Genomic DNA, 144,179 nt, shown 5'->3' with positions numbered 1-144,179 from the left:
TCTGGCGCGTGTGTGTCTATGAATTGCGGAGCGCAATCCGCCTGACACGCCTTTATGCTCCCGTGAGTAGTCATTGGCACTTTTACACGTCTCTTATTTTAATTATTTACACATTGCTTTAGGCAGGAGATTTTGCGACAAGTTCCGCAATATTGGCGCCTTTTTAATTGTTATCTCTTATATTGTTTGATAGGCATGTGCACGTCGGCCTAGGTTTCTTTTATCGCTTGCATATTGAGGTTTTTGGAAGCAGCAAAAGATAACTTTTGGAACGTTCCATTGACTGGTGACGCTTAGCATCACATGTTTCCGGCGTTCAAATGAGGTTGAGGTGGTTGTAGCGCCGCATCTTCTGTATTAACACCTGATGCTGTAACGGTTTATCAACTTGTAGCAATTCTCTTCCATGTGCATTATTTCTGCATCATTTCCCGGGTGTTACACGCTGCAGTGGTAAATACGGGGAGAGGAGTGGACGCCAAACCTTCAGTCATCTGTCATCTGTGCTAACCGTCCGCTATTGCTAGCTACCTCGCTTGTATCGCGCTTTGTGTTCGCCGTTCCATTCGACGCCTGCGCGCCGCACGCTTAGAAGCCTAGTATATGTGCGTAGGCAAAAGATAGGAGCCCCAAATTTGGCCGTGCGTACATGGCTGGGTTTACGGGGCCAACCCGGGTCTTGTAGAGAACTAATTTGAGCGCGGACAATTGGATTGATGCGCTAGTATAATGCGTGAGCATTAGTTTTGGCCTGTTTTGCCTTTTTTGCGTGTTCCCTTTTTGCGCGGAATGATGAGATCTGCTGCAATCTTCATCGCATAGCCTCGGGATTCTTGCGTTGGCGTTCATGCGTAGGATCACTCGCAGAAGGTGCGGCGTCCATTGATATGCATTTGACTTTAGAGAAAACTCCGCACAGAAGCGTCCGTGCTGATGAGACGTGTATGTGCGAAACAATAGCTGCTGAAGCACAAATCAGGTGTTTGCTGCTTCCCGTGAGTTTTGGTTTGCTAGTTGGCAACTACACAAGTTGGCAAGTGCAGCTACTGAACGTGAGACAGTTGGTCCAAATGAGCTTTGGCTAAACATTCTAATATGTTTACAGCATTAGAGACTTGGGCGCATGGGTTCGGATTTCTGACAGCGTAAGGGCCCAGGGCAAGGCAAACGAGATGACTAACACTTTGTCATCTTGGCTCTCTATTTTCGTGATGCATTAGCATTAGTAGTGTCAAAGTGCTCAAAAGTGTTGTTACACACTGTCATGGTGCTACATTATTCGGTTCGGCGAAGCACCGTTCAACGGGCGCCAAAAGGTCGTAGAGTAAGATGTTTATCGCCGACCACGCGGGCAACAGCAGGAAGAAGTCGAAGGCAGGTTTAGAGATTATTGACTTTTTGTAGTCGGCGTGACGGTGACGCCCCGACAGCCTTTTGTAAGAACCCCTGTGTATTCTCTGCCCCGCGGGTGCATTGAGAAGCTTATTAAGAAAACAGGGGTGCGAGTACTCCGAAATAGGTGGTGTCTTTGTCTCCACTGTCTCCACTAATTGCTGTCAGTGTATGTTGCCGACAGCGCCATATGGCCGGCTGCTGTCGTGTCTCCTGTGTTTGTGAACGAACAATAGAGGGCCGCCAAGGACTCAAGGGTGTGCGCGTGTGGGACAATACAAGTTCGCTACCTCTAAAAGCAGGGAGAATCACGCGTTCTCTCGCCTTTAAATAAAAGGGGTACGGCCAAGACCTTGGGAGGAACTTGGATACAATTGGGTGAACTTGACTGGATCGTCGCCAATATCTGCCGTTCGCCGACCCAGGGAGCTACAAAAAGGAGAGGTTATTTCAACGCAGGTTTTAGACCGAGATATGCAGTCTAGAATCTGAGCATGCAATCTGCTGAAAAACGTCAAGGAACTGGTGCCGTCTAGTATTGCCTGGGCTGCCTAGCCGCGTCTGAATTGCGAGTTACTAGTTCACGTAAGAGATGACAAAGCAACGTCTACAACGAAGCTCACGGTAGTTCCCCTGAAGTTATCTCAACCTGCTCGCAGGAAGACGTAAGACCTAGATTCCCAGGAAACGCATCCTAGCAATCGCATCAACCGCACCAAGATCCGCTTGCCGGAATTCTTCGGGAAAGCCCTGCCGTCGACTCCACACTTTATAGACTTGCTGCTGCTGCCCGGCCATGCGTGTGTCATCATTTGTTTCTTTTTAAACCCTGTTTAGTTGACTACCGGTAAATGTGCTTTGTGTAGTGCTAATTTCAATACTCACTATGAACTCTTCATTGTATTTCTTTCGCCTTCTTCATTGATCTAGATTCAGTGCATGTGTGTTAGCGTTCCTGTGTTTGTTGTGTTTCGTTTAAATTGTGTGTCGTTATTCAGTCTATGGATATTTTTTCTCTTTCTGCCGACTCTGACACTTCGCTGTGTTCGCTTGAGTAGAGAACGATCAACCGGGTTGTATATACCGTCGACGACGTCGCGCCGACGGCGAACGGCTGACAAGCTGTGACACACACACACACACATATATATATATATATATATATATATATATATATATATATATATATATATTACGATATCATCGAGCAATGCTCAAGGGATGAGCCGCCGCGAGAACGACGACGAAGTGGGTCTGTGCCCTTGCCCGCGAGTGAATGTCGGCCTGGCGCTCTGGCTCCAGCCCAGTGTAAATAGCATATATATATATCATTGTTGTATTCATATACCAGCTTGTGGCTAGTACTACACCAGGGTGGTCTATCCTGCTCTGGTGAGGGATTGCGTTACCGGCTCTGGTCACCGGAATCAGGCCACACTGGAGGCCTGTTTGTGCAATTTTAGCAACACGCGGATTTTCTTTTTTTTAATCCGGTGGAAAATTGCGCGGCACCGATATTCGAACCACGGTCCTCTTGCACGCGAAGCGGATGCTATACCTCTACGCCACCGCTGCACGCCTCCTTCGTCCCCAAGCGGGACAGCCGAAAGTGCACGTGGAGAAGCCCGAATGATGAGACTACAAATGAAATAGACTTTATACTCTACGCTAAACATGGTATTATACAAGACGTGGACGTGCTCTGCAAGGTGCGCTGAAGTGACCATAGTATGGTAAGAACTCTAATTAACCTCGACTTCAGGAGGCAACAGAAGAATCTGGTACATAAGAAGCCGATCAATGAGTTAGCGGTAAGAGGGGAAATAGAGGAATTCCGGATCACGCTACAGAACAGGTATTCGGCTTTAACTCAGGAAGAGGACCTTAGTGTTGTAACAATGAACGACAATCTTGTGGGCATCATTACGGTGTGTGCAATAGAAGCCGGTGGTAACTCCGTTATACAGAATACCAGTAAGCTATCGCAGGAGATAAAAGATCTGGTCAAGAAGCGCTAATGTATGAAAGCCTCTAAACTTACAGCTAGAATAGAACTGGCAGTACTTTCGAAGTTAATCAACAAGCGTAAGACAGCTGACATAAGGAACTGCAATATTGCTGCCAGCATTGCGAGAAGAAAAAGACGACCGACATATCCCAACTGCGTAGCCGCCACACCGCGAGCGTCAAGCAAACCAACGCAAGGCAACGCTCGGCCGGTGCTCACAGGCTGGGGCTCATGCGCGAGAATCGGACGATTGGCACGCGACAGGAGGCGACAAAGAGGAGAATGACGGTCGAAGGAGCGAAGCTCGAGGGATGCTCTGGTGTTGCGTGTTCAGTCGGTTTTTGTTGACGGGCACAGGTTCGCCCAGAATAAATTAGTTTTCATAGAAACGGCTGTTGTAACTGTTGGTTACATATCTGGTGGAGGTGCGGGGTATGATTCCTAGCCCCACAAACGGCAGGGAAGGTAGCCCGGATCCGTGAAGTTTGGAGCCAGCGGAATTAACGCCTGTCCACCAACGCGCGAGTCGCCGCATACGAGGTGAGGCCCCCAAGTTTGGTCCTCTCGCCGATTCACCAAGGGCAGCGGCGGCAGCCAGCCGAGGTATCAGTGCGATGGCTACTGAAGTGACCCCTCCTCACGCCGTCGTTGACTCAACCCGGATGCCAGAATCCTTTCACGGAGACATATTCGAGGATGCCGAGGACTGGCTCGAAATCTTCGAGCGTGTCGCCAGATCTAACGGCTGGGACGAGACAAAGAAACTCCGGTACGTGTACTTCGCGCTTGAGGAATGTGCACGCACGTGGTTTCAAAACCACGAATCGTCGTTATCATCGTGGAGTGACTTCCGACGAGAGCTGCTAGCTACGTGCACGAGCACGGACCGCAGACAGAGGGCAGAAGCCGCCCTTCAGGCGAGGAACCAGCGGAACAACGAAAGTGTGACCATGTGCATTGAAGACATGACCCACCTCTTCCGCCGAGCCGACCCAAACATGGCTGAGGACAAGAAATTGCGGCACCTAATGCGCGGTGTGAAACAGGAACTCGTTGCCGGCCTGGTTCTTAATCCGCCCCGCACTGTGGCCGAATTTCGATCAGACGCGACGACGATGGAGAAGATGCTGCAGCAGCGTGCGAGACAGTACAACAGAGATGTATGCGTCGCATCATTTGACGTTGGGTCAGGAGCCCTCCCCAACAATATGGACATCCTACGCGAAATGGTGAGGTCCGTCGTAAGGGAAGAGCTGCAGAAACTTCAGCTCGCCCAAAGCTTGTGTCCTCACTTGGTGATGTCATTCACGAAGAAGTGCGGCAAGTAATTTGTGAGGCAGAACCTCAGGTACGGCCCCACGCACAGCCAGAGCGTCAGCCCCAGATATCGTACACCCAAGCTTTACGTCAGAACCTAGGACGCGCCGACTTTGGATGAACGGCCACAATACCCCAGGTACTTCCTCGCAATGTGCAGCCCATGCCAGAAGGAAGCCCACGTAAAAGCGATGCATGTCGCACTGCAGACCGGCGTCCCCTCTGCTGCCACTGTGGAGAGGCTGGTCACCTATACCGGGAAAGCCAGCATCGCCGAGTAGGAATGCGTGGCTTCTCTGTGAATGCGCCATGCCCTCGAAACGGTGAGCGCCCTTATGAGATTGAGGCATCTTTATCTACGCGCCAAACTATTCGAAACCCCCAGCGACATGAACCACGATCAGCTGCGCCTATGCGTTATAGGGCGCCCAGTCCGCGTCCCTCTTCCATTTCACCGAGGCGTCACTCCCAAAGTCCACGACATGAAAACTAGAGCCAGCGACCTGTGGAGGCAAAGCCGCTGATGCCCGGAACACCGAAGGCCCTCCATCGCCAATCCGACAAGGCGACGGCAGTGATAAAACGACGGACAGGTGCAGTGATGACGCCGTTACTTCCAAGTTGCGCGTCATCATCGACGACTTCGAAATGACAACGTTGATAGACATAGGTGCGGACTATTCAGTTATTAGCAGTGTACTCGCCAGAAAATTGAAAAAGGTACTGACCCATTGGACGGGATCACCAATACGGACAGCGGGGGGGGGCACTTAGTCGACCCCGTAGGAATGTGCAGAGCAAGAGTCGGAATTAGAGGCTTTACATACGTTAGCAGCTTTATTGTTCACCCTGAGTGTTGCCGTGATCTGATACTGGGCATGGACTTTTTGCAAACTGGGCGCAATTATCGACTTGCAAGAATCACGCGTATTGTTTTCCACAGAAAATGCAGTTACCATTTCTGATACAGAACAGCCACATATTTCCTCTCTCTGTATTGTGGATGAAGACAAGACAGTGCCGGCTCGGTGCAGTATGACTGTCGTTGTAAGGAGTGACGTATTTCGTGACTATGAGGGACTTGCAGACGGAAATATCGGGCTGCTACTGGAAAAGCAAATATGCGTGGCAAGAGGCCTAGTTCACCTGCGTAACGGGTATGCGGACGTCCTTTTGACTAACTTTGGCAATGAGGCACAACAAGTGGCGAAGGGAACAGCCATAGCGTCTCTTCATGACTATGCGCAATTTGTGGATATGTCAACCCTCGATGCAGCATCACCAGCTTCTGCCACCTTAGACAGTGTGCTTACCTCTATCGACGTTGACCGAGAGCTGTCATCACTACAAAGAGATGAGAATGTGAACTTGGTTACAGAGTTTGCAGAATGCTTTTCGACTTCATCGATAGTCCGTCGTACTCCCGTCGCGAAACACTGCATTGTGGCTGAAGAACCTGCAAGACCAGTTCGCCTACACCCGTACCGAGTGGCTCCAAAGGAAAGAGAAGCGATAAGAAGCGAAGTTCAGGAAATGCTCAAGGGCCATGTAATACAGCCATCCAATAGTCCGTGGGCATCTCCGGTAGTACTGGTCAAAACGAAGGATAACACCTTACGATTTTGTGTTGACTGAAGGAAACTCAACGTTGTCACGAAGCGGGATGTTTATCCACTCTCCCGCATTGACAACACCTTGGACAAACTACACAATGCTTACTTCTTCTCTTCTCTGGATCTCAAAAGCGGATACTGGCAGATAGAAGTGGACGAGCGAGATCGCGAAAAAATGGCATTTGTCACACCGGAATGTTTATACGAGTTTAAGGTGATTCCATTCCAGCGGAATGGAAGCCACATTACAGCCACATTCCAGCTGATAAAGGACACTGTTGTCTCCGGACTGAAATGGCAGTCATGCCTCATATACCTCGATGATGTGGTAGTCTTCTCCACTACATTCGAGCAGCACGTGCAGCGGCTGAGAGCAGTTGTGGATGCTATTCACACGGCGGGATCGACAATAAAACCCGAAAAATGCAACTACGGCTTTCGCGAGCTCCGCTATCTCGGACACATTGTCAGTGCTGAAGGCGTCCGCCCCGATCCTGAGAAGATCACTGCAGTAGAAAGGACTCCGAAGCCAAGATAAAAAAAGCTATTAGACGTTTCATGGGACTGTGTGTTACTACAGGCGTTTCGTAGAAAATGTTTCTAAAATTGACGAACCACTCATGCGACTGAGAAAAAAAGATGTCCCTTTTGTGTGGGAGAAAGAACTAGACGCCTTCTCTGAGTTACGACGGCGTTTGGAGAGTCCTCCTATACTTGCCCCTTTTGAGGAAAATGCCGAAACGGACATCCACACCGACGCGAGCAACGTTGGTCTCGGTGCCATAATTATTCAGTGGCAGGATGGAGAAGAAAAAGTCATTGCGTACGCAAGCCGTACCTTATCAAAAGCCGGGACAAATTACTCAGCTACAGAAAAGGAATGCCTGGCGGTTATATGGGCCATCAGTAAGTTCCGGCCCTACTTATATGGCAGACCGTGTCGAGCCATCAGCGATCATCATTAATTTGTGCCGGCTGGCGAACCTGAAGGACCCTTCTGGAAGACTCGCTAGATGGAGTTTGTGTCTACAGGAGTATGACATACGGTCGTTCACAAGTCCGGTATCAAGCACAATGATGCTGATTGCTTATCACGCGCACCAATCGAGGCTACGTCACCTGAATACGAGCAAGATTTCCCATTTCTTGGGGCTGTGAATACGACAGAAATGGTTCATCATCAGCGTACTGATCCGGAATTACTCCTGCTCATCGAGTACCTGGAGGGTCGACAAGTGAAAGTGCCTCGAGTTTTCGTCCACTGATTGTGTTCGTATGTCCTCCGGAACAACGTCCTCTACAAACGAAACTTCGAGCACAGTGGTGAGACATTTCTACGTCTTGTACAATCATCGCTGCGAGCTGAGATCTTAGAAGCTTGCCATGATGACCCTGCAGCTGGCCACTTAGGCGTTAGTAGGACTCTGGCGAGAATCCGCGAGAAATATTACTGGCCGAAGGTGATGAATTCAGTGCAGTACTATGCCAAATCATGCAGAGATTGTCAAAGACGCAAAATACCGCCACTCAAACCAGCACGTTTTCTGCAACCGATTCATCCACCAACAGCGCCATTTCAACAAATAGGACTGGATTTACTTGGACCATTTCTCGTTTCAACCTCAGGAAAGCGGTGGATTGGGGTAGCAACCAATTATCTGACCCGGTATGCCGAGACCTCTTCTCTTACAAAAGGAACCGCCATTCAAGTGGCTCAGTTTTTTGTCACACACATAGTATTACGAGATGACGCACCTAAGGTGCTCAGAAGAGACAAAGGAACAGCTTTTGTGGCCCGTTTGATGCAGTCTGTTATAAAACTAACACATACTTCTCATAGAAAAACCACAGCGTACCATCCACAACCAAACGGCCTGACTGAACGGCTCGATAGAACGCTCGCTGACGTGATCTCAATGTACGTGGACGTCGAGCGTCGGACATGGCACAGTATTCTACCATATGCCACCTTTGCCTATAATACTGCAGCACAAAAAACGACACATTTCACGCCATTTGAACTTGTTTACGGTCGGACAGTAACAACGACACTAGACGCGATGTTACCTGTAGACAACAGCACCGAAGACGACCCTGACGTTAGTGAGTACATAGAAAGGGCAGAAGAAGCACGGCAGTTGGCAAGGCACCGTATCATACAACAGCAATACGCCGACGCAAACCAGTACAACCTAGGGCGAAGAGAGGTACAGTACAACCCAGGAGAAAAAGTGTGGGTGTGGACGCCTATACGTACGCTCGGTCTTTCGGAGAAGGTACTGCGCCGCTACTTTGGCCCCTACAAAGTACTTCGCCGGTTAAGTCCCTTAAATTACGAGGTAACTCCTGAAGGCCAAGTTTGCTCCACACGACGCAGGAATCGCCCAGAGGTTGTACACGTAGTACGAATGAAGCCATCATACTATGAAAGGCATTGATTAACAAAGTTGCACATACGATCACGCCTAGCACCGGCCATCCTCTGACCACTGTTCTTTTAAAGCAGTTCGCCTCTCCAGGCCTTTCCTACGCATCGGGACGATGCTTCTTCGGAGGGGGCTAATGCCACCAGCATTGCGAGGTGAAAAAGACGACCTAAGTATCCCAACTGCATAGCCGCCACACCGCGAGCGTCAAGCAAAGCACCGCAAGGCAACGCTCGGCCGGGGCGGTCAGGCTGGCGGCTCATTCGAGAGAATCGGACGATTGGCACGCGACAGGAGGCGACAAAGAGGAGAACGACGTTCGAAGGAGCGAAGCTCGAGGGACGCTTTTGTTCTTGTTGCGTGTTCAGTCGGTTTTTGTTGATGGGCACAGGTTCGCGCAGAATAAATTAGTTTTCGTAGAAACGGCTGTTGTAACTGTTGGTTACAATATGGATAAAATTGGACATGCCCTCAGGAACGGAGGAAGCCTAAAAGCAGTGAAGAAGAAACTAGGAATTAGCAAGAATCAGATGTATGCGTTAAGAGACAAAGCCGGCAATATCATTACTAATATGGATGAGATAGTTCAATTGGCTGAGTAGTTCTGTAGAGATTTATACAGTACCAGTGGTACGCACGACGGTAATGGAAGAGAGAATAGTCTAGAGGAATTTGAAATCCCACAAGTAACGCCGGAACAAGTTAAGAAAACTTTGGGAGCTATGCAAAGCGGGAAGGCAGCTGGGGAGAATCAGGTAACAACAGATTTGTTGAAGGATGGTGGGCAGATTGTTCTAGAAAAACTGGCCACCGTGCATGCGGAATGCCTCATGACCTCGAGCGTACCGGGGTCTTGGAAGAACGCTAACATCATCCTAATCCATAAGAAAGGGGACGCCAAAGCTTTGAAAAATTATAGACCGATCAGCTTACTGTCAGTTGCCTACAAACTATTTACTAAGGTAATCGCAAATTGAACGAGGAACACCTTAGACTTCTGTCAAGCAAAGGACCAGGCAGGATTCCGTAAAGGCGAATGAACAATAGACCATATTCAAACTATCAATCAGGTGATAGAGAAATGTGCGGAATATAACCAACCCTTATATATAACTTTCATTGATAACGAGAAAGTGTTTCATTCAGTCGAAACCTCAGAAGCCATCGACGCATTAAAGCATCAGTGTGTAGACGAGCCATATGTACAAATACTGAAAAATATCTATAGCGGCTCCACAGCCACCGTAGTCATCCACAAAGAAAGCAACAAAATCTCAATAAAGGAAGGCGTCAGGCAGGAAGATATGATCTCTCCAATGCTATTCACAGGGTGCTTACAGCAGGTTTAAAGAGAGCTGGATTGGGAAGAATTGAGGATAAGAGTTAATGGAGAATACCTTAATGACTTGAGAGTCGATGATGATATTGCCTCGCTTAGTAACTCAGGGGACCAATTGCAATGCATGCTCACTGACCTGGAGAGGCAAAACAGACGGGTGGGTCAAAAATCATTCTGCAGAAAACTAAAGTAATGTTTAACAGTCTCGGAAGATAACAGCAGTTTACGATAGGTAGCGAGGCATTGGAAGTGGTAAGGGAATACATCTACTTAGGACAGGTAGTGACCGCGGATCCGAATCATGAGACAAATGATCAGAATAAAAATGGACTGGGGTACGTTTGGCAGGCATTCTGAGATCATGAACAGCAGGTTGCCATTATCCCCCAAGAGAAAAATGTATGACAGCTGTGTCTTACCAGGACTCCCGTATGGGGCAGTAACCCTCCCTCAAGAAAATATGGGATGAGTTTCGCATGAAAGTCTGAGAAGTTTCCACATCACAGTCATTTGACTTTCTGATGAGTTTCTTCAGAATTTTCTGATGTAGTCCTAATGTCATTCTACAGCATATCGGCCGCCGTCTTTCTGTTGAATTCTAGATGTGTGTTTTTCTTGCGAGAATGAAATGTCTTCCTAATGTGCACTTCAGAGTACTTTTCTTGCGACTTTGCAATCTCTTCCTAACGAACACCTAATGAGCTCCTAATGAGTTGATGCATTAGATTACTGGCATTTATAGCATTCCTATAAAAAATTAGGCACTATGTGGTAACGTTTTTCCATGTGTCCGGATGCACAGATATTATTTAAAGAGTCTACATGTGTCTGCAGGCACATATAGACTCTTGAAATAATGCCTGTGCATCAGGACACAAAAAACGTTACCACATAGTGCCTACTGCCTTTGGTGCTTGATATATGCAGCCTGTATATATGTGTATATCTCAAGCAAATATGTAGCAAATTTTAAAACATGTACGTGGCCCGTACAAATGCTGCACATCAGACAAATCTGAGCATAAGGAAGGTAACGAAGACATTTAATAAAATATATATGCTTTTCACACTGTAGAGGGAGGTTAAATGAAAGGAAAACATAGCACAAGTCTTGTCATCATCATCAGCCTGGTTACGCCCACTGCGGGGCAAAGGCCTCTCCCATACTTCTCCAACTACACCGGTCATGTACTGATTCTGGCTAGCCCTCGCGGTCCTGTCATTTGTGTTCTTCCTGAGTCCTGGTCTTCTGCGCCTTGCCCTTACTACGTCAACCATGAACCAACTAGCCTAAGCAAGAGTTTCACTTCTTAATATCATCCGCCCACATAACTTTCTTCCGCCCCCTGCAACGATTCCGTTCCCTTGGAACCCAGTCCTTAACGCTTAATGACCATCGCCTAACTTCCCTCCTCATTACATGTCCTGCCCATGCCCCCCCCCCCATTTCTTTTTCTTTATTTCAAGTAAGATGTCATTAACTCACGTTGGTTCCCTCACCCAATATGCACTTTTGTTATCCCTTAACGTTATACCCATCATTCTTCTTTCCATGGCTCGTTGCGTCGTCCTCAATTTAAGTAGAACTCTTTTCGTAAGCCTCCAGGTTTCTGCCCCGTAGGTGAGTACTGGTAAGACACAGCTATTATACACTTTCTTTTGAGGGATAATGGCAACCTGCGGTTCATGATCTGAGAATGCCGACCAAACGCACCCCAGCCCGTTCTTATTCTTCTGATTATTTCCGTCTCATGATCCGGATCCGCCGTCACTACCTGCCCTAAGTAGATGTACTCCTTTACCACTTCCAGTGCCTTGCTACCTATCGTAAATTGCGGTTCTCTTCTGAGACTGTTAAACATTACTTTAGTTTTCTGCAGATTAATTTTTAGACCCACTCTTCTGCTTTGGCTCTCCAGGTCAGTGATGATGCATTGCAATTGGTCCCCTGAGTTAATAAGCAAGGTAATATCATCAGCGAATCGCAAGTTACTAAGGTATTCTCCATTAACTCTTATCCTCAATTCTTCCCAATCCAGGTCTCTGAATACCTCCTGTAAAGACGCTGTGAATAGCATTGAAGAGATCGTATCTCCTTGCCTGACGCCTTTCTTTATTGGGATTTTGTTGCTTTCTTTATGGAGGACTACGGTGGCTGTGGAGCCGCTTAGATATCTTTCAGTATTTTTACATACAACTCGTCTACACCCTGATTCCGTAATGCCTCTATGACTGCTGAGGTTTCGAATGAATCAAACGCTTTCTCGTAATGAATGAAAGCTATATATAAGGGTTGGTTTTATTCCGCACATTTTCCTATCACCTCATTCATTGTGCGAATATGGTCTGTTGCAGAGTAGCCTTTACGGAATCCTGCCTGGTTTTTTGGTTGACGGAAGTCTAAGGCGTTCCCGATTCTATCTACAATTACCCTAGTAAATACTTTGTAGGCAACGGACAGTAAGCTGATCGGTCAATAATTTTTCAAGTTTTTGACTTCCGCTTTCTTATTGATTAGGATTATGTTAGCGTTTTTCCAACATTCCGGTACGCTCGAAGTCATGAGGCATTACGTATACAGTGTGGCCAGTTTCTCTAGAACAATCTGCCCACCATCCTTCAACAAATCTGCTGTTACCTGATCCTCCCCAGCTGCCTTCCCCCCTTGCATAGCTCCCAAGGCTTTCTTTACTTCTTCCGGCGTTACCTGTGGGATTTCGAATTCCTCTAGAATATTCTCTCTTCCATTATCATCGTGGGTGCCACTGGTGCTGTATAGATCTCTGTAGAACTCCTCAGCCACTTGAACTATCTCATCCATATTACAATGATATTGCCGGCTTTGTCTCTTAACGCATACATCTGATTCTTGCCAATTCCTAGTTTCTTCTTCACTGCTTTTAGGCTTCCTCCGTTCCTCAGAGCATGTTCAATTCTATCTATATTATACTTCCTTATGTCAGCTGTCTTACGCTTGTTCAATAACTTCGAAAGTTCTGCCAGTTCTATTCTAGCTGTAGGGTTAGAGGCTTTCATACATTGGCGTTTCTTGATCAGATCTTTCGGCTCCTGCGATAGTTTGCTGGTATCCTGTCTAACGGAGTTACCACCGACTTTATGGCACACTCCTTAATGATGCTCACAAGACTGTCATTCATTGCCTCGACACTAAGGTCTTCTTTCTAAGTTAAAGCCGAATACCTGTTCTGTAGCTTGATCTGGAATTCGTCTATTTTCCCTCGTACCACTAAGTCATTGATCGGCTTCTTATGTACCAGTTTCTTCCGTTCCCTCCTCAGGTCTAGGCTAATTCGAGTTCTTACCATCCTATGGTCACTGCAGCGCACCTCGCTGAGCACGTCCACATCTTGTATGATACCAGGGTTACGGCAGTGTATGAGGTCTATTTCATTTGTAGTCTCGCCGTTCGGGCTCTTCCACGCCCACTTTCGGCTATCCCGCTTGCGGAAGGTCTCATACCTGCTTCTTGCCTACCTTGGCATTGAAGTCGCCCATCAGTATTGTGTATTTTGTTTTCACTCTACTCATCGCCGATTCCACGTCTTCATTGAAGCTTTCGAGTTCCTGGTCATCATGACTGGATTTATGGGCATAGACCTGTACAACCTTCATTTTGTACCTCTTACTAAGTTTGAGATGACCTACCACCCTCTCGTTAATGCTATAGAGTTCCTGTATGTTAGCAGCTATATTCTTATTAATCAGTAATCCCAGTCCTATGTCTCGTCTCTCCGCTAAGCTCCGGTAGCACAGGACGGGCCCGCTTTTTAGCACTGTATATGCTTCTTTTGGCCTCCTAACTTAACTTGACTGCTTGACTGCCCTATTATATCGCATTCACTGCCCTTTAATTCCTGCAATGGCACTGCCAGACTCGCCTCACTAGATAACGTTCTAGCGTTGAACGTTGCCAGGTTCATATTCCAATGGCGGCCTTTCCGGAGCCAGGGATTCTTAGCACCCTCTGCTGCGTCACAGGTCTGACCGCCGCCGTAGTCAATTGCTTCGCCAGCACTGGTGACTGAGGGCCGGGGTTTGATTGTTGTGTTCATATAGGAGGTTGTGGCCAGTACTGCACCAGGGTGGCCAATCCTGCTCTGGTGAGGGAGTGCGTTACCGGTTCTGGTCACCGGGATCAGGCCACACTCCAGGCCTGTTTATGCAATTTTATCAGCACGCAGATTTTTTTTAATCCGGTGGAAAATAGCGCGGTACCGGGATTCGAACCACTCACCTCTTGCACGCAAGGCGGGTGTTCTACCTCTACACCACCGCTGCTTCAATAACGAGTCTTGTATGGGGCTAATATTTTCCTTTCATTTGATCTACCTGCTGCTTATCGGGGTGAGGCTACTCTTGATGTGGAGCGTGGTCGTGTCGAAATGGGTGCACGTGTACCCTGCATGGAAGGGAAAGGACGATATTAACAAAACTTGGCAATCATCCACTGAAATACGCGGTTTTTACCCAAACCATTGACCACACATAGGCGGTGTGTGTCGTGTAGAACAGCAAAACTACCTCAACAGCTATTGCATCCGCCCACTTCCAAAGCTAGTGTCATCATCACAAAGTGCGAGAAGACATTCCACATACACTAGTGATAATGTGCCAGGTTAGCTACTAAAGCTAACTAAAAATATTTGATGTGCTAAGTTATAGCCCCCGCACACCAGATGTCGAACTAGTGGAGTGGTTAGCTGAGAATGCGTAATCAACCTGCTCACGGCTTTCACAGTGAAGTATCAAATGCATTGGCATCCATGGGGAGTAACATGTAGTGGTCCACAGACACCAATAAAAAGCTGCCTGACAGCGTAGGAATAAATTTTCATCCTGTATTAGTAAATCTGCATCTTTCTCGATTGCAAGATGCGATTCTTGTGTTTATGATTCTGTGGGCTTTGTGTGGCAACGCACCATGGCGTGGCTTTGCCACGCAAAGCGACGCTATGGTGGGGTGCTCAGATTAATTTTGACGCACCGGGATTCTAACATGCTCTCAATGCATGGCACATGAGTCTTTTTGTATTCCGCCCCCATCAGAATGCGGCCACTGCATCCTTGATAGAACCCACGACTACACTAGTGCATCGATGTGCTACAGCCTAAAGGTGCACAATGCTACAGACATGGTTCTATGTACCGCAACTTTGTGGTTTAAGCTACTACATACCGATGACAGCATTAAGCTTCAACGGGTGAAGACCTTCTTTCACTGGGCCCTCCTTGCGGGTGTTGGAGCCCTTCCCGTACAGTGACTTTCCTCTCAGTTCTTCATCTCCAAAAGCATGCCGCAAAAATAGAGGGCAAATTCGGTGGTCAGGCCACCGTAATGTGCATGGAGGCGGCTGAGCACTGTTTTCTCCACCAGAACGCCAACTCCAATGTCTGCCTGCATAAAGAAAGCAAGAAAGAGACACATTGAGATTTCCTTAGTTAAGGGCTATGTACACACCAAAGCAGGCATTACAATGCTTTAAATGTAAAAAGTGCTTGCACTTGATCTAAAAAACAATGAATCTTGTTTATAATCTTTTCTGTATATATAACAATCCAAGGTCAAATTACCTCCTGCATAAGAGCAAAACCACTTTTGATGCCATGACTTGGAACACAAGTTGTAGTTGAAATATGGTAAAGTAGAAGTCAGACAATAATATTTTTTGGTGAAATATACTAAAAATGATTCCATTATTCAAGATGCCTATATTTCATTTGAGGAATTCTGACAGTGTTCTGTAGACAAGCATTTTGACCTATAGGCACCGCGAGAATTATCTGCACCAGAGAAAAAGGAAACTGTTTATGATGGGTAATCATGAAGCATTCATGTAACGGCGGCCAATATATTGGTTTCTATCTCATAAATAAATGGATGGCGATAGCATTTGAAGGCCCAATTAATCCTGCAGGTACCAAAAGTCGGGCTGAAATATTTGTCAGGGAATTTTTTGTTCTTTTTCTTTCTTAAATATGAATTTGGCCCTAAAACTGGCCCCAAATCAAACATAGTAAATATACTAGTGTCCATACCACATTCACAAATGAGCTTTAAGCATATGGCATTTTACAAGTGAGTGTTGACTAACCATAAATGCTGTCTGCATTACGCGTGCGAAGCTCTACCATTTGAGCTACCGGGGCGCCGCCTTCCCATTCACTTTCTGGAGTATTTACGTGTTACTACTAGAACTAACTTTGGGAGTGTTAGACAGTGCTACCAATCGCAAACCTTGGCGGTGGATGTCCAACATCCTTTCTGCCGCAGGCTTCACGAGTATGTGATCTTTCTGGCTGAAGGCAACTGGTCAACCAATCCGCACATGCTACCTGAAGGCATCAATGCTGCTGGATTCGAGACCCTCGTTATGTAAGAACGAGACGGGGTGAAGCGATGGGACTGATATTTATTAATCGTATCATGAGAAGCCAACAAACGAAGACACCAAGGATAACACAGGGGAGAATAATTGTGCTTACTAACTGAAATAAAGAAATTATGAATAACGCAATTGAAAGTGGATGACAAAACTACTTGGCGCAGGTGGGGAATGATCCCATGTCTTCGCAATACACGTACGATGCTCTACCAATTACACTACTGTGGCGCCGCCTTCCCATCTACTTTCTGGGGTATTTATGCCTTACTACTAGAACTAACCCTGGGAATATTAGCCAGCACCACCACTCGCAAACCTTGACGGCGGATGTGGAAGATTCATTCTGCGGCAGACGTCATGAGTACGTGGTCCTTTTCGGTGAAGGCAACTGGTTGTTCCACATCCGTTGCCGAGGTTTGCGAGTGGTGGCACTTGCTAACATTCCCATGGTTAACTCTTGTAGCAACCCATAAATACCCCAGAAAGTGGATGGGAAGGCGGTGCTGTGGTAGCTCAATGAGTAGAGCGTCGCATGCGCAATGCGAAGACGTGGGTTCGCTCCCCACCTGCGGCAAGTTGCTTTTTCATCGACTTTCAATTCCATTAATTTATAATCTATTTATTTTAATTAGTAAGTACAAGTAATCTCCTTGTGTTGCCTTTGTTTGTTGGCTTCCTAAAATATGAGCATGTTTCAATTTTAGGAGTCGTAGTGCCTCTGGGGAAATTCGGCTGTTGGCAAAGTTTCGTATGGCCGTCTGGAATCACTGATGATTATGCCCACTTGTGTTTGTGCTATGGCTAGCGTGATAGCTATTTCCGCTGCAGTTTCTGCGGCACTACGACTCCTAAAATTAGCTAATAACCACTACAAAAGTTTCGACCTCATCTGGACATCCGCTCACACTACCAGACGGTAGCAATGAGGTGGCGCACCGCATAGCTCGAGAGCTTACGGACCGAGCCTCGGATAGCCCCGCATCACTGACTACCGATGAGTGGAAAGATTAAATGGCCAGACTTCACGAAATTACACAACGCAATCGATTGCAAAGCCGTACATTCCCGCTGCCGCACCCAAAAAAATTAAGGAAAAACCACTCTGTCGAATGGGGCAGTTACAGACCAGATCCTATACGAGCCCAGTTATTATGCACCTAATACACCTAGATTTATACACGACGGAAAAGTGCAGACGTTGCGACTCTAGAGCCACCCTGGAGAATACCCTATGGGAATGTGCGGCTGTAATACTGGATAACGGTGATGCAGCCTCAAACAGCGACAGCCTGCGCGGGCGCTGGGAGTGTGTGTTGCTCAGCTCGGACCTGCAACACCATCTCTGGGCCATCCATCGAGCCAAGGAAGCCGCCAAGCGCCAACAACCCTTGGCCGAAACATAGGCGGGGTCCAGGCCCACCCCACCAAATCGCAGGGCACTGAATAAATGAATTAGTAAATGTTTCAAGGAACAGGTATCTTACTTGCTCGGCCTGCACCACTTGTCTGACATTGTGTACCTCCGCCAGGCCCTCTAACTTCCTGACTAGCTTTTTCGCTTGTTTCAGCATTGCAAAGGGCTCTAGAGCAGACGCAGAATAGGAAAGAAACATGGCATTATTTCATACATAGCTGGGCAGAACTCGAGTGCATAAAGATCTGTGCAATAGCTGGTGTACCATTCTGGTCTTGTGAAAGTGGTGAAGTCCCTTTTGGAATTTGTTAATACAGTTAATAGACAGCATGCTAAATTATTAGCAGTCAACTACATACTTGGTGTACCAGCGAACAAGAAACAAATTCTAAAGAAAATAAAAGCTTTATGTGCACCTGTCAAACAGTTCAAATAATAAGTCTGTTAATCAGTGGTAAAAAAAACATTAAGAGGAAGCTTTAGCTCATGGCCAACTCCTAATTTCCCATTCAAGTGCATGCAAAATGCACAAATGCTTTTATGGGGCAACACTGGACTAATTTGCAAGAAGCCTGTCACATTTGAAAGGAAAATTCTAGCGACTCAAGGAAGCACAAGGGTTGAGGACTGGGCGAGTTGGTATTGCGTTCCAGAACTGGTAAAGCGCAACATACAAAGGAAGGAACAGGCTGAGCCAGCCAGATAAAGGAACAGAGTGGTGACTTCCAACTGGTTTATTGGCAGGGTGCACGAAATATATTTTTCATAGAATATTTGCATCAGCTACCGGCCCAGTTCTCGTACATTTCAAGCCTACGATGTCATGCCTGTGTTGGCCTCCGGTAAAATGGCATATATCCCAATCAAGAAATCCACCACACCAGGTCTGGTGTTATCATTTACACCCGAGCGCATCTTTCAGAGGGAGGGCACAAGTTGAAAAACAAATGTGTGAAAGCTTGATAAACAAGCTTGCATAAAAAATTCAATAAATAAGCTTGGCGATTGCTATTCCGTGTCATTAGAGAGTGTTCCTCTTAGTCATGCAATCATATAGAGCGTTGACTGACACAGGTCCCATTTTTGGATGTTTAGGATGTAGTATTCCCAGCTCGTCGTGTCAATGTGGTCAAGTGGGACGAGCACACTGGTACTTTGAGTGAATTATGGAGCTCTCCTAGGTGCATGCTGAGGCACCGGAAAGTCTGCATGCCCAATGTACATTGGACCGAATATACACGTGATCAAAAGGATAGACTCACTACCCCTGACCGATACGAGACAAATTTTGGGTATCTTTAACTAAGCAAGCCTCTAATGCCTGGGTGCCTTTCTAATGTAGCTGATGGACTGCTAAGCACATATCATCATCATCACCATCATCATCATCATCATCAGCCTGGTTACGCCCACTGCAGAGCAAAGGCCTCTCCCATATTTCTCCAACAGCCCCGGTCATGTACTAATTGTGGCCATGCCGTTCCTGCAAACTTCTTAATCTCATCCGCCCACCTAACTTTCTGCCGCCCCCTGCTACGCTTCCCTTCCCTTGGAATCCAGTCCGTAACCCTTAATGACCAACGGTTATCTTCCCTCCTCATTACATGTCCTGCCCATGCCCATTTCTTTTTCTTGATTTGAACTAAGATGTCATTAACTCGCGTTTGTTCCCTCACCCAATCTGCTCTTTTCTTATTCCTTAACGTTACACCTATCATTCGTCTTTCCATAGCTCGTTGCGTCGTCCTCAATTTAAGTAGAACCCTTTTCGTAAGCCTCCAAGTTTCTGCCCCGTAGGTGAGTACTGGTAAGACACAGCTATTATACACTTTTGTCTTGAGGGATAATGACAACCTGCTGTTCATTACCTGAGAATGCTTGCCAAACGCACCCCGGCCCATTCTTATTTTTCTGATTATTTCCGTCTCATGATCCCCGTTTTTTACGTTTTTTTACTTTCTCCAGTGCACTACATCTGCAGCCTTTGAGTGAAGGCCCACTAAGCTTGAACAAAGATACTCCGTCACCAGAACAGTAATTGGCCTCCTTGGTGCAGTATTCGGCCACAACCTCCATGATGATATTTTTAGTAACCAATGGCCTACAGTCCCCAGCAGCTGCGGAGCACGTGACCAAAACGGTGGTCTGACCTGGAACGCAGCAAAGGGGGCTAAGAATCTCTGGGTCCGCACAGGCCGCCAATGAAAACTGACCCTTGCAACGTTAACCACCTGAACCATCTTGAGTGAGGCTAGCTTAGCAGGACTGTTTGTGGAAATATCAGACATTGTTTTGGATATTGTCGGCCTTAGTGATAGTAGAAGAACTGGCGAGGCTTACACATTGCTAAATAACGGTCATGCCCTCTGCTATAGAGGTCTCCCTGATAAGAAGCAGTACGGGGTAGGATTCCTAATCCGTAAGGGCATTGCGGGCAACATTGATGAATTCTAAAGCATTAACAAGAGGATAGCATTAGTCGTAATCAAACTTAATAAGAGGTATAGATTAAATGTAGTACAAGCGTATGCAACAACATGCAGTCACGACGATATGGAAGTAGATCACTTTTATGAAGATGTTGAATTAACGATGAGAAAAGTGCAAACTTGGTATACAGTAGTAATGGGTAACATCAGTGCAAAAGTAGTGAAAATGCAGGCGGGTGAACAAGCAATTGTCAACTTTGGTGTCGATTCTAGAAACGCTAGAGGAGAGATGCTGTTAGAATTCGCAGAAAGGAACAAGCTGAGAATAATGGACACCTTTTTCAGGCAACGTGACAACAGAAAGTGGACTTTCTGAAAGTGGATGGTGAAACAAGAAATAAATTGATTTATCACTTTCTGCCGATCCTAGCATAGTGCAGGATGTTGAAGCGATAGGTAGGTTAACAGGTAACGGTAAAGTTGCGGGCCACACTCCTACAGTTGAAGCGCGAGTTTACGCAACGTTTTCTTCTCTATTGCCACGAGAGTTGAACGGGCATTCTACTCTCTCTCAGAAGGGCGGGTTGAAAAGAAAATTTCACTCTCTCCTCGCTGACGGAGGGAGCAATGCATTTCACTCCACTCGACATTTTGAGAGGGTAAAGCAATGCTTTGACAAGTAAATCGGCCCCTTTACTGTTGCAGGAAATGATCATAGGTTAGTATGGGCTAGGATTCACCTCAATTTGAACAGAGAAAGAGTAAAATTGGTGAAGAAAAAACAGTCAACTTAAAGCCAGTAAGGATAAAAGCAGAATAATTTAGGCTGGTACTTGCAAAAAATTTGCAGTCTTTTTAGAACAGAGAGAAGATGATGACATAGAGGTAATGAAAGAAACCTTATCGAGGCTGGTTTCAGAGGCAGCAATTGAAGTGGGAGGCAAGGCACCAAGGTAACCAGTAGGCAAGCTCTCCCAAGTAAGAAACCACCTAATAAAGAAACGACAAAGAATGAAAGTGTCCAACTCAAAAGATAAGATAGAATTGGCAAAACTGTCAAAACTAACAAACAAAGCGAAAATAAGTGATATTAAATATCATAAGGCATGAAAGACTGAAGAAGCGTAAAAAAGGACGCAACCTGAAGTCGGTCAGAAAGAAACTTGGCATAGGACAAAGCAAGATGTATGCACTAAAAGATGATCGGGGTAATATCATCAGCAATCTCGAAGGTATAACAGCAGCGGGAGGATTCTATACTGACCGCACAGTACCCGGCGGACTGTGGAGTACTCTATTCGAAACAATAATGAAAAGCATACAGAAACTCCTCCTATAACTAGAAATGAGGCCAGAATGGCCTTCCAAGTAATGAAACGGGGAAAAATGACAGGAGAGGATGGAATAACAGTCGATTTATTAAAAGATAGAAGAGACCTAATGCTAGGCAAACTGGCGGCTCTCGATACGAAGTGTCTATCGACTGCAAGGGTCCCAGAAAACTGGAAGAATACAAACATTAAACTAAGTAAAAGAAAGGGAGATGTTAAAGAACTGAAAAATTATAGGCCCATTAGCTAACTCGCAGTATTATATAAAATATTTACCAAAATAATAGACAATACCATAAAGGCAACACTGGACTTTAGTCAACCAAGAGCACAGGATGGCTTCACGAAGGTATACTCTATAATGGATCACATCCACGTCGGTATTCAGGTTATCGAGCAACCAGCAGAGTACAATGAGCCTCTCTAATGGCTTTCATACATTACAAAAAGCATTTGTTTCAGTACAGATACCGGCACTAATAGAGGCACTGCTCGATAAAGGAGTACAGACCGCTTACGCATATACCCTGGAAATTATCTACAGAGATTCCACAGCCACCTTAATTTTACACAAGAAAAGTAGGAAGATTCCTATAAAGAAATGGGTCAGAGAAGGAGGCAAAATCTCTCCAATGCTATTCACTGCCTGCATGGAAGAAATATTCAAGCTAGTAAACTGGGAACGTCTAAGAGTAAGGATCGATGGCGAATACCTCAGCAACCTTCTGTTTGCCGATGGCATTGTTCTATTGAGCCACACTGCGGATGAGTTACAACAAATGATTGTGGAGCTTAACAGCGATAGTGTAAGAGTGGGCCTGAAGAGTAACATGCAAAAGACAAAGATAATGATAAATAACCGGACAAGAGAACATGAGTTCAAGATCGCAAGTTAGTTTCTAGAGCCTGTGAAGGAGTACGTTTACCTAGGCCAACTAATCACAGGGAATCTTGACCATGAGAAGGAAATTCACTGAAGAATGAAAATGGGTTCGATCGCATACAGCAGACATTATGAGCTCCTCACTGCGAGCTTACCGTTATCTTTGAAAAGGAAAGTGTACAATTAGTGCATTTTACCGGTGCTGACATATGGGGCAGAGACTTGGAGACTGACACAGAAGCTTGAGAACAAGTTATGGACTGCTCAGAGAGCCATGGAGCGAAAACATCTAAGCATAAGTTTAAGAGACAGAAAGAGTGCGGCTGGGGTCAGAGAGCAAACGGGTATAGACGATATTTGAAAAGACATATGGAGAAAAAAATGGCGCTGGTCAGGTCATGTATAGCGCAGATTAGATAACCGCTGGACGATTAGGGTGACAAAATGGGTACCAAGAGCAGAGAAGCGCAGAAGAGGACTGCAGAAGACTAGGTGCTGCTACGAAATTAGGGAATTATCGGGTGCTAGTTGCAATCGGCAGGCGCACGACAGCGGTAATTGGTGATCGCAGGGAGAACCCTTCATCCTGCAGTGCACATGAAATAAGCTGATGATGATGACGACGACTTTTGGTAACTGCTGCAGACCTGGGGCGCTATAACGTTAAACTATTCCAAACTTTTCCGTTCCAATTCTGCAATCAGCCCACCGCGATTGGTCAAAAACATTTTTGGACAACCCCCACTTCACCTGTCTATCACACAACGTGACGAAAACCGCGAAAGCTCCTCATCTGATAAGACGTTTACACACTAATTATGCATGATTTGACCGAACAAAAGAAAAATAGTTATTTCTGATTCGACGTCTTTTTGCCATTAGCCCTCGGCTATTGGTCAAAAGTTTTCGGGCTGCACCCACTTCACCTGCCTCTCACGCGGCGTCACAAAACCGCAAAAACTTACTGCGTCAAAGTGACGCGTGCGTGTTAACAATGCAGTAATGTGCCGAACAAAACTCAATTTCTCCGCAATAGCCGCAAGCTGCCCCGTTCCGGAAGGAAAAAAAGATGGCTGCCGCCGATCGCTGTCCTTTCCTGCTGCAGCCATGTGCAAACTTGGCTTGTTGCCTTCTTCGGCCATAATTTGGCGTGAACTGAGACAAGCATACGTTATTACATGGTCCAATGTGAATGATGCTGATAGCGACGTCGGTGGAAAGGCCTGCAAATGTGGCTGCAAAATTGTGGTGCCCACAAAACCGATCATGTACATATTGAGTGAATGTGAGGCACCAAATGTGAGCTACATATTAGCGGTCCCCGAAAGGACAAAAAGAAAAGTGCAGGTTGGAAATGAGATAACGCTAAAATGATGGGCAGTCCATGACGACAGCTGTGACAGCAGATGCCTGCGACACCCGATTGCTTCGCAATGTTTGATGTCAATTGTCGGCGCATACAGGTGGGACTCTATGTCCAGTCTCCTTGATCTGCTGGTTGTCGTTCGTTAGCAGACCGCGATGTGGGACAAAGCCAGGTATTATGCCTGTAGTCAATGTAGTATTATGCCTGGTTGAATCTGCCGTAAGTGACCCATGTGCGTGACTGCTCACTGTTGTCTTGTGGTTCTTAGCCAATGTATAGTCAGAACGTTTATATTAGAGGTATGCTGAAGTGATTTGATTGTGGGAGTCTCGTTTAAACTCTGTCCCACTTCTTCATGGTTGCCATGTTATATTCTGCAGACGTGGCGGCCTGTTCAGTTGCATTGGGCAACCGCCTCTCGAGCACCTGCTCCAGCAGTGCGCACAGTAACATACACTCCCTGTATACATGCAACTTGATTTGTCTTTGCTGTTCGTCCTTTCTTGCTGCAGTCGTGGGGTAAGTGTGCTTTTGCCTTCATGGGCCATGAACGTAGAATAGCATATCTGCTTATTTGGTCCCAAGTGTATGAAGTTGATAGCCACGTGGGTGGAAAGGGGTGCAACAATGGCTGCAAAGTTATGATTTCCCAAAACCGACCATGTCTGTATTGAGCGATGGTGGGACACCAAGTGTGAGCGACACATTATTGGCCCCCGAAAGAACAAAAAGAAACGAGCAGGTTGGAACGTAACTAACGCTGAAACTCCGGATAGGCGATGTCGCTGTGTTGTCTGTGGCAGCATGCACCTTAGTCACACCCCGATTGCTTCGCACTGCAGGTTTTCATTCAACGGCGACTGTCGGTGCAACTAGGTGGGATACTGTCCAATCAGCTTTCGCTGCTGGTTGTTGCTTGTTACCAGACCTCTGGTTGCAACGACACAAGTGAGCCGCTTACGAGCTCGCGTTGATAGTTACAGCGTATCTCGACATGCTCATTTTATTTCTGCTCTTTGACGAGAAGGTGTACTGCTTTTCTTCTGCCAATACAGTAGCACATCCTGTTCACTCACCAGTGGCTTGTTTGTATGGGCGTCAGTAGATGCTCTTTGGTGTATCAATTAAAGCGCACCAGCTACGCGGCAGCCAAGGTACTGAGGCAAGCCGCAAAGTCATCAGAGCGAGCACGGCGTCACCAGTGTACGCTACCGGTAAAAAGCGGCCATATTTGAGAGTTTTAGAATAGGGGCCCCAATATTTTGGGGCCCCAAAGAGCTTTGCGGGCGTTAGCGTTGGGGCCCGCAGGAGTGAAGAGCTTTAGAATAGGGTTTTACGTTTGCGGATAGAGTCTTGCGCTGACAGCGCCACTACGGCGTCAAAGAAAAGCTATTAGAAATAATTAAATAAAATATACCATTTCATGATATGAATAGTAAATTTGACTTGCGTGTATTCGCGTTTAATTACAATTTAGAGGTTATTCTTCAAGCAGCAAACAATTAGTCGTGCTTAGTTTTGAGCAACAAAACCAACTTACGTGCCTTCACCAGCCAAGCTTAGCCATGTTAGGCCTACGAGCCATAAAATCCACACTCGAATTCGGAATCAGCGGCGTCTAATGAATCAATCTTCATAACACACGTTAGTTGAGAGAAAGCGATAACTGCAGTCACTTCTCCTAGCTTGCGAACTCCACGCGTTACCGCGAATTGAAACCGGTTTGGTGCTAGGTTAGAGCCGTCGCTTCGATGGGTGCCGCCATGTTTGTTGATGCAAAGCTTTTGGGAACGCTATTTGAGCTCTCGCTAAATCGGTAAAATAGCGTTCCCAACGCAAAACCCTTTGCGTCTCGCGCATGCGCAGTGGTTTCGACGCTATTTCTTTGGGTCCCCAAAACGTTTGGGGCCCCTATTCTAAAACTCTCTATTGTGTATTGCGCTAAAAAAATTGCATTTACCCTTCCTGTTTGATCGGCGTCATCTGTCGGGTAGCCCGTTAAGTTCGACGCACTGCGGCTACCTATTTTCGCACCACTGTGGAAGGTACAATTTTCCTTCTCTAAAGTTGGTTCTTTATTCTATGGATCCATCCCGAATCCTTCAGTCAACGTGGGTCTTCTGCTGGGTACGACCTCGCCTTCTATTTGTGGTGCCAGAAAATAACTGCCCTACCACTGTTCGTCGCAAGAGTCGGTACACCACCTCGCGTTTCGCTGCATTTTGAGCCGGTCTTTTTAAAGACGAGCGAGTTGTGGTTCAGGAAAATGGAACGCTGGTTCTTCTGCAGAGAGGAAACCTGTTACCTCGTTCAGTGAGCCGTGCGGAACTGTTCTTTAAGAAGCGGGTGTTCTGCTTGGTTTCATGGTTTTGTTTTCTTGCCGAAGAGTGGTGGTCAGCGTGGGCAGAATCGCACTACTCGTACTCGCTCGCCCTATGCGCGCCAGTCACCTTTGTTTTGTGTGCTGCCTATAGTGTGGCACGCGATGCAACGGAAGGTTTCTAGAAGTCTTAATTGGCAAAGGATGGCACTTTTTTGTTGTCGGCTCCTGCTGGAACGATGTCACACTAATACCAGCGATTGCGCGTCGGGCGCTGCTGCAACAAAACTTCGAAGACGAAGTCTTCCTTATGTTTGAGGGTAGTAGGTGAAGGTGCAGTTTAAATCCTGGTCTTCATTTGTGTTAATTAGTGCAGTCATCAAAATGTCGCCCATTTGATCCACATCGACGCATTTTCTAAGCCTGTATCATTAGCGCGTCACTAAAACGAGCTCCATGATCGCTTGTGTTGTAATACGACTTGATCTTTTTTTTTTGTCCTGGCATATTATGATGATATGATCACCAGTACCACGCGTGCGCTGAAGTAAAAAAAAAACACGAAAGGTACGCGCGGCAGGGCGGGGAGGAGGGTGCGAGCCGTCATACAAAAGAAAAGAGAACGAGACAGGGTGGAGGCGCCGCGCGGCGTAACACAGGTTTACAGATTTCCGTGAGCTGAGCCGTTCTGTGCCGCGTGTTGAAGTGAGCCGTTCTGCCCATGTCTAGACTGTGGCCACGCAAGCGTAGGGGCGCCACTCTTCACTTTGTCATCTAGCCGCTTCGAACGCTGCGGCGACGCATCCACTTGCGCCGTAAACGGTGCTGCTCCTGCAATGTAATAACAAAAGAAAAATATTCAGTGCGATTTTGCACACGGTACCTGAAGGAAAGGTGATGCTAGATAACGTGCCTAAGAAAAAATATAATACTACCGCTTGAACGATGCTAATGCCCTCTTATAAGAGTAAGTTTTCATAACTTAGGTCAAACTGTTTATTGCCTCATTCCTCGCACTTTGCTGTAGGTAGCTATGCTGTCTCGCCTCGCTTTCAAAACAAAAGAAAGTCAAGGGCACCTCGGCACCCCTACGTGGGTAAATGGGATAGAATTGCGACGTCTTCGCAATGAAGACTTGCTGCACGAAACGTAATGGTATATTTTTTCACGCTGCCTTGTATCATTTCGCGTGCCCCGGCCTCTTTCACGTCCTAGCGCAGACGTCCAAAGGAACCCGACGTCGCAACTGATTGAGAAGTAGAAGTCCAAGGTTTTTTATAGGAGCACACGACGGAACTCACCGAAATCACCGCACCGACTGTCTGCGGCCCAGTGCCGTCTGCGCCCTGCAGAGGGAAGGGGAAAGTGGGGAGGCTGGCATGATGAGGGACATCGGAGCCACCTGTGTAACAAGACAAAGACAAGCGCGTAGCAGTGGTACCAGCGCGTGTCTGTGACCACGAGACTTTTTGTACTATCTCCGGTCAAGCAAGTGGATTTTCCGCTTCATGAGCCATATAATGCGTTCGCAAATGAAGTGTGACTGATGTGGAAATCGAATATTTAGCGCCGAGAACAGAAGCCGGGTGCCCTAACAACTAGGCCGCGGTCACTTGTCTTTCCTTATTAATAGGAAGCATTCTTTTATGATTCTTGAAACTTCGGTACAGGTTGTTAGGTTTGTGTCTCCCTTTAATAAAAAGAAAATAATGTGTGACCTATGCTGAAATCGAGCTTATGTCGTGGAGCACCGCAGCGCGGTGCTCTAACAAATCTCCTACGATCGCGTTTGTTTTGTTTCGCATTGTTCGTGGTCACTGTGAAATAAACATCGCACAACAAAAAATCGCACAACAAATGTCAAATCATTTTGCAGTTTGAGCCGTCGCTGCAGGTACTCTGGCAGTGACGTTTAAAATTATCTCAGCATTGTCAAGGCCTGTAACCTCGACAGCGACTAAGTAACACACTTTCACCATTTTTCGCATTTCTACAGAAAGTGTCATGCATTCGCAGAACAATAGCCAGCGTGTTGCACTCACGGGTCCCAGTGAAATCTATCCGTGCGGGTCCTCTATACACAGTGCAGGCCCGTCCGCAATGTCAAATCGTATGGTACTCCATCGTGGCTACTAATGCTCAGAAATCGTATGCCATAAAATCCAGTGGAAAGTTTTTCTTTAACGTTCGCTCAAGCACGCACAGTACTGTGGTTCCAAATGCAACCCGCTCCCGAAACGCTCAGCGCGTGCTTCGCGTACCACTTTTTTTTCTTTCCTCGTAACAGCTCGCCCTTTGAGGCGGCGTCTCGGACAGCACTATCTCCGGGACCAGCCGAATTACTCCAGCACTTCGATCGTAGCACCTTACGCTAGCCAGAAACAGTGCGACGTCCTACCAACTTGATTATCACCCAGGTTAATTGTATTTGAACCGTTGTTAGCCGGAGTACGAATTATATCATGGTTTTTACATACACCATTCAGATAACATAGTCATACACACGTATGATAGTATAACACGCATATAGTTCTACTGGTGGCAACAGAACTCGCAAATTCCATGCGTTATTCGCTAGTTATTCGCCTCTTCTGACGGTCTGAAAGGTCAGCGCAACTGTTCTTTGTTGCTGAGTTCATTACGAACACAATTTGACAGCGACTGCCCCTTCTGCGCGCACTCCTCACAATGCAGACTACCGCGCCTTGGCTAGCTGCATTCTCTTCTAACAACGCCAACTAAAAATAAAAACCCACGTTTTACAATTACCGCCAAAATTTCCCGCCAAGCAGGAAAACGAAAGAAAACAACAAAAAGCTATCATTGCAGGCTGTTAGATTGGGCGATTTTATTCATCTAAAATCAGCCTTATAGCAAGATTTTGCAGCTTGCTTGAATGCTTCTAGATGTTGACACCTTCAATCTAAATTTTCGACTGTCAAGGCGAAATATTTATTTATCTTTATTTAATTGAGATGCTGCCAAACCGAGTGGGGCTTTGACAGGTTGGGCTTATGTTATATACTCACAAATAGCGATAAAAACAGGTTTACACCATTTCAACAATGACATTTGCAATCAACACGAAGCAGATATACATATATGGCAGGAAATAAAACATGAATGATACAGTGCATTCGGCAAACAGGCGTGAAATCGCATAGGCAAGTACATTGCTTATACAGATTTTATGTTCTACAACGACGGGGGGGAGGGGGGGGGTGTTGGAGGTGAGTGGTGTGCTACTTCCGGCTAGCACAACCTAATTATTGCGCAACAGTTCTTATAAAGGGTTACAAATATCGGCAACGATGTGTTAATCATTCTGCAGTAGTCCAGGCTATTCCGTTCTCTTACTGCAAGAGGAAAGAACGGATATCTTAAACAGTCAGTGCGAAATGCATATGCTTGAAGTGTTAGTGAATGCTTATGGCGGGAAGTCTGGTGTCAGCTAGGGATATATACAACGCAGTATTTATTCGTAATGCATTGTGTATTAATTGGAACACTAATTTTAGTCTTGCTAGTTTGGTGCGGTTTTGTAGAGTAGGAATACAAGGTTGTTTTAGCAGTTCTGTATTTCGCTATTTCGCTATTCTTGTATATGTTCAAGATGAATCTAATTGCCTTTCGCTGCACTCCTTCAAGTTTGTTAATAAGATGTTCTGTATAAGGAAACCAAATTGTTTTACCATATCCGAGAACTGGGCGAATAAATGCGTTGTAGGATAGCAGTTTAATTGCCGGTGGTGCTGCTCGAAGTCTTCTTCTGAGGAAGAACAGCCGTTTTAAAGCAGATGGTATGATACTGTTATTATGCGATTCCCATCTTAGATCATGTGAAATGATCAAGCCAAGATATTTATGCTCATGAACTCGGGTGAGTGGTATGTTATAGATAGCGCATTCGAAGTCCGTCCGAACTATGTTTTTTCGGGTTAGAGATAAAAAGGTAGTTTTTTTAATGTTCAGTTCAATCGGCGAATTTTTACACCGCTTTACTACATCATGAAGGGCGCTGTTTAAATCAACGTGATCATTCATAGAGTTAATTTCATTATAAGTAATGCAGTCATCGGCAAAAAGCTTCATTTTAATTCGGATGTTAGAGGCAAAATTATTAATAACAATAAGGAATAAAGTGAGAGCAAGGACGCACCGTTGAGGCACCCCCGATGTAACTGTTGGAATAGAAGAAATTTCTTTGTTAACAACAACATACTGAAACCGGTTGGTTAAGTAATCTTAAATCTAATTGACAATAGAACCGTTGCCTAAAGTTGTTTTCAGTTTGCTCATTACTTTTTGATGGGTTACTCTATCAAACGCCTTCGAAAAATCTAATACTATTAAGTCAACTTGTTTTTTATTATCGATGCTTCAGGACAATAATGTGTTAATTGAAGTAATTGGGTTACGGTATAATGTCCCCGCCGGAAACCATGTTGGATAGGCGATAATATTTGTGCTTGCTGTAGATAGCTCGTGATCTGCTTTAGTATGACATGCTCTAATAATTTTCCTTCTGTGGACGTTAGCGATATTGGTCTTTAATTACCGACATCACTTGCTTCCCGCTTTATGAACGGGGATGAATTTCGCTATTTTCCATTCCTTTGGAAAGGTAAATGTTGATAAGGTTTTCTTAATATCAGATGCACCTATTTCGCGTTGACTTCCGCATATCTCTAACAAAAAGTGCTGGCAACACTGTCCGGGCAGTTTCCTTTTTTTGTGTATATTTATAATAATAAGTTGCGTACTCCTGCCTCACTTATCGTTGGCATGTCTAGCGATCTCTGCTTGTAGTGATTCACCACCGGAATGCGACCATCGTCAGCAGTGAACACAAACTGGAAGTAAGAATTTAAGGAATTTGCAAAATTTAAATTTTGTTCCTGAGAATTCAGAGTGTTACTTTGTTTTTTGGGCCAACATACGTTTTAACCTTTCCAGGGAAATTTTTTTTAAAAATTAGGAAGCGTAACTCACAAGTAGTGTGCTTTCGCTGTACAAATCTGTGCTTTCATTTCATTGATGGCACACGTGAGTTTACGTTTGCGTTGACGACCTTCTTTTGTTTTGAGCAATTTTCTTACTCGCTTCACTTTGCGCTCCGCACGAATGACATCCCCTGATATCCATGGGTTAATTCTGTTTAAGCGTTTCGTTTTTGTTAGTATATACTTATTGATGCAGTGGGATACAATGACTATGAACCTTTCCCATAATGCGCCTATATCAGTGTTTCAGTAGTTAACGAGGTTTTCAAATGACTGATACTCCAAAATTAAGTAATTAACTATGCTTGAGTCATAAACTTTTGTAAAGTCTGGATAACTAATTTTCGAAATAGAATTCATTGTTCTGGCCTGAATAGGACTACTGCATAATGTTAATTTGTGATCTAATATTCCTTCTAGCACTTTTAAGTTAGTTTTATCGATCGAAAAGTGATTGCTCATAAAGTTGAGGTAAAGAAGGTTGGATGCATTGGCTTGAACACGTGTGGGCTCGTTGACAACCTATGACAAGTCAAAACTAAGTACAATATCAAAACGAATTTCTGAAGAAGGAGAGCGATAGCACATGGTTGGCCAGGCGATATGTCGAAGGTTGAAATCCCCAAGAAGGATCAGCCGCGCTTTTTGAACATTAAGTTCCATATAATGATTTAATGTTGTCATTGCGCGTTCATCTGTCGAAGGGCTACGGTAAACACAACTGACACAACCGAACAATATGAATGAATCAGAAAGATTGTATCTATTTTGGGCTAGCACAGTTATCTTCTGTTGTTACAACTTCATAAGCGGAAACATTACACTGGAAAACATAACGCAGCAGCCCTAACCTCAGCATAATTCCGCTTCAACATTAAACTCCGCCACATAACTCAGCGATACACATAGTGCGAAGTAATGTTCTCAATTTGAGCATCAGAAGATTTGCTTAGGAACACCATAGTTTTCTGTTTCCGGTAACTTTGATATTTCCCAACTGTTTAAATGAAGGAGGTTAACGTCTGCATAAGCCAGCGGGTTGGTTTAGCGGCTATCGCGTTTCATTGCTAAGCACACGGTCGTGGGATCAAATCCCTGCCGCGGCGGTCGCATATTGATCGAGACGAAATGCAACGCCTGTGGGCAGGTGAGAGATACCCAGGTGGTCTAAATGGTCGCAGTATTCACTACAGCGCCCCTCGTAATCAGAAACTAGTTTTCGCATGTAGAAGGACATAATGTATATAACGTACTTATGTGATAAGCTTACTGTAGTTGAGTTTTTGTTGAAAACACTAATTGCCGTGCTAGAACGAAAGGTTTCGTTAGTCATCAACGGCGACTTCTTGACGCCATGAAAGATGAAAAAAGCAGACACAAGTGCGAATGACTTGACTCACATTCGTCTATAGAGACGAAAAAAATAACGAAGGAGCACGAAGCGCAGGACATTCTTGAGAAGACATCGTCCTTCTACGATCTCAAATGCCAACTTTTGTTTTAAACTGTGTAGCTGCCGTCCAACGTTCTGATATTACTTCGCCTCTGTGTGGTTTGGCCGACTGCACTGAAATGCCTAAGACCGTACGTAGGAAAGTCAGTAACGTGCCTCTGCTTATAAATTTTGATTAAGTACACATTAACGTTTCGTAAAAGTGGACTTCAGCGACAATATATTACAAAAATATATAACTCTCACATTCGAAAACCTATGGTGGGCACTAAGAAAGCAAGTCACTGAATTGATAAAAATGCTTCTTTGGGTTTGATGCAATTTGAACTCAACTTAAAAAAATGGAGTTTTAAACCTCAGGCGATCTAAACCAACAACATATTCTTCCCAGTCATCGCGAGTTACTCAGCCTATTAATGCGAATAGTCTGTTCAGCCCAGCCTATCTATCTATCTATCTATCTATCTATCTATCTATCTATCTATCTATCTATCTATCTATCTATCTATCTATCTATCTATCTATCTATCTATCTATCTATCTATCTATCTATCTATCTATCTATCTATCTATCTATCTATCTATCTATCTATCTATCTATCTATCTATCTATCTATCTATCTATCTATCTGTCTGTCTGTCTGTCTGTCTGTCTGTCTGTCTGTCTGTCTGTCTGTCTGTCTGTCTGTCTGTCTGTCTGTCTGTCTGTCTGTCTGTCTGTCTGTCTGTCTGTCTGTCTGTCTGTCTGTCTGTCTGTCTGTCTGTCTGTCTGTCTGTCTGTCTGTCTGTCTGTCTGTCTGTCTGTCTGTCTGTCTGTCTGTCTGTCTGTCTGTCTGTCTGTCTGTCTGTCTGTCTGTCTGTCTGTCTGTCTGTCTGTCTGTCTGTCTGTCTGTCTGTCTGTCTGTCTGTCTGTCTGTCTGTCTGTCTGTCTGTCTGTCTGTCTGTCTGTCTGTCTGTCTGTCTGTCTGTCTGTCTGTCTGTCTGTCTGTCTGTCTGTCTGTCTGTCTGTCTGTCTGTCTGTCTGTCTGTCTGTCTGTCTGTCTGTCTGTCTGTCTGTCTGTCTGTCTATCTATCTATCTATCTATCTATCTATCTATCTATCTATATCCGACCCAGTGGGCCAAGTTGTCTACTTGTTAGAGCCAGTATACAATATATTACAAAAATATATAACTCTTACATTCGAAAACGTATGGTGGGCACTAAGAAAGCAAGTGACTGAATTCATAAAAATGCTTCTTTGTGTTCGATGCAATTTGAACTCAACTTTAAAAAAATGGAGTTTTAAACCTCAGGCGATCTAAACCAACAGCATATTCTGCGCAGTCATACCGAGTTACTCAGCCTATTAGTGCGAATAGTCTGTTCATACCAGTGTGTCTGTCTGTCTGTCTGTCTGTCTGTCTGTCTGTCTGTCTGTCTGTCTGTCTGTCTGTCTGTCCATATCCGACCCAGTGGGCCAAGTTGTCTACTTGTTAGAGCCAGTAGGCATGCACGCCTGGTCGTGAAGGCATCGGCGATGTTGCATCGTCATTCTGGCTTCGTAACCTTACTCTCGCCAAGCCCTCGTCCCACCTTCGATCCCGCAGCAAGTGACACAAGTTGCCGCTTGTTTGACCTACTAGGTATGCGCTCGTCATCGTGATGACGCTATCGTCACTCCATTGTTTTTCCAGCTTCGCGATCTTAATGGCGTGCCATGGTCGTCACGTCTTCTACCCCCACATACAGTGGCCTCACTTGTCTAGTAGCGTGAGCTCTAGGTATGGGGTGGTGATCTTGATGTCGTCGTCGTCGTTCCAGCGTTGTTATTTCAGCTTTGTCATCTGTCTTTCGCCATGTCTTCGTGGTCACGTCATTGTCGTAATACAGTCATCATGAATTCCTTGCCACACCGCCATTATGATGTGGTCGTGGTCGCTTGGTATTCGTCATTCCAGATTCGTGATTTGAATCAGCGTGATGCGGTCCCCATGTTCTTTGCTCCGACCTAGTGGTACTAGTTCCCTTATTGCATGGACCACTAGGAACGCCATAACGTAAAGCTATTCCTAACTTTTATATTCTTATTCTGCAATCAGCCCTCTGTGATTGGTCAAAAACTCTTTAAACCACCCGCACTTCACGTGTCTGTCATGCGACGTTACGAAAACCGCGATAGCTCCCCATATGATGTGAAGTGTACCCACTGATTATGCATCCTTGGACCGCACAAAAGAAAAAAAATATTTCTGACTTGGCGCCTTTTCGCCATTAGCCCTCGGCTATTGGTCAAATGTTTTCGGGCTGCAACCACTTCACGTGTCTGTCACATGGCGTCACAAAACAATGAAAACTCACTGAGTCAAAGTGACGTGTACGTGTTAAAGATTTATTATTATGCAAAAAAAAACAGAATTCTTTTCTGAATAACCGCAGTGTGCCCCGTCCCGAAAGGAATAAAAGGTGGCTGCCGCCAATCATTAAGCACTGGCTACTCGCTCCTGCCGGAGAGCATTGATTTATTTGCGTAGAATACAACATTTTAAGTTGCCTTGTAACGTTTTAAAGCACTTTCCGCATGTTTGCGACCTCTGTCTACCAACTCTTTTTTGCTAAGGATCTATTTTAGCGGCATTCTTAGCCTTCTGTTGCATGTCGCCGCAAGTTTCGACCAGCCACTTCAAGCCAAGAAAGGGAAGGTGGACCAATCGCAGACGCTGGCACCAACCTCTTCATCCGTTTATCAATTTTCACTGCGCTGGCTTGGCCCCATCGAATCCCCCGTCACTTGAGCGTGCTCCTCGCCTCATGTCAACCAATTAGACAAGAAAAGCCGCTCAGCGCAGGCAATGTTATCCTTTTTTAAAGCAAACAAAAGTGCCCTCCTATAAACGAGGAGAGCGTTTGATTGGTCTGTTCAGACAACCGCGCGGGTCGCCGCCCGATGCTTGCGTCGGCGGTTACACAAATTTGACGTCACGAGATTGGAATAAAAACATATTGGCATATTTTCAGGCTATAGCGCCCCAGGAATATGTTCATGGTGGGTATCAGCGTTGTCATTCTAGTTTTGTCTACCAACTTTCTTCGTGCCATCGTGGGCACGATGTCCTTTTATCTCTGTCATCACTTAGGCAGCTTGATACGATTGTCGTCTGAGATTCGTTGGCAAACTGTCGCCGTCTCTCGTCACGCCGTCATCAGCCTTCGTCATCATTCTGTCGTCATTATGTAATCAGCGTCCCGCTGTCATTTCTTCATCAACATCACTTCTGTAACGTAGTCCCATTGTGTCATACAATTTTCGTGGATCTATCGTCGTCATTCTCAGTTGGTCATTTTATCATAATCATGTTGTTGTCACTCAATCATTACTTCAAAGCAGCTGTCACGCCATCGTCGTCTTTGTGTCATTGTGTGAGACAGTTGGTATCACGCATTCTTCGTCATACTACGATCGTCATCATTCCAGCTTTATCCGTTTGTTGTCATGGCGTCTTCGTCAGACCATCGTCATATCATTTGTCCTTAAGTAGTCGTAGTCACTTTGTTGTCCTTACACCATCATTACAATTTAAGAATCAATATCTCTATATTGTCAACCCTTCGTCATTATACCGCTTTATCTTCCTATCATATCATTCCTTCTTCGTCATTCCATCGTGAATGTGTCGGCGTCGAACAGTCGCATTGATGCCTACATTTTTAAGGGTAACGTTGGCATGCGATTATCAAGGGAATGTAGGAAGGTATGGAGCATGTGGAATATAGCTGAAGCAATATTCCACATGCTCACGCATTGAACTGTGATAGAACTATGCGACAGCGGAAGAGCGCAGAAACCCGCAGAATTCAAGCAACACAAATGCTGTTCTTGCTGTTTCGATGCGATTTAGTGAACACCATAAGCGTCGTAAATGCTTCACATTGTTTACTTTGCGATACCAGGACAATATGGCCGTATTTTTTCACGTGGTAATGCTTTCTTGAGTATTCAGCAGCTGGCGCGGAGCCCTTTAAGATGGTTGGCGGATGGAAGAAAATTCTTGCGCCGAATTCGCAAACACCTGTGGATGCTTTCTCAAGTAACATGAGGAAAAGATAGAAACAACATCACACGATGCGAGAGAAAGACGCGAGTGAGGTGATTTTGGCGAGTACTGATGTTAGTTTGGGCTTTAGAATAAGCAGCTCCACGCAGTCATTACACCATGAAGGCTGTTATTTGCTGTTCTTTTGCTTTAAATCTAGTCATCCTACGGCATGTTGCCTGTTACAGGGTTTGAGCATGCTAAGCGAAGTGGTGGTGTCTTTAGCCGAGTTATGTTGCGCCCTTTTTCACAAAACAACGTATGGCGTCACTGTCTTTATTTATTTACGTGTGCGCGCTCGTTTGTTTGTGTTTGTTTGAGAGTGTTCTTTTTGTGTGTGTGTCTGCGCATGTATGTGTGTGTTTCCTCGAGTATATGGGTGCTGCGTAACCGAAGCCTCGATAAATTCATAGGTATTATCTGTGCATTCTTCGATACCGGAAGTACACATCTTCAGTGCATTGCTAAATAAACAGCAATTTAAAAAGAGAGAAATATTGTAGGTCTCCGACGAACGTGAGCCTGTAGGGTGTAGGTTATCTTACATGGAACGCAAGTTAACAATTTGCAGCCATGAAAGGATGGTGGGGTGTCACATTCTATGTATTGAATCACGGGCCCCTCATTAACGACGCCCTGCTGACCTATAAAAGTACTCTTCATGGCGGCAGGGATGTTTGCGGTTCATTAGAATCGAGGGACATAAACCAACCCGACATGTGTTGTCGGTTCAAAAGTTGTTGCCCACAGAGAAGATTATTTGTACGCTTTCCTTTAACAGGATTGGCTACAAGAGGATACACGCGAGTATTAGTCTCTCCGTTCATGATGTGTATAGTTTACTTCACACCAACCCGACTGTCCTAACAGTCCAAGTGATTTTCGTATCAATGGCTCTTCGTGGCTTTATTTCGTATTTCTTTGTTTTTACTATCAAAGTAATAACGTTTCGCTTCGAACCATACATAGCATTGCCGTCCGGCGTGCGCATATGTTCGCCCACAGCGAAAGCTGCAGGATTAGCAAAACCAAAGTCCAGACATTACGTCACTTCGACTTGGGCTGAAATAAAGATACGAGCAATATACCAGAAGAGTGAAAATAACAGCACGGAAGACTACAGCGAATTGTCTGACCCCAACATGTTCTCATTTGTTGGAAACGCTTAGGCGTATTTGGTTATTTTGTCTCGAATTGAGAATGATAGCCTCAACAACATCTGCAAAAATGTTCATTCGGTGCCCTATAAGCGACAGGTAGCATGAACTAGAAAAGAACTTTACTGGAGTGTTTTAAACACATCAAAGACAAACTTCACGGCTGTCATGGACGGACATCACACTTGCATTTGTTACCAAGCAATAGCGTTTAACTGTGACTATGCAAAGGCAGGCTTTTTCACGCATGGAGACAGACAGCCTATTGGATATCAGGCCGAAATTCGTAGCACAGACTTAATGTCGCTTTCTTACACAGCTGCGCATTGCTAATACAGTTATGAACGAAAATTGCTCAATGCACTCTCAACAAATCAAAGTGAGCCATAAAGATAAAATCAAGCGTCAATCTCCGCTATCAATCGTGGCCATTGGCTGATCGGCCGCAACAGCAAGTTCGAACTCTTACCCACATCACCTCGAGTGCAGCATATGGACCGGATTATATTCGGAAGAAAGCCACCCCCATCATAGAAACTTCTTATTACGTCGGCAGCTGAAAGTGCTGTTTCTGTTTACCGAAGTGACGTAGCCTTGCTACTGGCGCAAGTACTGAAGTTTGCCCTGTGCCACCACTACATACGTGTACTTTAAGAACTACAGCACGCTTGCTGACCTTGCGAACGCTTTTAGCTTTGTCAGAACGCTTTCTAATAATACTTTTCTTGCTAGAAGATTTGCTCGTATGTTTTATTGGTGAATTGCGCTCCACATTCCCTAAGACATACATCAGAATACTGCTGTTCATGCGAATTTGTGAAAGTGCAGTCTCGAATTCGCTCGTAAATTGTTTGCCGCAGGAGTGTATTGGGAATTTGAGAAAAAGCCAAAGACTTATATAACCGTTGTGAGGCCAACAAGCGGGCGCTGCAGGCCGCAAACGTTTTCATTTTATTTGAACGGTGGCAATTGTACCGCCCTCCATTTTCTTGGGCATCTAGGTATGCATGTATGTGCACAGGTGAGCCTACGGAGGGTTGGTCACTGACTACTGTTGCCACATGGCGAATGTTGAAGTGTCAGCAACTCGCAAACATCACATACTACTATATCTTATTGCGATTCAAATAGCCAAGAAACGCTCGTGTCAACCGCCAAGGTGGCTTGGGGATGCGATGTTGCCCTGCTTCGCGTGGCTCAAATCAGAGCCTCGGCGGCCAGATTTCACACCGGCCAAACTGTAACAACGTCTATGTTCCTTGCATTGGGCGCACGTTAACGATCCTCTGGTGGTAAAAGTCAAACCACAGTCCCCAATACGGCGTGTCTCAGGACCAAATGGCGATTTTCGCACCTAAGGCCCCATAATTCAATTAAATTCAAACATTCGTGTTCATCGTCCCCGTGAGGAAGTTGCTTGAGTATAAACCCTCGCTATGGATTTATTGAAAACAGTGAAACAAACCGAATGGCTCAATGTTTAGTATGAAGCCAGATAAGAAATACGCCAAATAAAATGTGCTTTGTGTGTTTGTCTGTGTCTATGTTTTTTTCCTCTTGGCAACATCATCTGTATTATTACAAATACTACGAAGTTACGAAGAGCAGGCCTTCGTGCAAAGTATGTCCTAATTCTCTCTTTAAGCCAAAAATAAGTGTGGCCACGTCACAGTGTAATGTAACCTGTTCGTCCAACTCTTGTTGCTAGTCAATATGCGTAATTTATCAACTGCTTTCCATTCGTTGTAAATTTCATATTGCGAGTGTGTTTAAAAGAAAGAGTGTAGCGTCTCCATGACACGCTCTGGTGGCTTAGCGGCAATGGCGATGGATTATTAAGCACGAGGTCGCGGCATCAAATCCCGGGCGCAGTGGCTGCATATCGATAGAGACGAAATGCAACCACACCCGTTAAAGATGACCGTGTGGACAATATTTCCAATGTCCACACTACAGTGTACCTTATATTTATGAAGTGGTTTGGTACTAAAACGCATGAATACATATAAAGTCTTTATGGAACAAGTATAATGTTGCTGCTTTTTCGTTGAGGAAGCTAGTTGCCGTGGTAGAAATAAAGCTTTCCTTCGTCATCAACGCCAGCTTATTGAAGTCATGATCATATTTAAGACGACGAAAATCATGCTAAAATGTTAATGGCTTCATTGACATTTGCCCATGGAGAGAATAAAACTAATAAGAAGCACCAAGTGTAAAACATTCTGAAGAAGGCATTGCCATTCTTTTACCGTCTGAAATGTGAACCTTCCTTATAACCTTATAGCTTCCATCCAACATTCTGATTATACTTAGCGTTCATGCGAACAGGACGACTACACTGAAATGCCTAAGAACGTGTGCACAAAGTTCAACAACGTGCCACTGCTGATACATTTTTATTAGGTCCACATGATAATTAACCCGGCTCACAACTCGACTTCGGCTACAATACAAAAAAAATGTTTAACTCTTACCTTTGAAAACGTAGGTTGGGCATGAATGAAAGCGAGCCATTGAACTGATGGAATGCTCTACTCTGTCTGGTGGCAAATTGAATCTCATACGTTACATCCCACGTTTTGATAGTACTTAGAGTATATGCGGAGAGGATGATTGCACTCAAATGCTGAAGTTATGCGCAATAGTCGGCAACACGCCATTGCTCATAGATTATTACTTGCTACCCATTTTGCCTAACCAGATTCAAAACACGACTTCGGCAACTATATATAAGAAAAAGACAAATACACATAACTATAATGTTAAATATCCTACGCCGGGTAAAGATGAAAGGGAGTCATTCGACTGACAACGTTCTGCTCTGTGTAAGAAGGGACATTCCACGCTGACTGTGCCAACCTTGGCGCTCGATCATGAGCAATTTCTTTGAAAAAAATTGAGGACTATCTACTTAAAGCAAGAAGTCTTTCTTTAAAACATTTTTGCGAAAAGAAATTTCAGCTCCGCTAGGAACATGGGAAGTTTTTTAGAGAGCTCGAAAGTATGAGTCATAAACCGCATTGTAAAAAAATTTCTCTTAGATCAGGCGAGCACACATTTTCCCTTGAGAATGAAGACAGGCTTTTCATTTAAAAAAGGTGTTATAAATCTTTACGTTTCCGTGAGCTTTTACACGGCACTAAATATGCAAAGTTTGCTGCATATTGGGCATTTTCTTGCACAAAGATAACTTTTACTGAAAAGTTATATTTTATAGTAACTAATTTCCAGCAAGTTGCACTGTAAGCGAAAAATAATCTGGGACGAATATAACGTGAATTCGCTTGTACAGATGGCGACAAATTTGCAAAAAAGTTAGTTTTAGCCTATGTTTAGTCGTAAATTTAGCATTGGGGTGGTCGGGGTAAAAATACGGTAAACAGTGTACTTATTAGAAAAATTCATTGCCTACAAACTGAGAAACTTTTATCAAATTACTTTCTGCGTTAAGCAAGAAAATAATTTTGAATTTGTGTTATACCTTTCTCTGTGCTTGCAGGTGTTTCCCCTTCGTAGGAAAGCGCCCTAGAGGTAAGTAGAACTTGCGGGGACGCAAAGTTTCCCGAGTGGATGCAGGAACATCTAGACAAGGTAATAAGCTCCTCAAGTTTTTACTTGATTGCTTTGTTAGAAATTATTAGCCTAGCCAATACAAAACGCGAGTCCCAATAGAGCGCAGTTAACCGGATGTCGCCGTTCACCGATACCCTGCATAGTGTCGGCACGCGCCATCGGAAAGTTATGAGTACAGAATGCAGTTACTTACACTAAAATTTAGAAATGGGCGAATACTATGTGAAAAAAAAGAACAATCTGCTGCTTTATTACGTCAAATATGTAGCTAATATCAGCCAACGCAATCGTGTTTAGCGACCATGTTGGCAATGATGTTAGAGGGGTGACGTCGACTCGTCACTAAATGTTTCAGCATGCTTCAGTTCAAACTACTGCATTTAAAAAAAAGATTGTGGAGAGAAATAAGTACGTTTAGTTGCTCGCGCTCTCTGTCTTTCTTGTTGCTAAATGTTAAACGCAGACCGAATGAGGCAGTGCACTGACCTTTGTGAAGCGCAGGATTTAACATCCAGTCTTCGATTACTGAAGAAAAAAAATGGGAAGGCTAGTACGAGTTATCGACTGTAAAAAGGTAGCGGCTATAATCCTAACACGAACTCCTATCATCCTCAGATGCATTATATTTTTCCACACAACACCTAGTATGTTTCAGCGCTTTCACTTTCCTTGGCGGTTTTCTTGCACCAATGTTCAGGATAAGGGAAGAATGACGTCTCTTAGGCCTTAACAGGCCACAATATTTGCTTTAAATAAAAGGAGGGAGATTTCAAGTGCAAATATTTCCGGTACCTACAGCTACATTGTATTTCTGTAGTGACTCTAGGCAAACATGAGAACTTTTATTGGTGATATATGCCAGAGAAGTCAGACTATATATGCTGAAGCATGGAAAGACTCATCCAGAGCCGTCTAGCGGATTACAATTTTGACCGTGCCAATTTTGCGTAGTAGAATAACAAGTGTATCAGATACTTTTCTTCGCAGTTGTGCTTACCAGTCTTTTAGTATATGCGTTTTTAGAGTGGTCGCACTCATTCTTTCATATGTCGGATCGCAGGAATAAAAAAACGCATGCTTTTGATTTTGCGCACGTTTATTGCATCCGACATGGAGGAAGGATCCCCTGGACAGGCCCCGACTAGCACGAACGTATTGGACAGAGTGTGGCGGAAGTCACGTGCTGTTTATCGCAAAGGAGCACTGGGAAAGGTACCCCAAATGTGAACAATGCCATAGCAACCACGCTCACGAACCTTTCGCTGCTGCTCTCGGTCTCTGAAAAGTGAGATAAGACTTTTCCGCCGGTGCCTTTTTCGCAGCATATTTTGTTCGCGAAAAAAGCTGACTTTGGAGTGTGGTGTGTGAGCTTGAAAGTTGTGTTGGGTATGGAGGATGAGTGTCAGATAGCAACATATACACTCAAACAATCATGGCGCGTGTATTCGTTGTCTTCTTCAACGTGCCACGGAGAAAAAAGCAGGAACGCGTCTGCTTCACTAAAACTGCTACAGAAGTTTCGTAGGCTTTGTTTTGACGCGCGTCGGCAGCACACCCTTCCGGTGGTTCGTAACAATGCAAGTTCAAACTTCGCGCCCATCTGCTCCGGCGAGCTGCAATACCGCTGATTCTAGGCGCAGCCTTCTTGCAGTCGATAGCTTGAACGAGCCTTCCATTTTTTCATGAGTTTTCGCAGACTGGATGTTAAATCCTGCGCTTCAAAAAGGTCAGCGAACTGCTTCATTCGGTCTGAATTTAACATTTAACAACAAGAAAGACAGAGAGCGCGAGCAACCAAACGTATTTATTTCTTTCCATCATCGTATTTTAAATGCAGCAGTTTGAACTTAAGCATGCCAAAATATTTATTGACGAGTCGACATCACTTCTCTAACATCAATGCCAACATGGTCGCAAAAACATGATTGTGCTGCCAGATATTTGCTACATATTTGCCGTAATAAGGCAGCAGATGGTTTCTTTTTCACATAGTTTTCACCCATTTCTAAATCTTAGTGTACGTAACTGCATTCTGTACTCATAGCTTTCCGACGCCGCGTGATGACGCTATGCAGGCCGTCGGTGTACGGCGACGTCCGGTTATATGCACTCTATTGGGGCTCGCGTTTTGCATTGGCTAGGCAAGTAATTTCTAAAAAGCACTCAAGTAAAAACTTAAGGAGCGTACTGTCCTGTCTAGATATTCCTCCAACCACGCAGGAAATTTCGCGCCAGCGGAAGTTCTACTTCCCGCTAGGACGCTCTCCCATGATGGGGAAACAGCTGCAAGCACAGAAACCAGTATAACACAAATTCAAAAATTATTTTTTTGCTTAAAACAAAAAAGTAATTTGATAAACGTTTCTCAGTTAGTAGACAATGGATATTTCTAATAAATACACTGTTTAGCGTATATTTACGCCGAACACTTCAATGCTAAATTTACGACCAAACATAGGCTAAAACTAATTTTTTGCAACTTTGTCGCCAGCTGTACCGTCCCTTTCACATTATATTCGTCCCAAATTATTTTTCGCTTACAGTACAACTTGCTGGAAATTAGTTACTATGAAGTATAACCGTTCGGTAAAAATTATCTTTCTGCAACAAAAATTCCCAATAAACACCAAATTTTGCATATTTATTGCCTTATAAAAAACTCACGGAAACGTAAAGATCGATAACACCTTTTTTAAGCGAAAACCTTATCTTCATTCTCAAGGGGAAATCGTGTGGTCGCCTAGTTAAGAAGAGAAAATTTTTTGACAATGCATTTTACGACTCATACTTTCGAGCTTTCTAAAAAAATATCGTATGTTCCTAGCGGCGCTGTAAATTTTTTTATTCGCAGGAGTGTTTTACAGAAACACTTCTTGCTTTAAATAGACAGTCCTTAATTGTTTTCGAAGACATTGCTGATGGTCGAGCTGCAATGCTGGGTCATTTGGCGTGGAATAACCCAGATTCTAACAAATTGAACTCAAGTTTAAAAATGGAATTTTAAACTTAAGACGATTTAGACCAAAGCCATAGCCTTCTCAGTAGTCCTCAGTTACTCAGCCTAATAATGTGACACATTTTTTTACATATTTGGAGGTTTTCAAGCCTATCTATCTATCTATCTATCTATCTATCTATCTATCTATCTATCTATCTATCTATCTATCTATCTATCTATCTATCTATCTATCTATCTATCTATCTATCTATCTATCTATCTATCTATCTATCTATCTATCTAATCTATCTATCTATCTATCTATCTATCTATCTATCTATCTATCTATCTATCTATCTATCTATCTATCTATCTATCTATCTATCTATCTATCTATCTATATATCTATCTATCTATCTATCTATCTATCTATCTATCTATCTATCTATCTATCTATCTATCTATCTATCTATCTATCTATCTATCTATCTATCTATCTATCTATCTATCTAATCTTCTAACGCCGACCCATTGGCCCAAGTTTACTGCTAGGGACACGAGCAGTGGCGTAGCCAGAAATCTTGCTCGGGGGAGAGGGGGGGTTAAGGCTCACGATAAAGCTCGGCCTACTTCCCATAAACTTTGTCGAAGGATCAAATACATGAACTGCATTGCCATTGCCGACGATACTGCGAACTAATACGTATCCGCACCCGGTTATGGCGCACCACATGTTCCCCGAGGCCAGGAGCGATAGATGTAATCTTTGTGGGGCGAGAGGGACCCTCGACCAGATAATATGGGAATGCCCGTACTCTCCCGGGGGAACGCACAATATAGGTAGTAGAGACACCTGGGAGACTTTGCTGCGCAGCTCGAACTCTGAGCTCCAGCTCCGGCTCGCCCAACTGGCTGAAGAGGCTGCTGGGACCCAAGACCTCCCAGCCTGCATCTGAGGCGGCGGCACTCGCCCTCTGACTTGCGTGTCGGGGGGTGGGTAGATCATCTTATCCGTTGGACAATAAAGTTTATTCTATCTATCTATCTATGAAACGCTCATAAAACTTTTATTGTCCGCGGAAAGACTAAAAAGGGTACAGAATAACTGAATTCCGGACTTTGCCAAGTTGGCAGCGAAGCTGTATACCTCTACCGTCCAAGGGAATTTTGTTGTCGTTGTTGTAATCAAATAAATTCCCATAGGCTGGACAATCCGGGAGATAGTGCGATGCCGGGCCGACCCGCGGCGTAGGTGAAACAGGGGTTAAGCACTCCCCACAGGCGGGCCGATCCCGAAGATAGTGCAATACCGGCCGGACGCGCGGCGGAGGAGAAGCAGGGATTAAGCATTCCTCATACGTGGGCCGATCTCGAAGATAGTGCGATGCCGGGCCGACCTCCAGCAGAAGTGCAGTTCGTCATTAAGTGGCCCAACTACAAAGATTCGCTGGTCATCTTTCTTCAGTGATTGGACGGGAACTGATAATTTTTATACTTCATACACGGCCTCTCGTTCTTGTTCCCAGATCTTCTCGGAGCTGTGTACAAATACGAAGCTTATATTTTGTTAATGTATGAAGCGTGTAGTGCGAGACAGACGATAATTTTTTTCATCTTTGTAACTTAATTACAATCTTTGGAAAACATGAAGGATTCAAGCGTTCCATAGTGTCATACTGCCACTTCTCTGTAGATCTTCCAAAGCACTAAGGCAACTTAAAAGAGATCGATCTGAAATTCCGTGACTTATGTCATATTGTTAAGTTCAATGCTTGGCGAAACTTTCATATGAGTAGTTTAAATAGATGCGTTACAACTAATTACCGAGCTCTCATATTTCTTTACCTTCAAGTAACAAACGAGTGGAAAGGGTGTTAACCGAGGTTCCCGATTTTTATTAAGCATAAGAAGCCAACAAACATTGACACCAAGGACAACATAGAGGAAAATAATTGTACTTACTAAATGAATTAAAGAAATGATAGATTAATGGAATTGATTATAGTACCTGAGGGTACTATAATCTATAATAATTATAATAATAATTATAAGAACTATAATAATTAAATAAACAAATAAATAAATAAATAAATAAAAGTGTGTGAAAAGCACAACTTTTTGCTAAGAGATATGTTTCATTAAGTTTACAAAAAGAAATATCTGCTATTACTTAGACAGTCAATCCAGAAAGAGCGCTGATATCGTTTATACAAAGCATTTTAAAGGACATATCGCAATGCAATGCGACTTACAGGGAGCAGGACACCATTCTGCCCTGCTCCTTGGAACCTAATGACTGTGAAAAGTTCATACTTCATAATTAAAACTGAAAACCTACACGAGTACGAACAAATTCTTATGGTGTTGCGTGTTACCAGTTTCAGAGCCGCAACATGCTTGTCTATAAACGTCATATGTGCCATGTTCAGTCTGGTGGGGTCAGAAGTCGTTGGCGACCACTTTTCGCGTTCATGTTAAAAAATACGAGTCGAGACTGCGGCGCTTGACGTCACCTGCCTTTGTAATGATAAAAAAGGCAGTCACAGTTTGTTGAGTAGTGTATGTGACTAATTAAATTAACAATCTTTCCTTGCTAGATGACAAGGTGTCACATATTTATGCTGTATGTGTGATCCACAAATGAACATTATAAAAAATAATTTATTGTGCTTAAAGTTTAATACCTTTTCGCAAATTCGCCCATGCACGGAAGACATACTTCTCGCCAGCCACCAAAGCTAATTTGTTCGCCTTCAACACGGAGCTTTTGCAAAACATTTGAGCGTTACAGTTTTTTTAGATGATGAACTGGACCTTCAATGCCTCAAATATTTTGTACCTATCCCGAGTCAACCAGGCTGATTCGCAATTTATTTTGTGCCTTCTGTATTTCCCTGCGTTTGAAGAAAGAAATTCAAACTTTAGCAGTTTTGGCAGTCGCACCACTTTAGTCTCTTGACATGAACACCGTCTGAATATCTTGCTGATAGAATTTCCCTTTGTAAAGAAACGTGGATCAGTGCATTCCAGCGTAGCTGGGCAAGAATAATCAATTTTTGCCAAAATTCAAGAACATTTTTGGGAAGGAAAATAAATGGGCAGGAAGTGTTTGGAGCTTCAAAAACATATCTAAATTATTTCAACTATATCTGTGATGGTAAAGAACGCTGGTTGGTTGCCGTGGAATGATTCAGGTGTAGGTATGAAAGTAAATCTTTTCATAATTTTTTTCATTGTACCTACTTTAGAATATCAATAAAACTTGAAATGCTTTCCCATAATGGAACAGATCTTGACAAAATTGGGTGATTTGGCATGAAATGACTAATGATACTTAAGTATATCTGAATAAGGAAACACTATCCTAGCACAAACTATATCAAAAACTAACATAAAGATGTAGTGAAATATTAGAAAGCACAACACTTGTATTCTGGATTGAGTAATCCAACGTGGGCTTCTCAGAAGACTGGCATAATTAACATAAATAAAATTAACATAAAAATGTCAAGGCATAGATAGGCACAAGATTTGTATGCTCGTTTGAGAAATACGAATAGGGCTCGTCAGGAGACTAACATAAACATAAATGAACATAAAAATGCCGAGAGTTACAAAAGCACAAACAGTTGTGAATGGGATGGGAAAGCCCATTCATCTTTTTGATAAATTTAAGCCCATAATCTAATTAGCAATGGTTCATAACTACAGTAGCATTTTCAGAATGGGAATAGTGTACGTGTCTGATGGTGTGTAAGAAGCTTTATACTGTAGTCGCCAAGGGAATATTCTCAATTTATTTATGTATATGGGGAAAAACAACATAAATATATGTTTTACATATCTTAGAATGCAAAGTGATTAAGTGCATGTTAATAAAATGGTTAAGCACTTAGAATGAGTAAGCGCCCACTAAACATAGTACTGTTCACAGTGATGCTGGCAACTCTGTCCCGCTTGTTTCTTTGACTGAAACAACCAAAAGAAAATTGCCACACAACTCATGTTCCCTCTGCTGAAAGGCATCCCATGGACTTCCTTCAAGATAGGAGCAACTTTAATTCAATGTGGTCTGTTAAATTTGGTGAAACTACTGTTTAACACCGCAGAACCTGGAGAGCTGTTTTGATCGCTGAAATTTGGTGAACGTGCTGCTCCTCAAGCTGAGCAGTGAGCACACTTGAGCACAGCTTCTCCGCAATTCGTGTATTAGAACACTTTCAGGCTACTTAAAGATGTCCTTAATGCCGCTAGATTTGGAGCGTGCTTGACAGCCAAAAAGCATTGCTAATGCACAAATACAACTCATTTCGTCTAGTCGAGCTGCCGAAAACTTCTGGCAATGAAGGCAACTTTTAACATTTAGAAGCATGTCAATGTGGTGGCGTTAGGCGCCTCAGATCATATGAACAGTCATTCTAAATGGTAGGCTATTGTAGCACACAACTGCACACACAGGCTACTTGAAAGTCCTTTATTATGCCAATTGCAAGTTCCTAATTTTAGATAAACAATGTGTATGTAAAGCTGCAACCTGAAAGGGTATATTGTACCTCCCTATTGGCCTCGAGCTCCACCACTGGAAAAGCTGGCGCCACCGTCGGCGTGACGTGCCAGGAGGGATCACGTGGACGTAGATAATAGATCACGTGGACAGAGACACACATAGATCACGTGGACATAGCGGCCGCGTCAGCTGCTTCGGGAGCGCCGAAGCGAGCTGAAAACGAGTTTCAGTTCCCTCGTACGCTGCGGTTCTCATTTGGCGGCGAAATTTCCCGCTTCGAGTGTCTCCTTTACAACGCTTGAAAGCACTACAATAGGTAGTGGCTGCCTTTGAAGGCGCGCAACATGGTAAGCTACTGCTCGGTGCCGCAGGGCCGGACGCACGTAACGGAGGCCGGTGTCAGCCTTATTCACACGTAGCCGTAGGACAAGAAGCTGCGTGAAGCTTGGCTCGCGAAACATAAAACCGGCAAGCAGTCATCGGCTACAACTCGGGTATGCAGCAAGCACAGACGCGAGGAAGATTTCTGCTGCGGCGCCCGGTCTGCGATGTTCTGAAAACGCGCACTGAGACGCTCGCCCGAGTCTGCTGCACGACTAATGTTATGACGGTTTGGTTTATCAACTTGTCGATGCTCTAGATACTCGCAAGTTCAGTGGAGTGGAAAGGCAGCGAAGAAGCACATTTAAAAAAAGCATTGCATATGGTCATGTTTGTGTTATGAATTAATGCACTTGATTACAAAAAAGGAGCAGCGGGAAATTGCGCGCTGAGAACACCGATAAACATACAGTGCTACGCAACTCGAAAAATAATATTGAAAAGTCAAAGAATTTAGAAGAAAACGAAAGCTTGAATCGTCGTGACAGCACATTATAGACCCTGTAGGCGTCGAAGTTTCTACAATGAAGTTATTTTTGAACAGCTCTGATAGCTCCCACGCAACAATGGTTGCTTGTATACTGTCAAATGTTCATATTCTGCGGCCTAAACCTCATGGCACAGTGCGAGAACGCGCGCACTGAGAAAGCGAAACAGTACGCGGACAAGCATGCACACGCGCAGTCGGTCGCTGCGAATCTGCGCGATCGCTGCATTGGGGCTTCTTTCTATTACGCTCCATTTAGTTATACAAACACTATAAGAACATATTTCACATAGTTTGCTCTCAGCGTTTACCTACCTTTCACGCAAGAAGCCGGTTCGGGAGACTCCATCGCAGCGACCAGCGCAGTGGCGTTCACTGTACGTATTCGGTAAAGAGATAGCCTCTGTAAACGATTGTGTGCTTTCAGTTTGCCCAAGATTATTATTTAGACAGTAAACAACTTCTCTAGTTTCGAAAGTACTTACAGAAATGTCCGGAAGAGCTCGCGCGTGGTGTTTTCAGTGAGCGCTGACAGCAAAACCTATGAGGAGCGCGCCGCGTGATGCCTCATACTACGCCAGTGAGGCGCTTCGATAGATGGTGACTCCGTAACTCCTCGCCGCCAATAACAGCCTTGACACTGGTGGGGTCAAGAGCCTCTTTTACCCCTTGGTTTATTTTTCCAAAAAGCAAATGGCCCATGCGCTCCTCTGCGAACATATGTTGAAGCAAGGGCCTTGCAAACTTTCCTCGTCCACTATGGTAGGCCATGGTAAGCTGCGCCAGGATAGCCTTCGTAATGTGCACTCCTCCAGCCTATGCGAACTTGCATGTTTAAGTAAATGTTAGCAAAGCAGTTTAAAGCCTTTCAAGTACACAACAGCCCTACTGCAAGTAAATCACAACAGTACCTGTTGTAAATCTAGAATGCTAAACTTGACTTCTTACTAGCTTCTTATGCTGCCTGGGTGCCATATGTTTCAGAAGAACAAGGATTTATCCAGCACAAACAAAAAATAATTAGTAAACCAAAGCATGCAAAAAATCTAGTAATATTTAATGTGATTACCATTCTTAGGATACTTCATATTTTCGGGTATTTGTCTCTATTTTCCCTCCCATTTGTGTCAATGGGTAGCCCATGGTCTAATGGGTAGAGATTGGGCTGCTGTGTTGAGGGAAGTGGGTTCATAATCAACCGTCACAACAGCTTGAATGACTGGGTATGTGATCCTAGGCATATCCCACTTTTCAATGAATCTTGGCCATCATGCACTACTGCTGCTGCTGGTGTTGGCAAGCAGCATTAGGAGCTCGAAGAGGGAAATGACTGTCGATCATTACAAAGGTGACCACTACACATCAGGTTCGCTTGCTGTGATCCAGAAGTAATATGTGATATTCGACTCCACTATACGAATTGTATGTAAGCCAGAAAGACAGCATGTGCCAACCACCACCTCACCAATTAAATTAATCGACTCGCAAAGCAGAGACTGCGCAAGATCACGGAGTGAAATCCGAAGTTTGTGGAAGGTCAGTTGATGTCCACGTCAGGGATTTCTAGGGAGACTCCGTGATTTCCTCCCTCGACGTGCGCCATAGTGTCCTCACACACTATATTACAATTATGTCTGTCTCGTTGTGCAACCGTTCTAATAGTCATCACGTATCACCGCTAATTATAATATAAGTACACATTTATATATACTGTTTATTAAATCTTTATTGAGAATACTTTGAGGATGAGTTTTTGCAAGAGATAATGAATGCTACAGCTTAGAGGAGTACTAAAGAAAAATTCAATTAATTAAATTCTGGCGTTAAATTATCTCGAGGCTCGCCATAGTGGGGAACTCTGGATTGATATTGACCACCTCAGGCTGCACGGTACACGGGTAGTTTTGCATTTCACCTCCATCAAAATGCGGTTTGATCCTGTGACCTCGTGCTTAGCGGTGCCATGCCCACGCCCTTACGCAACTACGGCATGAAATCACTAAATAGAAAAATTATTTCAGGTCTACCTGTAAATGACCTTTCTACAATTCAAGAGATAGACTCATACCGTGACAAGAGACAGAGTAAACTGAAAAAGGCGCGAGAGGAAAGATTACTAGCAGTGTGGCATTGAAGTCGCCACACCAGCTTGCTGTGACGTCATGGATTTTGATGGTATCTGTTCAGGTGTAGCATTTTTTTTACAAATAAAAGTGTTTTTCATTATATTAAAAAAAGCCAAAAACCCAATATAGAAAGCGTCAGGAACTTTTACTGAACCAAAACTAAATAATGCTTTATACGTTTTCGAAATACGTAGACTACATACAGGCTCTCGAATCCAGGAATGAGCGCTGCCACGCAAACAAGAATTAGTACAATCATTTAAAATTGAACATACGCACCTTTGCGACACCTGAAACGAGCTTTTAGCGACCATTATATTACGAGCAAGCGCTACGTTGCATCAACCTCACAAATCCTTCAAAACCCATTTCATATGCAGAAAAGACTGCAGCTGTTAGCCAAAGCACCTAAATGTAACATAAATTATGAACAAGTTGGGATAATTAAACACTTTCCGAATCATTTCAATGTGATCAAGTTCTAGTAATTCAGATATGTTGCATAATGAACGCCTAATATGGCCTCCCCAACATATCAGGCCTCGGTATATTCAAACGTTTTGTCGGCAGCAAAGAAGCGGCTTCACTCCTCTGGTGTTTCTCATACGGAAAAGCACAATTAGATAAGGATAGTAGTAGCCAGCAAACCGCAAAACGTTTTCTGCGAACAACGTTTCCAATGCATAATGTTCATTTTCCAGCCTTACTATTTAGAATAAAAAAGGTTTAAGCAAATCAGGTAAGATTGTATTTTATAAGAGATACAAGGACACACGCTAATAAATGCTCCCTCCCACAACAATAACCTGTGACATATATGCCACAAATGTGATCAAAGTTTATGATCATATTAGAACACAATTTAATTAGTACATGGTTATATTGCGCTCAGTTTTACAAACACGATATTAAGAAAGGACAGGACACGCAATATAACCATGAACTATCACCAACTAGCCCCCTTCATTGCTTTATTAATTAGTACACTGAATATAGTAAACGAAGCCTAGGGAATGTAAACTCCTCCCCGTCTCCACACGCGCTCTTTCCAGAGTGAATGATTATCTTGCAAATAACAGATCTCGGATATGTAAAGAAAAAAAGAACCCCTACATCAGCAACCACAGGTGAAATGCCACTGAGATGGCATGAATTATTATTCCGAATATATATACCAATAAATGCCTGTCATAAATGCCGAAACCACCTGAATGAAATTCTGCAAATCGATTTAAATTAAGGCTGCTTATCCATCCCGAAGCACCGGCGTAACGCCAAACACGCTTTAGTTCCTAGCGCAGCATTTAGGGAGCGTTTTGCGAATATGCGATCCGTAATATTCACGACGAACGTTAGTAGCACAACACCTAGAAGTGGCACAAGGACGCGTATGTAATCAACACCAACTAGAAGAATTACAATACATTTGTTTGCGAGAATTTCGCAATGTCCCTAACACAAATCTTTGGTACATTTCAGTGCAGGTGTTTTGCGATAATTTCGTCCATTTTAGATGGATTGTTCTCTACAGTTTATAACATTATGGTATCGTCAGTCAGATGAAACAAGTCGAGTTTTGCGGCTATGGCGTAAAACTTGGGAGACCCGTAAGCTTCGCCTTTAAGAGTAGAACACCATCGCGTTGAAGAATCCCTGACTGACGCGTGCACATACGTCAATACAGGTGCGCCGCCCTTTGCAACAAAGCGATGGCGACGCGGCGGACTCCGCTTTGCTCAAGCACGAATGACGTCGTCAGCGCACCTGGCGACCTCCGCTAGAAGCGGCAACCTTTCGCTCCTGCAGCAGCGTGAGTAGTTATGGTAGCACGTGGCGGCCAGTTCGACGACCTCTCCGCGACTGAGAACTTTCCATCCGTTCGGTTCACCGAAGGTGTTGAGCTCTCAGGAACACCGAATGTTCAGGTATCAGACATATCCCGTGAATGACACAACACAAAGTAAAATCAAAGCATTACATGACAATTCAATAGTCTATAAGACGGCGTAGGCTCATACCGTGAAGTTTGCCATTGTTGTTGATGATGACCATTCAAATCACCAATCACTAATCACCATTTGGCAATAATCGCTCATAACTAACTTCTGCTGTACTGATGTATACGGAGTAATGTGAAACGCTTTTCTACATTCATAATAGGATCCGTTCAAACTCGATGAAGAATCTACTCACATAACACCTGTAATGCTTTTACTAATTACCATACACACTCATTAATGACTCCAGATACTAGAACTACAACCATCTCATCTGTACATTTAACATACATACGAATCCACTCATTTAATCTTGCAAGAGCCACCATGCGTTTCTACTTCAAGCTAATTAGCTCATTCCCCATTCCAATACTCACAATTATCACGTATACGTCAGTACGTTTCTCTAAAACACTTTACCAACTGAGAACGCAACATCCTTATCGACACATCACACACACAAGCACACATGCCCCCACAGACACACCTATTCATTTCTATGAGTACAATGCGCAAACCGAACACTCGCATTCGCTTCTAACATATTTTAATTAACGTATTGTTAATTACCATGCACACAACAGTAAATTTCTCTAAGACGCTTTACAAAGTTAAATACCACGAAGCATTCACTACGAGATGGAGTCAAAGTAAGCAGCGCAAATCATATGGTACTTAGAACGACAGAAAGCTGAGCTAGTTGGCAACTATTCATTATGCAAAAAAGAAGTGAGGCGTGCAGACAGGACACAAGAGTAGACAAGTTGACAACATGAACGCCGACTATCAACTGTAGGGAGCACTGATGCGAAAAAAAAAGACACAAAACTCATCTGCGCATGCTCAGGAATGGTAACAGCACGTGTCAGTTGGGTACACGTGCCGGCCTACGTGAGAGATAAATGTTAAGGCACTTAATCTCTTCCTTATGTAAAGTAATCGAAGGCTGACTCACGCACGCACTTCTACCATTATACATATGCCATGCCTCTACCATGAATGAAGATACGCGTCTTATGGTAGAGGCATGGCATATCTGTAATGGTGGAAGTGCATCCGTGAGTCAGCCTTCCATTACTTCACATAAGGAAGAGATTAGTTGCCTTAACAGTTATCTCTCACTTAGGCCAGCATGTGTACCCGACTGACACGTCCTGTTAGCATTCCAGAGCATGCGCATATGAGTTTTGCGTCTTCTTTCTTTCTTTCGCCTCAGTGCTCCCTTCAGCTGATAGTCGGCGTTCGTGTTGTCCACTTCTCTACTCTTGTGTCCTGTCTGCATGCCTCACTTCTTTTTTGCATAATGAATCATATGGTACATTTTATGAACAAGCAGGTCCTGCCTTGAGCCGAACCACACCTCGAAATTCATCAGCAGACATATCAGCAGTATTCCTCTTCGGCTCACAAGGCGAAGTTGGTGCACAATAGCACACGAAAAACGTACATTCTATTACACCTTGTTGTTTCCATAGTCCCGCTACGGACAGAAAGAAACTTTCCCCGCATCAACACGGGGAAGGGCCTGGAGCTAGGAGGTTTAACACAGTGGACATGGTCCCACACACTGCCCAAGGCTGAAACGGTCTGGAGTCAAAAGAACGCTCATTCCAGTGCTTTCGGGACGCACTTTCGCAAAGTAGGCGAACAAAGACCTCGCCAATTCTACCCAGCTATCTGGCGCGCCAAGAATGGCTACAGTTTGTGAAAAGAGCAAAAGGGAAAAGAAAGACAATTCCCAAATTTGGCACGTTTGGAATGAGCGGCTGTGTAGCTGGGTCTCCGATGTGTCCAACGGGAAAGTTAGGACCTCGCCTTCTCTGTTGATACGCGAACTGTTATCTGGATAAGAGGGCTCTGGCCGAAAAAATTTGCCAGCTTCCATGACTAATCCCGCTATCGACGAGAGAGCTCCGTACAAATAAACCTCTGCTTACCTGTACTTTCGGGGGAATCAACACCGGTTTGTTTGTTTCCCAGAAGAATGTTGTTTTGACAGTGGATGGAATAAGGAAGTCGTTAAAAGAGAGTTACCGAAAAGAGAGATGCTTGGCATTGGAATAGTCGGCCGTGAAGACGAATTCAAAAGCATACAACAGCATCGTCGTATAGATGGATGCGGGTCGCTGCAGACATGCGTCTCTACGTAGACTGATAGATGTTATTACTGTTAATTGTTACCGTATCTGACGCCAATTTGACACGGCCATGTGAATCTAAGCCAGTTAAAGTGCAAAAATCGCGATCAATTCTGGTATGCTGCATACATTCAGAACACTTTCTGCCAGGAGCAGCTTTATTATAGCTAACAAAGTTGCGAGGAACTGTAAGAAATGGGCTGATTGTGAATTTATCTAAGGATGTTTCCTGGAGTGAGCAGAACTGATTTATTTGCACGGAGAAAAAAATTGGTCATTCCACGTTCTGCAAGAATTGCCGAAGCTATATTTGGTGTTTCCGAAGAACTGGTTCTGCTCATCGATCTGGCAGTGACAAGTATAGAGCACGCGACCAAGTTGGATGGATCTTCACGAGGAAACACTTCGCTCAGCATAGAGCACAGATCCACGTCGTCACATCGCACGCACGACCACGATAGAACCATAATGACGATTCGAAGACAACAGTGTGGTGACGACGGAATGCCGGCACTGTAACTACTACGACTGCTATACGTCGACGGCATGACTACACCGATATGACTGCAAAAGAAATGAGGATGAATGAATTACATTGACTGAATTGTCGCAAATCCTCTACTCTGAAATAAATCAAACCCTTGTGTTAAACGTAAAAACAATACTACGTAAGCTTTTCATTCACATATAAACCTTGTGTGATTTAGAATATCTAAAACCTGCATTTTGCAGCCCTGCAAGAAACATTTTTCATACAATGTTATTGATCTGTATACTTCGCGCTTGAGGTATTCCTAAACATGCCAAATTCTAACAATTTTGATGGGACACTTTACACACAAAATCATAAATTCGCTTCGTATATTCAATAGAAATGAACATTTTGTCATAATAAAAGAAGCTTATTTATATAGGTCGGGGATTGTTTCAGAAAGTAATTTCGGCATTTTACGTAGTTTGACTAAGCTGCATTGCAGTTGGCCCCGAGCTACGCCTGAGCTCATTCTGACGCTCAGGCACACTCCTTCCTACTCACTCCATACATTTACGTACCTCCTCATCGCATCACTAGCGTTCATATTCAGACGTTCACTTATTTATCTTTCCCGCGCGATTGCTTTTCAGTGGTTAGCAAGTGTTAAACATGATCGCACGGCGCAGGAAGCGCTTGTATGTACCAGCAGTTTCTCGAAGGTTGTCAATGGTTCTATCCTTGTCTCTTGCCACCAAATCTTGCGTTGCTGATTGTATGCGTTATGCTAATTGTGTGCCACTTTCTTGAAGTCATGCAAGTACTAGCGCTTACACCGAACCTTCGAGGAGTCGTGTGTAAAAGCCTGCGGGCTTGACCCGCTAATCAAATTTTCGACAATCGCTGACTGTGCTCGCCTCTGCCGTTGTGCATTGAGTGTGACTTGTTTTTCTGGGCACAGGTTCGCCCAATAAACAGTTAGTTTTAACTACTCGAAGGTTTCAATACCGTGTGCTTCTTCACCGTATCACGACGTGACAATGTTTACGCCTAGTACCACGAACAGGGCCTTACTCGTATTCATACTATTGCGCACTACTATGGGAAAGGGCTGCTGGGGCGACGAAAGGTCTCTCTTCATCCACTTGTCTCAGTTAGTACAATTAGAAACTGCCTCGTACATCTCTACTTGCTCTCAGATGTATGCGATGCGATGGAACTGTAGTGTTGGAGAGATCTAAACTCTGTAAAACTTGAGTTGAACGTCTACACTTCTTGTAGATAACAGAGCAGTAGCTTTATTTCTCACCGTTCGTGTAATGATAACGAGCGCATGCATTACCCTAAAAGGATAATAGTCACTAGCACTCATTTCATACGTGGCTGTGTGAAAATTTACGCAGCATGCTATTTGCAAATATCAGTGCCTTCTGTTATTCGACTTCTATAACAAAATATCGACCAACTACCTTTGTTTGCTTTTTCACACGCTTCACTGGTAATACTATGAAAGTGGAAGCGCGATTCAAACGACCTAGAGAAGAAACAGGACAGCAGCGTTGCTTTGGAAATGTTGACACCTATCTAGTATTTCAGGAAGAATTTGGAGCCGCTTCACGGGGATCAGGACCTCGGCAGTTGTTTCGTAAAGTTTTGAACCTACGTGCTGTACATCACCCTATATATTTCACCTAACATGCCAAGATATTTTTAAGTGCAGCACAAATTGGTGCTATACGATGCGAATTCTTGGAGCGTGCCCATCGCACCCAAAGAATCTTCAACACGATAGGTTAGAGATGGCACGAAGTTAGACCCTATGTAATTGAGAACGACAATTGTAAACGCAAGGTGTTTTCCAGCTTTTACTGATGTTGCTCACTGTACTAATATTGCTAGCCTTGATATATTATTGTGACTTTTTTTAGCGCTAGCTTCTTTTGTTTCTGTTCTGCTTGGCTGCTATTTCAAGCATTGTGACTCTGCTTCAGCTAGGTCAAGGAGTTGTAACGTGAAGTTTTACAAAACATACAGATGTATATCTTATAGACAATATAATTAAATTTTCTGGTCGTGCTGACACACTATGGTGAGTTGAAACAAGTTTCAGATCAATTCCTTATCAAAAAACCGAGCAGCGGTGGACAACTCGAGTGAAATGTCAATATTTGACCGCGCCTCATAGTATGCGTAGCCTTCCTGCTGGCGGCTTTGTAGTTTTTGTGGCCGCATGAACGTAGGCTTTCGCATGAGCTAAATGTTAAAGTAGCAGGGGTCAACTAAGTGCATTAAAATAATAGCATGATAATGTTAATATCATTTAGCGGTACATTTTAAATGTCAAAGACGTCACACACATTGTGACTGTTTTGAATAACGTATCAGTTCCCGAAATTTTCTCAGTCCCAGTGGCTTTCGAAAGCATTAGTATAAATGTGCAGACACTTGGCAGCTTCTTTCATAAGCATGATGGCTTTCCTAAGAGTCCAGACCCTTTTTCACCTATTTGCTTGTCTTTACACGGTGACTGGCGAAGCCAATTACGACATTTCCAAGGTGAGTTCTATGAGTTTCGCAAAGCAGCGTACGTTGTTACCGTGATCGCTAACAGATACCTTCATTTAGTTGCTTAGACGTTTATGATAATCTAACAACAGTAGGGCTCAGAGTCAAGAGCATACATTTGCGGAAGTTTAGCAGCAGATACGTATGCTTGTGCGAAATTCTTAGCAGTGATTTGCATAGTGCTTGCCTTATACTAAGATTCCTTTGTAATATAAAAGCTTCAGGTCGTGAAACAAATGTCGGCGCCTACGCCGCCTACGCCGCTATCAGAACTGGTCGCAAGCTTCCATTTGTGCGTTGAGTACGCATTCTTGTATTGTAAAGCGTGCCTTCGGCGAATTAAGTATCAGTTACTGGTTCTCGCCTTTCGCCTGTCTAGTGTTCATTTATTTATCATACATTACCAACTCGCCGAGCAGTGTATCCCTCTTATGAACACAAACCTAAATTGCCCGGTCTCTAATGCCACATATTGTGTGATGAGCTACCACACATCGTAACAAGACTTTGAAGCTGTCAGCTAACACTTCGGCCAAAATTTGGTAGTCCACATTGAAGAGGAATTAATCCAATATCTATCCGCATTCTTGACCTTAACGTCCTTATTGTCATTCGCTATAGCTATACATTGTTGCAGGTGCACATTTTACTTCTAATGCGTCATGATACTCACCCCCATCAGAATCCTTTCTTTATTGCAAGTTCGTTTTTGATGGTGCAATGCATGAATAAAACTGGAAGCAGTAATGAAAATAAAATGCCGCGAAAAAACATGAAAATTTAAGGGCAGGGCCTACGCAATGCGGCAGCATTCCTTATGTTGAAACTTTGCGCACATCAACACAAAAATACAAATAATCATTACGGGGTTTACATTTAGCGGATCCATAGAGCTGTTGTACTTTCAGTCCACGACTAGAACCGATATCACCTTATGAAATAATGTTGTAGTTGTATGAAAATATTATGTTATGTGCTACAACCTGAATTTATTTTGCGATACGTATTATACAACTAAAGGTTTTCAGACTCACAATACGACAACGGAGACCCTGGACACTGTACTTGTTCTTAGAGCAGATTCGATGCTTTAGCACACTTAGCAACACGGAATTAAAACAAGTGCCCACTTGTCACCTTGCAGAATCGCGACCCAATTTTCAAAGGATGTGGGCCAGTATTCACAAAGACTTCCTATGCTAGAACTGTTCGTAGCGAATGCGTCCATCCAACCTTCTTGATGCCTTCTTGATATTGATGATGACCTTCTTGATATTATTAGCGAAGGAGGCGGACAAATGGCAAAAAACTGTTGCGAACGAAAAATCTCCACAGCTTGTTACACTCCTGTAACATGTGAAGGTGAAAGCCTGCTGCATACTTGGCAATTGAGCGTTTCGCGTCGTGACGTTGTTGCTTTCGTACTTCTGATTCTTCGGCTAGTTTTGGACGCTTAACTGCGGCTTCGGGCGCTCGTATAGCGGGGTCAGATTCGCACCAACGACGCTTCTCTTCGACTTTGCATCCTCTCAACAGGGATGGAAACGTATGCTTTCTATCTGCTGTATTCGTGATTTCAATGAATGTATGCACTGTTCGTTTCGCTTTGGTGAGCGTTTGTAGCCTCACCCTTACGGGGGTATGAGCCATGGCATTTTCGCTTGCTTGCGGCTGGTATGAATCATTGCCAATGGAACAATGAGCTACTGAGGAGGTCACGAGGCCGTTTTCTGTACCACTCGATTAGACACCCCGTTTCTGTAGGTTGTATGTGTGATCCCAATTAATGTATGCACTGTACGCTTCACATTGTTTATTGTTTGTAAGTTCTGCATTAATAGAGGAATGAACCACTTAATTTTTGCTTGCGTGGGGTGGTGCAAGCTATTGCTGAAACATGCTGAAATATTGTTGAAAGCCATGCTGAAGAACCATTGCAGCAAAAAGTAAACAATTGCCTGTAACTAAGTTCTGGAATGCTCATATAGTTCACACTATAACAGTGGTCCGTGTGAAAGCTTGCCCGCATATAAGGCTTTCGGGCCCCTGTTAAAAGAAAATTGTCATTTCCCATAATTCATCCAAACACATTGCGAGAATATTGACCATAATGTTCGCCCGCGTTTTCCTAGAGGCCACCTCTTTGGAGTTTTGAGTAACCCCAGGTCAGCATGCTCACTTCTGCATTGCTCCTAAAACGAAGCTATAACGGTCCGAATAGGCTGCCCAAGCAATCTTCTGCTAAAGTCTGTAGTCTGGACACACTTCCAACTTTGTTTACACATTACCTATCAGCCTCTTCGAGTTTCAGACAAACATAAACAAGGTGCCCAAACATAAACAAGGACACCGCGAAACCTGTTATAAACCTACAACGGTACAATAAGCGAAAAAAACGAGTTCAGAAATTATACGCAGTGCTTTTAACATTGCCGAAAATGGTGCATTTTTGTCTCACATTGCCCTCAACGTCAGCCCCATTACCAGTAAACATAACCTTTGTGTAAAAAAGTCATCTCTGGTCATGGGGAAGCATAGCTGATAACACGCATTATGGCACTTTCGAGCAAATGCTCATATTTTTGGCGAGGTCAATCTTTGTTTTCCTAGAATTTCCAAGCATTTAATATGTGGCACGTGCTTCCCTTTTTATCGCTTAATTTATTTTCGGTAGTGTTTGCTGTTCCGTCACGGAAGCGGGTAGATTCTGTGTGTCTGTAAAACAATAACACCCCAGAAAGCTTACATACGTAATCCACCCAATTTAATTTTTCCAAACACATCATTTATTACCTCGACCTTACTTTCACCAAACCGAAATAATATACTTCCTTTAGCTCAACAAGGACAGAAGGCGAACGTCGTATCACGTATGGAAATGCCGTAAAACGAATGTTCATGAATGTTTTGGAACGCTCCTTGTTAAGCCAGCGACGATGAAAGATCCAGAAATATTGAAGCTTAGATGCGTCTAATGTTTGGTTAAAATGAAGATTGTGTAAGACAGAATTCTTTCCGGGCATTGGGAAGCCTAGCTATGAACTGCAGCGTCACGTTTCGAAACACTTCCCTCAGAGATTTCTTTGCAAAAGCAGTATTATATCCATAAGCCCTCATCTTCAAACAAAATTTATCATAGCATTCCTCATATTTTGCTAAATGTGATCTCGGTGGTATATGTAGTCATGTAATGGCAGCGGGCTGAATTTTACGCCGCTTATAGAATTTATTATTATACGCTCTAAAGCGCTTGATTACACAGTTTATTGCCGTGAACGTAACCAAGAAGAACCCTATCATATTAGCTTCCATTACACAAAAATTGCGCCATATTTCTGCCAGATGTAATTTTTTTGTATTATAGAGTTCTCCGCAGACACTGGAATAGATATGTCAAACGTTCTCATACCGCTTTCGAACACATAGATACGTGTTTACACAATACGTGTTTACACCAAGGAACCTGACGTCACACACCATTTGGGCAGAGCTTTTCCTATATACTTCCTAAGTTTGACCTTGGTCGTACTTGAAGTTAAATCCACGCGGTGGGTAAATTGTGCGCCACTTGTAAAATACAGTGATAGCTCTCGAGGATGCTCCAATTAGTCATTTACTGCGAATTCCGCAATAAACCCTCCCACTTCGAACTTTGCGTAGACATCAACATATCAAGTGACCCATTGTCTCACGAAACAGTAAGAAGTTGCCCCCCTTAGTTCAACAAAGATACCGGGTCAACGTCGTATAACTGTTAAGAAAACCGAAAAACGAAGGTTCAATAATTATTTGTAACGCTTATCAATACGTAAGTAAGGGTAATGTTTCAGTACGCATTGCATTTAAGATGCCCCCCATTTCTGTAAGATATAAAGATTGCGTAACGCCGAGCTCTTTGCCCGCATCAGGAAACGCAGCGAATAAAGGCAGCGTGACATTTTGGAGCCCTTATTTCTTAACTTTTTTAATATAGCAACTGTATTAGATCTACACGCAATTAGATGAGTACACAGAGTTTCCACAGTGGTCCGCTTGTGTTTGTTGAGATTAATGTTGGTGACATATCTAGGTATGTATTGGAAGCCAGCTAGACTTGTCGCCGCTTGTAAAACACATTCTAAATGTTCCCGATCACTTGCTCACGAAATTTATTGGAAACGCTGCAATTTACCCGCATATTTGGGACTTACCGCTCACATTATCCAGAACATCCTTCCTGTTTGCTCGAAATATAAACAAGTTGCCTGTTTTAGTTTAACAAGGACGTCGTAGAGACACCCGGAAACCTGGTATTTGACACAGGAAATTAGGAATTAAACAACGCCTCTGCAATAATTTTGACGCTTCTATTTCAACTAAAAAGAGAACACTTTCAAACAAACGTGCCGAATAATTTACTGAATTTCTGGTGGTGGATTCCTTCCGCAGCTGTCTCATTACAGATGAAAGTGTAGTGCATAGCGACAGTATTCGCACACTGGAACGTATGAATCCCTGACTTCAAACGGTGTAATCGAGCTACAGAGATAAAATATTTGTTGTTAGTGGCGTACAACGTGCTTCCTACTTCAACGATATTTAGGCGCCGTGCTTCCCGCAGTTCAGTACCATGAGCGGGGAAAAGGAGCTACTTGCCACATAGAAAGTGCACGAAAATGCGAGACGTCGAGTATTCAGTCATTATTATTAAAGCACATATTTGCAGTACCAGTAGAGCGGGGCATATTTATTCCTTATATCCACCAAGGAAAGAAACAATGTAGCAGAGGCCCTTACGTGACGTTTTTGAAGCCGACAGTGCTTCCATATTGGTGCACCATTTCCCTTTGCGCCGCCAATTTCCTCGCCAGAGCAGACAGGCGCGAGCTTTGAACTTGCATTGCCACGAGCGGCAGCAAGTGTGTGCTGCCGACGCGAGCCAGAACAAAGCGTACAAAACTTGCGTAACAGTCCTAGTGAAGCAGACACGCTCCTGTATTTTTTAGTGAGACGTAGAAAACGACAAAGATGCGTGGCGTGACTGCTTAATTTGTTTGAGTGTCTCTGTTGCTGGAAAGACCCGCACTCACAGACTTAAAGGGGAAATTTCAAGCTTACACGTAACACTCCAAAGTCAGCTTGTCTAGCGAAGAGAACGTGCAGCAAGAAAGATACGGGGCCAAAAATCATATCTCACTTTTCAGAAACCGAGGGCAGCATGGTGGTGGCGGTGAAAAACTTTTATTGCTCTCAGACGAGAAGCACATGGAGGCACGCACATGGGCTGGTCCTTTAGGGCCCGGCCCTTAAAATACCGGGTGGAATCCCTAGTACGGGACCCCAGTGGCGTCGGCCGCTGCCCGGGCGCGCTCGACCAAGGCCCTTTTGGCCTGCAGGTCATAGCAGCCGAGCAGGGTCGCCTCCCAGTCCTCCCGAGTGGGGTTGGGGTGAGGGGCAATAGCTGGGTTAGATGGGCAGGCCCACACAATGTGGTAGATGTCCGAAGACTTCTCCGCACAGTGCTGCGGACAACTGCCCGTGAAAGAACGATCAAAATGTTTGAGTGCTGCCGGGCAGAGTAGAGTGTTGGTATACAGACGGAGTAGAAGCCACTCTTCCGTCTTAGATAGCCCTTTACTCGGGCTGGGGTAAAGGCTATGGCCAGATTGATAATGCAGGACAATGTCTTTAAAAGAATACGCGGGATTGAATTCAAGATCCTGATCTAAGGGGTCGAGAAAGGAAGCCCGGAGAGAGAGTGCGCGGGCGGCGGCATCGGCTGCCTCATTCCCCTCGAGACCCATATGAGCATGAGCCCATACTATGTTCCGGTGAGCGGGGTCCCCGGTGTAGGTGCAACTTTGAAGTAGTCGGTAGGCTAAGTATGGAGCCCAGCCTTGCTTAACGTTCCGACAGGCCCCTCGCGAGTCGGAAATAACTGTTTTGGAATCATAGTGGGTAGCAGCCAGTTAAATGGCGACCTCCTCCGCATGAGTTATGTCGCGGGCGCGAAATGTAAGCCCGTTATCCGTTTTGGACTGGTGGACGACTGCGGCCGTGTACCATCCCCCATGGTGGGGGCCAGAGGTGTCCACGTAACAAGCGCAGGGTTTCCACCCATCATGGCGGCCCAGGGCTTCCGCCCGCGCCAGGCGCCGACCATTATGGTCCTCACGTGTCATGTTGTTAGGAAGAGGGCGTACGTGGAGGGCGCATCTCCACTCGAAGGGGAGTCGTACTCGCTCTTCCATAAGGGTGGTGTGTTGTATGTGTAGTCGGACAAGGAGGCGGTGACCCGAAAGTGTCTTAGAGAGGCGTGTGTATTGGTTAGTTAAGTGAGACTCTCGGAGCTCCCGGAACGTGTTCACCATGCCTAGACCCAGGAGTCGCTGGTTGGAGGTGTTCGCGGGGAGATCGAGGGCTCTCTTAATAATTTTGCGGAGGATAACTTCGAGTGCATCTTCGTCTTTTTTACGTAGGTGGAGGTAAGGAGTCGAATTTAAGATTCGATTGGTCACGAATGCATGCGCCACCAGCAAGGCGTCTTTGCACCGCAACCCCCCGCGTTTGTTGGAAACCCGGCGGACCATGGCGGCGCACCTGGTCCCCCACCTTACGGAGCTGGGCCAGGGTAGTGTTTGACCGTCTATGTTGATCAATGAAAAGCCCCAGTACCCGGACTTCTGTGTGTTCAGGAATTGGTCCTGTCTCCATAAAGAGTTTAATTTTGGCTGTACACTTTGGTGAGGGGCGTATGTGTACAAATTCAGACTTTTGAGGGGAACATTGCAGGCCACAGTGGCGAGCATAACGGTCCACTATGGTCGCCGCTTATTGCAGGTTAGCCTCAATGTCTCCTAGTGAGCCCTGCGTGGCCCACAGGGTGATGTCGTCGGCATACAGCGCATGCCGCACACCAGCGACAGCACCCAATTGGGCCGGCAGGTGCATCATAGCCAGATTGAATAGGAGAGGAGACATCACTGCACCCTGTGGTGTTCCTCTGGTTCCAAGTCGGAAGGGACCGTGTTCAGTGTCCTGGATTTTATTGTAGGAGTCACGATCTGTCAAGAATTGCCGAATGTATCTCAACGCGTTGCGTCCGCAGCCGGTTTGTGAAAGATGGGTGAGTATTACCTCGCGAGTAAAGTTGTCGAAGGCCCCCTTGAAGTCTAAGGCGAGTGCGACCTTATCGTTGTGGGGCATTCGACCGGGTCAAGGATGTCCCGATTGAGTTGTAGCAGACCATCCTGGGCGGACCTGTGCGGACGAAATCCGAACATGAAGTCTGCGAAGATGTGTTGATTTTCCATGAACTCGGACAACCTATCACGCACCATCGTCTCGATTAGATTGCCCCACAAGAGATCAGAGAAATGGGGCGAAGGTTGTCCGTGTTGATGGCCTTGCGAGGCTTGGGAATGAAAGTGACCAGAGCGGTTTCCAATCATTGGGGAGTGGCGCTTCCCCGAGCCAGATTGAATTATGTAATTCAATAAGGACTGGTAGGCCGGGTCGGGTAAGTTAGCGAGTAATTTGACTGTAATTTTGTCCCGACCCGAGGCTGTGCCACGTTTCATTTTTGACAGGGCTGCCCGCAAATCGTGGAGCAGGAACGGCTAATCCAGCTCAGCGTTCTCCGAACCTGCATAAGAGTACGCCGATCCGCAGGGGTCCTGGGTAGTGCACAATTATTGGTCCCGTAACTTGTGCGCTAGCTGAGTTGTATTGCCGTGAAAACTGTGTATGGCACGTTGCAGATGTTTATGAGTTTCTGTGCGTGTCTGCGTTGGGTCGATAAGGGCGTGGTATTCCGCCAGGTATTCCTGCTGGACATCTGCCGCGCCGCCGTGTTGCAACGATCCACCCAGTTGGCGTCTGCGATCTGGGCCGCATACTCGGCCGCCCGCTGGGTGAGCTCGGCAATTCGAGCCTTAATCGCCACCGGCGGACGAGGCAATGCCGCGCTTCCCAGAGGTGGAGGAGGTGGTTATCCACGTCCGATATCGCCTCGGAAAGCTGAATTTTCGTTTCGGTGGAGCGAAGGCTAGAAACCAATTGTTGGGACCATGACTGGTAGCCTTGCTCGAGTATAGATCTCGCTGTGTTGTAATTCTGCCTAAACTTGAACCAACCGGGGAGTCGGGCCTGTGTCGGGCCGCGCTTTCTCGACGGCGTCCGCGCTGGCCGGCGCCTCTCCGACGCTTTCCTCGCTCTATGTTGATGTCAAATTTCTGCCGTTTATGGTTCGCTTACGCAAGAAAGAAAACGCTTTAATACTATAGAACGTTTACACATAAGCGGGACACCTGGGTTGAAAAACATACATTTCACCATTGATTAGCACATAGAGGTAAACATTGTGGTGCCTTTCTCCCTGAACATTCAACACAATTTATGTAAACATTGTGAGTAGTCATTTTTGTCTTTAAACCACAAAAACTGAAGTATAACGTATTTTTAGTGTGGCCAGTTGCAATAACAGCTTCGCGTTCTTTTGCAATCAGTAGAGCTGTGTAAAAGTAGGGGTGCCATAATGACTCCTTATTCGGTGAGCCCAATATTTTCTCGCCAAAGACCACATGCAATAGTGACTTGAACAAGAGAGCTATACTCTCAGCTGTCGGGAATGGCCTGCAACTATGCTCAGTAAAAGACGCATGCATTGCTTCTGTAAAATTCAAGGTTATCTTAGTGCAACAATGCGCACAGATGCACTTGGTTGCCGAGTCACACCTGACTCAATGCCCTGCAGAGGGCGACTGGCCGCCTTTAGGACCAGCATACCTGTGTTAACAGCAGCTCGTACCAGGTCTCGCTACAGTGCTTTGATACGGACTCCGTAGCTCTCGAATCGCCTTACACGGACGCTGTACAATAAAAGCGACCAGTTACTTGAAATCTCCGCAAAAACTCAATAAGCTTGTTCCAGAGTACTATATATTTTTTTGTTCAGGAGCCCCAATCTGGAGATGGCACGTATACAGACTCAGCCATTGCATTACGTCTGAACGTTGGTTGATGGGAACACTTTTGACTAAATCAGCATCGATGTCTGGCAAACGTTTCCGTTAGGGTGGTTCAGCCTCAGGAACATTTTAATAAAAATTGTCTTCTACGCCAGTCTTCCCGATCATTAGTGTCCGCAGTTGACGATGTCTTGCTGAATAGGTCATATACACGGGACATAATTAGACAACAACTGTGTTTCCCCATGTCTCCTACCCCTAAATATAGCATAGTGGTCGACTCTATTATCTGCCGGAATTGCTCAGCGAAGCAACAAATGTACCTACACCAAGAAACATACGCATTCAAATATGTAATTATTTTCCTAAAGTGAAGGATTCTATGGCTTCCCACCCGCGATTTAGCGTGTCTGCTCGACCGATTACTTGCCGAGTAAGGTACGCTCACAATATAGTTCAATATATGAATGTCTACTAATGGCGTTGTTCGACGTCTTTTTCTATATATTCAGCAGTTCTAGTACGCAGTTTACTTAGTCTTATCATCATCATCATCATCACCTTTACCAGTTTATTTTATGTCCATGTAGGACGGAGGCATCTTCAGCGATCTCCAAGTACCCCTGTCTTGCGGTAGCTGGTACCAACTGGCGTATGCAAATTTCCGAATTTCATAACCCCACCTAGCCTGCTGCCATTCTCAAGTGCCATTCCTTTCATTTAACACCCATTGTGTGACCCTAGTGGCCCACCGCTTATCTATCCAGCGCATTACATGGCAGGCCCAGCCCAATAATAACGTGAAAGCGTTAAGGGCTCCTCCTTATCGCTGAAAATCCGGTATCGACGTCCGGCGTCTCAGTAATGAAAATCTGTCGCATATATATATATATATATATATATATATATATTGTCGCAGCCCTGCGCGACTGAGGCAGAGAAAGAAGAAGTAGAGTGTGCGCGCGTGATCTCGGGGTACTCTGCGCGGGCTGGGCCTGGCCTGTAGCTTCCATCTCGGACCTCGTTTCACCCTGTAAATCAACATCATTCGTAACATCTTTGGTGGAGGTGCGTGGTAAATCTTGGACGATCCTGGACGACCCAGCTCTACCAACTGTCCGACGGAGTAGGTGCTTGGCCGGTTTACGACCACAAGCAGCGGACATGGCCAATTCCGGAGAAGGCAGTGATGACCCCACCTGTGGCGGACCAGACAGCAATCACGCAGGTCAGGCTGGCTACTGGACACCACTGCGAGAGCCACCCACCTTTTCGGGGAAGGCGAACGAAGTCGTCAACGACTGGCTTAAACACTACAACAGAGTGAGTCGCCACAACCACTGGAGCACTACGAAGCAGCTCGATAACGTGGTTTTTTTTTCTCGCTGGAACCGCGCGCGTCTGGTTTGAAAACCACGAGAGCGTTCTGACAAGCTGGGACAATTTTGTAGAAGAATTCACCACGTGCTTCGGGGACCCGATCTCTAAGAAAACGAAGGCTGAGCAGACGCTTTCCCGACGAGCTCAATTACCTGTCGAAACGTGTACAACGTACATAGAGGTTGTTCTGAAATAATGCGGAATCGTCAGAGCTACCATTATAGACGAAGACAAAGTAGGACATCTACTTGAAGGAATCGCTGAAGATGTTTATAATTTTCTTATAATGAAGGAAGATCTTAGTACTCCGTCTGATCTGAGGAAACACTGCCGCGAGTTTGAAGCGCTGAAAATGAGAAGGATTGGGCCAAAGTTTGGACGCTTGGACAACGTTACTACTATTGCAATTGCGTCCGTCCCAACCCAGGACGACACCTCCTCGGTGATTCGGCAAGTGGTTAAAGAAGAGCTTGAACGGCTTAAAGTTGTTGACGACGCTCATGTGTGCCATCAGTGTGCATTTGATCATCACTCTCGTGTGCCACCGGCCACCTGGGCGCCTCAGAGTTTCCGTGAACCTCACAGGACCTATGCTGATCGTACGGAGAGCAGCAATTTGCCACCGCAACCGACAAGTCTGGGACGCCGACAAGATGCACCACAACGATTTGTTCCGCGGGCTCTTCCCTCCTACAACCAGCCTGAGAGTACGTTTCCACCCATAACACCCATGTCACCGGTGTCACCCGCGACAAGCCGCGAGTCCCACACTTGCTACAGCTGCGGTGTGCCTGGACACATTGCTAGGTATCGCCACCGCCACCAGCATCGTGCTCCATGGTTTAATTCCTACACACCCCGCGTGCCCGCTGACGAGCCCTGGCCGTATCCCAGTTCCTTCCAGCGGCTGCAGCAGGGACGCGTGAACCGCAGTGACTCCCCCGTTTTCGATCGCAGCCTGACACCACCACCGACACGACAACGTCGCTCTCCATCACCTCGTCGTCGCTCGTTGTTACCGCCGCCGCTGGGAAATTAGCTGGTGCGCCTAACGGAGGTGAGGCCACAATATGTTCATCTTCATCAAGATCCCCTTGTGTAAAATTGTTTAAAAACAATGTGTGTGTTTTAGTTGAAAATGTGAGTGCTTTTTGCTTTAGTTGACACCGGGCCGGCAGTTTCTGTTATGAGCCTGTCCTTCAAAAATCGTCTTGCACAAAAAGTTATGTTTTCTTGGGATCGGAACGCTACCTTTCGTGGAGTTGGTGGGGAAATGTTACGCCCACTTGGGGTTTGTTCTGTTTCAGTTACGATAGGGGACCAGACATTTCGAAGTGAATTTACTGTGCTTGAACATACAACGCATGACAATATTTTAGGAATTGATTTCTTGCGTGAGTAGAGGGCAACTTTGGATTGTGGAAGTGACGCGATTTCTCTTCGCCGCGACGCACGAACTTCAATGACAGATAGCACCAGTGATGCCGCCGACGTTCTCTTCGTGTCACAAGGTGTGTGTTTGCCCCCTCAGATTGCAATGTTTGTACCTGTGAATACTTCTCACCCTCGTGCAGGTTCTTGTGGTTTAGCTGAGCCCGACTATGACAATGCGCTCAAGAAAAATGCGATGGTCCCTCGCTCCCTCATTGTCACCACTGATGGTTGTACTCGTTTGTGAACAGTGAACGTTTCAAGCCAATCCATAACATTGCCGCTAGGACTTAAACTGGCAAGTTTTGATGACCAAGCAATTGTCAGCGTCGGAACGGTCGAAATATCAACTGCCGAAAAGAAATTCAACCCCAATTCCAACCATGATAATTCTGCTGACTTTAAGCGCATGATTAACAAGTCGCTGTCTTCTAGTGAGCCGTGTCTGCTGGAAGCTGTGCTTGCTCGCTACGCCACAGTGTTTGATTTTACTCAAGGCCAACGAGCATCCCATACACCACCGGCGCCTCGTATGCAACACCGCATCCATACAGAGCAAGCAACGCCAATTCGCCAGAAGCCCTACCGCGTTTCACCTTCAGAGAGAAAAGTCATCGCCGAGCAGGTCAAAGAAATGTTACAGAAAGGAGTGATCCAGGAATCATGTAGCCCTTGGGCTGCTCCTGTGATCCTAGTGAAGAAGAAAGACAACTCATGGAGATTCTGTGTGGACTATCACCGCCTAAAGACCGTCACAAAGAAAGACGTGTAACCCCTACCACGAATAAATGCGCTGTCGACTGCCTCCACTTCGCGTCGTATGTCTCTTCTGTTGATTAACGGTCAGGATATTGGCAAATCCCCATGCAAACCTCACACAGGGAGAAGACAGCCTTCGTGACACCTGAAGGTCTCTTTGAGTTCAACGTTATGCCCTTTGACTTATGCAACGCTCCAGCGACATTTCAGCGATTTAAGGATACCGTGCTCCGCGGACTCAAACGGGAAATTTGCATGTGCTATTTAGACGACGTCATTATCTACGGCCGGACATTTCACGAGCACAATCAGCGCCTGTCGATCGTTCTTGACTGTATCCAGCAAGCTGGCCTTATTTTAAACTCGAAGAAACGTCATTTCGGTGAGCGTCAAGCCCTCCTACTAGGCTTTCTGGTCGACAAAGACGGCATACGACCAGACCCTGAAAGGATAGCAGCGGTTCGCGACTTCCAGCAGCCACAAACCGTGAAAGATCTGCGAAGCTTTTTTGGGCCTTGGCTCATATTTCCGGTGCTTTTTTCGCACAGCTTGCCTCTCCCCTCATGTCTCTCCTTCACAAAGACACCCCACATTAGTGGACTGCTGACTGCGAGTCGGCGTTTCAACAGCTGAAATTTTTGTTGACTTTTGGACCGGTACTGCGGCATTTTGATCCGGAGGCGTCAACTGAGCTGCACACTGACGCCAGCGGTGCGGGTGTTGGGGCTGTGCTTGTTCAACTCTGCGATGGCCGTGAGCACGTAATTGCCTACGCTAGTCGGACACTTACAAAAGCGGAGACAAACTACACCGTCACTGAACTCGAGTGCCTAGCAGTCATATTCGCCATTCAGAAGTTCCGTCCGTATCTACATGGCCGCGCATTCACGATAGTGATTGACCATCATTCACTCTGTTGGCAGGATGGGCTGCGTGACCCGTCTGGTCGGTTGGCCCGCTGGGCTTTGCGCCTTCAAGAATACAGCTTTTCCGTTAACTACAAGAGCGGGCGCTGTCACACGGATGCTGATTGCCTATCGCGTCTCCCTTCGCCTCACACTCAAGCTGAGGATGATGACTTCAATGACTACCTAGTTTCCATCTCTTCCGACTTTCCAGACCTGCGTACCTTCGAGAGCGAGCAACGTTGCGACCCTACCTTGAAATCCCTACGGGCAGCTGCACGTCAGCCAGCAGGAACAACACCGTTTACTTTTCGTAATGGTTTGCTGTACAAAAAAAAATTACTCGGCGGATGGTCCCCCATTGCTTCTAGTCGTGCCCTAAAATCTGCCCCCTGCTGTCCTTCCTTCCATGCATGACGATATCACGTGCGGGCACCTAGGCTTTGCACGCGCACTACACGGACTTCGACAGAGATTTTTCTGGCCCAAGCTCTGGAAAACAACGAAACAGTATGCCGCCACCTGTACTGTTTGCCAGGGCCACAAGCAAACGACGACGGCCCCAGCAGGCTATTTAGAATGAGTTAGGCCACCGGCGCAACCCTTTGAAAAAGTCGGCATCGACTTGCTTGGCCCGCTCCCAAAGACGTCAGCTGGCTACCGCTGGATTACAGTATGCGTAGATTATCTTACTCGCTACACGGAAACGGCGGCACTTCCATCCGCCACTGCAGCAGATGTCTCTTGATTTTTGTTGCATCACGTCATACTCCGTCACGGCGCTCCCCGGGTTGTCACCAGTGACTGTGGACGGCAATTCGTTGAACTTTTACGGCTTTGTGGTTCTGCATATCGGCATTCCACTCCTTGCCACCCACAAACCAATGGCCTCACGGAGCGGACGAATCGAACCCTTACCAACATGTTATCAATGTATGTCGCCGCTGACCACAAGAATTGGGACGCCGTCTTACCTTTTGTAACGTAGGCGTACAATAGTGCCAAGCACTAAGTTACTGGATATGCGCCGTTCTTTTTGCTGTATGCACGCACTCCCCACAGCTTTCTGGACACTATTCTACATTTATCGTGCCAAGAAGATCCTTCCATCGCCCAAACTCTGTGTCGTACTGAGGAAGCACGTCGACTGACGCATCTTAGGAAGTTGTCCTCACTAGGCAACAGCAAGATTCGCTATGATGCGTGATATATTCCCGTCAGCTTTACTCCCGGTTATTATGTTTGGTTGTGGACACCTGCTCGCAAAAAGGGATTGTACCGCAAGTTTTTCGCCACTTGCACCGGACCATTCGTTATACTCAGCCGCTTGAGTGATGTGAACTATGTCGTCGCCAAATTGACGGCAAGTAATCGGCGTTCACGTGCGACACAAATTGCTCACGTGGCCAGACTCAAGCAATACAACCACAGGTCCCTTTAACTCGCTCAGCGAGCTTCGTCTGCGCCAGGGGAAAATGTCGCAGCACTGCGCGACTGAGGCAGAGAAAGAATAAGTAGAGTGTGCGCGCGTGATCTCGGAGTACTCTGCACCGGCTGGGCCTGGCCTGTAGCTTCCATCTCGGACTTCGTTTCGCCCTGTAAACAAACATCATTCGTAACAATATATATATATATATATATATATATATATATATATATATATATATATATATATATATATATATATATATATATATACATATGCCACGCCATGCTCTATGACATGGGGTATATGCGGGTTATATTTCCACATTATTATATCAAGAATGTTGCTCATTCCTTGTTTTGATTTCTTGACAATGTTATTCCTCGGAAATTTGAGAATGACAGCCCACAACAAATGTTATGAAACAAGCACAGCGCATGCCTTTTATGTCAAATCCTCTCAGTCCGAAATATTAAAAGTGCTAAAGAATAACGGGAACCATAACAACGATGTTTTTTTTTTGCTGCATGACTGTGCACGACCTCAGGGATCGGCCAGCGCCAGAGGCCGCGTTCCTACCAGGAAGCTCGCCTTCGTGCATACCGTTCACTGGCAATGTTTCCCGGCAAACAGTACGGTCACAACAGCTGCATTATAAAAGCGTGACGAGCAGTCAGGAATATCTGAGTGCTATCGCCTTCCACCTTTTAAGGTGAAGGTTAAGCGCACTCAAATGTTTTTCTCCTAATATCAACTAACGTATGAACTATCTCCGTATGCTTCCCCTTCCAACACGCTTTCTTCTTGTATCTTGACATAATGCCTAGCTTTTATCGCCCCTTACGGGGTCATTTAATGGTTGTCGAGCTTCATTGCTAACCGCTAGAAACGATAGCACCGGCAGGACGTAATGAAGCACACTTACATTTCAATAACAGCGGCAAGGTCCCAGTCAGCATTTGGTAATGCCTGCGGTACGCGCTCCAAACACATATTTATTCTTTGGTACACTTTCTTCTCATAATCAGGGTCCTCTTTCAGAAATTAACACTTATAAACGCAGTCCTGCACAGAGAGTAAACGCGCGCTGGGGAATATGAATTTTTGTTACCGTAGCCAGGATACACGTTTTTTTTTTTACCTGAGAAAGTAAAACTGGTGTATAATTCACTTTTCCTTTCAAAACTGTGCTATTGGTACCTTGTATGGGGAAGCACCATAATTTTCAACATTCTTACAGATTACAGATTACAGAAAATTTAACAGCTGTCCGTTTTATTGTCAATGCTCCGTATAACGCACACATAGGGCCCATCTGTAAAAACCTAAACGTAATACCTGTCGTGGGCTTGTAAGATTCTTTACTAATGACACGCTGCAAAAAGACATAAAAACACACAATCTGCGCTTTAAAGAACTTGCTAATTTGACCGAAAGAGTGCATGTTTATGACACGCGCGGAATCACTATTTGGTTTAGGCCACGAACACGTACTAACTATGGCCAACAAATGATCGCGTCATTTGTTGGCGCGATCACAAATGATTGTCTACTCTTTTAAACAACCAACATTGTTTGCTGTAACGCTACTGCTGTTAATTTTTGATATTGTACTGCAATGTATCTCCAAGTTTTCAATGCGGGTATGAGCCATGGTCTGAGCTGACGTGCTCACATCGGCTCCGGATTTTATGACCAATTTTGCAGTGCTAATTATTTTTTACCGCGGTATAACTATTACCACTGTGTCTGTGAGAGTGCGGGTCATCAACCGGTACCGGTGGCTACCAAAGGTACGATTTTTCGCCAATTTCCCGGGACTTTCCGTGGAGGCCGGCGCCGTTCCAGTAAGCCTAATCGAACACCTTGGATCTGCCCATAGCCAGGCCAATCCTCTGCGAGGAAAGGCCGTCGTCTTTGGGCGGCGGCTATACAAACATGTCGACCGAGATGGAGACGTCCATTGTTCGGGACCCGGTGAATTCCGGCGTTAGCCAGATGTGTGTTGAAACTCAAGGGGAAGAAATTTCTTCCGAGGAATTCAACGACAATGCAGACTGGTCGCATGTAGGCCGGCGTATGAAGACCTTGGCCAGCCAGGGGACTGCCGCTCACCAGTCAAGACCTACGACGAAGAACTTTGCCAGGAACGTGAAAGCTTCGGCGACGAGGGCAGCAAGGATGCCGGACGCTCTACCGAGGGAGGAGACCAAGGTGATAGTGCGGCCTCGGGGAGGCCTTAACATCGCGAGGACCCAGACCGCCACCGTGGCATCAGCCATCATGAGGGCGGCGAACGTATCAAGGGAGGATGGAGCAGCGGACACCTTCTGCCCCAACTTGCAACAAAACATCATGGTGGTGAGTACCCCCGACGATATACGTGCTTCACGTTACGCCGAAATAAAATCGATCTGCATTGGTGGCAAGGAACACGTGGTTGGCGCATATCAAACCGCGCCATATGGCACCGTTAAAGGCATTATTAGAGGTATCCCAATAGAGGACTCCACGGCCGCAATCGACCGCAACATTGTAAACTCGAGAAATCCCTTGGCACTTGGCGCGAAGAGGATTGGTAGCTCGACCACAGTCATCGTGGCTTTCAAGGGCCTGAAGGTCCCGAATTACGTGTGCTATGGTCCCGTTCTCACCAAGTGCAGCCTATATCGAAAACAATTCGATGTATGTAAGCAGTGCGGAAAGGTGGGCCACCGCCGCGACGTTTGTCCAAACTCTCACGTGAGGGCTTGCTTTGCTTGCGGGGCCGTTGACCCCAAGGAAGACCATAGTTGTACCCCCACTTGCCGATTGTGCGGAGGGCCACATCTGACCGGTGACAAGGTTTGCAAGAATAGGTTCAAGGTCCCATACGTAGTTACAAGGAGACAATGGGAGCGCAAGATGGCCGAACAACAAGCGCAGCAGCAACAGCGAACATCTCTCAGAGCTGAGGGATTTCCATCGCTGATGTCAGCAACTGCAACACCTGCCGGCCCAGCTGGTCGCCGAGCGTCACGTTCCGTCTCGAAGCGCAGGGCCAGCGAGAGTAGACAGCGTAGCCTTAGCCGCAAGCGATCGCAGTCACGTGACCGCGTGAGCTGGGCCGATGCAGCAAGGCACGGTGCCAAGAAAGCACAGGGGGGTGCCACCACCACCACCACCACCTCCAATACCGCAACGACCACCGCAACGACCATTAGCACCAGCAAGACCGTCGATGGCAACAACAAGAGCAAGACGAGGGAAGACGAGGCGATGAGGATGTTGCAGGAAGACAACGAGGCACTCAGGCGCAAAAACAACGAGCTCGAGACGAAAGTCAGTAGGCAAGAGGCCACTATTAGCAAGATGGCAAACGAGATCATGGAAATCAAGAAGCTTCTCACGACCCGTTCCACCAATAACGAAACGCCCCAAGCGGTATCATGTGAACCAACACCCAGCATCAGCAGCGCTTTATCCTCAACATCCGCTGAGAAGGAACCGGCACCCAAGAGACGAGCGATCGAGAACCTGAAGGAGCGCAAGCTCAACGACCGGGTGGACAACCTGAAAGACAAGGTCGACCAAATCGAGGAACACCTCGATGGGCTCGAAGATTATATTAAGACAACGTTCACCACGATGATTAACGACAGGTTCGCCGCCATCGAGCGGATGTGTCAGCAGTTAACGAACGCAATACAGCAAATAACGCGGCAGTACAATCAGCAACAATCATGGCCGCTCCACCAACAACAACAACTACAGCAGTGAAGGGTCTCGTGACCTGGCACTGGAACTGTAACGGTTTCGCTAGCAAGAAGGCAGTCTTGCAGCAACACATAACACAAGTAGCAAACAAGCCTGATATAATCATGATACAAGAGACTCGCACTGATACAGTGTCGCTACCCGGTTATCGCGTATACGCCAAGTCTCCAAAGGTCAGCGGCGGCAGAGGGATATGCACATTGGTTCGCAAGGGACTCACCTTCATTGAGCACGAGTTGCACAATAGTAAAATTGAATACACTCTCATCGAGGTCGTTACGGGCAAGAAACAAAAGAACAGCACCTTTCTGCTTAACGTCTACAGTAGCCCTTCACACTGGAAGCAAAAATTCAAGACGCTCCTTCACAGAGCCAGTACCGTGGCGGGGACTCACAGGCTCGTCGCCTGCGGGGACTTCAACGCGGCACACCCGGCATGGGGATATAACAAGCAATTGGCCAAGGGGCGAGACCTGTTCCAAGACACATTAGACCTGCGCTTCACCCTCATCACAGACCCGACTGATCCTACAAGGATTGGGAACTCTGTGTCCAGGGATACGACGCCGGACCTCACGTTCGTGAAGAACGACGAGAAGGGGAATATCTCCTGGCGCAACACGGGGTCAGAGCTCGGCAGCGACCACTACATCGTAGAGGTCATCATACCGGAAGAGGTCAAGGCCTCGGAGGACACCAGAAAACATTATTTTACGGATTGGGATGCCTTCCGTAGCCTGTTACCAACGGAGATGGAGGAAATCAATAACATAGAAGAATGGTCAGCTCACATCGCGGGGAAGGTCAAGGAGGCGACCAAAATCATAGAAACGGATGAGCAGGTCGACAAGGTTGACAGCCGCCTCGCGCACTTATTCGAAGCAAAGCAATCTATCCTTAACAGGTGGAAGAAGCAACGACTAAATCGGCGCCTGAGGAAGAAGGTGGCGGAGCTGAATCGCGCCATCGAAGTTCATTGTCGGCTGCTCTGCACGCAACAATGGAACGAAATCTGTAATGCTGCGGACGGGCAGATGCATAGCGGCAAAACCTGGAACTTGATGCGGCATCTGCTCGACGAGACTAAAACAAAGTCCCACCAACGCGACCGCCTCGCAAAGATCATTCATAGAGCAGTCAAGGAAAACGGGGAAACTGAAGTAATCAGACGCATAAACAGCAAGTATCTTCCGGTTACACCCACGGAAAGGCATCCTGAGTACGGCGGTCAAGCCAACGAGAAGCTTGACCGCGACATCAGCGTCGAGGAGGTGCGAGCGGCCCTGCACGAACTAAACAGCAAGTCGGCGGCCGGCCCGGATCACATCTCGAACAGAGCGCTCAAGAACCTCAGCGATGTGGCCATCGAAAACCTCACCGGTTACTACAACAAGTGCTGGAGTGCGGGGTCACTGCCCCAGCAGTGGAAGACTGCCAAGACCATACTCATCCCCAAACCAGGCAAGCCGCCGAACACGGACAACCTCCGGCCCATCTCGCTCACGTCCTGCGTGGGCAAGGTGTTGGAGCACGTCCTCATGTGTAGGTGGCAGGATTACCTGGAGGAGTCGGGACTATACCCCACCACGATCATCGGGTTTCGGCGTTCCCTCGGCACCCAAGACGCGATGATTCTGTTGAAGAAAGATTTAATTGACGAAGATACCCTAACGAAAGACAACAAGGCCATTCTGGGGCTGGACCTGCAGAGCGCCTTCGACAAGGTGAAGCACTCTGCAATCCTAGCCCAGGTGTCCAGACTCAACATGGGCGCAAGAACATACAATTATATCAAGGACTTTCTGACGGGACGGACTACTGAGCTCTGCGCCGGCGATCTACGGCTCCAAGAGAAGAGGCTCGGCAGTGTCGGGACCCCCCAAGGCTCGGTCATCTCGCCGTTGTTATTCAACCTCGTCATGATCGGGGTGGCCAAGCGACTCTCTCGCGTCGAGGGCGTCCGGCACACCATCTACGCCGATGACATCACGCTGTGGGTTCCGGGAGGCAGCGATGGTCACATTGAGAGCACGCTGCAAGAAGCCGTCGACGCGATTGAAGACCAGCTGAACGGTTCTGGTTTGATCTGCTCACCGAGCAAGTCAGAACTGCTGGTGTTACCACCGAAATACGTCAGACGTAAGAAGAGCGAAGCGAGGGATTACGAGGCCATCAAGATCGTGACGAGGAACGGCCACGTGATCCCGGAGGTCGACAAGATCCGGGTGCTCGGCATGATCATAGACAAGCGACGGGGCAACGGCGAGACTATTTCCCGCCTTACAGCCAAGATTACCAACGCAATACGTCTCATCAGACGGGTCGCCAACCGCAAGGCCGGGATGAAGGAGGAAAGCTTGATTCGGCTTGTGCACTCCTTCGTAATCAGCCACGTCACCTACGTTGCAGCCTTCCACAACTGGATGCAATGTGAAAGGAATAAAATCGACGCCCTGATACGCCGAGCTTACAAGGCGGCGCTCGGACTACTCGAGTGTACGAGCACCAACAAGCTGCTGAGCCTGGGGGTACACAATACCCTCGACGAAATTGCGGAAGCGCAACGGACCGCCCAGCTGGAGCGGCTCTCTATGACCGAAGCCGGCAGGCGCATACTTCAATACTTGGGCTTCACGCCCGGAGCGAAAGCGGCGAGTAGCGACGTTTCTGTCCCGGACGGAACCCGGCGCCGGATTCGGGTGGACCTCATCCCGAGAAACATGAACCCGGAGTACAACAAGGAGAGAAGAGCGGCGAGGGCCAAGGCCCTCATCGACTTTCACGCCAAGGACGAGCACGCAAGGTTCGTGGATGCGGCAGAATACCAGGGAGACTGCGCGACGTTCGTGGCTACCGTCATCGAGGCGTCGTCCGGCGCGACGAGGGCAGCGGCGAGCTTACGGGTCCGCGAGGCGTGTCAGGCGGAGGAGGTGGCCATTGCCCTGGCCATTGCCGACCCCGGGTGCCAGACGGTGTTGTGCGATTCCCGAAGTGCAGTGCGGAATTATGCAAAGGGCAGTGTGCGGTGAGGCTGTGCGCGTTCTGTGCTCGGCTGACCTGCAACGACAGAATCGGTGTGTTAGAATCAAGTGGTTCCCGGCGCACGCGGGCAACGATGCGTCCGAGAAGCACGATAACCACAACGAGACGGCACACGCAGTGGCGCGAGCGCTAACCAACCGCGCCGCTGCAACCGACCGTCCAACGTGGTGTAGTGCCAAGGACCGCATTACGACGTTCAACGAACTTACCCAGTTCCACCGCCTGGCTCGAAGGACTTTCCCACCCCCGCACCCGGGGCTGAGCCGAGCGGAGGCGGTGCTGTTCAGACAATTGCAAACTGGTTCTTTACCTACCCCAGTATTAATGACTCATCTATACCCTAAATTATATGTGAGTGATGTGTGCCGCGTGTGCCAGCGGGAGAGGGCCACCTTGACGCACATCCTATGGGATTGCACCAAGTTCCCCAATGAGGCTTCGACAAGTACAGCGATTCCTCCGCGACTCGCGGCTGCGGCGGAATGCTACGACCACGAAAGCCAAACCTGGGCCGTCCAGCAGGTCTCGGCGGCTCTTGAAAGACAAAGGCCGAGCGAAACCGACGGAACGCTGCCCCACAGGGCGACCAACCGCGGGAGTAACACGCGCTGGAGTTGAGTAGAGACCACCCGCTGAGAAGACGTCAGGGCCCGCGTCACGGCGCCATTTAGTCATGGTGTCGTTCTGCAGGCAACTACATGAAGTTGTCTCTCTCTCTCTCTCTCTCTCATAAATTTTGATGTCCTGCAAAAAACTAAAGTATTTCCTCTTTACTGTTAATTTCAACACTTATAGTTTTATTTTTCAGATGTATAATTTTGGTATTGTAATCTTGTGACATACAAACATTTCCTGTTTGTTGCCCCTGTCAAATTGCAATTAACGGGCACAGACCCCGTCAAGCCTTTGGCTTTTAGTCTGTGCCCCCAGCATTTTGTACAGGCTATAAGGTACCATAACGCCGAAATAAACTGCCTGTTTTAGTAGGCCTCTTAGTGCTTGACAAAGATTTTTTTGCCGTTCTGAATACGGTTTCTGCAACTTTCTTAGTTATGCTCTTCAATTTAAAGTTATTTTTCAATGATTGCCTGAATTTATCTTTTTTCCTATTATGGCTACCAGGTTGTGCTGCCCCGCTCTCGCATTTCAGATTATTTTCAATTCAAATGTTTCCACAATACACAAATTATGCTATGTAACAAATCTTGGTTTTGCAGACTCCCTGGGTTTGATGAGAGCGGGAACCTTAATTTCTTCTTTTCCTCTTTGGACCTGCTTTCCCTATCCGCACGTAGATGGCACTTTTAAGAGCAATATTTATTTGTCCCAAATAAAGTCCTATGCTTGAACTCTAAAAGAAAGACTTTTACAAAAACAATTGGGTAGGTTTATCAGGAGTATATCCTCATTGGTGTATGTGAAACTTCCTGTGGGCGCGCTGCTTAGGGTTGTGGGCACTAGGGTACAGAAATGACGTAACGGAATGTAGAAGCTACATATATTCAAACATTTCAAAGTTTACATGCTTAACATTTGATACTGCTAGGCCAGGTCCTAAGGTCTAATGCTCCAATAGTGTAATAGTGTAATGCTCCAATAGGCTCGCGCGATTCACTCAGTCGACTTGTGCTCCATGGAGACCAGCGCGTGCTTTTTATGTAAAATGGGTTGCGTGTCCATTTGTCTGGCTGTCACAGTCCCTTCACGCCATTTCTAAGCTTTGCGTGTTGAACAAAGATGTGCCATAGCCAAAGAATGGCTAAATTTTTGCAATAAATCACAAACTCGTACGCCTTGCAACTCATTATGGGCGTCGGTTTGATTTCGGCGAATTGTATATACCATGATCATAGTGAGCACTCCTAAATGCGACCACTCCTGCTCGGATGGAAAAATGTACTGCTGAGCTGCACCGTTATGAACTCGTCACGCGTTGCTAAATTTAGTAGCATCATCCAGATGGATGGATGGAAGTTGTTTTTATTATATTACCTATTGCCCTACCTAAGTTAATCAACGTGGGATTTCTCGCCGCCTCAGTTTTTATCAGTCTAACGCAAGAATTTCATAGCATAAATAATAATATCATATTCTCTAGGTTTGAAGCAAGTGGGATTTGCGGCCCTGCCTTTTCGTTACTAAAGAGCTAGTTAAATATGCAAGTTCGAGTTTTTCTGTTTCCAGTGCTCATTCCCGACAGCGAACTACTAACATCGGTGTGTCTGAGGGTTCCATCCTGGGGCCACTTCTGTTTTTCGTTTATATGTATAATAATTTACCTAACTGACTTCGACAAAACGCATCCTGTACACTGATGATAGCACAATATTCACCTTTGGTAAAGATATCTCATATCTTGTTATTAAGCTAAGTGCTGACTTAGAAGACATTCTAAGGTGGTGTAATGTGAACATGTTACCTATTAATGCAACTAGGACTAAATTTGTTGTATTCTCTTTACATCTGGGAAACATAGTCTCCATTCCACCTATCAGTTTAGGTGCCCACTGCCTTCATGAAAGTTCATCTTCATGTATCCTTGGCATTCTACCTGATTATAATCTTAAGTATCACAATCATATTGCTCACATAAAAAAGGAATGAGCTTACGGTATACGCATCTAAATTAAAGCACGCCCTTACTTCGCACGTACCGCATTGCTCTCACCCAACCACTCTTTTGTCCACTTTCATATCACTTATGGTTTAATATGATGCGGCAACACCTATAATAGTCATATTGCGTCTCCGCGGACTGTTCTGAACCAAGCCATCAGGGTATTTACGTGTAGTTTTCGCTTTTCTAACGCCCCTTCCTTGCCACACATTAATGGCATCCTTACTATTTCTCGGCACACTAAATGGAGCCTAGGCATTTTTTGTACAGATTTCTGCATAATGACGTACCATCGATCACATTTTCACCATCTAACCTAACAATTCATACTACCAACAAATTCGCGTTGTATAACAATGATATTTTACCAAGAATCCGCACTCACTACGGTAAGCAAACCGTGGAATTCACTTCTATATCAGTACGGAAGACTACCTCTCATAATGAAAAACTGAATGAAAACTTATGAAATGAAATTCATAATGAACTGAATGAAAAACTGAATGAATGAAATGAAACATAATGAAAGATTTTACACCAATTCAAAAGGAAACTAAAATGTATTTATTATTGATATACTAATGAGAAAATTGCTGTAGGGGCCTTTTGTCCTTAGTTTTCCTTTTTTTCTTTCTTTTTGTTTTGTTCTTGTAAATAAGCTACTGGTATTTTCTTCCCATACAATTCTTCTTGCTAGCATGAGATAAGCTAAACCTTGTTGTTATTTCTAATCAATTCTGTAATTTGCTCTGTTACCGTTCATTTCCTTTTGCTCGTATAGTACCTTATTATATGTATTACATGCTACTTTTGCTTTGAGATGTCAACTATCATAACTGTTCTCGTGCAGCATGTTCCGGTACAGTCTTTGATTATGGGACCTCTTTCTGCATACTAAATACCTGTAATCAGACCCAACTTCTAACAATAAATCCTGTTTCTGATTCTGGTTGTGAAAAAAGAAAGAGAGGAAAGAAAATCTCACGAAGAATTTCCATCACCAACCTTTCTAAACTCCTAATGGGAGCATTGTTTTTGTAAGCTTCAATAGTTTTGCCGCTTGCCTACTTATCTTCGGGAAATCTTCTAATCGCCTCTTACTAATCTATACTGCGGACATGTTTGCTTTTCCTATGCTCTCGCTGAACCCGAGGGCTTGAAGGATGCCAGAGCTCCGTAAATCGATTTTGGGCAGATATCGTCGCATTCTAATAAAACGTGCGGTTCTATACCGCAAAACTATTCCAATATGTTTTTATTCCAATCACCGGACGCGAAATTTACGTAGCCACGGACGCAAGCATAGGGCGGTAACCCGCAGCGTTCCTTGAAATGTCCAAACAAACGCTCTACCCGTTTATAGGAGGAAACTTTTTTTTTCATTCAAAGCGAACAGCATTGCCTACATTGAGCAGATTTTCATTTAGAATTGGCTGAAAAGAGGCGAGGAGGATAATCAAGTGCAGAGGGGTTCGATAGAATCGAGCCAACACAGTAAAAGTAGATAACCGGATGAAAAGCGTAGTGCCGGCATCCACGATTGATCGCTTCCCCTTACATAGCTTCCAGCGGTTGGTGAAAATCACGGCGGCGTGAAACGGAACGTTAAAGATGCCGCCAGAACGAATCCTCGGCGAAGAATAGTTGGCAAAGAGATGTTCTATACATGCCGAAAGGGCTCGATAACGTTCTACTGCCACAGAAAAATGTTTATTATATGCAAATAAATGCATGCTCCCCGGCCGCTCGGAGTAGCTAGTGCCAGATTAATCCGCGGGCAGCCACCTTCTATTCCTTCCCATCTGCTACGACAGGTACACACTGATTATGCATGATTGGACATAACAAAAGAAAAATAGGTATTTCTGATTCGGCGCCTTCTCGCCATTAGCCCTCTGCTATGGGTCAAAATTTTTCTGGCTGCACTCACTTCACCTGCCTGTAACGTGACGTTACAATACCATGAAAACTCACCGCTTCAAATTGACGCATACGCATTAAAGATGCATTAATATGCCGAAGAAAACTGCATTTTTTTTCTGAAGAGCTGCAGGCTCCCCGTTCCAAAAGGAATAAAAGATAGCTGCCGCCGATCGCTCATGCACTCGCTACTCGCACCTGCAGGAGAGCATAGGTTTGTTTGTTTGCAATAAAACATTTGCCTGGCCGTATAACGTTTTCGAGCACTTTCGGCAACTCTTCTGAGGATCCGTTTCAGTAGTATTCTCAACCTCCGGTTATCCATTTTCGGCACGCTGGCTCGGCCCTATCGAAACCCTCTCCACTTGAGCTTTCCCTCGCCTCCTGGTAGCCAATAAAAACGAAAAACTGCTCAATATAGGCAACGGTATTCATTTTGAAAGCATAGAAAAGCGACCTCCTATGAACTAAGAGAGCATTTGATTGGGCTGTTCAGGCAACGCTGCGGATCACCGCCCCTTGCTGGCGTCGGCGGTTACGCAAATTTGACATCAGGAGATTGGAAAAAAAAACTTAATGGAATAGGTTTACGTTATAGGGCCCCAGCTTCTGGCTATTCAGAACAGAATTCAGTTTTGTTCGGCACAATAATGGGTATTTAATGCGACACGTCACCTTTGCACAGTAAGTTTTCGCGCTTTTGTGACGTCGCGTGACAGACAGGCATAGTGGGCGCCGTCTTAAAACGTTTAATCAATGGCAAAGTATTACGGCGAAAAGGTCCTCCATTCAGAAATGAATATTTTTCTTTTGTTGGGTATAATCATGCATAATCAGTGTGCCCACGTCATATCAGATGGCGTTTTTTCGGCATTTGCGTGTGCATGAGAAAAAGGCGAAGCGTGAGTGGCCTGAAATTTTATTCGCCAATCATACTGCGCTGATCGCAGAATTGGAATAGAAAAGCTTGGAATAGCTCAACGTTAGAGCGGCCAATCTCCATCGTTTCCCTAGCTTTATCGCAAGAAGCATCTGCTTCTTTTTCCTTGGATCTCGCTTTCTAAGTGCGTGGTCTAAGCATCCTCCTCTCGCTTCGAAAAGTAATGAACTTCCCTTTGAAGTATCACATTTTTTTCTATTCTGATTTCGTTTTTTCCTTTTAAGTGTTGGTCATTTCTAGTCCATTGCCGCCACCCACGGGATTATCTCAGCTTCTCTGAATTTATACTTGACGGTCTTTGTTTCCATGTTGCTCTCAATACCGGTCTCATACTTGCTCGTAAGCCTCTTATTACCTTTCTTCAATTGTGAATCAGTGTTTTTTTCTTGTACAAATATCTGAACACTCTCCCAACCCATTTACTTTCTTCCACGTTTCTAAGTCGTTCTTTATAATACAATTTTACTCTGAGCTTTGATCCCTTCGAAACTTGTCCAGCCCATATCACCTTGCACAGCTTCATTTGTAGTCTTCCGTGAGCGCCCAATGCAAGGCGTCCCCCTGACCTTCGGTTGCCACGGCGTCCTGATTGTACCCCTGATTTCAAGCAGACAACCGTATTTCCATAGGTGAATAATAAATCCATTGCACATTCCCACATTCCCTGGAGCTCCTCGTACCTATTGTATCCCCATAGGCCTCGCCGCTTCATTATGGCCGCATTTCGGTGCCCTTTCGCTGTTTTGTTTTCCACTTTCCTTATATTTTTTTCATTCGTTTTCCCATATCTAGGTACTTATATTATTTTACCAATGGTATTTCCCGACCTTCTATTGACACTGCCTTTAACTGTTCTTAATGAATTCCATGTACACCTTATTTTATCAAGCTAAATTTCAGTGCTAAATTCTCGCCATCCTGTCGCCAGATATTAGCCATACGTTGCGTATCACTTTGCTTGTTAGCTAACAACACAATGTCGTTCGCATAACAAAAACCTGTAAGCTACTGCTCTACTACTGTACCTGCGCGTATATATATATATATATATTGATTTTTTTTCATTTTTGTATGTTTGATCGCTCCTTCTGTGGCCGCAAACGTGGCTGCATCATGCGTAAATATATTGACGCGTCTATTCATCTATGCAGACGACAAGGAAGATAACGACATTAACAGACTTCATCTAGTGGGTCAGTGGGATTCGGCGAGGACGAAGAAGACGTGTCTCTGGCCTGTTTTGTATTTGAACAAGTTGTCCTGCGGTTCTTGAACGTCTCCCTGTCTACTGTTAGCGTTGAACAGCGACACTGGTGGAGGTGCGAGGTACTGACCGCGCATGATGCTCGGGAGTCCTTCTGGGAGTCGTTTCTCTGGCCCCGACGCGTTATCACCAGTTACGACACCCGTGAATCACTTTAGTCGTCGACTGCTAGGCCTTGCCCCGGAGTTCTCCCCTCTTGAAGCACCGGTCTCCAGGAGCTCCACACATCTCGCTATGGCCAAAACCAGCCGACCGCAAGCACCCCGAAGTAGCCGGTTTTCCAGTTTACAGCAAGTAAACGCTCTGCATCCTCTGGTTCCCGATCGCTATTGCGGAAGAGTCTTCCAAGACATTCAAGACTGGCTTGACAAATATGAACGCGTCGCACAGATTAATCAGTGTACTGAGCTGCAAAAGCTCTCCCACGTCTATTTCGCCCTTGACGGCAGTCGCCGTACTTGGTACGAAAACCCCGAAGCTAGCCTAACGACATGGAATCACTTTCGTCAGAAAATGACGGATACTTTTGCGAGTGCCGACCGACGCGACCGTGCCCAGCAGATGATGGAGCTACGGGTGCAACAATCTAATGAGTCGGTCACGATGTTCGCCGAGGACATGGCCCGCCTCTGTCGTAGAGCCGACCCGAACATGATTGAAGAAAGAAAGTTGCACTACCTCATGCGAGGTGTAAGAGAGCAGTTGTTCGCGGGACTTGTGCGGAATCTACCAGTCACCGTCGCTGACGTTATCAAACAGGCTACCGCTATGAGCGGGCCCTTCATCAGAGATGCCGACAGTACGATCGACTTTCCACCAGCACCAGAATCAGAATATCAGAATATCCAGAATCAGAGAATCAGAACGCCTTGCGGGAATTGATCACCCGAACTCGTCAGAGAAGAAATTCAAAAGATTCTGACACCGACAGTGGATAGACCCGTAGCGTCAATCGCCGGAGTGGTGCGTGACGAATACAGGCAGGCGTACCGGCAGCCGATCTTCAAGATCACTAGCGTCCCATTACCTACGCAGCCGCTCTCCGATGTCCACCACCCGTTACAAACACACCGCCGTACTACCAGCCTCCGACTGTCGCTCCTTGGTCGCCGCCGCAAGAGGAGGTTTCGAGGCGCGCACCCGTTACGCAGCTACAGTCATACCACCAGCCTCCGTTCACAGCGCCTCGGTCAATTCCGCAAAACGACACTACGGGACGGCCGCAATTTCGGAGAACCAACTCATGGCGCACCGTCGATAGGCGCCCACTGTGTTTTCACTGCGGAGGCGCCGGCTATATTTCGCGTAATTGCTGCCACCGCGACACACCATTTCCACCTTTTCGTCCGTGGTCCTATGGTCGACGTGCAAATGACGACTCCATGCTACGCCGCGACGACACTGATTTCAGAGACCTCCAATAGCGCACCCGAATGACGAATCTGTGCCGCATGTTCAATCCTATTTCGGCCGTCGGTCACGCTTTCCAACCCCTCCACGTCAGATGCCTTCCCCTACTGGACGTACCTTTGCTGACCTCCGAGGACGAACTTCGCCCAGCCCACGCCGGGGAAACTGAAGGCGGCGACCTCTGGGGGTAAGGTTGCAGGCCCACCGCAAGACAATATAAAGCCCCCGACACTCTCTCCGCAGAACGACGTGAAGCCAAAAAACGCCGACACCGAAGAAATTGTTAGCGGCGACATTGATGTTTTGGTGGATGGAGAGCCGGTGACAGCGTTAGTCGACACTGGTGCCGACTTCTCTATAATGAGTCAGGAACTCGTCCTCCGCATGAGGAAATTAAAGAGGCCATGAACGGGACCCCACATGAGGACGGCAGGCGGGCAATTACTGATGCCTATTGGAAGGTGTGCTGCTAGAATTAGCTTCTGGGATTATTATTTCGTGCCACTTTCTTCATTCTTCCTGTGTGCTGTAAAGATTTGATTATTGGAATGGATTACATGAAAGAATATGGCGCCGTAATTAAGATTCCGGACCGTAGGGTGATGTTTTATAAGAGCCCTGGTTTAGTCCATTGCTTATCGCCGCAACGCAACTTCTTTCGTCTAGCAGAAGACGACATCGTCATCCCACCTCGATCAGGTACCCTTGTTTCGGTAGCATGTGACGCTCCATTGCGTTGCGAGGGAGTTGCCGACCGAATAACCATGTTGTTGCTTACTCACAGCATCTCGGTCGCACGAGGAATCGCAAATGTCACCGACTGGCGCACTAACTTGTTACTAACCAATTTTAGCACAGAGCTACGGTACCTTCCAAAGGGCGGGGCTGTGGCTTCTTTTCATGACGTTGCGGATGTTTGCGGCTGCTGTTCGCTACTCGAAGAAGCACCTACGCAAGACCCAGCTTTTGCACTTCACGTCAGCACTGCTTTGTCGCAGCACGAATGAGCGCGGCTTTCACGCTACTGTCGAAGTTCAATTACTGCTTTGCGTCGACGTCCAGCGTGGGACGGACGCCTATAAAGAAGCATTGGATAATTACAGAGGATACGGCAAGACTAATTCACCAAAATCCGTATCGTGTGGCTCCCACAGAACGTGAAGCCATAAAACAACAAGTGATAAAACTGCTGGAAGACGACGTGATTCAACCATCAACGAGTCCCTGATCATCCACTGTAGTTCTAGTTAAGAAAAAAAGACGGCAGCTTGCGTTTCTGCTTGGGCTGCCGAAAACTAAATCAAGTGACAAAGAAAGACGTGCACCCGCTTCCCCGTATAGATGAGTCACTCGACAGGCTTCGTCAAGCGCGTTACTTCTCTTCAGTGGACTTAAAAAACGGATATTGGCTAATCGAGCTAGGTCTTGCGACCCTGAAAAAGTGCTTTTGTGACGGCAGACGGCCTATACGAATTTATAGTCTAGCCTTCAGGCTTGTGCTGTGCCCCTGCTACATTGCAAGGTCTCATAGTTACTGTGCTTTCGGGTCTGAAGTGGAAAACCTGCTTAGTGTACCTGGACGACGTCATCGTGTTCTCCGCAACTTTTGAAGAACACCTCGAACGGCTTGAAGCAGTTCTGCAGTCCATCCGGTCCGCTGGCCTCACCCTGAAGCCGGAGAAGTGCCACTTTAGCTCCGCGGAACTACAGTTTCTCGGTCACGTTGTCAACCACGCATGTGTTGGCCCAGAGCCTCAGAAAATTGTCGCCGTAGCACAGTTTCCCGTACCATCCAATAAAAAGGCTGTCAGGCGCCTCCTGGGCCTCTGTGCCTATTACCGGCGGTTTATTGCGGACTTTGCTAGCATTGCGTCGCCGTTAACTCGTCTTGCGAAAGACGACGTTGCTTTTGTATAAACGACGAAGAGCAAGGGGCATTCAATGACTTGCGGGAACATCTTCAGACAGCTCCAGTGCTTGCTCACTTTGATGAGATCGCTCCTACATTGCTCCACGCTGATGCCAGCAATGTTGGCTTGGGAGCTGTTCTTGTGCAGCGGCAAGGGGGCACAGAAAGAGTACTTGCCTATGCAAGCCGAACACTTTCACGCACAAAGGCTAATTAATCCACAACTGAGAAGGAATGCCTCGCCGTAGTATGGGCGGTTATGAAATTTCGCTTATATTTGTGTGGCCGCCACTTCACAGTTATCAGCTACCACCATTGATTCTGTTTGCTGACAAACCTGAAAGACCCTTCGAGACGACTGGCGCGTTGGGCCCTACGGCTGCAAGAGTTTGACATGACTTTCAAGTACAAGTCGGGGAAACAACATACGCATGCTGCCTGCCTGTTTTGATCGCCCACAGACTCGTCTGCTCCACCCGAAGAAGACTCAGCATTTATTTGTGTTCTCGACACATCCACCATCGCTCAACAACAACGGGACGAGCCTGAGTTTCTTGGACTCATCAATTACTTAAAGGGCAGATCTGCGAAACCGCCTATAGTTTTTGCAAGAGGACTGTTGTTGTTTTGTTTTCTGGCCAAAGTCATCTGCAAAAGAAACTTTTCTTCGACCGGGTCCCCCTATCTACTCGTCATTCCTGCAGCTCTTCGTACGGAAGTACTTCAAGCATCTCACAATGAGGTGACTTCTGGTCCCTTAGGCTACACGAGAACGTTGGCCAGAGTTCAACAGAGGTGCTACTGGTCGAGACTTAACATCACCGTGAAACATCACGCCCGCACTTGCCTCGACTGGCCGAGGTGCAAGTCGCCCAAGTCGAAACAAGCCGGCCTCCTGCAAACCGTCCAGGTTTCTCGAAGTCCATTTGACCAAATGGGAATGGGTGTATTGGGTCCACTTCCTACGTCTACTGCAGGGAATCGCTTTGTTATCGTAGCAACCGACTATCTCACACGTTAAGCTCAAACAAAGGCAATCCAGAGAAGCACAGCAGCCGAGGTGGCGCGCTTTTTCATTGAGTACATTGTGTTTCGACACGGTGCACCAACCGTCGGAATAACAGACCGAGGAACCGCATTCACGGCTGCGCTTTTAGATCACGTCTTGCTGCTAAGTGAAACGGCGCATCGGAAATCAACCGCCTGCCATCCACAAACCAACGGATTAACAGAACGGCTAAACAAAACAATTTGGATGTGAAATGGATGTTGAACATAAAATTTGGGACGACATCCTATCGTATATCACCTTTGCATATAACACGGCGAAACAAGAGACGACGCGCATGACTCCGTTCACCGTCGTTCATGGACGGGATGTACAAACGATGTTGGATGTGATGCTTCCAGATGACTTTGACGACACTGATACGCACGCCGATGTGTTTACGCAACGCGCAGAAGAGGCTCGGCAATTCGCGCGCTTGCGGACCTGCCAGCAGCAAGACTACGATGCAGGGCGCTATGATATCCACCGTCGAATAGTAATCTATGATGTCGGCGACAGAGTGTGGATTTGGACACCAATACGGAAACGAGGTATCTCCGAGAAGCTGTTAAAGCGATACTTCGGACCATATCGAGTATTGCGCCGACTCAGTGACGTCACGCACGAGGTCGTCCCCGATAGTCCCAATTGTACGCGGCGCCACACGCACCGTCCAGAACTTGTGCACGCTGCCCGCATGAAGCCGTATGTGAGCGAATAACTAAGCGAGAGACCATTACTTCCCCAAGTGACACTTCTGGTCTACCATCGGGACGATGCTCTCTCAGGGAGGGAGCAATGACGCGTCTATTCTTCTGTACAGACGACAACGAAGATAGGGACATTAACGGACTTCATCTAATGCGTCAGTGGGATTCGGCGAGGACGAAGAAGACGTGCCTCTGGCCTGTTTTATATTTAAACAAGTTGTCCTACAATTCTTCAACGTCTCCCTGTCCACTGTCCGCGTTGTACTGCGACAATATAAATAAGAAATAAATACTACATATGCGCGTTCGTTTTGTACGATAGGTTATCCTAGGTATTTGCAATATCTGCCGTAATAAATATCACCAAATGCACTCATTTTCAGTAAGGTATTGTAGGGTGACTATTGGGAAGTACAAAATAGAAGTAGTCATCTTAGTCACTTATCACATATGCATTTTGATAATGACAGCGTGCGTCTGAAACAACTTTTATGCGTCAAACAACCTCCTCGCGCAGAATTTCTTTTCCTGGGTACACACGTGTGCTGTAGAGCCCTATAAAAGCTATTGTTTATCCGCCATTTCCTTTCCAGATTTTCAAAAACAATACTATACCGTACTATGTAAAAATTCAAAATTACGAACGAGGCGAGGACTGTAAGTCAGTTCAAGTCTATAGCAGGTTTGGAAGTACCTGGCATGCTCGTTTTCGACATCTGCTCTATGCACTGGCGGAAAAAACTCCAATGATGTAAGTAACCAAGGGCTCATTTCTTGCTGCTTCAACGTGGTGGTGAGAAGTAGTTTCTTCGGCTATACATTGCAGCAATTCTGCTTTATAGGGGCCTCGATTCTGGAGACAAGGCAAATGCGAAGCAGAATATTTGTTTGGGCAACATAGTAAAATAACACTAGGAATCAAACAGAGTAACCATAGAGCTCGAAAATATAAAAGAGAGACTCATCACAGCGCCATGGCACTTACTAATCAACCAGACTGTTTTTCCAAGCAGATTTCTGTTGGGAGCTCCGGTTGACCGAGGCAAGGAATACACGATGTGACAGCTTCAGAACGGAGGGTCGACTGTCTTTATTGAGAGGCAAAATCAGGTTTGCCGAGTCGCAGTGGTGGTGTCCCCGTCGGGCAGCCGCTCTTCGTTTCCAAGAAAGAGCAGAGGGAAATGATGCCCACTGCGGGCCAACTGGATTTCCGTACCGAGGGACAAAAACGTTCACGGCAGCGACGACGAAGTGGCCGACGGTCGCTACAATTCCGGCATGGCTTTCTGTGCGCCGCCTTCGTCCCGCAGCCAACTACCTGCACAATTGCACAGCATGCGCTACATTTACATTGCCATTATGATGGACCGCCAAGTAAAATTTAGTGTAAGCATAGTACCACAGCTACAACAGATGGCATTACTGTCGGAACTTCCTAAAGGGTTTCAAATAACCCTACTTATACAGGTGCAAGGTTGTTAAGCCGATTCGGTACAGTGAAATAAGGGACCACTCCGGGACATCTACGAGAAATGAGTGTATCTTGGGAACAGTCTTATATCCATAGTGCATCCTGAGAGTACCAATGAACATGTGCTAATTCTACGAAAGAACGTCTAGTTCTGAGCCACAATTTAAGCAAGTTCGATAACTGGGATATTCGGAGAAATTATTCGACATCTCCAATGTTTGTGAGAGTGGCTTGTTGGGCTAGTTGGTACATGGTTATACTAGGAGAATTCCCGCAAACTTGAGACTAGAAAAAATCAGGAGGAAGACATAGAGAAAGAGACACGAACGTGGCTGGACTAACAACTGAACTTCATTCATGAAAACGACGTCCCCCAAGTCCGTACAGAACATACGCAGGCACAACAAAACAAAAACACGGTCAACACCTTATCTATACACGTCTACAGTTATCAAGAAATAAAAGCTCTTTCTTGGTTAAGAACACAGATGGCGCGCTTACACATTTCTCGAGGCCAAGCTTATAGCTGCGATAGGCTTCAATCAGCTCTCTTTCCTGCTGAGTTTTAGCCTTCGCCAAGATTGAAACGTCACTGAAGAATGTTTGCTTTCCAGCTCTATGGATTATTCAAATGTAGACTGCCTCGACCGAATGAAAGTAACAAACGAGTGAAAACTTGGAAAGAGTGGATAACTTGGTATTGCTCCAAAATGATCTAGTTTATTCTGAATGAGGTTGACTAAGATATTTCCTTGTAAGCTCAACTATTTCTTGTTGAAGACCCACTAGACGTGTGATTATGACTCTTGGTAGCAGTTGTCTTTATGATATTGAAGCTGTAGAAGAGTGTGGATGCCTTGAGGAGACTAAAACATTCAGCCCTTACAACGCTCACTCTAAGTGAAAACTTTGGTTTATCATTCTGCACGTTATAAAATGTGCAATCGACACCAGTTTACCCAACGCAAGCACACTGAAGAGCCCTGCAGCCCATCCACAAACAAGGTCAGGGTTATTTAAGCTCCTAAATTGGTCGCAAGCTAAAGGGGTTGAATTCACTGGTAAGGAGGCCGCAACGCCGACTCCCCAAGCTGAGCTCACAGTATTTTCGCACATACAGAAGGTGCTAAATGTCATGCTGTGGCTGACCATTTCTGGACGAAGGCGGAAATAAGAAGATGGGCGCAATTATCGGCGACAGTCGCGACAGTGTGAGCAAAGGAGACATTGCAAACAAGCATTATATTGTTACGCGAACAAAGATCAAGATTGGAAACTATTTAGAAAGTGTACTTACAAAGGGTGACAGCAGCGCTGGCCGGTTCAGCCGTCATCTTGAGACCGAAAGGCGCTCGTCGTCCTCGTCGGGGCGCCTGCATGCATCGGCCACAAGAAGCACGCAATATGCATATATCCTTAGCCCCTGTGGCAGAAGCACCCTCCCGGGGCGTCTAAATATCGGTGATAACAGGAGAGTGATGTGGCTTGTGGCGTGCGACATGGACAACGTCAGTGGAATTTGGGGAAGATGAGGCACTGGTACCGACTGGGGCGATCTCGTAGGTAACGGAAGTCACGGCCCGCACCACAAGAGATGGGCGTGTGTACAGAGGCAGTCTTTTCTGACAGCCGAATGTGACGAGTCGGGCACCGCAGGGGCACCAGAGATCCAGGCGAAAAGTGGACGTCTCTTTGTTGGCGATCGTACAAGCGGCGTTGCTGGTCTTGAGAGGTCAGGAGGCGAGCGCGGACAATTTTGTGTCCTTAGGCTGCCCTGGTGATGGCGCCAAGTGCATACTCGCTGGTCTTTACTGCGGCAGATGGAAGGGATGCATCCAGTGGCAATGTGGGTTCTCGCCCGAACAACAGAAATAACGGGGGAAAACCGGTAGTCTCGTGACGCGAATAATTATATGCAAAAGTGACATAAGGTAATGCAAGGTCTCACTCAGTATGATTGGACGAGCCGTACTTTGCAAACATGGCTGTGAGGGTGCGATTCGGACGCTCAGTGAGACCATTAGTATGTGGATGATAAGATGTAGCCAGCTTGTGCTTGGTGGAGCAGGACTGAAGGTTGACGGCGACGACTTGCGAAAGAAATGTCCGGCCAGGGTCTGTGAGCAGTTGGTGTGGAGCTCCATGCTGCAGAATAACGTCGCGTAAAAGAAAATCGGCGACATCTGTGACGCAGCTTATTGGAAGGGCTCTGTTGATGGCGTAGCACGTGGCATAATCTGTCGCCACAGCGACCCACTTGTTGCCAGACGTGGATAGCGGGAAAGGGCCAAGTGGGTCCACGCCAACGCAAAAGAACATCTCCGAAGGAATGTCGAGTGGTTTAAAGCACCCGGCAGGGAGCATCGATGGTGTTTTTCGGCGCTGGTATTTCTCCCACGCCGCAACGTATTTCCGGATGGACGGGACAAGGCCTGGCCAAAAGAAGCGTCGGCGGATCCGGTCGTAGGTGCGGAAGACGCCTAGCGGACCTGCCGTTGGTGAATCGTGAAATTCTTGTAGAACAGCTGACCGGAGGTACTTTGGAATGACGAGGAGTAGGGCAGGACCGTCGGGGTGTACATTGTGGTGGTATATTACAACATCGCGAAGAACAAAGAGGTGAAGGGAGGAATCAAAAGGCGAAGACTCCAAGCCATCAGTGATGACGCGCAAAGTGGCCTCACGGCGCTGCACGTCGGCAACGTGTAATAGCTAAGAAACGGAGAAAACGCAAGCGTCGGTATCGGGGTCAGGGCCGCCGGGTGGTTCGTCCGCTGCATGACGTGATAAGCAGTCTGCGTCTTGATGTAATCCGCCCGACTTGTACACTGCTACACAGGAATACTCTTGCAGCCGCAGACCCCAGCGACCAAGCCGGCCGGTAGAATCCCTGAGTGAGGAAAGCCAGCAGAGCGCGTGGTGGTCAGTGATTACAGAGAAGAGCGTGCCATACAAGTACGGGCGGAATTTGGAAACCACCTAGACGAGAGCCAGGCATTAACGATCTCTAATCGAATAGTTGCGCTCCGCTACTGTGAGGAGACGGCTAGCGTATGCGATAACGGGATCTTGACCCTATTGGCACTGCGCTAAGACGGCTACCATACTGTGACCACTGGCATTGGTACGCACCTCTGTAGGAGAGGCCGCGTCAAAGTGGGCCAGTATAGGTGGCGTGCTGAGAATGTTGCTGAGGTGGGTAAACGCGGCAGTTTGAGCGGGGCCTCACATAAACGGCAGGTCCTTCTTCGGAAGATCAGTAAAAGATCGGGAAATCGCTGAGAAGTGTTAACGAAGCGTGGGAAATAGGAGCAGAGTCCTACAAAACTTCGGACATCTTTGACAGACTGAGGTACAGGAAAAGACGTGACAGCACGAATTTTCTCCGGGCCTTGTTGAATACCGGAAGTGTCTACGAGGTGGCCCAGCACTGTATTCTGCCGACGACCGAAGTGACACTCTGACGAACTTAGTTGGAGCCCAGCCTCAAGGAAGACTTGTAGAACAGCTGATAAGCGCTCAAGGTGTGTCTCAAATGTAAGCGAAAATACGAGAACGTCGTCTAGGTGGCATAGGCATGTAGACCATTTTAACCCTTGAAGCAAAGAGTCCATCATCAGTTCGAACGTTGCTGGGGCGCTGCATAGACCTAATGGCATAACTTTGAATTTATATCTACCATCAGGAGTTAGAAATGCGGTTTTCACTTCGTCTTTTTCATCCACAGAAACTGCGAATAACCAGACCGCAGTCTATTAATGAAAAGTAGTTGGAACCGTGGCGCCATCGAGGACTTCGTCAATGCGAAGCAAGGGGTAGACGTTTTTCTTTGTAATGCAGTTTAGATGACGATAATCTACGCAGAAACGCCATGTGCCATCTTTCTTTTTAGCAAGCGCCCCGAGCGACGCCCAAGGACTAGACGAAGGTTGAACAATCATTTTGACAAGCATCTTGTTCACTTCATCTTGAATAACCTTACGCTCGGGAGCAGAAACTCGATATGGCCGGCGATGAATAGGACTGGTATCACCAGTGTTTATGTGATGCTGAACAATTGAAGTCTGGCCTAATTGGCGATTCCTCAGGTCAATGATGTCTTGGTAGGATACCAAAAAGCGACACAGATCTGCTGATTGTTCGGGCAACAGGTCCGCAGCAATAATGGGACTAAAGGTTGAGTCAGGGCAAATAGGATCCTGTGGACATGGTTAAGAATCGGAGCAGACGTCTACGGAAAGCGTCGTGACGTAGTCATCTCCGATAGCACCAGGCCTTGCAACCGATCTGTCTTAGGGAAGAACTTCCTTTATCAGGCCTAAATAACGACAGGGAGGCATGTCCGGTTATCGGCGACGGTGACGACGCAGTGGGGCGCAGCGATTTTGCGTATGAAATGGAAATCAAGAACAGATGTGGCGACGTAATGATAATCGGGCATAGGAAAAGATGATTGCAAATCGATGAAAGTTGAGGCTTTAAGTGGCAGGGGGACAAAGGCGGTCGTACTAAAGTTCTTCGGCAATTCGGCACGAATGTGCGCGAGTAGAGTAAGTTCGAGGCAAATGGTACCGGCAGAACAGTCGATCAAAGCTGAATGCGCCGTGAGGAAGTCCAGTCTGAGGATTAGGTCATGGGTACCATTTGTCAGCACTGTAAAAAAAGAACAGGAATGTGGCGGTCGGCGATACTTATGGGGGAAGTACATATTCCAGTGACGTCAGTAGAGCTGCCATCGGCCACGCGTACGGTCGAGTAGTAGGAGGCTTGAGAACCTTCCTTAGTCGACGATGGAGGTTACAACTCATTATGGACACACTATTAAAGCCGTCACATGGGCACCGTCGACGTGAACATCAAGTTATGGCTCGTTGGGAGCGTCAATGGAGGATTTCGGCACGACGAAAATAATGCAGCACTACCTCGAGGAGCTGCGTGGTTTAGGTTTCCGTCCGGGAGAATTCGACGAATAACGACGTGGCTGGGACGATCGGGATCGACGGCGCTGAGGTGACGGCGAGCGAGCAGGACGACTGGCGTCGACGGATACTTCATAGGTAGGAGGTATATGCGAGGCGAGTAACGTCGCGGGTGAGCATATGGGCGAGGAGACGGGGGAAAGGGGCTTGAATACGGCGACGTCCAGGAGCTGCGGCAGTGGCGAACGACGTGGACAATACGGAGGCAACGGAAGCAAATGGGCTTGTCGTCCGGAATTCTCCACTCGGTAGGATAGCGGTATCTCGGAGGGGAATACAAATCGCCGTGAGGCGGAGCAGGCAGTAGGTAAAACTAGGTTTGGAAATTGTTGCCGTACAAATGCCTGAATGAGATAGAACGCTCGGGCTGGTTGGTCCATGCTGGGTTCAAGTGGGCGTCAATGGAACGGCGCAGCACTTGTATCCTCGAGTTCGCAGCGAACAATGCGTATGACGTGCTCATTTAAGGGTGGTGAAGCGGTAACGTCAATGCAAGACGACGTCGCAGCCGTGTTAGGGAGCCGGGAGAACTGTGGAATGACGCGGCGGCTTTTGGCGAGCTCAAAGTGGCGGCATTCCTTGAACAATGACGTCGATGGTGGAAACATTGTTGAAGACCACAAGTTGAACTCGTCTTCCCGTGCTACAAAAATGCTACGCCAACAATTGATTAAGACTGGAGACTCTTTAGAACGTATATTTTCAAAGGGTGACGGCAGCACTAGCCAGCACAGCCGACAGCTCGAGAGCCAGACAACGTTCGTCGTCCTCGTCGGGGCGCCCGCGTGCATCGTCCACAAGAAACACTCAATATGCATGTATCAATTTTAAGAATGCTGCTCAGCAAACAGCCTTGAATATTAGGTGACAAGTATCTTAACGTATTATGATTACTTCAGGTAGCTGGCGGACGAATTCTACATAGCACACATGCGGCTGAGCTAGTGCTGGAGCGTCCCATCGATGAGGAAACAATTTTTTGTAGGGTGCTGGTGGCATAATCCCTGAGGCCACTGAGGTCTAAATTATCCTATGAAAAATCAGTGAAAAATTGTTCGTGGAAATCAAATAAAACGGCAGTGTTTTTCTATCATCGACCATCATTCAGCCATATTGTTTTAAGGAAGCTCCTTGGTAGCTTGGGCCCAGCTCTAGGAGTCGACCATGAATATTAAGGCAGAGGGAGCGGGCACTAGCGAGACCATGTTAGGCAAAAAAAAGACATTTATTCACACCATTACGTTAAGAGCAGTGAGTTTCTAAATGTCGCTCGCGAACGAAAGGACGGCTCAGGAGAAGGCTGCTCCTTAAGTTTTTACGCACTCACGGGAGGTCTCTCGATAAGTAAAAGCAGGGCGCTCATGGCCTAAGCACAAGCGGTTGGTGCACCGTCACGTCCAGTCAAACAGGACTGTCGCCCTTGCGCTGAATCCTCTGCCGTACTTCGCTAGCTCCGCTACACGCAGCACTTATCGATAAACGAGGAGCAGATTCTTCACGCGCACTGACAACCCTCCCCCCCCAAAAAAAATCACGGATGAAATGAAAAGGCAACAGAGAACGTCACGTGAAATTTTGAAAGCTTATTCTTTAAAAAGATAAAGAAGACTCCAAATAATTAAGGACTCGCCACGTGTACTAGCGTACACGTGGCGGGTTCTTAATTCGGTAGTCGGTAGCCGCGACGGCTTACTACCGAACGCGCTGAAGGTATGTGGGGGTCTAAAGCATGGAGCGTGTGGCGGGGGCTGCTAGTAAAGGAGGCGTCCCCCACTTTGAGCTTCCACAAACCATACAATCCCTTAAAAGTATCATAAACTTGATAGGTCTGAGTTCCGAAGAGCCAGCGCGGAGATATACTGCGAAAGAAGAAAAGGGCTTATTTGTTGAGGGGGCTTGTCCGAGGGTTAGCTCCGTGATATCCTATTACACCTAGAACTCGACGCAAACCAACGTCTATGCGCGTGGTTATGCTCCGTTACGGTTGATGATAAAAAATACTTGTGATTTTCGCTAAGTTTGCAAGTTTCTTCGCTGTGGGAACAATTTTAAGCAATTATTACGCGTGTCGGGAAATATGAGACACAGTGAGAAGCACTCAAAACCATTGTTCATGCGAGCATGTTGTAACACCAGGACTTCTCGACGCGGGTAGTGGAGCTACAGTGGATGAGACGGGCGACGCACGTATATCAGAAGTAGAGCAGGTTCTGCGTTATAGAATTATGGCTCTCGAAAGTGGAACAACCTGTCTCACCTATTGCACTTGTGCGAAATTATTGGCTGTACCATGCACGATTTAACGCTTTCTTGGCCTTTATTAGGTTAGCGTAAGTTGTAAAGATCGAGTCTACAGTTGTTATATTTAGCGTTTTTCTCCCCTTTGTGGCCATAACATTTCATTGTCTCAATTAAATGTTTGCTGCAGATTTCTCTCACGAATAAATTTTATGTTGATTTTCCCCATCGGTGCATTTTTTTTAACGTGCAATGAGCTTTACGCCATGTTGTCAAATGTATTTTATAAGGAGAATGAGGTTCACTAAAGCCATGTTGTTGCGGAGTTTTGCTGTACGACTTTCTCCATTTATTTTTTGTGTAAATGAAAATTAACCAAAGAAGAACGAAAAAGACGATAGACAGGAAGAAAGATAGGACAGAAGGAAATGAAGAAGGAAAGAAAGAAATATTAAACTATCCCGCAAGGACCAACGGCCTCGTCCTGCGATGGCAGCATCTTTAGCTAGAAATCAGTGCTTGTATTGCGTACTCAACGAAAAGCAAGGCGAAGCCCTTGGTATCCTTTCGCGTTGCGGAAGGGATGATGTAGCGGAATGCTAAGGTACTGTTGTCAACCACACATTCACCTCACGTATATATATATATATATATATATATATATATATATATATATATATATATATATATATATATATATATATATATATATATATATATATATATAAACATACTGCTGATGTATCAAAATCAGCTCCTGTTGCGGTAAGCGGTAGCATCTCTGGCTGCCAAGTTGTGGGCCGCGTTCGATTCTCCGTCGCACCTACTTTCTCTCGTTCTTTCTTTCTTTCGGTCTTTTGAGTATCCCACGCATTGGGGCACGTTAAAGATCCCCTGTTGTTCAAGATTAATCCGTTGTATTCCGCCACGGCGCGCCACATAATGCAATCGTGCTTTTGGCACGTAAAGCCTGAGAAGTCCATTCAATTCTTCCTTTCTCTCTCTTTTTTCTTTTTTTCTTTTCTTTTTCCAGCAGTTTCTCTGACTTAGCGAAACCTTTTTCACCACTTTTCTCGATGTCAAAATGGAGAGCAAATGACATCAAGCAGCGGGTCCTCACTATCGCTCCATACCCATATCTATTGCGCCGCCGGGTCTTTCGCAATAGTGCATTTTATTGCTCTGTTTCAACACTTAAACGCCTGACGCAACGGGCCAATGCGTGGGGCTCTGCGGTAGTAGTTTACATTTAGAGCATTTTAACACAAAAGCTGCTCGTAACTTGCTTTGCATTCCTCACAAAGTTGTTGCTTGGACTTGAGAGAATGACAGCCCACAAACAAGTCTAATGAAACAAAACACCGACTTGTACCAGCTCTTTATTTTATATCTCCTCAGGTTTAAATATTAAAAGCGCGAGGGAATAACAGAGACCGGACAATGATGTGAGTTTTTTCGCGCCGCTGTGTGCTACCTCCAGGATCGGCCTAAACAAGAAGCCGCGTTTATATCAGAAAGCTCGGCTTCGTGCATAATGTTTGCCGCCATCATTTCCCAGTAAACATTCAGGTTACCTAATGTGCATTTGCCGGGAAGCGTCAGAATCAGTCAAGGATCTTTGAATACTATCGTGTTCCACTCTTAAGGGCGATGCTTAAGCGTTTTGCAAATACTTTCTTCTCGCTGGCGGCGCTCTTTGTGACGGTAGTGTTGTGAAGGTGAGGGTTTGTTCTCATTAAATAAAATCTGCTGAAATTTGGCTGTACATGCGTGAAACATACTTCTTAATTTTATTGGTAAAAAAATTATTACATTTGAAACTCAATCTAACGAAACCCAATTTTACGAAGCTCGCGAAAAAAGCAAGAAATCTCCATTTCCCATAAAGTACCCATATGGTTCAATGTTGTCACCAACCCGAATTAACTAAACTACAAGGATGGCTAGTGGGATAGTTCGCAAAGCATCCTAAAAGGTTAACAACGCACACAGACAGGAACAGAGCGAAGAGCAACAAAACACAGCGCTGATCCTGTTATTCTTCACTGTGTCCCCGTCTGTGTGCGCTGTCAGCCCATTAATAACTAAACTACCTTGGCCAAACACGATTTAACGAAGATTTTTCTTGAATAAATGATTTTAAAAAGGGGTGATTTCTTTCTTTTTTTGACACAGACGGGCTTTTCAACGAGCATGCAACGCAAAGCTATCGCGTTAAATTATCTAGGTGCCCTAGTCACAGCCCTAGCTTTAGTTTCACGACGCTGCACGGGGCGGGGCGCCCAGGCACGGAGCAGCGGACTCAACACAGCCTCGGCAGGGGCGGCGGTGGTTACTTCCGTTATTTCATGGTTTGTGTGATTGACTGCTAGATTAGAGGTAAATACAATGCCGCGGTGTATTTTGCCTGTGACTACGTTATAATTTTAGATTTCGATGGAGAGAAAAATTCCTTTCTCAATTTTACAAACTTTCCGATTTGACGAAATAATTCGAACGTGCTCATCTCCGAACTCCGAACTCCGTTAAATCTAGTTTCAACTGTAAATTATGGGGTTTTACGCGCCAAATGCACGATCTTATTATGAGGCACGCTGTAGTGAGGGGCTCCCGAAGAACATGGATCACCTGTGGTTATTCAACGTGCACCTAACTCTAAGTACACGGGTGTTCTCTTATTTCGTCCCGATCGAAATGCTGCCGCCATGGCCGGTATTTGATCCCGTGATCTTCCGCTTAACAGCCTACCTCTTTACTGCAATTTACTCGGTCGACAATAATACGAGCTCCGCTTCGTGTAGTTGTGCAATACATTACTATCGCTATCACTGCTTCTCCTTTCGTGCTAGGCTGTAACTTTAAATATAGCATAGGTAAAAACAACAAGAATACGCTTGCTTGGTGACTTTTTCTTTAGGTGTTTTTCCTTCACTAATTGTTGTTCAGTAGGCTAGTGCATAGTAAATCGTTTCTTTAAGAGTACCGCCTGAGCATCGGCCGACCGGCCAGTCGGCGTTTTCTTAAACTAAAACGCAGAACCTGTCATAAAAGAAAAGCACAATTTGAATGCCATTCATTAGGCGCTAGAACTCCTTCTTTGAAGATTTGCTGTTTAAATTAATAGATGAAAAGTGGGTTTTTACGCATATTCTGAAAAATCTTCCAAGCTCAAAGTAAAAAAAACGAACTATACGCTGAGTTGCTCAACAGGACGGTGAGCAAACTAAGTCGGTTGTATAATTGTAAAACATGCTCGTCTGTTAAATCTAGGCACGAATTAACGGAAATTGCCCGTATAAGGAACCAGCAATCTATGACAGACTTGGGTCCCATAGTCCGAAGACAGTAACAGGAGCAATTATCAAGGTTACCTTTAAATTTACATGAGTAAAACAGGGGCACGATCTAAAGGAAAATACAAAACGCTTGCAAAAGCTGTAAGATAGAAATGGATGTGTGAAAATTACATTGATAAAAAAATATCGCGCAAACAAATAGAGTTCGACTATATGTGTTAAGGAGAAATGTTTTAAGAGCTTTTTTTTAAAATAAAAATAGCAATATTGGGGACCTTCTATTTGTTGGTAGATGTTGACAAGATATAGGACTATATGGCAGTTTTAAAGAATAATTGTAATATATGCCTGGCAAAATTAAATTTCTCGGATGCAAAACGAGTGTTATTACTTGGGGGCAATATGGTCTCAGTAAAAACTTCATAGGGAGTTCACAATTAATCATCATGAAAAATCAATTAGTAACGCAGCATTGACACTATACGCTTATAGATAAAATGCAGCACTCATGGGAAAGTGACTAGGTTGAGAACAGGATGAACGGTATGCAGTAATGCTGCAGCCTGATTCTGAACGGGCTGCACAGGCGAAATGTAACAATTATATGTGATTCTGCAGGCGACTATTTTCCGCATTTCAGATGACTTCGAATGAAGGACAAGTGGACATAAGAAGCAGATTAGTTCAAAAAAGCAAGCTGGCGACTTCATTACAAAAATAATCACGAATTTTCATTTTCCCTAATGTGAAAGCACGCAAACTATAATAGAGGTTGCATTTAGATGCACTACGAGAAATGGTACATTGTCACAAGCCGAACTAAAATGAGCGCTAACTTCGAAAACACTAAGCGTAAATAAATGTCGCTTCCTTAGCTTACAATCAATTAATTGTTGTCGTGCATCATGATTTGCGTTTTAAGCATTTGTGCGCACGTGGTTGATCTGTCTTGTCCTCAAAAGTACCATAGTTGGCGAAAGTCCTTCACACAGTGACATCTGGTGATGCATAGCAGCATGAACACAGCTTTTTCTAGGTTGGGTTAGAGGATTGTCACGCCCTGCCACTAATACACCGTCAAATAAACGATGTTCTTGAGGCTTCATTCTGAGAGACATTGTTTTAACTCATACTTCAGGGATGTTAAAATGACACGTAAATGGCGTGTTTCAGCAGAGAGATGTCGCCATCAAACCATCAACTAACCTCCAAAAAGTTATCCCAGTTACAAGGATTCCAACTAGGATTCAAAATCATGCTAAGGTGCTGTATTGCAACGTGCTGTACCAGTGCACTACTGCACTAGTAACCAGGCGAAAGTGAGCAGCGTTGGAGGTATTGAAAATGACAGTAAATGGCTGCGTCTCCTGCCGTACTAAAGCCGTAAAGGTACAGCTACTCAACGAACGTTGTGACTTCTTCGGAAACAATGTTTGTCCTGCTGCTTCAGGAATTAGGTTCTCCATGTGCTCATTGGGCGAGCGAAATGAGAGAGAAAATGGCGTCGGAGGAGGTTGTCTTGTGAAGGAGGGTTGACTGATGTTTTTAACGATGTCGGTCGTTGTTCGTAGAGCCCGCTGCCATCACAATATATGTATTTAACAACAAAGAAATTGCTGTAATTCTTCTGAATTATCACTTAAATAAATGTTCTTGGTACGAGCTGAGAAGTGCTACCGATTGCGCAATGATTCTTCCTTAATGTTACTTTCTCATGTATAATAATAATTCATCTCGCTCTTGCAGTTACTGCTATGACACCATTGCGAACGTAACGCAAGACGGCGGAAAAAACTTTGTCACGTACAGCACCAAAGAGGGTAAGCAGGAAACGACATTCAGTCATGACTATTGATATTTCATTCTGCATTAGACTTGCCCCCTTCTTGTTTCAAAGAATATTGACGCCAAACTTTAATGTCACAGTGAGCCTATGTAGCGAGTTGCCAATATATGAGTAAAGTAGTGCGCAATGTGATTAACGCTTTGCTTGTACGGCGTGTCAATGTCATATTAATAGGTTGCTGTAGAAAAAATACAAGACGTAGTCACAAGTCGTCGTTTTATGATATCCTCTAACGTTGTTCTGAATATGTCATCTATTCTGTCGTGAAGTAGATATGGCAGTAGCAGTGCGCGCGTACAAGTGGCTGCTACGATTCTGGTGAAAAGAACAGGGAACAGTGGGTGTTGAATTTTAGGTTTCACAATACGCCAACTGATTTAGCCGAGCATGGACTTATGTTCGAAGGTTAAAAATGCGACACCAAACCATATTCTATATATTTTCTCCATTGTTATGGGCATCACAACTGCAGTTTATCTAAATTATCATTAATTTCACCTGCAGTGACATGAAATTCTCAATTTCCTGTTACACTCCTTGATTTCGGATATATACATAGGGCACTCTTAGGATATCTATGCCGAATTCTTTGCAGTATTCTAGGTAAGGTAAGAAATGAAGTGCATTTTTATCTGTCTTACAAAGATGAGCTAGTAGTTATAAAACTTACTGAAAGAAAACTGCAGGAATACCACTACAGAGTTAAGAATGGTGTTAATCCGCGAAGTTGATATAGCCGACTGATATATCTAAACCTACACACATACACACGCATATATATATATATATATATATATATATATATCTGTACAATAAAGCAGGTTGCCATCCACCTTGTAGTAGCACCAAGCTACTGCGACACACTTAAGAGAAAAAAAAGTAGATGTTTGGGGCTGTTGGAAGCGTAAGGTTGATTTATGGCTATACGTTTTTTACAATTTATGGCTATACATTTTAAATTCCCAGAAATTGTTATGATTGAAGAAAATAGAAGCACGAAGAGTTGAAAATCGGTAACACTGCATCAATGATAGATATGGCTGCTTCTCGGTTGCATCCGTCAGAACATCTAGAGTGAAAAAAAAGATTTTTTTTTATTTTGTACCTTGGATAAATTTTTCACAATGTTTACAAAGTTTTTGCAGAAGTCCTACTCCCGTATAAGTAGTGCATATGAGAAACATGTATAATGCATCGAGTTTGCCCCTTTATATTTACTCTTATATGTAAGTTACCAAATTGCGATATCGTTTGTGTTTCCTGAGCTACAGGATTGTTACCTTTTTGCTTTCGCTTCTTTAAATATTACGAAATTCAACACTTATAAAAAAACAACCTTGACGGCTTCAGTAAAAAAAAAACTCAGCTTCATATTAATAAAAACTCAGAGCGCTAAAAATAAGAAGGACGTAGAAAAAGAAACACACCACACGCGCTACCAACAATCACAACATTTTTATTTATTCTCCTAAATGCAACAAACCTGATTAAATTTGGAGCACTGCTCTCTGACCAAAACTATTTTTCTTTTCATAATCATTTACATAGGATCCTCCGAGCCGAAGGTTCCGCGTAAGGGTTTCTCCCAAAAATTGGCTTCCTAGTGTCAGGAAGCCTTGTCCTAATCTGGCGAACAAAAGTAGCATCAATGCCTCTTCGGGAGGGTTTTTCTACCACGTGGTCTTACAATGAGGCCAGCAGACTGTAGAGTGATGATGAAATATTCGATAACTAACATCGCATATAGTTTTATCAAAGCACCTCAGTTCTTGTGAAACCCCTGCATTGAATAGCGGCTGCCCGCACAGGTTAGGTTGCCGACTCTTTTTTTTAATGGCACAATCCTTTCAGAGAGCAGCAGCGGAGGCAAAGGGCAGATAGGAGCAGAGCAGTAGCGCAGCGAAAGTGCGACTGCTTGCTCTTCCATTGAAAGGTTTCTTGCACTCCTAGTGCAGGTGCGAGGCCCAAAATGTATCACCAGTTCAGATCGGTCACCTTCCGCCGGTGACCATCACATGAACTACGCTTGACAGCCGTCATCGCAGCTATACACTGAACGAAAACGATGGAAATAGAATAAAAATAAAATGACCTAAGATCACCAAATAAAATAAGTATGCCGGCGAACGCACTTCGTGTGTTATCGTGCGTAGTTGGAACGAACTGCTTAATGGCGTGAATATCTAATGTCTTTGCACTACGTATTTTACAGCGAATCTCTATGTTATACGATCCCGGAACTTCTTCGTCTCCGCCCCCAAAATCTCGACCAATCACAGCGGGTGCCTGGCCCGCTGGGACCCATGCACCGGCATCACATGGCGCTCGCGTTCGCACATCGGCGGCAGGGGTGGCCCTGGCCGTGCGGGGGCCAGAAAAAAAAAGTCAGAAAGCTTGCCTTCGTGCATAGCCTTCGGGATAAGTGTTTCTCGCTAAACATTAAGGCTCCATTAGCTTTAGTTGCCCGAAAGCGGCAAATGTAGCATGCAAAGCAGGAAGTGATGCAACTACACTTTCATACATAAAAAATAACCCGCCTAGGAATTATTTAAATTTCTTTTCTGATGGTGCTCTTTAAAAACCATACATAGTTAGGACTCCGGAAGAGCAGCGCGAACACGATGAATGGGCTGGGAGCAGCAACGCCAATATGCACAACGGCGTCGTGCTCAGGCTGGGAAGGACCTAGTTCAAGGCTACGTCAGATTGGTCTACCTGATCAGGTGATACCACAGCTTCGCAGGCAAACCAGCTTGACAGCGTGGATTGGAACCCTTTTTTATGCAACAATGATTTTTCGGTTCTTTACCTGGTACACTTACACGTGGTTGATACGATGCCGATGATATGATACGATACGTGGTTACACGATGATACGATGCGTTTGGCAGGCATTCCCAGATCATGAACAGCACGTTGCCATTATCCCTCAAGAGAAAAGTATATAATAGCTGTGTCTTACCAGTACTCACCTACGGGGCAGAAACCTGGAGGCTTACTAAAAGGGTTCTACTCAAATTGAGGACGACACAACGAGCTATGGAAAGAAGAATGATAGGTGTAACGTTAAGGGATAAGAAAAGAGCAGATTGGGTGAGGGAACAAACGCGAGTTAATGACATCTTAGTTGAAATCAAGAAAAAGAAATGGGCATGGGCAGGACATGTAATGAGGAGGGAAGATAACCGATGGTCATTAAGGGTTACGGACTGGATCCCAAGGGAAGGGAAGCGTAGCAGGGGGCGGCAGAAAGTTAGGTGGGCGGATGAGATTAAGAAGTTTGCGGGGACGGCATGGCCACAATTAGTACATGACCGGGGTTGTTGGAGAAGCATGGGAGAGGCCTTTGCCCTGCAGTGGGCGTAACCAGGCTGACGATGATGATGATGATGATGATACGATGCCATCTGGTTTTCTCCCCTTTGCTCTTTCTGCCTTGACTCCAATAGTCACTTGCTAGGGCTCAACAGGTAGTGCTCCCATCATCTTTGACTCTCAGAGCTTCTGGAACGTGGGTGCAATATGCGTTTCTGGCTGGATATAATTGCAGTTCATTACTGAACGACATGCTTTCCTTTCCTATTACCATAAAGCGGGTTTTGCAGAAATGTATTCGCCCCCATATACATGGTGCCCCAGCTAACTTTAGCGAGAGTTTAAAAGCATGCGAATGCCATGTAGCTGGACAGAACCAAAGTAATGTTGTTTGCCGTCGCTTGGAGATACTCTATTAATTTTTTCTGTCGGCCTAATTAGTTATTAGTATTAAATAATTAATGAACTTGTCAAACGTTATAATTAAATGAAATGTGTCAAGGATAAAATTGTTGATCGACATGAAAGGGTCCCGATACAGCTTTCTGTTGCTCAATACGTGCTAAATAAATGGTTTATCCGAGCGTGACAGAATCCCGCAAATGCACGCAAAGTGCCTTCAGCGGCCAGTAGCGCGGCGGCAATTCTGCATGCATTAGTGGGCTTCTTTCACTCGCGTAACAAAATTTATGCAGCGCATATTGAGCTACACAAAGCTGTATCGGGAGTTTTTCACGTCACTCTACAATTTTCTCATTGACACTTTTCATGTACTCGAAGTCTTTGAGTAGTTGATAATTATTTAGGTATAATTAACTAATTAGGTGGAATGACAAATATATTTTGAGTATCTCTCAGCGACGCAAACAACATCACCTTGGTTTTGTCCAGCGACGTGGCAATTACATATTTTTAAACTCTGGCTAAAGTAACCTGGGACACCCTCTATATCGCCTTGCGTCTTTATACCAGATGCTGGCGTGCTTCGATGACAGCGCCCCCGTAGTTCCCTATATATAAAGCTTACAGCCATGACTGGCTCCATTCAATCGCAAGAACCCGAACGAAGATAACGAGCCGCCTCAATCCTGGTCTTCTGTTGTCGAGGTTTCCGCCTTTGGAATGGTTCTTTTTGGTACATGCGTCTCACAGCATTGATGGATACGTTTATCTTATTGTCAATATCAGCAAGAAGAGCTTGACAGGTATATTTTATTTCTTCCAATGTTATAAAGCCTGAACAGTGCTGTGCAATTGTAGCGAAGTTACTTCTTCAGCACTGCTTCTCAAAAAATTCTTTCTCGTGTAAACTGCTTTTTGTAGAATATGTAAGGCGGCACATGGCACTGGAAGCACATTGTACAATTATTGACACTTTAGTACAGCATCTGTCACTGCATTCATCAGAGTTGCTAGCAGCAACCGAATACCTTTATGGACATGTTTGCCTGGTGCCCTCGGAAACAGAATTTTGCTCTGATTTTAGGGTAGATGGATAGGCGGATGTCTAACGCATGTGGTAAATCCCAAGCTGCGGACGTCTTCAAGAAGGCGTAACGCACTTTCTGTGCCCTGCTCTAGCACAAAGCCCTGCTGTAACAATAGCAGAGCGCGTTCGCTGAGCCCAAGAACGCTCTAGTTTACTTAAGGTTGAATAAATGACCGCACTTTTGCATATACCGCCGAACAGTCGACGGACTGAAGTTTCAATGGCATTCTTAGCGTGTCGGCACAGCGTGTCGGCACAGGACTCTACCAAAATAATATCTTCGGTGTTAAGTAAGTGCTCCGCATATATTGGCCAAATGGTCATTTTGTCTCTCGTGCCTTGTTGTACGTAAAGCGACAAGCCCGGCACTAAATTTCAATTTAAGAAGTATGAAAGCCGTGATGTCGTATGTCTGCTGGTAATGTTACGGTGCGGAATAATAACAACCTTTTCAGTAAATTACTGCTCGAGACGTTGCAAAGTTTGTACCCAGGTTTAGGGAATTGCGCAAAAGGTTGGTCTACCCTCTTTGAAGAACATTGTTGAGTGCAGAGTTTATAATAAGTCAGAATAAAAATCATGTAACTACTGATGCACAAAATTTAAATAGTTCGTTATTCGCAGCCTTATAGTAAGTCACTTGCTTTAACACTTGTAAACGATTTACAACAAGTTAGCCGTGTGTTTTCCAGCTGTGGTGGGAGAAGAATGCATCACACCTTGTATATGCTTGCAGGAAGTGGAGAGCATGATATGCGTTCTATATAGTCCAAGTTTCAAGTGCGTCTCGTGTATTTTTGGCTTTCGTAGAATGGGTAATACAACTGCTTTACTGTACATTTGTTCTACAGGACAGAACAGAAAGCAAGAGCTCATTTACATCAACAAAAATGAAACATGCTGGATCTTTCAAGCTGTCAAGACTGCGGCTAGTAATAGTGGATCCACAGGTACTCATCGATCTTTACAAATAGTCAGCGTCATGGTTTTCATTTCTACTATCCACAACATACAATGCAACTATATCATTGTTATACGCGGCGCTACCCAAAGGCATCATACTGAATGTTGTAATAGTCACTCCTCAGAACTATGGTGCTCTATTATACTGCTGTGGCCCTATTACACCAGCACACAATGATTAATTACTGTGTGGATACACCTCAGCGACCTCAAACAGCCTTCGCTTCTATTATAATCTCATCGCATTAGGATAAAGGTGTTCCTGTTCTTTTTTTTCGGGAGTTCTACGACTGACGATATCGTTACAAACTTAATTGCGCGTCCCGCTGGACACACGTATGCATACGAAAAACTTATTATATTTTCCACAGAAATTCTACAAACAATGCGTCAACTTGTATGCAGAAAGCGTACAGACAGTCTGCGAACTTTAAACCCGCCTTGCTCTTAATCGTAACACATATTTCTTCAGATAATCTTCGTAACTGCCGTGGCCACATGATGCAGAAAGTGTGTAGAAAATTAGCAAGCTACACTGATACCAAATAAGACACCATGGAAGTAAACCGCCTTTCGTCTAGCGAATTCCATTTATGGGAGTTCAGTTCATTTCCTTTCATGGGAGTAAACAAATAGTTGTGCGCTCACTCCTAGCCCTCCACAATATAATGAAATGTGCAGAAAAGACTTCACGGTGATATAGCCAGTGTAACCTGTCAAAGAACGCAAGTATGCACATGTCACTCTTGAGAGGTCTAAGTAAGCATTACTTATAATCAATTAAAAAGCGCCAAACGTGAACCTCCCAAAGTTGTCCAACAACCCGCATACAAGCAACACACAACAGAGACCATAGCTTTCATTATATACAGCCTTGATTGTGCGTAGTTCGAAAAGTTCTAGTGAGTAACCTGACAAGTTCTGAGCAACATGTCCACTCGGGCATACCAGATCTGCCTCTCTTAAATTATTATAAACTGAAAATCCGCACCAACTCGTTTTTGCAGGATATCAAGGTAACAGTGTTAATGGCATAATCTTCCTAAATTGGCATGTCATGTAGTAGGGAAAGTACACAAAGTGTGCATAAAATCTGTGTACTCAAACCTTAAAAGGTCTGCTGAATATAGCCTACAAGGCCAGTAAAAAGCGTGCAAAATTTCTTGATGTTCAGATCTGAAAATTCCGCAGAATATGTACTGTATAAGATTAATACAACACTTATACAAAATGTACGCCCACTCAGCCTTAAGAAAACCTCCTGGATCAGTTATTCCGGAAGCCTACCGGGTGCACGCAGAAAACCTAGAGACTCAAGATACAGGGAGGACAAGTCTAAATGAATTTCAAATAAATGACCGAAAGCCTACAGAAACTCTGCAACCAGCTCAAACCCGCTTTTTTAAGGGTATACAGAAGTCGATAGTATAGCGCTCCTTTTTTGATATTTGAGTTCACGATAAACAGCCCCGCGCAATCAAATTTTGACAGTCCCTGTGTTACAATGCGTCTCATGCTCCACTTCTTGGTTGCAGAAAATAAACTCGATCAATTATAAGGTACCGAGGGAAAAAAGGAAACGCGAAAGAGCATACTCTTTGAGAGCAATACTGCACTCTCTACGTGTTAGTTTCGAAAGGCTAGACCCTTGTGTAGCTAAGCCTCAAAGGTTGGGTAAGCTGCTAATCGAGAAACGAATGTATATATATATATATTTATTTATTTATTATTTATGGTACCCTCAAGGCCCGAAGGCATTACAGAGGGGAGTGGGAAAACGGGAGGTATAACAATAAAGTACGGAAAATAAACAATACAGTGTGTTAGTAATTACTAATTATACAATACTATGTAATATCTTGCCCAAAATTTGTAAGTACGACACACAATGTAAAAAAAAGTAGCATGTTGATAATTCCTGTTATTACAATGTTAATCAGTGTCGACCTTAGTCGCTTGTAAGTACGGCAAGTAAATGAAATAACATGTTAATAATTCCTAATTATACAATGTTAGCTAAAGCCTTACGAAACAGTTTGTTGTCGACAATAGATATATATATATATATATATATATAGATAGATATATAATAGATATATAATATATAATAATATAATATAATATAATATATATATAATAGATATATAGATAGATATATAATATATATATATATATATATATATATATATATATATATATATATATATATATATATATATATATATATATATATATATATATATATATATATATATATATATATAGAAACCGCGCCAATGCTCTATGGCCAGACACACAGTGTTCGCGTTTTTTAGATTCCTCTTGTACATTAAGCCGTGCATAAACATTATCCGATCGCGTTTCTTAATAATTCTAAAGCTAAATTTCAACATCATCTGATGTTTTATTTAGTAGTTCCGCAGTTTAGTTTTTGTTTCTTTACTTTCGTTTTATGATGAAATAAATGTGCTCACTATTGTGACTGCTTGAATAAGATTCAAGCAGTCAGATTCAGATTCAGATTCAAGATTCAGCTCAAGCACCAAATTATGGATGGCGATAAAAGCTCCAGGCTGGACACCAAAGCAATATTGGGGCTAGACCTGACCAAGGCTTCGGATAATGTCATGCATGAGGCCATACTCAGCCAACTGGCACAACTCCAAGTTGGACGTCGAACATATACCTACGTCAAGAATTTCCTTACAGGTCGCACGGCCACCATCACCATGGGAGGGTTACATTCGCCAATTATTCACTTCGGCAGCATACACACGCCGCATGGATAGGTTCTGTGCCCTTTTCGATTTAACGTGGCCTTACTCGGGCTACCACCAGCATTAGCAAGCATCCGCAACCTGAAGCGTAGCCTCTACGCAGACGATATCACACTGTAGGTCACCGGGGGCAGGGACGGGGACATCCAAGATACGCTACAACAAGCCATCAACGAGGTTGTTGCCTGCGTAGAACCGCGCGGCCAGGATTGCTCCCCACAGAAACAGGAGTTCCTTCTATACAAACCTAATTGGGGAAGTCGACGTCCGGACCGGGGCCCCCCTCCTCCGATTTGGAACTCAACGTGCATCAGCAACGCATACCTGTACCTAGCATCCGTATCGTTGGCTTACGTATCCAGCAAAACGGCAGAAACACGAAGATAATCAAGCAATTAGATACTCATGTACACCAAACCACTCGCCTCATTGCACGCATCGCAAATGGACATCACGGCTGAAACAAAGCAACCTTATACGCCTGGTAACCACCTATGCTACGCCCTGAGCAGGATCACCTATGTCGCCCCGTACCTTCGCCTCAATGCAACTGACATGCTCAAACTCAATACCATAACCAAGAGGGCCCATACACAAGCCCTACATCTTCCCATCTCCACCTATAACGAGAAACTGGACGCCCTCGGCATTCCCAACACCATAGACGAGCTTATTGAAGCTCAGCATATTATCGAATACGAACTAGTCGCCAATTCCACTACGGGCAGGCACATTCTAGGCACCCTAGGCATAACCTACACGACACAATTCGGACCAAACGTACCCGTCCCTTCAAACATTTGTTCTCAGCTAGTTATCCAGCCCATATCTCACAATATACACCCTGGACACAACCCTCAGCGACGTGCAGAAAGAGCTAAACGACTACAAAAGCGCTATGACCAAGCCGCTGACGTAGCCTACGTGGACACAGCGGAATACCGCAACCAAAACGCCATGACGGTCGTCGCAGTCGCGGGCTCACAGTACCCGCTCGCCGTGACCTTATCAATACTCAGCACTCAACCAGAACAAGAAGAACAAACGGCCATCGCTGTGGCCTACGCCGCTACCAATGCACAAGGCATCATCAGCGATTCAAAAACAGCCATTCGCAACTACACAAGAGGACAGATAGCGCCTCAAGTGCAGAAGATGCTCTCTGGCACGGCTCCCTCAAAGCAACGCCGCGTGCAGATCATCTGGGAAACTCGGGTCTGGCTGGAAACGAAGCCACCCACGATGCCGCCCAAGCTCTCGCACACCGGGCGCATCATCCGTCTCCTGAGTCTCCCGATCCTGACCAGCCCTCTGTTCTGCATCGTGGTCACGCGTGGGACCGAATGGTCACGTTCAAAGAAATCCTCCTCCGCTACTGCAGATAGCGGTTACGCCACCCCCCCCCCCCTCAGCACACAAAACACTAAATTAATCTCAATCCATCACTTGGCGACTGCTTCACACGCGAACTTTCCCAAACCCCGTGCTATACAACCATATTTACTCCATTGCATACTCCCCGCTTTGCAAAACGTGCGAGGTCCGCGCTGACCTCGATCAGATTATCTGGCAACGACCGAAAGCCTCACCCACCAACTCCTGCCGCACTAACACTACACGCATCATAACTACGGTCGAGCAGTGGGAGAGTGCTACTCAGCTTGGACCCAGATAAGCAGCTCTGGGCCGGCCGAATGGCCGAAGACGCCGCCAGACAGGAAGCACTGGCCGCCGTCTGACGAAGGGGGGACTGGGTGTTAGTCTCGCAACCCTCGCCACCCCTGGGCCTCATCAAAGACATAGAAAGTTTTCCCTTTATCACTGGGGAAGCCGAGAAGCGGCTATGTTCTACGTAATAGCTCAGCTGATACGTTGAGGAAGCCCCCCTCCCATTTCATGATTATGATAAATCTTAAGCCAGTGAATTTTTAGCAGTGGAACAATTAATATCATGAAAATGGCCCTTGTCATAGGAAAGCTGCTAATCAGACATGTAGTCATGCTGTCCCCTTGATTATTTGCAATTCGAACTCGTTGCTAAAAGACACAGCGAAATTTTGCAGGAGTGAAACTGTTGAATTAGCCATTTGCACACATGCGATATGTCGTGCAAGTGACATCTGCCGTTTATATTTTGTAGTAATCACAAGATGCTAAACATGACTATTATCTCTAGTAAATTTGTAAAGCGTGTCATCCAACTTATCAAAGCAATATATATATATATATATATATATATATATATATATATATATATCATCATCAGCCTGGTTACGCCCACTACAGGGCAAAGGCCTCTCCCATACTTCTCCGACAACCCCGGTCATGTACTCATTGTGGCCATGCCATGCCTGCAAACTTAATCTCATCCGCCCACCTAACTTTCTGCCGCCCCCTGCTACGCTTCCCTTCCCTTGGGATCCAGTCCGTAACCCTTAATGACCATCGGTTATCTTCCCTCCTCATTACATGTCCTGCCCATGCCCATTTCGTTTTCTTGAGTTCAACTAAGATGTAATTCACTCGCGTTTGTTCCCTCACCCAATCTGCTCTTTTCTTATCCCTTAACGTTACACCTATCATTCTTCTTTCCATAGCTCGGTGCGTCGTCCTCAATTTGAGTAGAACCCTTTTCGTAAGCCTCCAGGCTTCTGCCCCGTAGGTGAGTATATATATATATATATATATATATAGATAGATAGACAGAGAGAGTAAATGCTCGTGAAACGCACGATCACATACTTTTCAGTAATTTCTTACTTCCTTTAGTGGGACAGTAAGCGGTACCTATAATTATTGGCATTTTTGAGTTGAGCAATTGTAATCGGATAACGCTTTTCTGTAACGCGTGCAAGCCTCTTCTGACCCTTCCGAAGATCCTTTTCTCTGAACGAGTATATATTCCGCTTCTATCTCTTGTTTGATGCCTAGCATCACGTCATCAAAAAATATAATTTGTTCGCTGCGGTAGCAACTATATTATTCTTATTAGGGCGATAATAATTATACGTACACTCCGGGTGAATTTCTGGCATGTGGGTCGCCTTGACGCTGTATATCAGGTCCAAGCGTGATAACATCGTCGCTGCGTGCCGTATGCTTTCTATGTAAGTGAATCCGTGCGAAAGTCGGCTCAATCGCGTGCACACAAGGGAGGAAAGCGTGGAGGAAGTGCGCCGTCTTCTGTCGCGTGCAAGACACCGAGGGGGAGTGAGGGAGGGGGCATTCTACTCCGGTGGCTGCTGCGTACGGCACTGCCCTAATTCAAAAGCGATCTGCACTTGGGAGAAAGTTTGCCGAGTGCTGATAGCTTCGTGTGCGCTCTGTTCTCTCCACTAAGTTCACGTTGAAGCGAGAGGCAGCACGATGGTGAATTCGCTCGTTGCTCCTTCGATGCATACTCACTCCAGCGTTTTGACAGCGAGTTTCCGCAGCCATAGAGTGACATGGGTTCATGTTTGCTTGTGCGCGCATGATAGCATGATTGTAAATTTAGTTACTAAGTGAATGTTTACAAGCCTACTCGGCGGATGAAGCTATATCCTTACTTCGTACAGATCTCTACTGATTTGCTATCGCAAATGATGCTTCGACTGTGTGGCAAAACTGCAGCTTTTAAGACGCTTACTACTTGTGGCGGCAACGAGAGAGAAGAAACTGTGCCAAAGGTCACTGAGGTCATTCCCCGCGTCGCAATCCTTCCTTCGTTAGAGTTAATTTGTTTGATCTCCTCATACTATCGCAATCGGAGGGCGCCTCGATCATCTTTATGGACAGTGATCTGTAGGAATCTTGCTTCAACTTCCGTAGTCATTACAACGCAATGTCCGCGGAAGTTCAGTAATACTACCAGTATGTTGGGGTTCCAGTTTGCTCCTGCTTATAACATATTGTTCACAACATGCGGGATCGGCAGATGACGAGGCGTGAAACACGATGCGCAATCTGCGTGCTATGCTGTATCACTTCTTGGTGTACCATGGAATACATTAAGTGCGCGTGCTTTCCATCGTTAGACATTGTTCCCGTCACACCAGACGTCAAGTACTCTTGCATAGCATAACACCACTTTATAATAACGTACTGTCTTTTTGATGCTTTCTAAACACTTTCATAAGTCTCTTAACAGCAATATTCCTGTCTACTAGATAGCTTAAAAATACTTCTAATGACGTTTCACTTAGTACGTACCGCCTTCTTCTGTAATTGTCTTTGAAAATGATGCTGTTATCATGCCTTGGGCTGGTTCCAGATACAAATTTCGTTGTTCCCCAGTGTTTCTGACCGAATAGTTGATTCTTTCACTTCTTTTTTGCCATGTAGTACAACAATTTACATCCGCCCTTTGAATTTAGGTAAGCATAGACCGTGAACGATCCACCTTAGAATGCAGCCTTTTCGGATATCATTTTTCATTTAATGCATATAATTCATTTGCAAGTACCCCAGCAATCATGTTAGTAGTACCGTGTCTGTAATGCAAAAAGCGTGACACCTTTCCCAAAGGGATAAATAGGGCTTCCTAGAAGATAGATGGAGTTGGGGTGGGCAAACTTGTCTAGTGTCCTATGTATATACATACCCTATGTATTTCTCTGTCTTGTGTCGCCTTCATTTCTCAGCTGCGTTTGCCATAAAGATAAACCAATTCCCCCAATTTACGTTGTAATATTTGATATACCATTTACAGCATTAGTAAGTATTTCATGTAATAATAGGCAGCAGATGTATTAGAGCGACAAAGAAGCACCGATTTACGGCGATTTTTGCCTAGCGCAGCATCTCATGTTTCATTTTGTATCAAGAGGCTGTCCCCGTAAAACGCCGTAAAACTATACGTAACTGATACTCTGTTGATGCCTGCAATTTTCGTAATGAAATTACTCTTGGGTGCCTAACAACAACAAATCGCCACTGTTGTGGCAGGGGGCACACTATAACTGCCTTTTCTGGTGCCTCAGTGAGCAGGAAAATGTGCTGTATTTCTCTAGACATTGTCCTTTACTAGTACCACTGGTAGCTCCCATGGGCGTGGAAACTCTCTCCATTTCACTTCGAAAACATTTTGTCGAGGTCGTGGTGTTTGGGAGAGCGAAATATTTTATTGAAAGCTACAAATGAACACAACTCAAGTCATGACTATCAATGGATAGGGCCTCCTAACGATGAAGGACTGTGAACGGCGTGAAGCACTACGGCTAAAGTCAAGTTCAGCACGAGCATTCATGAGCACAGCAGCAATTTTGTCGGCAAAATCATGTCTATAACGCAAAAAGCGCTTTACTTTCCCGCATGAACACATAGGGCGCTCTAGAATATACATGGGGTTGGGGTGGGCCTAATTGAGTTTGAGAGTGGGCCAACACAAATTTGAAGGTATTATAGGTGGGAGTCAACCTAAAATTTGGTGTTGGGCCAACTTGAAATTTAGGGGTGGCCGAACTGAAATTAGGGTTGGGCCAACCTGAAAATTCGGCGTTGCCCAACTGAAATGTGGCGGTTGTCCAAGCTAAATTTGGGGGTGGTATGCGGGTGGGTGTTGCGTCTGCGTGGCCGCCATAAACGCCACGCCGGGCACGTTGGGCACGTGGGGACGGCGGCCTGAAGAACGCGAGATAGAGCATTTATTGTCATTGAGCGCTCTAAATAAATTCCCAGTCGATGTCAGCGCCCCCTGAGTGTGAACCAGTTGAGGTTTAAAACCGAAACTGCCGATATGACATCATACCCCCTGTGGTTGAAGTTATTCTGAGAAGCCGTGTCATTATACAATAGCAAAAGAAAGGCGTATTACGCAAAGGCAGGGAAGCATCATTATACATTTGGGAATGGCAGACATTACTCTGGCTCTCGACGCTCTCCTTCCTGGCGTACAAGAAGCAGGAAAATAAAGCACTTGTTTTTTGCGATGAAAATATAAATTACAACAAGATTTAAACCCATGACAAACGATGGACAATAACTCAAGGGACTGCACAGCAGCCAAATACCTCGACATCTGTTCAAGTATGTTGCATCAAAACACAAGTAATGACATGAAATACGGACAGATTGAACATGGAACAAAATCATTTAGGTGGTGCGGTTTGTGGCGCCACCTTTTAGACCACCGAAGCAATTGCGGTTCATTAACAATGACTTCCTCCTCAGGCACAGCTGGGAGTGAAGACGGAGGAATAACTGCATGTGAGCACGAAGGCTCGGAGACATGAGCATTAGATATTTGAGAAAAAGCATCGGGACTGCGCAGATCAGTAATTCGTTGTAAAGGTGCCTGCATTGAACTACTAGGTTCTCTTACCCACCTATCAGGCGAAAGAACATGTTTGCGCACCACGGCCGGATGAAAAACTCGTGCCTGAATAGAATCCTGAGATACTATGAAGCGCTCAGGAGTGGCTGCTGCTAGCGGAGCAATTTAACTGGGCACGTCCATCAGCCTAAGTAATGGTGCCTGACTCTCTTGCATTACGGCTGAACATAAAACACCCTTTCGAGCTACTTTACGAGCTGTATAAAAACGCAGTCGTGAATGAGAACTGCACTGAAATGCGGACTTCACTGAAGGCATATCTGAAGTAATTGTTGCACCTGAGTATTTTAGCAAGGAAATTGCAAGAGGGGTTTATACCTTAGCATGCGTACGACTACAGAAAAACCTGGTGGGAATGTGCTCAACATGCAAATTGACCCGTGATGTACAATTAACCAGGGCTTTCCGTGGAGCTTGCCGTCGCGACGCTTTAGCTGAGGTAGACTGTACCAACAGTCTACACTAGTTCACTCTCGTTGGTGGTGAAGTACCGGCGTTGGCCTGCGGTGCATTGTGAAAGTTCGCTGTACCGTTGTGCACTGACTACCTATATCTCCATAATATTGTTGCAGGAAGAAAGCAAGCCCAGGAGTGTAAAATATTCTATATTTACAACTGGTGTATAAGGCGGTCAGGCATCAGCCAGTCTTTGTCTTCGTCTAGTTAATGCCACTTTCTTCTTTCCATTAACCGTAACTTCTCCCTCCCGGCCGGGTTAGCTCCATCCCGGTGCCAGTTATAGAGCCTAACTATAGCTTGAATGTATCCTCGCATTAAAAAAACTATAGCTTGAGCCTGGCGACGTGAACAATATCGATGGTGACGTTGGAAGGCTGACCGACTGGGGTCATCTCGTATGTCACGTCGGACAGTTGTAAGATCTGGTGCGGACCAGAATAACGGGAAAGTAGTTTTTCCGACAAGCCAATGCGACGTGAAGGCGTCCACAGAAGGACAAGGGAACCAGGTGAAAAATGGTAGTCTCGGTGCCGAAGGTCGTAGCGTCGCTCTTGAGAAGCTTGAGAGACTGTGAGGCGATGACGGGCGACCTCTCGGGCCTGGGCGGCTAAGTGAATAGCATCGCGAGCGCAAACAATGCTGGGTGATTGTACTGCGGAAGGTAGCAACGCGTCGAAGGCAAAGATCGGGTCGCGGCCACACAAAAGGTAAACTGGTGAAAATCGGGCAGTGTCATGACGGGAAGAGTTGTATTCGAAAGTGATGTATAGTAAAGCGATGTCCCAGCCGCGGTGATTGTCGGAAACGTACATGCCAGCATTTCAGTTAGTGTGCGGTTGAGTCGCTCGATGGGGCCGTTCGTTTGAGGGTGGTACGTGGTAGCAAGCTGGTGTTCTGTAGAACAGGAGCGGAGCAGATCATTGATGACCTTCGATAGAAAGTAGCGGCCGCGATCTGTAACTGGCGAGGGGCGCCGTGGTGCAGGATGACGTTGTATAGTAAGAAGTCGGCGTCATCTGTAGCTCAGCTTGTTGGCATCGCTAGGGCGATGGCATATCTCGAGAAATAATCTGTTGCCACAGTAATCCATTTGTTTCCTTTAAGGGAAATGGGGAAGGGTCCAAGGAAGTCGAGGCCAAGAATTAGGTCGTGCCGACTGTGCTAAAGGACGATAAATAAAATAACACTATAATGGCGCCCAATGGTCAAACGTCCTGTGGACATTCTAAGAACAGGTGAAAACCTCCCATCAGCGACTCGCGCAGGGCACGGTACGGTGGGCGTTAGAGCATTTTTGAGCCTTCGGCGAAGAGCAGCGCTCATAAATGAAAGCTGTGCTCCTGTGTCAAAGAGAGATCTAACAGGAACGCCATCAACTTCAATGTCCAGTAGGTTTGCACGTGTAGGCAGGGTCAGCAGAGAATAAGTGGGCCAGGCAGTTGCAGATTCACTTCCGGGAGCTTCACCGCCTAGTTTCCCGAAGTGAAGCGACCTGTTGCAGGCGGGGACAAACAGCGGTGAACGAGAGGCGAACGGGACCTACGTGCTTGCGGAGACGGGGATCGGCTGGATGTTGGTGGAGCACTGTCGGCGTTAATGTTCCTAGTCGGCGTATAGGACGAGAAAGTACGATTGTCTGGCACTTGGCGGTTCCGACAAGGAGACGACCAACGAGGAGGCGACGACCAGTGGTTGCGGCAATGACGGGCGATGTGTCCAGTACCGGAAGAATTAAAACAGTTGGGCCTATCATCCGCTGTGCGCCAGTCAGCTGGGTTGTGACGCAGTCGCGGAAAGCTTTGCATCTGTGAGCGACGGGCCGGTTAAATCTGGCAGGTGCTTGTATGGCGGATCGAACATAGAGGTGGAATACAAAAACCTGATATTTCCTCCCGATAGACCGCTTGTATAAGTCAGATAGCGGGGACGCTTTCCGGACAGTCGGAACGAACTGGAGCCGGGAACATGGCCTCAAGCTCACGGCGAACGATGGGTGTTTTATCTTCCTATCCTGCCGGGTGAACAATCCTCGGCGTGTTTTCGCAAGAAGATGTCAAGCGGTATTGGCAATCTGTCGAAAGTTTGAGCGACGCGGCGGCCCTTCGCTTGTTAGAAGCGCCGGCACTCCTTTATAATTGCATCCACAGTGACACAATCCTTACACATAAGGAGATTGCAGGTATCGTCTGCAATACCTTTTAGTAGGTGACCAATCTTGTCTGCCTCGGTCATGTTATCAGCCTTGCGACAGATGGGTAACACATCCTGTATATACACGGCATAGGATTCTGTGGACGTCTGTGCGCGCACGGAAGTTCTTTTTTTGCTGCCAGTTGACGACCGACATGTCTGCCAGAAAGGTCTCGCATTTTTTTCTTTGCAGACATCCCAGCTCCTGAGGTCAGCTTCATGTGTATCGTACGATTGCTTCGCAGTTCCTCTGAGATAAAATGTCAGGTGTGCTAGCATCGTTGTTGGATCCCACCTGTTGTGGTCGCACACTCGCTCGTACAACGTAAGCCAGTCCTGGACGTCGGCGTTTTCCGTGCCACAACATGTCCCCGGGTCCCGCGGATGAGTGAGGATGACCGTTGGCACGGGCTGGTGAGGCGTTGTCGCTTGTGTCGGTTGATTTGCCATTGTGGCGGCAGGTAGATGATGACAGCTGCGAAGATGCGTGAATGCACGCCACACGTCCACCAATATGTTGCAGGAAGAAAGCTGGCCAACGAGTGTAAAATAATGTATATTTACAACTGGTGTATGGCGTTCTCGGAACGGCCAGTCTTCGTCTTCTTCTATTTCATGTCACCTTCTTTCCCTTCACCACAACAATATTTTCAAATGTACAGAAAAGTCTGCAGGATGATATAGTGAGTGTAGCCTGTCAAAGAAAGCAAGTATGCACATGTCACACTCTGGAGAAATCTAAGTAGGCATCGCATATAACCACTTAAATAACGCCAAACGTGAGACTTCCATAGTCATGCAGCAACCCACATACAAGCAACGCACAACAGGGACCAGAGCTTTCGTTATATATAGCCTTGATTCTACGTAGTTCTAAAAGTTCTAGTGAGTAACTGTCCAGCTCTGAGCAATATGACGTGGCCGCTCGCGCATACCATGTCTGCCTCTCTGAAATTATTCTAAGGCGAAAATCCGCAGAAACACGTTGCAAGATAGCAAGGAAACACTGTTAATGGCTTCCTGAATTGGTATATCGTGTAGTAGGGAAATGATAATGTTAATGAGAGTTAATGATATCTTAGTTGAAATCAAGAAAAAGAAATGGGCATGGGCAGGACACGTAATGAGGAAGGAAGATAACCGATGGTCATTGAGAGTTACGGAATGGATTACAAGGGAAGGGAAGCGTAGCAGAGGGCGGCAGAAAGTTAGGTGGGCGGATAAGATTAAGAAGTTTGCAGGGACAACATGGCCACAATTAGTACATGACCGGGGTAGTTGGAGAAGTATGGGAGAGGCCTTTGCCTTGCAGTGGGCTTAACCAGGCTGATGATGTTGATGATAATGATGATATAAGGGAAACTACACAAAGTGTGCATGAAGTTTATGTACTGCTGCCGTCTTTTTTCTTTTTCGTTGGCAGCAGTGATGCGGCGCGAAGCGGAGGTTAATGACTATCTATTATTGTATTTTCATTTTCTTTAGTCAACCTCCCTGCATTGCACAAAATCAGCGTCCTCTAATAAAAAGTTGCCTTTACAGAATAAATTATTACCTCCCTCTATATTGGAGGGAAAAAAAAGCACCAATATTTTTGTACCAATTTTTCATACTAGTAGAATTATTTCTGATACTTCACAAAAGACACAAATTCACGACTATTCTTTCGGCGAGACCCCCGTAAATTATGCCAAGACATTTCACAAAAAATTTTGCCAAACAAGTTATTACATTTCTCGAACATTTTAGTAAAACAGACTGTTTATTCATGGAAAATATATTAAAGTATTGCGTACATGTCTTTATTAATTTGAGCATGTTACTGTTCCAGAGTCCAACAAATGCCACCTCTTTGTCACGAATGAATACCTAAATGGACCCGTTCCTGAGGATTGCATGAATGTTTTCAAAAAGAATTGCAGCGAGAAAACTATAAGTTCATACATAGGCCTTTGTACAACTTACCCAGAAGATGGAACGTCGTGCACACCGGTGACACCATTAGGCTGCTGATGCTGCTGAGACGTATATGCATTCTCTTTATGCATATATAAAAGCCAATAAATCCTGCTTCTGAGTACCTTCAATGCCACTATTCGCCCTTCCCCGAAACGTACACTCCCCCAAATTTGTTTATTATAAACCGACTATTACATTTCGCTTATGCATCAAAAACGAGTACTTTCAAGTTTCACGCAGTAGTGACGGCGAAGAAAGCAGCAAGACTGTGATTGGCGAAACAATCGTTTTATTGGGCGAACCTGATCCCTCAAAACAGGCTGCACTCAAAGAGGAACGATAGCAGCGAACACAGTCGGCAATGGTGGAAAATCTGATCAGCTTGTCTTGCGCGTCGTCTTTTCTACATCAGTCTTCGAAGGTTCCAAAGTAATTGCTGGTGCCCGCGTGTCGCCCAGAAAGTACTACACAATTCGCGTCGCGAATACATCCACTCAAATTACACAAGGTTCTGTGGCAACAGACTGCGGATAGAACCGTCGATATCATTCGAAAAACTTCCGACACATGCAGGCACGTCCTGCGCTGAGCAATAACACTTGTAACACGGTGAAACGCGATGACCCGGTGAAGATGAAGTACATGTGTCAATACCTCCCTCTTTAAAGAACATCTTCGTGATTCTATAAACACACAACCGAAATCAAAAGCACGCATAATTAACTAAACAACACCAAAATTACAAATAACTAAGTCCTTAAGCTCACCAGCTGGCATAGAAAGGCGTAGGACGCACTAAGCGGATGACTTCAGGTATTGCGCGGCGCAGCGAAATGCCACCTGGCATGCCCTCATAGTCCAGTGTGCCAATGTGTTGGATGATCTTGTAGGGTCCGAAGTAGCGGCGTAACAGTTTCTCGCTAAGTCCTCGTCGCCGCATCGGAGTCCAAACCCAAACACGGTCGCCGAGCTGATATTTGACGCAGCGTCATCGAAAACAAACAAGCCCAAGCTGTTATTCTACCGACCGCGTTTGGGCATCAGCCTCACTGCGCTCCAAAAGAGCCTCAATTTACTCATCTGTGAGGTACTTGCTCGTAAATTCAAATAGAGCAACTGAGTCTCCGAGTGCCCAAGTGGGTATCCCGAACTGCAAGCACGCCTAGTATCTCTGATTCTTACAAAAGTTGTACTAAACATGTCATAGTGTGGCTTCTTTGCGTCGTTAGTGTGTCGTCTTTGTGATCAGAGCTACCAAGTTTCAAAAGAAGCGCCGTAGGGCAAAGTAATAAAAACGTACTTACTGCGCGGACGAAAACGTGCGTGTGGGCAGGAGAAAACCATCTTTGACTCTCTATGCGGCGGCTCCGCCAAGACATACCGTGCCATCTCTTGCACAGAGTGCAAAATTCAAAGTACCCAAACAGGTAATATCGGTCTCGAAGCTAGTAATTCATTTTAGAAAGCGTTGTAAAATTAGAAACAGAGGTACCAAATTTGTTACCCCCGGAATGAGGAGGCTACTCTCGGTTTCGGCTTCTTTCTTCTTGAGTGCTTCACGCACTTTCGTGAGACTGTCACATATCTGGGTCACAAATGTGTGAGATTGTCCATGTGCTGCTTGTCAGTTAAGCTGTCTCACACTAACTTTTGTTACTGGGTGCTGATGTGCTGATGTTCTGCTCTTCAACAAAACTTTGACCCCATTTTGGACTTGTGGGTGTGAGAAACTAGGTATGCGCCACATTTCACTGATGTCAATTTGGATCAGTGGGTATGTGAATTGGTTAGGCAGCACTCTTTAATGCAGCTCTTTAACACCAACTTCGGTCACTTGGCATCAGCGACAAAGGATGTGCCGTTCTTCAATAAACCTGTTTGCCGTCAACATCGGTTAGCGGGTATGTGTGATTGCCTATGTGCCGCTCTTCAGTGAACATCGTTGGTGCCAACTTGGGCGACTTGGTAAGAGCCGCTGACTGTGTGCCGCAATTTATTGAGAAAAATATTATGCGTATACCACACACTGTGGGAGTCGGTGTAAGTGAAGCTTTCTGTGCTGGTTGCTTTGATTGACGATAATTAGCGGTGACGTTGACGGCCAAAGATTAATTTCTTCATCGTTTAGTCTAACACGAGAGTGGCGAGTTCATGTTAAACGTCACTTTGCGTGTGCCACTGCTGTTTGTCTGTGTGATACACAGAACACAAAGGGAGAGGTGCTTACTTGGGGCGTTGTTGTGAGCCATACTTCGTTACCTCTGAGACTGGTGAGCATTGTTATTGTCTCATATGGCACATCGCATCGTGGCAAAAGCGTTAAACATGTATTGCATTATGCGGCTGTACCTGTGAAAACTGCAAACCGATTGTGAGGCAAGCCGTGGTAGCTTGCTCCGGATTAATTTTCACATCGGGGTGGTTCTTTAAACGGCGCCTCCCCAAGTCTGGCCATTTTGAGCTGTCTAGCAGAGAACATACATTGCGCGATAACGATCGTGTCTGCAAAGTATTATATCGCTACGCGCCGCGTAAAGATCTGAAATTTCAAACCGAACGCAATTTTTCCGTCTCCTCGTGGCCGCCGCGCTCCAAGACGGACGGTGACGTAGTCGTGCCCTGCACCTACGTAGTCATGTCCGCTGTGTGACGTCGCTCGTGGTGACATGTGACTCCGATAATTATTCAAGACATCTGTTATCTGCGCGGTCTGTTGCTTGAATTGACGAATTGAAGTTTAGCGGAATAATAAAAAAACACATATGGAATGCCTACGTGTTTTTTGTTTCACTTCACACGGAAGCAAGAGAGATGTGCTTCCGCTTCGTCTGCTTGTCTCCATGGTGGTGCGGGGTTGGTGCCCCAGCCCGCGCCGGGAAAACTAACCACAGCAGCCTTCGAGGGCGAGGCCGCTCAATCTGTACGTGCTCAAGGACCCCTACTGACGCGTACACGGACCGACGATACATCGACGACGACAGTACCTGCTGATTACAGAAGAATAATTTCCTTGGGAATTCCTGTACTGCCCGACAGTCGGGAATTCACTGCTTTAGTGGACACTGGAGCGGGCTATTCTATAATCAGCGAAAAACTGGCCACTCTTCTGAATAAAGTGACGACGCCTTGGAATCAAACGCCAGTTCATGCAGCTGGCGGGAACATCGTCAAACCACTCGGCATGTGCACGGCAGGAATGCAGATTCGCGGCTATACGTTTTTGGCCAGCTTGAGCATTATCCCTCAGTGTTCTCGAGACCTAACCATTGGCATGGACTTTCTTAGGGAGCACGGAGCTATCATCAACATTCGACAACGCCTCATCACTTTCTCGGCAAAGAGCGTCGCAGCGACGACCAACACCATCCAGCCTCGAGCATCCCTTCGTGTCATCGACGACGCCGTCACGTTACCACCACGTCCAAGCGTCGTGGTTCAGGTGGCATGTGACAGACTCTTACACTGTGAATCGGTTGCAGAAAGCAATCGCTCTCTCCTGCTTTGTCAAGGTGTTTGCATAGCAAGAAGCCTCATTGATCTCCATGATGGCCATTGTGAGGTTCTTGTCATGAACTTCAGTTACGAACACCGCCACCTTTTCCACGGTACTGTCATCGCCTACGCCGACCCTAACGCCGATGTCACTTAGTGTTTTGTTTCCGAGGCAATCAACACTGCTGAAGCACCTGTACGCAGCGTCGACATTAGTCCAGCGCGTCCTGAAGAGAACTAACAGCCCCTACGCGAGCTGTTGCTCGAGTTCCACTCTTGCTTTGCACAGTCGTCGAAGATACGTAAAACGTCGATTACGAAACACCGTATCATCACCTATGACGACGTGCCCCCATACGGCAACAGCCTTATTGGGTTTCCCCGACCGAACGACATGCGATTCAAACGCAGGTGAAGGAAATGCTCCAAGATGGCGTAATACAGCCTTCATGCAGGCCCTGGTCATCGCCAGTCGTTCTTGTTAAAAAGAAAGATGCTTCGGTTTTGTGTTGACAACCGTGGCTAAACAACGTCACAAAGAAAGACGTGTACGTGTTTCCTCGTGTCGACGATTCTCTGGATAGGTTGAGGCGCGCGAAGTATTTCTCCTCTATCGATCTGAAAAGTGGCTACTGGCAAATTGAAGTAGATGAGCGGGACCGCGAGAAAATTCCGTCTGTGACTCCGGACGACCTTTACGAATTTAGAGTACTCCCTTTTAGCCTCTGTTCCGCGCCAGCCACATTCGAGCGAATGATGGACACAGTTCTCGCTGCCCTGAAATGGAAAAGCTGCCTCGTCTATCTCGATGATGTCATTATCTTTTCGGAATCTTTTGACCAGCACCTTCGACGCCTTCGGAATGTGCTCGAAGCCATTCGATCAGCTGACCTTACACTCAAGCCAGAGAAATGCCAGTTTGGTTGCGAGGAATTTAAGTTCCTTGGTCACCTCGTGAGCGTGGCAGGTGCTCGGCACGATCCGGAGAAGACTGCTGCCGTATCTGCTTTTCCTACTCCAACCGACAAGAAAAGGATTCGACGGTTTTTGGGCTTGTGTGCATATTATCGACGCTTCATTGAAAATTACTCGGAGATTGCAGAGCCGCTATTCGCCTTACACGTGACGACGTGCCATTCCTCTGGATTGATGAACAGACTGCCCTTGCGGAGCCACAACGTTGATTGTCTTCTCCTCCCGTGCTCGGTCGTTTTGATGAGGATGCCAACACAGAAGTAGGCACTGACGCCAGCAATATTGGTCTCGGAGCTATCCTGGTGCAATGGAAGACCGGACTGAACGAGTTATCGCCTACACAAGCCGCACTCTGTCACGCGCAGAGTCCAATTATTCCACCACAGAGAAGGAGTGCCTCGCGTTTATTTGGGCTACTACAAAGTTTAGGCCGCACGTCTACGGGCGGCCATTTAAAGTTGTGGCCGATCATCACGCTTTGGGCTGGTTGACCAACCTCCGAGACCCTTCTGGACGATTGGCACGTTGGCGTCTGCGACTCCAGGAATTTACCATCACCATCGTTTGCAAGTCAGTTAGGAAACATGAAGATGCTGACATGCTATCAAGAGCACCTGTTGAATTTCAGAATTCTGACAAGGAAGATGACAGCGCCTTCCTGGGAGCTCTCAGCAGACCGGACCTGCTCGCTAAACAACGATCGGACGCTGAGCTAAGGCCCATCATCGATCACTTAGAAGGCGGCATCGCGTCCATTCATCACCCACTTTGGCGACGGTTGTCGCCATTTTGCCTACGAGAGGGCATCTTATACAAAAGAAACCCAGGTGCCGGCGACAAACCACATCTTCTAGTAGTGCCTCAAGCCCTTCGCGACGACATCCTATTAGAATGCCACGACGAGTGGACATCTGGTCACTTGGGCTACTCAAGGACTGTGGACAGGGTACGGCAACTTTACTACTGGCCTAGGCTGACTGCATGCGTCAAACGCTACGTGAAAGGATGCCGTGAATGCCAGCGCCGAAAGTCACCTCCCTTCATGCCTGCAGGCCTTCTACAGCAGATCGACCCTCCGCGTACGCCGTTTCATCAAGTTGGAATGGACATTCTTGGACCCTTTGCCTTGTCTTCTTTCGGAAATAAGTGGATAATTGTCGCAGCTGATTACTTGACGCATTAGGCGGAGACGAAGGCACTACCACGCCTGACAGCATCTGAGGTTGCCCAGTTTTTTATGCACCACATTGTGCTTCGGCATGGCGCACCATCATTCATCATCACTGACCGAGGGACGGCATTTACGGCGAAGCTTATGGACGACATCTTCAAGTTGAGTTACACGAGTCACCGAAAGACCACTGCATACCACCCTCAGACTGACGGCTTGACAGAAAGACTAAACAAAACACTGGCAGACATGCTCTCTATGTACGTGGATGTGCAGCACAAAACTTGGGACGAAATCCTGTCGTACGTAACGTTTGTGTACAACACTGCCACGCAGGAAACTACGCGATTCACGCTGTTTCGCCTCGTTTATGGTCGAGATGGTATAGCTATGCTAGACGCCATGATTCCGTATGAAGGCATCGTTCAGCTCGACCAGTTAGCTCCTGACGTCGAGGAGTACATTCAGCATACCGAGGAAGCACGTCAATTGACCTGTGTCCACATAAGACAGCAGCAGTATACAGGTGCAATAAGGTACAATCTTGACCATCGACAAGCTACCTATGCGCCTGGTGACCAAGTTTCGGTTTAGAACCTCATTAGACGGCGAGGCCGCCGCGAGAAACTCCTGAGCAAGTACTTCGGACCATACACATTACTAAAGTGTGTGAGCGGCGTGAACTATGAAGTGATTCCAGGTAGAGACCTACCATCGCCCGATCGCTGTTTACCACGCGCAAAGACTGTACATGTCGTCCGCCTCAAGCCGTATTTTACACGGTGATGTTAAGTGTAATGGTGAAACAAACTTTCTTTTGCTGTCGTCGCGTCGTCCTCGAAAGAACTGCGAAGCGTTTTTTTCTTCTTTGTTGCCGATGACAGAACCCATGTTTGTTGCCTCGTGTGCATGCCCGTATGTGTGCTAGTGCGTTTCCCTTTTCTTGTATTATCTCATTTGCGCACTTTCCGTGTACGTCTTGTGTTTGAGCATCGAGTCGATGCTTCATTGGGAGCGGGAATAATGCCACCTGGTGTTTTGAGCCAGCGAACAATCAGCATTGCGTGCCCAGCAAAACGGTGAAGACGACGAAGAAGTCTAAGAGAGCCGGCGCCAGCTGGAGAATCATCGCTTAGTGTCTGGCATTTTTCGTGTCTGGCTGCTCGTAGTGTTACTTACTCTTGCCTTAGCGCATGGCAATATTAACGATGGCTCTCATACCTTCCTGCGTGGCTCGTCCTATAGTAGCTGCTGCTTAGACCTGACGTTTGTTTCCTCACGACTACAGTCCTCTATTACCTGGTTCAGGGATGTGGAAACATGACCGTGATCACATACCAACGCATGTCTGCGTAAAGCGGTTCGCACCCACCACGTCGTCTCATGTGTGGTGAACAGACTAGCCCACATTTAAGACATTCGTGGAGAATTCCTGTACGGATCTCGAGCCACCAACACAAATAGAAGACTCGATCACGTTCGCCCTCAGTGAGGCCACACTGTACATATGTGCTCCTACGCCGGGGTCTCCTATCGACGTGGAATTCGAGAGGATACGCGCAGTCTGACGGCCCGCTGAAAGGACATACAGAAGAACGAAATCCACGGAGGATCTCTCCCTTTGACGCCGAGCTCAACGACAAATAAAGCGCCATCTCGAGAAATTAGGAACGAAGCGCTGGAGCAAGTCAAGTTCATCACTGGATCCTCGTAAGCCGCTGTCATGTATTTGGAATGTAATCAGGAGCCTACGTTCTCCCCCACAAGAAAGGTACCCTTTTAGTGTTCTGGCCCTTGACCAACGCCGCACTGATGTAGAGGTAGCCGACGAGTTCTGCAAAATGATTGTAGGCACACCTCAGCCAGCCTCAATCCAATTTGAAGTTTTTGCGCCACCTTCCCGAAGTGACCGCTACGACTTGCTCTTTACGATGCCTGAATTAGAGGCTGCTCTTGCGTCGTGTCGGCATTCATCTGTCCCTGGCCCTGGCGGGATTTCGTACTCTTCTCACTCTCACCTGTATCAAATGAAATTGAGCGCGAACCATTGCATTCATGCGATACTATAATGCGTGAGCATTAGTTTTGCCCTCTTTTTCCGCTTTTTCGCGTTCTCTTTTTGCGCGGAATGGTGAGACCGGCTGCTATCTTCATCACACAGCCTCGGGATTCTCGCGGGGACGTTCTTGTGCAGGATCACTCGCAGAAGGCACGGCATCCATCGCTATACATATAACTATTTAACTTTAGGAAACACCCCGCACAGAAGCGTCCATGGGGCTGTGGCCTAATACCCTGAGGTGCTTCCAACCACGAAGCACGTGGGTATGCTTATGATTAGCTGGAGTTGTCTGTGATCTTCGTCACTCTGCAAGAAACGAAATTCAACATATCGCTGTAGTTAGAAGCGCCTCCCGGCATGCCTCATTTATGATCCTTCTCGGTGAAATCAAAGAACGAAAGTTACTCCCTACGCCGAAGTGAAAGATTTTTCGTGTCATATTGCGATGAGTTGGGCCGTTCAAAGACAGCCTGCTGCTCACAAAGGTTCAATCTTGCGTGCACGGTTTTTCTCTTGTGTGTGTTTGTGTATGTGTGCATGTGCGTGTGTGTGCGCGCATGTGTGTGTGCGCGCGTGTGTGTGTCTGCCTGTGTGCCTGTGTGTGTGTGTGTGTGTGTTAGTGTGCGTGAGCGTGTGTGTGTGCGTGTGTGTGTGTTTGTGTGCGCGCTTGTGTGTGCGTGAAAAAAGACGGTGAAACACAAATTAGGTGTTTGCTGCTTCCCGTGAGTTTTGGTTTGCTAGTTGGCAAGTGCAGCTGATGGACATGAGACAGTTGGCCCAAATGAGTTTTTGTTTAACATCTTAATACATTTACAGCATTAAAAAACTGGGCGCATGGGCTCTGATTCGTGACAATGCAAGGGCCCAGGCCAAAACGCGATGACTAACGCTTTGTCATCTTGGCTCTTTAGTTTGTCGATGCGTTAGCATTAGTAGTGCCAAAATGCAAAAAAGAGTTGTTACACACTCTCATGTTGCGTCATTATTTGGTTCGGCGAAGCACGAATCAACGGGCGCCAAAAGATCTAAGAGTAAATTGGTCTTTCAGCCATTCGGGCAAACAGCTGAAAGAAGCTGAAGGCAGGTTTAGAGATTATTGTCTTTTTAGTCGGCGCGACCGTGACGCCCCGACTGTTTTTGTGAGAACCCCTGTGTATTCTCTACCCCGCGGGTGCATTGAAAAGCTTACTAAGAAAGCAGGGGTGCGAATAATCCCAAAAGATGTGGTGTCGGTGCAATCCTGTGTTCACGAATTGCTGTCAGAGTATGTTTGCCGACTGCGCCGTATGGCCAGCTGTCATCGTTTCTCCTGTGTTTGTGAACGAACAATAGAGGACCGCCACAGACTCAAGAGTGTGTATGTGTGGTGCAATACAAGTGCGCGACCTCTAAAAAAAGGGCGGAATCACCTGCTCCCTCGTCCCTAAATAACACAGGCGCGGCCAAGACCTTGGGAAGAACCGGGGTACAATTGGGTGAATTTCATTGGATCGTCGCCAATAGCTGCCGTTCCCCGACCCAGGAAACTAGGGAAAGGAGAGGTTATTTAAACGCAGGTTTAAAGCGCGTTGTGCAGTCTACAATCTGAGCCTACAATCTGCTGAAAAGCATCAAAGAGCTAGTGCCGTCTAGCATCGCCTGGGGCGCCTAGCTGCGTCTGAACTGCGACTTACTAGTTCATGTAAGAGACGACAAAGCAACGTCTGCAACGAAGCTCACGGTAGTTCCCCTGAAATTAGATCAACCTGCTCGAAGGAATATGTCACATCTAGACTCCCGGGAATCGTAACCCAGCAATCACATCCACCGCAACGAGATCCGCTTGCCAGCATTCTTCGGGAAAACTCTGCCGTCGACTCTACACTTTATAGACTTGCTGCTGCTGCCCGGTCATGCGTATGTCATCATTTGTTTCCTTTTGAACCCTGTTTAGTTGACCACCGTTAAGTGTGTTTTGCGTAGTGTTAGTTTCTATATTCACTGTTAACTTTTCATTATATTTCTTTTTTCTTCATCATTGATCTAGATCAAGTGCATATGTGTTAGTGTTCTTGTGTTTGTTGTGTTGCGTTGAAATTGTGCGTCGTTATTCAGACCATAAATATTTTTCCTCTCTTTCTCCCTACTCTAACTCCTTCGCTGTGTTCGTTTGAGTAGAGAACGACCAACCAACTTGTATACCCCGTCGACGACGTCATGCCGAAGGCGAACGGGTGACAAGTTGTGACACACACACGCATATATATATATATATATATATATATATATATATATATATATATATATATATATATATATATATATGCGTCTGTGTGTGTGGGTGTGTGTGTGCGTTCGCGTAATATACACGTACATTTTTTTATACTTTGGGCCTACTACTTCTAACGCATTCAGAAAATAAAAAGCCAAGATTACAAAGTGCAAGTCATCTCCATTGTCTTGCCCTGCGCCCTTGCACTGTCACACCACTTTGCAATGTGGTTAACACAGTTCAAATTGTTCAACCGTTGCATTGAATAGCTGCGGCGTAATGCTGGTGCATGTTATTTCGCTCGGATTTGTCAATAAAGTGATACTGAATTTTTTTTGTCCCTAGCGTTGTTCCCTACCATGGATATATTTCCCAATCTGGAAAGAGCCATGCATGTTCTGGAAATGATTGTGGTTTATTCGGTTTTTCATGCTCGCAACAAGCACCGACATTTTTCCGACAAGAGTCTGCGCTTATGCTTTACCACTTTTTGGTATTTGGGGGTGCTGTCACAGTTGCTTCTGCCTGGATGGCGGAAATTATGGTGTCACACACACCGATGTGCCAATGCAAATACGTGTACACAATGATGGAACTGCATTACCCACACATACTGTCACGTGGTGGTGACGTTGAAGAACACAGTAGCAATACTATGAACGACAAAACTAACTTTTATTGGGCAAACCTGTGCCCACAAAACAGGCTACACATATAGTACAACGACAGCGGCGAACACGGTCGGCGATCGTCGAAAATGTGATCTTCGGGTCAACCGCGTCGACTTTTATACATCCGTCGTCGAACGTTCCAGAATAATCGGTGGGACCCGCGTGCCTTCCACAAAGTTCTACATTATTCGCGTCGCGAACCCATGCGATCAGACTATACAAGATTCGGTCACAGACAGCGGATGGACGCATCAATAAAATTCTACAAACTTCTCATACATGCAGGCACGTCCTGCGCTGTGCGATAACATTTGTTAGGTGGTGAAACGTGTCGGCCGATAAAGACAAAGAAGTACACGTGTCAATACGAACACATGTACACTGACACAACAACGAGCACACGACAAACAAATCATTGAAAAGTGCTACTGTGCACACAATAGGTGTTAATACCCCTCGTTGCATTGGCCATGGCTTGTTACGGCTTGTTGATACAACTCGTCACTACCATTGCCTTGTTCCCAGGGTAACCTGATATGTGGCTCAAAGCAAGGTGTGGACGCTGCTTCTGCGGCTAATGCACTTACATCTCGATATAACAAAGTAGGTAAAATAGGTATTTTCTTCGTTATATGGAAATTTCGTTGTATTGAAGTTCGACTTTTTATGCAAACAGGTACAGTCACCAATCGATCTTTTTTTTGCATGGAAAGCGGCTGCAGCATTTTCTGTATCATCGTGCAATCGAAAAAATCAAGTTTGAGTGAGAAAACAACCGATTTTGTTGAATTTGGGGGTCCGCGACGAATGATGCGGTTTTATGCCACATCGCCGATGTCTTCACAACGACGGTATGGATTAAGCGAAGCCAGCCACACTTTCGCGTGCAGTACGCCTCGGTGGCTAATAGCGCCGCCAACACTAGGACGACGCTATAACGAAAAACGACGGCAGCGGGGAGCGAATTTTTCGTCTACCTCTTGCTCCAATCAGTCACTGAAACTCGAGAATACGCAAAATTTACTACTAAACGCACGGGAAGACGGCTTACGTGATGCCACGCCATCTTGGCACGCCCACTCTTTCCACACGCGGTGGAATACCCATAAAGCGGCGTGCATGGCTGTGTACGCGCTCAGTCATGTGGGGCCAAAGCCGAGACGCGCCCCAGATATTGTTACGTGCGCTGACCAGAATGCCCACTTGCAAGAATTGGGCAATCACCGTCGGCTTGGGCCTCCTCCGATAAGTGCCGCTCGGTGTAATAGGAAGACGTACGAGCACAAGGCACGGTTCTTCAGCTTAGTGTCTGGAAAAAGGATCAACCCGACATACGTACTCGCCTTAAGTGCCAAGGCACCACAGGTGATCTCGTGTCCGAGACCCTAACAAAGGGGACCAGTCGGCAAGACGAAAACATGTACGTACCCAGTGCTGTCTAGTAAACATCTCCCTTGTGTAACCGCTGTCGGCAAGCCTTGCACCACCGCTGCAAACCATCGTGAGTAGAAAGGCGGAGGCATAGGGATGACAGAACAGGTGAATGCCCGTGCAAAGTGCCAAGCATCAAGCCTCAGAAAGTACAACTTTGTTATATCGAGATTCAACTCTGTCAATCTGTAGTTACAATATAGGACGCGTGATGTAGGCGGCATGCCTGTGTCTGTCGTCTACATAATGCGTCGGGTCTTTTGCGCTGTTCGATTCATCTGAAAACATGCACGAAACAGTACCCACTTGATCGCACTCCTGTAGCAGCTTACAGTGTGAAAATAATTTTAATGTTATGATATAGGCACCTTGAATAGCTACACGGGAGCGCTAGTTTTCGGAAGCCAAGGGGCAAGACGACTCGACGAGCCGATGATACGGGACTCGGGCCCTCTCGGTAAGCGCCAAAAACTTTTCCCTTTCTTATTTTTACACACAAGTGTTAAGTGCTGTTAACCTTCAGCGAAAATATATTGTGTACCTAGGCGCGCTGAAGACCGTGTGGATGCGTGAGATTGGGGAAACAAGAGGTGAGGGCCACCGATAATTGACGCCGTATCGCGCAACACGAAATCTTTACGAAAATGGCTTTGCAAATACATTGCAAATGCCTACATACCTTGCAATGCTTTCTATTGACAACACTAGAAAACATAACGCAGACAAATTCCGAACATCTGTACTTGCCACGATTCCCTCTTTATAGGCCCACAATTCATAGAAGCTAGCTTATACAGATCTTGAAAATGAATTCAAGGAACCTAATACGCGAAAAGATGTTGGCACTACACACTTCATAACACTACAAATGCTCAAGAACTTATCCGCAGCAGCTTACGAGGCACGCTGCCAAAACGGGCTTTCTGAGAGGGTGCGAGATTTCCGCGCAAAAGGTGCAGAGAAAAATGACGGGAAGGTTTTTGTTTACAGTATTCACACAAAGAATAAGGGAAAGCAAGTAACAACACCTAGCTGTCAAGTTAACAGGCTGATTTTCAGCCCGCCAGAACTAACATATATGCGCCCATTCCTTTCGTCGACATCTGCAGTTATTCTTTCTTGCTTATTTTCGTCTCTGTTCCCGAGAATTTATTGCGACTGCGGCGGTAGCAGAGCCATCAATTTTTTACAAGCGCGGAATGTTCAAACAATGTCTCACTGATTGAAGAAGGCACCACTGTGGGTTAATGATTCATACAGTTCCGAACTCCCCAGCATAAAGGCCCGCATTGTTCCCAGAAAAACTGCGGGACCAGTTACCTCCCCCACAATTCCTCGTTCTCATTAGATCATGTATAACTGCTTTCCAAAGCTTTAGAAAGGCTGAAGGCACCACTGGGAGCTGTCAAGGTCGCCTGCTTTGTGCGAGTCTCAGAGCGGTATTGACACAGCGGCGCGACTGTCCATCCTGAACAGCTAGCTACCCGGGAGCGGTAGTCTTTGGACGCCAAGGGGCAAGCGGATGCGACGAGCGGATTCTACGCGACTCGGGGCCTCTCGGTAAGCGCTGAAAACGTTTCCCTTCATTATTTTTGCACACAAGTGTTATGTGCTGTTCAAATTCAACGAAAATATATCGTGTATCTAGTAGCGTTGATGACCACGTGCGTGTGTAAGATTCGGGAAACAAGAGGTTAGGGCCAACGAGAATTGACACTATATCGTGCAATCGATCAACAAAACACGCAAAGGGCGGACAAACCCGCCCTTTCGGTGCCTAAGAGATCAGCGCATTTCTTAGGCATGTGGGGCCCTCTGGGCCGTACTTATCGGCAACAAGGTAGCCATGCTGCCTGCGGGATTATTCTTACTGAACTATATCAAATGCTCGGTTGCGGTAGTCGGAAGGTCAAATCCCCCCCCTTTCTTTTCGTTTTTTTTTTTAGTTTCTCCAGTGCACTACATCTGCAGGCTTGCAGTGACGCCTGACACCGGCGAAAGCTGCCGAGGTCTAGTGGGGCTATACTAATCCAGATACAAACAAATTAGAAAGGCCCACTAAGCTTGAACAAGGACACTGCCTTACCAGAACAGGAATTGGTCACCCTGGGGCAGTATTTGGCCACAACCTCCCTTATGATATCTACTATTAACGAATGGCCCACAGTCCCCAGCAACTGCGCCGCACCTCACCAAGGCGACGGTGAGAGCTGTAACGCAGCAGAGGGGGCTAAGAATATCTGGGTCCGGACAGGCTGCCAATGGAAGCTGACCCATGCAACGTTTAACACCCCAACCCTCTCGAGTGAGGCCAGCTTAGCAGGCCAGCATATCAGACATTGTTTGGGATATTATCGGCCTTAGTGAGTTAGAAGAACTGGTGAGGCTTACACATTGCTAAATCACGGCCATGTCCTCTGCTATAGAGGTATCCCTGATAAGAAGCAATACGGGGTAGGATTCCTAATCCATAAGGACATAGCGGGCAATATTGACGAATTCTACAGCATTAACGAGAGGGTAGCACTAGTCGCAATCAAACTTATTAAGAGGTAGAGATTAAAGTACAAGCGTACGCTCTAACATCCAGTCACGACTATGAGGAATTAGATCAGTTTTTGAAGATGTTTAATTAGCGATGAGAAAAGTGCAAACTAAATATACTGTAGTAATGGAAGACTTCAGTGCAAAAGTGGGGAAAATGCACACTGGTGAACAAGTAATTGGGAAATATGGCGTCGATTCTAGGAACGCTAGAGGAAAGATGCTTGTAGAATTCGGAGAAAGGAATAAGCTTCGAAGAATAAACACCTTTTTCAGGAAGCGAAGCAAGAGGAAGTGGACCTGGAAAAGCCCTAATGGTAAAATAAAAAAATGAAATTGAGTTCATAACTTCTGCCGATCCCAGCATAGTGTAGGATGTAGAAGTGATAGGTAGGGTAAAGTGCAGTAATCATAGGTTATTAAGGGCTAAGATTCACCCCAATTTGAAGAGAGAAAGAGCTAAATTGGTCAAGAAGAAACAAGTCAACTTAGAGGCAGTAAGGATAAGAGCAAACAAATTTAGGCTGGTATTTGCAAACAAATATGCAGCCATAGAACAGAGATGATGATGATGATGATGATGATGACATAGAGATAATGAATGAAACCGTAATGAGGCTGGCTTCAGAGGCAGCAATAGAAGAGGGAGGCAAGGCAGCAAGGCAACCAGTAGGCAAGCTCTCCTAAGAAACAAATGGCCTAATAAAGAAACGACAAAGAATGAAAGTGTCCAACTCAAGAGATAAGATCGAATTTGAAGAAGTGTCAAAACTGATCACCAAAGCGAAACTCAGTGATATCAGAAATTATACCTTGAGAAAAATGGGCGCAATCTGAAATCAGCGAGTACTAAATTTGGCATAGGACAAACGAAGCTGTATGCAGTGAAAGATAAGCAGGGTAATAACATCAGTAATCTTGAAGATATGATAAACGCAGCGGAAGAATTTTATGCGGACCTGAACAGTACCCAGAGGAATCAGGGTACCTCAATTAGAAACAGTAATAAACAGGACATAGGAACTCCTAAAACTAGCGACGAGGTCAGAAGGGCGTTGCAAGGCATGAAACGGGTGAAAGCGGCAGGAGAGCATCGAACAATAGACGATTTAATCAAACATAGAGGAGACGTAACGCTAGGAAAACTGGCGGCTGTCTATGCGAAGTGTCTATCGACTGCAAGTGTCCCAGAAAACTGGAAGAGTGCAAACATTATACTAATAGGGCTGAAGATTAATATGCAGCAGACAAAGATAATGATAATTATCCGGACAAGGGAACATGAGTTCAAGAGCGCAAGTCAGGTTCTAGAGTCTATGAAGGAGTACGTTTAGCTAGGTCAAGTAATCACAGGCAGCCCTGACCATGAGAAAGAAATTCACACAATAAAAATGGGCTGGATCGCATACGGCAGACATCGATCGTGAGATCCTGACTGCGAGTTTACCGTTATCATTTAAAGGAAAGTACACAATCAGTGCATTTTACCTATGCTGACATATGGGGCAGAGACTTGGAGACTAACAAAGAAGCTTGAGAACAAGTTAAGGACTGCTCACAGAGCTATGGAGCGAAGAAGGCTAGGCATAACTTTAAGAGAGAGAAAGAGCGGTTTGGATCAAAGAGCTAACTGATGTAGACGATATTCTGATAAACGTTAAGAGAAAAGAATGGCGCTCGGCAAGTCATGCAATGCGCAGATTAGATAACTGTCGGACCACTGGGGTGACAGAATGGGTACCAAGAGAAGGGAAGCGCAGTAGAGGACGGCAGGACTAGGTGCTGCGACGAAACGAGGAAGTTTGCGGGTGCTAGTTGGAATCGGTTGGCGCAGGACAGGGGTAATTGGAGATCGCAGGGAGAGGTCGTCGCCCTGCAGTGGACATGAAATTGACGGATTATGATAATGAGGACTGTTGGTAAATGGTGCAGGCCTGGATCTACGTAGTTTGGCTTTTCCGCAGTGTTACTCTTTGCGCGGCAACCGAAAATTCCGCAGGCGGGCATGACCACCACACGAGAAGTACCATCGGATGAACATTGCAGCAGCGGTGCAGCTCACTATAGTAACGCGAGCAGGCAGCTACCCAGCCATAGTCAACACGCTGACGGGCAAGCAAATGATGTAGTTTGTGTATTTATTAGCGTATATCGCAGCCGTATTACAAGACCGTAGCAGAAGTGGTTGCCATACTTAGTATACAGGCAAGTTACATCAACACTGGAAGAAGAAAATACAAGTAAAGTAGTCAATATATCCGAGAAGTACTCTTCTGCGGCTACTAAAAACTTATGTACTGGCAAATAACGATTAGTAGAGGATAATGAATTCCAGGATTGTTTTGCACATGGAAGAATGGTACTTGAAAGTGTTATTATGAACAAAAAACTGTACCTTCTAAGCATATAGAATAGAAGTAGACTTTTCTTTGGCAAGTGCAGTAAGGCTACAGTCACAAAAGCCAGATATGGCTTTTAGAGAATAACTGTTAAAGAAGCCCAAGTTCCTTTGGCCCTGGGCTTCTAAATACCGGTCGGCGTGTTCCGATAGTTCAGCCACCGTCCTCAAGTTGCGCTCTTTTAGGAATATTGCCACGCCCTGATGTCATGATGCTAGGAACTGTTCTGCAATCATGTTGTCCCTCAAGTCTTCAAATGACTTCTCTATGTTAGCCATCTCTAACGAACGATCAAAGTAGTTGGAGATTCGAGCGGCGAATTGCTGGCCCGTCTCATTTTCGTATGGCTTAGAGTTTCGGAATTTATCCCTGAAACCTTCGGCCGTGAGTCTGAAGCGTTGTAAGAGAGCCTTCTTCACCTTGTCGTAATCTAGTGCGTCAGTCGCTGCCATCCGACTGTACACGGCCAACGCTTCCCCCACGAGACACATACTCAATCCCGTCGCCATGTCACTCTTCGGCCAGCCTTGTCCAGTTGCTATTCGCTCGAAACGCTGCATGTAGGCATCTAAGTCATCTCGCCTTTCGTCAAAAGGTGCGATAAGCTTTTGGGGACACACTGTCGCTATTCTCTGAGGTAGCACGTCTGAGCTATTTCCTGTCTCTTCTCCACTGTTACTCATGCGCAGCTGCAATTTCTTTTCTGTAAGCTCTTTTTCCAAAATCAAGTTCCTATATGCACGCTCATCCGCAGCCTTCGCTCTCTCCTCAGCTGCCTTGGCTCTCTCTTCCTCTTCCTTCTCAGCCTCTCGCGCCTCTGCGCGTTCTTCTCTTAATCGCTTCTGTTCCTCGTGATACAGTGCTATTATGGCCTCAGTCGACATGCCCGCGGCACTCCCAGCCGTCATTAAACGTTCAAGGTCCATTCTGCTGCTCAAGACACCCCGAGGCACGTGACAAAGTTAAAGGGATCCTGGCAAGCTCGCCAATGTTGTCACGTGTAGGTTAACGCCTGGTACGCTTGCTTGAGCGGGCGGAAGGAACACATGAGCACAGGGTGCAGCAAACATAAATTTCATTCAATATGGACTTCTAACAACAGTAACACACGGCAACGTTCGACACTTATTGCACACGGAATGCGTCCTCCCTTGCTAAGCTTTACGCTCGCACTACCGCGTTTACTAACGTCTGTACGGCAATCGTCTATTCGCTGTAGTAGGGGCGCTTACAGTACCGGTTCTGTTCGACGCGGGTATCGGCGTCCCCCCCGGTCTGTGGTCTATCGTTGTAATCTGGTCATCGTCAGTC

At 45.8% G+C, this 144,179-nt stretch overlaps 2 long non-coding RNA genes across 2 annotated transcripts; both read left to right on the top strand.

Annotated features, from left to right (window-relative positions):
* Positions 1-58,944: 58,944 nt before the first annotated feature.
* On the top strand, positions 58,945-106,386 carry LOC142571080 (uncharacterized). Its single transcript, XR_012825748.1, has 3 exons — positions 58,945-59,103; positions 93,171-93,328; positions 106,308-106,386. It is a non-coding gene; the product is annotated as an uncharacterized LOC142571080 (long non-coding RNA).
* A 5,666-nt stretch (positions 106,387-112,052) lies between these two features.
* Positions 112,053-125,995, top strand: LOC142571079 (uncharacterized). The gene is made up of 2 exons (XR_012825747.1): positions 112,053-112,161; positions 125,745-125,995. It is a non-coding gene; the product is annotated as an uncharacterized LOC142571079 (long non-coding RNA).
* Positions 125,996-144,179: the final 18,184 nt, after the last annotated feature.

This window comes from Dermacentor variabilis, chromosome 2 (assembly GCF_050947875.1).
Source record: "Dermacentor variabilis isolate Ectoservices chromosome 2, ASM5094787v1, whole genome shotgun sequence".
Classification (NCBI taxonomy): Eukaryota; Metazoa; Arthropoda; class Arachnida; order Ixodida; family Ixodidae; genus Dermacentor; species Dermacentor variabilis.
This window is presented reverse-complemented; position numbering and strand designations above follow the sequence as displayed.